This window comes from Sceloporus occidentalis, unplaced genomic scaffold (genome assembly GCF_023333645.1).
Source record: "Sceloporus occidentalis isolate IW3139 unplaced genomic scaffold, rSceOcc1.0.p SCAF_7, whole genome shotgun sequence".
Classification (NCBI taxonomy): Eukaryota; Metazoa; Chordata; class Lepidosauria; order Squamata; family Phrynosomatidae; genus Sceloporus; species Sceloporus occidentalis.
Window position 1 is genome coordinate 47,672,777 of NW_028316987.1, and position 144,179 is coordinate 47,816,955.

At 38.9% G+C, this 144,179-nt stretch overlaps 2 protein-coding genes across 2 annotated transcripts; one reads left to right on the plus strand and one right to left on the minus strand.

Moving 5' to 3' along the window:
- Positions 1–1,105: 1,105 nt before the first annotated feature.
- Positions 1,106–30,606, plus strand: LOC149309708 (oxysterol-binding protein-related protein 10-like). Its single transcript, XM_089534007.1, has 8 exons — positions 1,106–1,390; positions 11,378–11,524; positions 18,066–18,133; positions 20,176–20,366; positions 21,811–21,997; positions 22,782–22,964; positions 25,635–25,788; positions 27,552–30,606. The coding sequence occupies exons 1-8, from the start codon at positions 1,106–1,108 to the stop codon at positions 27,594–27,596; spliced, it is 1,260 nt and encodes a 419-aa protein (XP_089390133.1). The 3' UTR covers positions 27,597–30,606.
- A 1,364-nt stretch (positions 30,607–31,970) lies between these two features.
- LOC149309709 (dolichyl-diphosphooligosaccharide--protein glycosyltransferase subunit STT3B) lies at positions 31,971–83,747 on the minus strand. Its single transcript, XM_089532891.1, has 16 exons — positions 83,060–83,747; positions 69,711–69,819; positions 63,710–63,997; positions 62,572–62,637; positions 60,212–60,311; positions 48,317–48,415; positions 46,752–46,898; positions 46,319–46,367; positions 45,179–45,333; positions 43,524–43,735; positions 42,851–43,038; positions 42,573–42,744; positions 40,510–40,683; positions 39,165–39,278; positions 36,038–36,250; positions 31,971–33,523 (listed from the first exon to the last, which is right to left on the minus strand). Exons 1-16 carry the CDS (start codon positions 83,368–83,370, stop codon positions 33,443–33,445), a joined length of 2,478 nt encoding a protein of 825 aa, XP_089389017.1. The 5' UTR covers positions 83,371–83,747; the 3' UTR covers positions 31,971–33,442.
- Positions 83,748–144,179: the final 60,432 nt, after the last annotated feature.

Here is a 144,179-nt window from a genome sequence, read left to right on the forward strand (position 1 = left end):
TCTGTCTGTCTGGTGTGGAGCGCTTATTACAAGTCCCTTGCTCAAAGCAGCAAAGGGCCCCCTCCTTCTTCGGCGGCTGGTTTTTGCTCTCGCCGCTGAGCCCAGCCGGCTCGCGCGTGGCCACGCCCCCTCCCCTCCCGTCGAAGGCGTATGATTGGCAGCGCCACGGACCAATCGGCGTCGAGATGCGGCCCCCTGTTTGGGACGCCTCTGCTGAGGGGAGGTTATAAACGAGGCTTTTGAGCCTCGCCTCCTCAGAGGCGTTTGGGGGAGTGAGTGGGTGGGGCGAAGGAGGCAGAAAGGGGAACTCCACACGGGAAATAATGGGGTTGGGCAGCACTCCAGAGGAGCCCCAACAAACGACCCTTCCCAGAATTCCATAGCCTTGAGCCAGGACAAAGTGCTGCCCAACCCCATTATTCAGCCTCAAAAAGTGAACAGCCAAGACACATCTGAATCTTTTGTGCCCAGATGTCATCAAGTAAAGCAAGCTGAGATGCTTATATTCAGGTACAAAATTTCAATTGGAAAGACAGACCGCAACTTGTTTACACACAACAGATTCATTTATTTCAGTAATAATAGCAATAATGAGTTTTAAAATAGAAATATTACTACATTCACACACAGAGGCATATACAAGCTGCCATAACAATTTCCCAGAATTCCGCTGCATGGACTTATGAAAATGAAAGCGGATTATTTTGACCGTGAAGACCTGTGTTTCCTCCGCCAACGCTTCAGAACTCCGAGCTCTGTTCCTATTGGACGGTCAGATACAGCGTACTCATTGGCTCCGGCGCAAGCCTTCACATCACGGCCCGGCATTTCCCATTGGACGAAGACAAGGGAAATTGCGGCAAACCAACAGAAGGCGACGCCAGCGTCATGACGTCACAAGGCCAGGGGCAATGAGGTTGCCATGGAAAGCTGAGTCTTACCGCAGTTTCCATCCTGCACCTCAGTTTACTACCTATAGCTGAGGAAAGGAACTCGGCTTACCAGCTATATATACCTGAGAAAAGGACTTCAGCTTAAAACCAATAAAAGGCCACGCCGGTATCATGACGTCACAAGGACACAAGAGAGCTGACATTTTTTCAAGATGCCGCCCCCTCATTATGAGGTCGTATTTACTCCCATGTTACTAGTCCACTGGTCTGCCTTACAACAGGCTGCTAGCGGCGGGCCCTTATCACGGGTACGACTGCGCCTCTTCACACCCAGCCAGCTGACGAAGCCAGTCAAGAACAACTCATTCGAAGCCAGTCGAGATCAACTCAAAATGGAGACTTTAGATCAAGCAATCTGGTGGTTAGGAGCAGTACATGCCCTAGGATTGCTCATTGGTGGTTACATCTTCGTGCATGCTATGCACCTTCTCTTTGAGGTAAATACTTCTGCCATGCAGGAACTCTCCATCAAAGCATCACCATTGACAGATGGCCATCCAGCCTCTGCTTAAAGACCTCCAAGGAAGGATCCTTCCCTGGTCCAGGGAGGCTTTGGAAAGCAGCGTGCTCCAAGCCTTCCCTGGGGGTTGGGGGCACTGTCTTCCAGGCCCCAGGAAGGCCTTGGAAGATGCCTTCTCCAACCTTCCCTAGGGCTTGGGAGGGGAGGCCCAGGGAGGCATTGGACAGGGTTTTAAAATGTAGGACCTTTTAAAAAAATTTCCTACATTTTAAAGCTATGTCCTACATTTTTCACGGTTTGGAGGACCTCAGAGGTGGCAACCTCACGCATCAGTGGCCTCATTCCCTTCTACTTAAGTAATTAGCTTACTTGCTGTTCACCGCTATAGCGGTCTATAAATAAAACAAATTTAAATTAATTACTTTGTAACTTGTCTCTTTAGATTGTAAGTGTGAGGGCAGGGAAATGTCCAATTAACAATGTGTAAGCCACTCTGATAACATCTAGGTGTACAGAATAGGTTATCCCATTCAAGTATTTTAAAAAGTGCTATGATATGACTTTTTAATCTTATCTTCTCACTTGCTTTTGCAGGATGACCACATTGATGGCAATAATACCTCTGAAGGGAACAGTCGTGGACCCCATCGCCCAGCCAAATAAAGAAAAGCTTTTACAGCTTAAAACTCAGTGGCCCCTGAAAGACCTTGGTGGAAATTAAAAAAAGACGATCAACATTCTGTAGTATCAGTGTGTGTGTGTGTTTTAAAAGACTCCTAGATCATCAGGAAAGTTGCTTCTGAATTTCTCTCATTAGTACATAAAATCTCTTTGGTAAACCTGTTTGTGTACATATTTTATACTGAAGCAAATATCTTTTAAGCCAAAGCTTTTGTCTTTATGGTGAGATGCATATGTGCAAGCTCTTGAATAAAAATCAGATCAGCTAAAATCTCCCTGTAAATATGCAGTGACTACCTATGTTGCTATCCTAACTCCTGCTAACTTGTTGAGTTGTAATCATCAAATAGGATCTCCCATGAGACCAGCTTTTCTTTACATGCATGGAAGCTCCTTTTCTTCGTGGAGAAAAAAAGTTAAAATCCAAGCCCTTGTCATAATACATTTCATTAAAAAAAAACTCCCAAGATTTTGATGTCATAAACTGTAGCTTAACTTCACATAGTTTATCCTGATTTAAAAAAGAGGAAGTTTTAGCAAACTGTAGGCATTTATGCTCCTTTCCCCTTTCCTTTGACATGAGAAAACCAAAACATTTTGTTTTTGTTTTTATTTTTTATTAACCACCAATTCTTGTTTCATTGAGACCTAACAAGCTGTGGTTAATCTTAAGTATGGCTTGTTTGATGCAGATTTCACGTTCAGCAGAATAGCTTAAAGCAGAGGGGCAGGTTACCTGAGCATTTTGGGTTGCTAAATGTGCATGGTTAATAGAAGCTGCAGGTGTGTACATTTTGACTACAGCATTCCACATTACTTTAAAATGGCATCAGTACTTGGTTAGCAAAAGCTCAGGCGTCAGCTGTGATGTTAATAACATGTTACTTAAAAAGTATTTAAAAGATTTTTTAAAAAAAACAAAATGACCAGAACTTGCCCCAGGTTACATTCCCCAAATATATTTTAGAATAGCAATTAACAAAACTTCAAAACTTTAAAATGCCCATTGGATGTGACCAGTAATGTTTGAGTGGGAAAGAAAGAGACAAAATGTGAAACTATTAATTCAAACGGTTAGATATGTCAGTATGGAAATTTCCTGCCCCACCTCTAATCTATAGCTATGCACACATCTGTATCCAGAGTTTGGAAGGGTTACTTTTTGGTCTGCAATTTCCAGATTCTCCATGCTAGTATGGCCACTGGGATATTCTGAAAGGTATTTTCCAAAGGATAAATGTCCATAATGTTAAGGAAAAAGCAACATGGGATATACAGTGAAAGAAATAAAATTTGTATGTGAGAGTCAGGATGACTCAGTAGAAGCAATTAGAAGCCACACAGGTGTAAAAGGTAATGTAATTAACAAGTCCTAAATGCCAAGGACAGAAATGAAAAGTGGATAATTGAACACACCTGAGAATTGTTAAAGTGGACAAGGTGAAATGATGAAATCATTAATTGTGGGATGAACCAAGAGAACCAATGAGAGTGGATGTACACGCCCACTGGGTGGAAACTGACAAGAGTGGGTGGTATTTTCCAATGACTATGAATCCCAATGTATTTTGTGGGTAGTAGTAGTGGATAGTAGTGAGGAGTTGTATTGGATAGTTTTGGAGCTGTATATAGTAGAATAAAGTAGATCTTTTATATAAGACTACTGAGTTTTCTGGTGTCCTGGGTGAAGATACAAGAGCCAGCTGGATCCTGAAGAAGGGTGAAGACTTCTGTGGAAGCAAGAGTGAGAAGGCTTGGAGAGTTTGTCAGGGTCTTCAGCCTGTTCTCTGTAACTCTGCTGCTTTAGAGCAAAGCTTTAACCACTGGCCAAAACTGGTCAGCGCCGGTGCGTAACAAGGTGGTGAGTTCAAGCCAGAGGTGAAGAGCTACAACTCCCATCATCCCTGACATTTAATTGCAGTATAAATTTTTCCTCTGTCTACCAGAGAATTTGCGCCTTCCTGAATTGTAGGGTTTACTAACCAAGCTTGGTTGAACTCTGTGTATAAAGGTTATACTGTAGCTTCCAGGTCAATGTTATCTGGATCACAAATTCACTGAATGGCCTTGGGGCTCTTCTTTGCACATATTATAGTATTTCAGCAGATGGTATTGAGTTGGAAGAGGCTGATGTACCCTGGGGATTATTTTCATGAGATTTTGTGATGTGTTTATGGATATCACACATAAACACTGGCCACTCCAAAAGCTCTGCTGATATCCTCAATGGTTTTGCCATTCCTTTTAAGCATACACAAGTCCAGTGCTAGATATAGGCCTGGCACTTCTGCACAGGTGTAACTTTCCTTTTTCTTGAAGCAGCTACAAAAATATTGCTGTAAAATATCCACGAGATTGCTTTTGGTTGCAATATAATTGGATGTACAAATAGTCTTGTACATCTAACAACATTCAAAAAACTATTTGTGTGTCAGCTAGGTGTGTCTGGTTGAAATGTATTTGAGGAACTGCATTTAATGAAAGAAAAAGGATATTTGAGCCTCTCACCTTACTTTCAAGCAAGTCCTATGTTTTGTTACAATGGCCCCTCTCTTACACCTCTTCTTTGTGTAGGAATATATTAATTTGTTGTGAGATATGTTCCTTATTTTTAGAGAAGTAGTATATATATTTCTTAACAAGCCAAGAAAGAATTACAGTCATTTTGTCTTTGTGGTTTTATAAATATAATATGCCCATATTTGCTCCTATGGCTCATGAAATGGAAGTGATGGTTTGTGACCAGCTGCATTTTGGTAATCGACAACTGATATTTTCTCTGGAGGTGGAACAATTAACTTCTACTCTTTGCTAGTATTTCTCACCTTTACAGAAAGCTGGAATTTAGGAGCTCTGACATTACCCAAGCCTGCAAGAATGTATGGATTGACATTTGTATTGCAGAAACTCTCAAAAGTACATCTGAAAAGTATTGGTTTATGCTGCACTTATTCTGCTACAAAAACAACCAAAAAGAAATTATTTCATTCTGCAGTATTGTTAGTGTTTTGGATAATATTAAAAACAGTCCTGTTAAGAGTGAATTGCTTTACCTTTCAAAGCCTTTTTTCTTCTTTTCTAATTTAAAACAGTTCCATAGAGGCTGTTTTTTTGTTTTGCTTTGTTTGGACATATAAAATATCTCTGACATTGGTTTGTCTCTTCCTACATTGTTCTCAAAATGAAAATTCTGTTAGCTCTTGGATTTCTCTTTATCTTCCACTTTGCCAAATATTAATGGCAAAGATCGAAAGAGATACAGTACTGTACTTTAGGTTCACCTAAGGGCGTGAGTGTTTCCAGTGGGATTTCTTCCCCCATCATTTTTCTTTGAACAAAATCATCCATGCCATATCAGAAATTGCTTTTGAAAGTCTCCTTAGATTTAAAAGGTTTTTGCTATCTTTCATAGGAGGCTGTCTTTTGAGAAACAGAAGGTTAAAACAAAACAAATCAAATCCCTGGGTGGATGGAATAAGGTACGTGTCCTGATCTTTTGGATCCCAGTTGAGGTATAGAGGAAGGAATACAGAGGTGATCACTCAAGCAACTGTTCGTTTTAAGGCAAAGTCACATTCAGAATGTATTTTTGCTTGGCGGAACCACCTGTATATTATATGCACAGTTGTTCACTACTTTTTAGTGGTGGAAAATACATTGAACTCTTGATATCCACTGATTCTTCATTGTGGTCTGTGGGTCTCACACGTATGGGTCTGTGGCTGTGCAGAGCTCACCAGTGTATTTTCTAGAGCTGAGTAACATGACAGGAAATACCCATATCTCACCACCTGCTGGGCATGCTCAAGCCTGCCAAGTTACCTTCTCCTCAGTTTCTTTCCGTCCACAAACAGAACATAGGCCTGGAACAGATGGGCCTTTGCAGCACCCTCGTCACGTGCGAGGATTGCCAGGTGGGAGGAGCGCCCACACGCGCGTCAACCCTTGCATGTCATGGATGTGCTGCAGCTGCAGCACGCCCACCAAGTGGGGTGTGTAAAGACAATGTCGCAACTGTGCCGCTTCCAAACGGGGCGGTGCAGCTGTGACATCATTGTGCTGTCCTGGCACTTTGTGGCATTGCAGCACTGCACAATTTGGTTGCTATGGCGCTCCTGCAGAGCAAAGAGAGGCGCTGGGGAGGCGCCTCTTTCTGGCACTCTGTACCGCGCCTGTCGCTTCAGACTGCGTAGCTGTTCTCTCTTACAAGTTGTATTTCTTTATTATTTCTTATTCTCTGGTCTCCCCCCCCCCCCCATCAATAATGATAATGATGATGTTTTGTGAGGCCCACCACTCACCCTTATGGGCTATTATCATTATTAATGTGTTTATGGCTTCAACCTCTTTGTTCAAACACTGTTCCTCTTGCAGTCGGACAGTGTCTCTTTCCCACACGCTTTCCAAGTGTCTTTTGTTTAGGCGAGTGGTGTCCCTTATATAAAATAGCAAAATCAAGGTTTGCTTTTTGAAATTAATGCACACCCAAAGATTTTCAAGCCGTGAACAGTTGAATCTGTAGATAAGGAATCCATCAATATGGAGGGCCAACTCCAACTCCAACAATTGAAAGTATAGCTGATTATACTTCCTGTTTTTTTCTTCTCTTTTGGCCACACTTGGTTTGCAATTTGTTGTAAGAACATGGAAAAGTGGTCTTTATATTAATTTTGGAAGGTTTTAAATATTATAATGAAATAGTGAATTACTAAATTATTATGTAGTAGCATATTCACAGAATTAATGTTTTAATCTGTGACATAGAGAAAACAATTCTTGAAATTGGTTTAGGACTGTTTTCAGGCTGTGGCCTTAACACCTGTTTATGGGGAAGTTGTCATGTTGAACTGAATGGAGCATTTGAGGAGATATGGATAGGATCGTGCTAACAGTGTTTAATGTTTTAGTCTAATAGTATTTTGACGAACTGTCTTTTTCTTTTTTGGGACAGTAACATGCAGTTATTGACCGTGTACTTTGACAAGTCAATAGGTCATATTATCTCATTGTTACTGAGGAGCAAGGATAGACTGCATTAGGGCTGTCGATTTTTTCCCTATAGAACATAACAGTAAATTGATCAGTCTTTTCCTGGAGTGTCCTCTGGAAAGGGTGACATTCTACTGATGACCATGTTTTTTGTGCACGCTAGTGCAGCATTTGCTGTATTTATCCTGAGCTGTTCATTGGAAGACGTCATCAGTAACTAATCCAGCTTATGCTGATGCATCAAACTTCATTTAATGGCTGTGCAACCAAATTTCTGAAATCTGGTGGTAAATAAGCAATCTTGTTTTTGCTCTTGATGGCTTGATTGTATGGTGTGCTTAGCTTTTTGTTTTTTGTATATTGCTTTTGTATCCTGGGATGACTGTTTGGTTGGAAATACTTTTAACAACAATAACAATATTAAACACACACACACACACTTTCATGTATCAGTTTTGCTTTCAAGGTCATTATACATAGATATATAGTATTATTTTGGGTCCAGATTTTGGCATATGCCACCATACTGGTAAAAGTAGAATCCTCTACCTCCCCCCATCCACAGCAGCACCTTCAGATCCCTGAAATATTTTAATAAGCATTTTCCTGATTGGGTTATGCTGAGGAGCTGTCCAAATCAAGTTGAAGTAAATAGAGTCATTTCAGACACAAAATACAGATCTCTGATCTTACCTGTGACAGAAGTGTCAAATACTCACTACACTACACTGAAGCAGTGGGACAATTTACTTGTGACTCACTTCAGTAAATTCAGCTTGGATCCAATCCTAATCTCTGTTTATTGAGAGGTTTCTTAAAAAAGGAAGAGATGGTTAAAATCCTAACACTACCAATATATGCCAACAAATACGGAAAACAAAATGGTGGCCAACGGACTGGAAATGATCAATATACACCCACAAAAAAGGAGACACAAAACACTGCAGTAGCTATAGGACCATAGTATTAGTTCTCATGGAAGCAAAATGATGCTCAAAATTCTGTAATTTCTCATGGAGAGAGAAATTCCAGAGGTACTAGGGACCATATTGCAAATATAGGATGGCTAATGGAGTGCACCAAGGAATTCTGAGGAGGGAGGGAATAAAATCATCATTATAGCAAAGCATTATCTGCTATAATCAGCAGATTATAGCAAAGCCTTTGACAGCATTGATCGTGAAAATCTATGGATAATTCTTAAAGACATGGGAGTGTGTGATGCCGCAAAGGGTGGTGTGGTCACTGCCTCCAGGCTCTTTTCCCTGAACCTGTTCACTGGCTGTTCTCCTGCCACCATGGCTCTACCCTTAAGCCCAGTTGGAGGAAGCAAAGGGTTGGCTGGAGGCAGAAACCAGAAGGGAGGAAGAGAGGGGGGGAAGGCACACCCCTGGAACACATATCTCTCAGTGGAGGGAGATAGAGGAGAATGGAGGAACAGCAGAGGAGGAGGAGGAGGAGGAAGCCTGTTTCTGGGATGCAGAGACAGAAAGTCAGGGCCTGAAGGGGGCAGGAAGGAGAGTGGGGAGATACAAAGGGGCATGGAGAAAGGAAGGAGGGATGATGGAAGATGGAGTAGTCCAAGAACAGGGCAGAAGGGGTGGTATGGGAGGAGTAGGTCCAGATGGTCAGGATTAGGAAAGAGGTGAGGCTCCAGGTAGTGGGCTTGAGAGGCATGTTTTGAGGATGAGGGAGAAGGGAATTTCCCTGTCCTCAGTACTGAGCTTGAGGGAAGGGGTATCCAAGTAAGACAAGGTGGCCTGTGATCCCTGGGACCCCAGGGAAAAGATAGCAGGTGGAGGGGAAAATTTGAGTGGGAGGATATGAAGAAGCCACCCAGATGTTCTGAGGCTATGCTTGGGGTTGAGAACCCTGTTACACTCCACCTGTGTCCAGAAGGGCAAGGCTGCGGGTAGTTGGGGTTCCTTCATGATTTATTGGTGGCTAAGCTTGTTAAATAAGATGGGAATGAAGTGTAAGTTTCCTCAGTTGGGTTGGTGTCAACCCCTTTTTCTTAATAAAACCGTATAAAATCACTGAAAACCAACCGGTGACTTCAAGACACAGACACACAATGTATGAAATGGTTCTCCTAGTATACATCTTGCCTGTTTTGTTAAAAGGCAGCCTTGACCACCCCCACTGTTAGCATGTCAGATTCGATGAAGATAAAGCTGTGCATATATGTTTCTGTAAACATGTTGTAGTTACTACTCATTTGGTTCTGAAGGCCTCTAGTAAAATAACTATTTCTGATAACCCAGGCATTTGAGGCCTGGGGTCCAGGGAGATAAGACATCTGGAATTGTAAAAGCCCTCCATAGTTGGGAGAAGGTTTTTGAACATGTGATAGCGAGGCCTTTTCTTCTTCTTCAGTGCTGAACAAGCTGCTTTTTCCAATGCTAACTCATGTACACCATGTTGGAGGGTGGGGGTAGAAGCAGACAAGCAGCAGCAGCAACATCTCTCCAGTTGCAAACGATTTGTAGTTAAGCTCACTGATCCAGTCCCATGTGACTAGAAATGTAGGCAGCAGATTCATGCTGATCTGACATCATGCTTTTCAAATTCACTGGAAATTAAAAAGGAGGTGGGGGGAGAGCAGGGAGGAAAGGTTCTCTTGACTCTTCCTGGTACTACTAATGCCTAGCTCCAGCTCATTTGCTGCTTGCTATTAAAGGAGCTTGCAGCAGCAGCAGCAAACAGTAGTGCTGTTACGTAGTTCAGGATACTCAATGAGGTCGAGCTGGATGATAAGCAAGCCTGCCATAGAAGCATCGCCTGTAAGTTCCGGATCCCCTCCTGATAAGTTCATGTTTGTTTCTTCATTTTCTCCCCTCTCCCCCCCTTTTTAAATTAAACTCTTTACAGAGTATCATTGGAGTTCTTATGTGTCAGTGAAATGGAAGCAGAGGTCCAAGAGTATGTTGTTCTCTGTATTGTATGATGGGGAAGTGGTGGTGTTTACCCTTTCAGCCACTACATCAAACTGGCATGATGTAAATAATGGAGAGTTATATAGGCAGTCTGGTGGCTTAGTAATTATTTTTCCCATGGTGTATGATAAAGCTAGAGAAAACAATATTTGATGTTTGGTATATATAAAGGATGCTTAAGGTAGTGCTGTATTTTAGAAGGTATCTTGATTATAGGGTTATAGATGAACACATTACTCTGTATAAATTCAGTATGCTTTTATAATAACGCCAAACTGTGGAGACTATAGATACAATAGCCCTCCAGGTTTTGGATCTATTAGGAAACCCTTTGGAAAAATATAAATCCAAATTCCTTGTTGAAATAGAATAATCATGAAATATTTCCGTCCCCCCGTTCTGCTTCCCTTCAACACACAAAGTTACTTTATAGCCACTTTATAACTTCAACTACTTTGATTCATTTCACAAAATCATTTATTACTTTGAAACTATTGCTGTCTTTTTATCACATGAAATAAAAGTGAAAGAAATTTGCCATGATGATTAGTTTATACCTGTGCAGTAATATGGCCTCATAAAATGCAAGGGGTCAGACTGTACTACTTTCAGGAGCAAGTCCAACCTGTGCACTTCTCAAAAAGCTGACAGACTCCCCCAGCCCAAATACCATGTCTTGATTCCTTTATATGATGATTCTGGTAATCAGGCTTGAATTCCAAACTTTCCAAACAAAGTTCAAATATTTTTACATGAAAGGATTGAGATTTCATTGTACCTTGATGTTGTGTTATCTTTGCCCCCTTTAAAAATAAGTATAGGTTTTCATATCTGAAATACTAGCTTGCATGCCTGAAAGCTGAACAGATGTGCAATGTTGTCATTATCTTTAAGATAAATAATAACCTTGTTCTGGGACTAGGTAAATTCTTAAGATAGTTTTCATTTTTACAGCAAATACTACTATAGTATCTTAAGTATCTGTTTTCCCCAACAATTCCCACCAAGATTATTTTATTTTCTCATTATATCAAGAGAAAAACAACATCAAATATCTAAAGTATATATATTTTTGAGTGATGGGAATGTCATTTTAGAGGTATGAGAGTGATTAAAGGAAGTGCTCAGATTTATTCTGATCTTTCTTTATTTTGCCTGTTCAAGTTCTCAACGCTGCTGAAATCATTACTGTTTGTACCCTACTAATGATTAGTGTGATGCGTTAGCAATGAGTGTTTAGAAATAACCGTCCCAGTGTTTTTAGAGAACTCTCGAATTAAGCGTACATGAACCTGTGCCATATTGTTCCTTGTTTATCCAGGTGGTCATACTGATTATGTATTCATGTTTTTTTTAAGCATTCATCTCGTGAATTGGTCTTGGTTGAAGATGAGGTGACAGACACTGAAGATAATGAAGAGGATGATTTAGGAGTCAGGGATGATCAGCGTAGTATAATTCTTCACCTTATTTCACAACTCAAACTTGGAATGGACCTAACAAAGGTATGTGACACCACTTCCTCTCTCTGAAATAAATCCAACAGCTTTGTTTAAAAAATCACTTGCTATTGAATTAGCTTCCTCATTTGTCTTTAGTACCAGTCTCATCCCAGGCTCTGTTGTGATGGTCCTCATTGCTAATTTCCATATGTAAAAAGACAATCTAATGTCCTAAACAGGAAATACGTTGTTTTCTGTAGCAGTCTTTCAGGTGTAAGCTTACTCATACATCCACCATTGGCACTGTTTCCTAGAAGTGACACCCCTGGAACCAAGAACTGACTTTCTGATGTATTCAGGAAATTATTGTCGGAATCCAACAAATGGTTCCTCTACAAAGCCATAGGTAATGGCTGCCGCCTCCTCCTCCTTTTCTTTCAGTATTGCCAGAAGTGCTGATATACTACTCTGGCTTCTTGCCAGTGAGAACACTCTTAATTTGAAGAACAAGGGAAATTCATTGAGAAATTTACATTAAAGTGTAAATATAAATTCTCCTCTCATAAAAATAGGGATTTTCATAGCAAAAGTCTGTGGGGAAACTAGGGACAAGCAAGATTTATTAGCTTTTTAAAATCCTTTGATGGTTCCCTGGTTAACATTTCCCCAGATCCTGAACATGTTTATTAAGCAGCTGCAATCACAGACACTGATGTATGTCTCTAGGTCTCTAAGGATTTGAGGATGGTTGCTTTCTCCTATAATACACACACCACAAATCTGGCTGTAACATGTAAAGCACAACTGAACAGAACATTCAAACATGCAAATAGAGACAGACATCATCATCATTATTTTTTTACATGCTGAAGTGGATAAAATGCAGCCAGTGAGATGCATGTGACCCTTTGGGTATATATGTGGTGCCTCAGAAACCCTGAGACCTCCCCCCATTTTTTAATGTTGGGGCTGAAAACTGTCTGCTAATACTGTGGCTTTCTTTCCCCCACCCCCAGAGGCCCTGTCCCTGAAAAAAGAAAGAAAATGTGCCCCAGTCGGCAAAAGTGAAGGCTGGAAGCACCATTACATTGTTTCTGGTGTGCCAGAATGTACCAGGGTAGCCTGCATGGATAGTATGTGGTGGTGGAGAACAGCCCCCTGCCTCTTCAACAGTTGCCCACACAGTTACTTTTTTGTGTTGCTACCATAATTTTTCAAATATAGATTTTCACAGATTGCTGAAGACATGTAAGAGGTTTTGGTGGTAACCAGTTATAGAAAACATTGATTGCAATGTGTGTGGCTTTATATTAATCTCATTTTGGTGGCTTTGTAATATTTTTGCAAATTGATTTGTATATGTTGTGAAAAATGTATTAAAATGAATGGACCCTTAAATGTAGCATGACTATACACTGTTTTTTCCTTGAACCTTTGCATGCCACCTGACTATTTCTTCTATAGGCAGATTTCATCTAGTCATTGGCTCTGTTTTGTTACGGCATATTTCTGTGAGCCACATCTCTCTTAATCAGAGATCATGGACTGTCTGTAAGAAGAAGAGAGACTTTTGGCTGACATCCAACATATATATTGCAAGTAACAACTAAATAAAAATGAGATTCAGTTTGTGCCTTGAAATAGAGTGCACAATTAAATGCTGCCATTGAGGAAATTACTTGAGCAAGCTGGATATTATCGACAGTAGATGAGTTCTCCCTTTTTGTACAATTGTATCAATAGTTGTTGGAATCTGGGACCCTGCTGCTGAGTTTATGCTTTTAATATTCAAGTGAGTGGCTTTTTATAAATTACTATTGCTGCAGTCACTATCTGTTGTGAAAGAAGTGTGTGCAGATTTGTACCAGTAAGATCGTTTCGCATATTTTTATACAGATTAGCTTGTTCTGATTTTGCAATCGGGGAGACAGCTAGGTCAGGGGTAGGCAACCTGCGGCCCGCGGGTCGGATGCGGCCCAGTGAGGCCTTGGGACCGGCCCCAGCCCAGTCCTGCTGCCGATTGTCGCCAGGGCCTTTGGCGTCTCGTGCGAGGGGCATGGTGGGGCAATTGTCTATAGAAGCCTCAGAAACATGCATTTATCTTAACATTTTTTTAAAAATCAGCAATTTTTTTTGCGTGTCCTCCATTTTTTATTTAAAAAGTGCCCTCCATTTGAAAATTTTGTCCTACATTTGTCCTGGTTTATTTATTTATTTAATTTTTTTTAAAAAATATTTAATTATTTATTTTTTGGCTTCGGCCCCCCAGTTGTCTGAGGGACAGCAACCCGGCCCCCAGCTCAAAAGGGTTGCCTACCCCTGAGCTAGGTGGTTAAGGACGAAAATTTCTCCAGGGATCCCCTTTTCTGCTTGCCAGGGTCTAGAAGGATTTGCAGATTCCTCAGACACTCATGTGCACTACGGTTTGGATAAGAAAGGAAATAGCAGAGCTCTTCCATCTTTCTCATGTAGATGATACAAGACCCCAGCACAGGCTGTTGTACATACTTTGATTTTTTTAAAAAGTAGGACTTTATATATTAAATGAGAAGGATTTGTGTGTGTGTGTTTTAAAAGACTCCTAGATCATGAGGAAAGTTGCTTCTGAATCCCTTGGCACCCTCTCGCTCTCATTAGTACATAGAACTTCCCAGTCTGATAATCATATGGATGCTACCAGCTAATTGGGATTGTGTGAACAGTGTGTCTTCACAGCACAACTTACCCAGTTACTGAGGGTAGATGAAACCATAGGTGAATATGCTCAATCTCTTCTGACACACACTGTGAAAAACCTCCAGCAGAAAGAGGGGCTCTTTGAAACTGCCAAAGTATTTGTGAAGACAGCCTACCCTTTCAGTTGTAGATACTTGGATTAAAAAAAAGAGAGAGGACCTTATATATTAAATGAGGAAATCTGATAGATCAGAGGCTGTCACTAAATTAGTTCCATATATAAAATCCCAAGCACCAGGACCAGTCCCAACCAAAACAAACTACAGTTATGACTAATGCCTTGCATACATCATCGTGGATCATTGTGACAACGTAGCTGCAACTTTCCTGTCCATATTTGTTTTAAATAAAGCCAAACCTAACCAGGTCGTTAATACAGTGAACCCTTGATATTTGCTGGGGTTTGGTCCCAGGACCCCCATGGATACAAAAATCTGTGGAGTCCCATTATCTACAATGGTGTGGTAAAATAGTGTTCCTTATATAAAATGGCAAAATCAAGGTTTGTTTTTTTGGAACTTTTTGGAGAGGTGTGGGGTGGGGGATATTTCCAAGCTGTAGATGGTTGAATCTGTGGGTGCAGAATCCATAGATACAGAGCACCGACTGTAAGTATGTTTATTAGGAGATAGAATTTTAAACATTCTTTTTATTTCTATATAATGTTATTTTGGGATCAAGCGTATATTTGAGAAACAAGGCTTCAGAAGAGTGAAAATGTATTTCCAATGGCATACTCAAGGCTCAGGAGGCAGATGTTAAGCCTCCATATTTTCAAGCATGGGTTGGCAACATTGATAGCCGGAGGTTTCAGTGGATGGTGACCTTAAAAGAACTATCTAAAGTGCTGACCCATATCCTCAGAGTAGATTCAGCATCTTGGATAGATCCGTTAATGTTTTGACTAAAACCCAGAATGTTTTCACAGCTCACTAGTCATTGTTGGTTGGCAAATAAGCATGTAAAAACAAGAAGTTATCCTGGGATAACAAGTTCCCCAAAAGAAAGCTTAAGCTAAATATATATCCCCTTATAAACTTAGTGTCCCCTTTCAATAGAGTAAAAAACAAATCTCTATGATTAGGGAAATGTTTTAATCCATCTTGTGAGACAAACCATTCTACATCTTGAATGAAAGCTGGGTGGGAAAGTTGTTTGAAGGCAAAGCTTTCATTTCTCAGGCTCATTATTGTTGGTTTAAATAAAGAATTCTTTAAGTTGTAACATAGATTTTTTTCCTATTTCTGAAATTCCTTCATGTCCTGTGTGAAGAGATCCACCAAATGCCAAGTAGGATTAGTAGTGGGAGAAACTGACTTTGATGAAAGTGTGCAAGCAAGTCAAGGCTCTGTTCTTCCTCATAACTAGCTAGCAAATATCAGAAGCCTTGTCTGGAACAACCTTCCTTTTGAGTCATCCCTGCATCTCCATGCTGAAAGGGAAAGGGCACGAGGCAGGAATGACCAATCTCAATTATTGGCTGTTTCCTAGCTAAATTATTTTCATGAATGACTCTTCATATGATAGTTTAGAAATAAAAAAAATCTTCTCTTTGGAATCCATTCTTTCAAGTTTGCTTTTAAAATGGGCTTTTCAAAAGGCACAATACTCCAAATGTAACTAATATACGGATGATTGTACTGTGTGAAAAATGTTGTTCATGACAGTGGGTATAATGAATAGAGAGCAGTGAGGTTAGTATTTAGTGTGTGAGACACACAGTAGGAGTACTGCAAAATAGGTCTCCTACTGGGCTGTTATTTTAAGCCTGTGTCATTTCCCTGAACACAGGAAGGTCAGAAAACCATTGATTTTGATTGGTGTAGTAAATTCATACACCAGTGTTTAGAGTCCGTTCCTGAATAATGCATGAAAAGAAAATGATTTCTAGTCCTGACCTTGTAGAATGAGAGAAACAGAAAGGACTGTTTAAAGGCATTGCTGAAATATGTATTTTACCCAGAAATTAACTGTAGCAGTCGTGCTGGAATAAAAAACCTATTAAAATGTTATTTGCATCTTAGACAACATTGTGGAGAGTTTTTCAGAGTGTTTATGGTATTGGAATGAGGCTGCCAGTTTTAAACTCTCATGTACATCTTTAACTAAAGTAACTTAGAAATCCTTTCTTTTATTACAGCAGGGGATGCGGATTTAGCGTTCAGATTTTATGTTTACAAGATCTAAAGCTAAATATCATGTTCTTTATACATATGTACTTGGATCAGTTTGGATTTATTTTATATCTTTCACTAACCATTCCAGAAGTATTTAGAGATACAGTGCAAGAAGTCAAGGACCGGTCTTGCCCCTGCATTCAGTTGGCACAATCTGTTGAACTCACTGTTGGAAATCCCAAATGCTGAAGCTTATCTTGTTCTTACAGAGAGCTGACTTTTTGATATAGCTTCTTCCTCAAAGAGAATTGTGGGACCTTTGGTGATGCTGAAAATGTCCTTTTCTTTTTTCATATAGTTGATTGTTCAGTGGTTTGTGTTCTGAACATTGATTGTCATGAAGGATGGAGAAGCTACTAATTGCAATGGATACATACCTCCTCCAGTGCCAGAAATGGTGTGCCTTTTTATGTCAGGCGGTGGGGAGTATGATTACTAGGAGGCCATTGTATTCATGCTCTCTTTCTGGGTTTCCTGTAGATGCATGCATGACCACTGTAGGAAAACCAGAGTGGACTAGTGAGGACATTGGTCTGATCCTGAAAGGCTTATATATCCTTATACTCTCCTTTCAGATGGTGAGGTTGCACATCAGATCAAGCCTATTAAAAATCACAGCTTGATTAAGAGGGACTGGTTTGTAACAGAGTTCTCATTGGACATCTGTTTACCCTGCATGGAGTTGAGCTGCAACAAAGGACAACATAAGGAATGTCCCCGTAAAACATGTTAATGTCTATGTTCCTTTCCCATCTCCGTATTTAATTCAAGGTTCTATTGCAAGCTAGATGGCTTGAGTAGTTTTTTTCAGCCACTAGCCAGGGGAGAAGAACTTTTTTGCTGCAAGAGGAGCTCAAGCTTCTCTTGTTGTCAGGTGTGCCCTCCTTCTGTGTACCAACCACCATCTTGTACTTTAACTGAAATCTATCCTGAAATCGTAGAGCAGGTTTTATGTATTATAGTCCACCTCCCAAGCTCTGTAATAGATTCATAGGGCAGACTCTTACATGTTTACTCAGACATAAACGCCTATATTGAGTGGGTCTTATTTTCTAGTAAGTATGTTTAGGGTTTGTAATAATTTGTTTTAAATTTAGAATGAATTGGGTGGGGCAGGTTAGCATTATTCCAGTTCTTGTCAGTTCAGCTTGTGTTTATTACTAAGTCCATTCTGTCCTATTTCCACATTAATATGTGATTTTTAAAAAATGGTATAAAAGTTTTAGTTAAATACATAACAATTACTTCATCTCAAAGCAAATATTTCTAAATGTATGTTTAAACCAAGAATTGCACTTCAAAATTGGGAGATATGTGGAATTCAAAGGATAGTTGTGTTCTGATCTAGCATCAAAATTTGCAGAGACTGAATTTCTAAATCATTCTTGCCACTTTTTTTTTAATAAAATGAGCATTGCTTTCCTTTTGAAAAAGCAATTACATTTGAAAGATGAAAGTAGTAGCATTTGTGATGTTCTGACTTATTCTTATTTTATCCATAAAAGCATAAAGTACTGTGAAGTGTACCTTGCTGCTGTTATCAGAGATGTAACGTTTGGCTATTACAGAAGAGGGATAATCTTTATCATTTGTTGCTTGCATCTAATCTCCTTTTTATGAAATCCAACTGCTCATATCAGCTCTCTCAGGGCCTTTTTCTTATTACACTTGAAATTGAAACTTGCATACAGAATTGGTCAGAGAGCAATCCTGAAGAAAGTGTAATGGCTTTTTTCTCTCTTAAAGACTTGCTCATTATGTAAGCGCATATGCTGTGCCAAATGTAGCATCTCACCCTCTGTGCTGTCCTGTTGTGTAAATGCAGATTTCTTACTGATCTCTTGGTAATGGCATTATGTCATGGGAGGGGGGTTAGCCCTCCTGATGGTGTTGGACTACAGCTCCCATCAGCCCCAACCAGTGGGAGCTTGTTTTCAAAAGTGAGTTTTGCTGCTCATGCAATTAATTAATTAATATCCTGCCCACTGTCTATGGACATCTCAGGGAGGCATACAGTAAAATCAGTCTTAACCTTTTAAGAATAATTTAAAGACCAAAAGCACACTGAGTGGTTTAGAACAAGACAGATTAAAAGCAAATAGTTTAAAACTAGTCACATCATGTGGAAATTTGTATGCGTGCAATCATGCTCTGAAAGCTTTAGAAAACATCCATGTTTTTACTTGACACCAGAATGAAAGCAGTAGTTGTCTCAGTCAGGCCTCTGTGGCACAAATATCCATTTATTCAGCCTCTCCCCTCACCCACAAAACCTTCTACAGGGTTCAAAAAGGGAAGCCAAAGCTAATAATTTGGGGAGCTGGAAAGCTTAGTGAATGTGTTCCTGAGCTTCACTGGCTGACAAAACACCCAGAATGGGCAAAATGCTGGTTTGGATAAGAAGACTAAAAAAGGAGGCTAACTGAAGCAGCCCTGGAGCTGCTTAGAGACCAGAAAAGACAACACTGGTGTGTTTTTATGGGGTGGAGGAGAAGGAGAGTAGCAGTAGAGATGACACCGGGGCAATGAGGAACAGTGTGGGGCTGAAGGGAACAGCTAGGAGACTGAGAGCAACTGCCAAGCAGCTTGGAGGCCATATAAGAATTGCTGGCGGGGACAAAGTTTTTGAATTTTTGATTGAGATAATTTGGGCTATTATACTTTTGGAATGCTCTAGATTTAGGCTATGATATATCTGAAACATTCACTAAAACTTTTCTAAGTGCCTTGAATGTAAATGGATAAGGCCCACGACATTGGAGAAGGCAACCTGTGCATGAGGGTAGGGTGGGGTGGGCTAAATACTGTGCCTTCTTATTTCTTTTTCATGTTGCCATTCTTTTTCTTTCATTTCTCTCAAATATTTCAGTTCTCTTAACTCTCCTTCATATTCTTTTTCTTTTAATTCTTTTTTATGTTTCAGGTCTTTTAATTTAAACCTAATCAAATCATACTCCTTGTCTCATATCTCTATATCATCACAAGCTTTTTCAAAACTGGCTAGATATATATCCAAGTTACATCCAGTAACATATTTAGGGAATTTCTTTGGATCATAAAGAGGGAAACCCTTAATATTATTCTTTAAAATATAAGTAACTCTAGATTCTAAACTATCCATTAAGTCCCATGTCTTCATCTTTATGTCATGCATTTCTCTATCATGAACCATCTCAGTTTTCATTTTTTTTCATTTTTAGATCATGTATTTCTCTGTTATAAATATTTTCGTTTTCACTTTCAATTTTGGCCTTTTCCCTTTCTTTTTCACTTTCAATTTCCTTTTCTCTCAAAACTCTTTCACACTCAATTTTGGCCATCTCAAGTTTGATCTTCCACATTTCTAAACTTTCTTGAGGTTTAGAAACAGCCGTGTCACCACTAGCCACCATTTCTTCTCTAACTTCCTCTTCCTCCATTTCTATCCCTGCTGGAGGTTTGACTTTCTTAGGAGGCATTGTTAATAGTATTTCCTTACAAATACCTCAGACTTTTACCTCGGGAAATACTCTATTTTTACTGTGCCTCAATTGAGTCTACAGAATTCACTTGGATTTAAAGTCAAACTAGTGATTCCCTACTTTCACCACAGATGTTTACCTCAGGAATCACAAAGTGTGCTCTTTCTCTTCCTACTAGTATCTTACTAATACCAATCTGTTTACCTCAGAGACTAGTCTTCTCTAGGGTTGTCAGTCTTTAAGTGATCTCCTACCAATTACCCTTTTCAATTTTACCTCAGAGATCACTCCTCTGACTCCATCGCCTAGAATTTAAACTGTAGGTTTTTGTTCCTTTCAGTTTAAACCTATTATCGGGTATCTGGTATTTCCACTCAGACCCCTTAACTTCAGCACACTTCTGGCCACCTGATTTGTCAAATCCAGGTGCTCTAACAACTGTAACTTTCTTTTTCTTCCAGTCCCCTACAATTTACCTCAGCAAATTACCTCAGGGACTGGTATTACTCATCCAACCTAGTCAGTTTATAGGTAATCTCTTACACAGTACCCTCGACTATTACCTCAGAGATTCCCCTCACTGACTTACACCTCCTTATTTTAACTGCTGAACTTTTTACTTTTTTAAGTTCAACTCAAATCTTGGGTTTCTGGTAACTTGAACTCAGAACCCAATATACCAATTTCCTCCAGCTCACTTCTCCTCAAACTCTCAGCCACTGGATTTTTCGGATCCCGGCGCTGCTCACCAATTATGTAACGGACCCCCACTTAAAGATGGCAGGCGCTTGGGCTTTACTTATCCCACAGCTGCCACCAATTATGTAACGGTTATCCTTCTTTCCTTATTGCTGCCACCAATTTTGTAACGGTTACCCTCTTTTTAAGGGCTGGCGGTAGGGTCTTTTCTTTATATAGTAGTGTGGAGCTGATATGTATGACTGACAAGCTTTTATGTAAACCAAAATATAAACTTTATTAAAAGGAACAGTTGGACATTTTATTCTTGAACTAAATGATATTATGTAACTTCTAGTTCAGGCACAGGTTACTTAGTTATATTTATTCTTCTTTTCCCCAGTTTCCCTTTCACTGTATTGGGACTTTCGCATCCCTTTTAGACAATTCCTTTTCCTATTTCCGCCCCCAAGGCTAACAATATCTCTTATGATCGAATATAACCACAACCCCCTGTTAGAGTTTGGCTATTCTGAGCCTCTCTTCCCTAGACTCATCAACCTAATCCAGTCCCTCTCTGGACCTAGCAGTTCCCCTAACTAACACTATCCCGCAGGATATTCTACTCCAGGCGCTCTCTTTTCTAGAGCCCTGGCAGTATAATGGTAGGGAGCCTTTTCCCATTCAGACTCTACCCCTAACCATCTTTCTCTAACCCCTGAAAACCCTTCTTCTCTGGGTTCCAGGTCCTAACTCCTCAACATTCCAACACCCCAACTGAACCTTTTACTGCCTGAGTCCCAACTGACTCCCCAACTGTCAGTTCAGGATTTTCAAACATTCCAGCCCACAGGCGATTGGCTGGTCTTCAGCTGCCTTCTGATTGGACAGCTGGGAGTGCTTCTCCGTTACACTGACTACTAAATATTAGGTGAAGAAAGCATTGTTATGTATTAATAGTTACTACAGTGGTATGAACTTGGCCTGTTAGGCATTGTTTATGTAGCCTAGGTGGTATATGATTTTTTAAATTTCATCAAATACCAGCAGGAGAGGGGCTTTGACGTTATGCAGTTTTTCTATCCACCAGCCCTTTTCTCTTTGAAGAGAATATAATAGAACTAGTTTCTTGAAACTTGTGAGTTTTCTTTTAACTACAGTTTGGAGGCTGTTTGGAATAATTTTCACAGTGGTTTTCCTTTACCATCCTATAAAATGTGACCTTCCTGCTAGAAAAGTTGATTGGTGAATTCTCGGTGCTAAAAAGGCTTTTCTGTTTGCATCCCACCATCTTTAGGCGTTCTTTATCTCATGGAACATGAGGAGGAGTACGTGTTCACACTGCCATGTGCCTATGCGCGCTCTATACTTACTATTCCATGGGTGGAGCTTGGAGGGAAAGTTAACATTCACTGTGCCAAGACTGGCTACTCAGCTGCTGTCATGTTCCACACCAAACCTTTCTATGGAGGAAAACTGCACAGGTATCATGTTATCATTTCTTTATAATAGTTCTATTAAACTACAAAGTACAGCAACATTAACTAGCAAAATGCTTGCTGTTTGCATTGGTTTGTTGTTTGTGTTTCAATATTATATAATCTATGTTTTGAAAGCATTTGTGCTGTAGACTCTAGTAGCACAGTGTGGAGAGTACATGCTAGTTGAAGTTCCAGAGCTGAGGTGCTGAAGCAGCAATACATTCAAGGCAATGAATTGAATTGGATAGGGTCCTAAATCCATTGCACCGATTTTCATTGGGCATGCTGTCTCATGTGCTGCATGAAGTGAGTAACATTAAGCACAAAAAACTGGGAAGTCATTGCGTTGAAATGAAATGGCATTGTGAAAGCATGGCAGATAGTTGTACATTGGTAAATAAAATCTTTTGAATAAAAATTACACCATCCATTTAAAAACAAATGAACAAAACCACACTTATCTTGGCTAATCTGTGTCTTGCAATATTGACAATTGTGTGTACGGAGGCTTGCTTCTCGTATTTCGTTTTTAATTAAATGTTAGCTTCTGCAAATATAGGAGAAAATTAAACAGCTTTGGCCAGGCTACACTGAACGCACTCCACTCCAGAAATGTATCTCCAAGACTTAACAATCATAATAGCAAATACTTTTGTACAGGAAAATGGTGCTTGAACTTAACTTTCCTTTCTGAATCTCACTATGGTAAAAATATTTACTGTGCCTGGATGTTAGCCCTTGTTGCAATAATCTGTGTATTAATCTCTATTTTTATCACTTGGATTAGGGTTACAGCAGAGGTGAAACATAACCCAACCAATACCATAGTATGTAAGGCACAAGGGGAGTGGAATGGCACACTGGAATTTACGTACAGCAATGGGGAAACCAAAATAATCGACACCACCAAACTACCCATAATTCGCAAGAAGATCAGACCAATAGCAAAACAAGGCCCATTTGAGTCAAGGTGAGATTCTTTTTATGAAACTATCACCATCAGCTGAATGTAAGAGAAGTAATAACTATTGAAAAGATGCTGGATCACATATTCTGGTTTTGAGACTTTAGGTTGAGGTGCATGCACCACGGGACCCCCATTTGCAAACTCCATTGTTAAAGCTCTTATCTACAAACAGCTCCAAAGTAAAATTAGAGCAAATAATAATAATAATAACAAATAAAAATCTCAAACCCTTCTGTAAGAAGGTAGGAAACATAATTGAATGCCATGCAATAAGGAAAAAAAGACCTCTAGTCTATCTCAATATGCATGTATTTGGAATTTCTATGCCACTCTTCAATATGGATATTTTAGTATAATGCATCTTGGTTGGCAACAGCCAAAGAATGATTTGTGAGTTTGTGGATGTTGGAGTTAAGCATAAATCCAACATAACTTTGAAGGAGTAAGTGACAGCTGAATTTCTGTTTTGGTCCCAACACACTTTGGATTACCAATTTAATTTGGATTACAATTTATTATGCAGTCAATTTTCTCCTTGCACATTGGGTGGAACTGGCCTAGAAAATACATTATTTTCATTAGTGGATTAATGTAGTTGGATATAAATTGAAAGAATTAATATAGTCCAGTGTTACAGCTTTAGTATTTTTTTTACTAAATCTACTACTGATCGAAGGAAGGGCGGTATATAAATAAATTTATTATTATTATTATTATTATTATTATTATTAAAGGTTAATTTTATAAAACGGGGAACCCTTATCTACAGTACAACAGTCATGAAAAACCTGAAAGTTTACAAATCCAAACTGGGTTCAAAACATTTTTCAGTGCATATTTTAAAGACGGAAACTGTTATCTAAAGCTCACTCTTGAGACCAACCTTTTCAACATGGCTTTCTATAAGAAATATTAAAGCATTGAGTAAAATGCTGAACATTAAGGACATGGAGGATTCCTTGGCAGTTCACTATGTGATCAGAGGGGAGAGATTTTTGGAATATGTATCAAAATGGGCTTTGCATAAGATTTTGGAAGTGACTATCCAAACTTTGTAAAGATATTTTTTCAAAATTCACCTTCCGTTGTAATCAGTACTGTATGTGAATGGCAAAATACTCTGTAATTTCAACTATATGAAGAAAGCCAGTAGGATTGGCCCTAGACTAGGTTACTCATGCCTCTGAGCTTGGAAAAGCTATTATTTTGGACAGCACTCTGGCCTTGCCGCTTGGGAGATTGAATCTTGGGGTGTGTAATTCAGAAATTAATTTTTCCAGACTTTTCTCCAGTTCTGTTTCAGTCAGTGGGCCAAGTCACTCATGAATAAAATAGGTCCCACCGGTTCCAGCTAGAACAGGGGTAGGCAACCTGTGGCCTGTGGGCCAGATGCGGCCCGGCAAGGCCTTGGGACCGGCCCCAGCCCAGTCCTGCCACCGATTGCCGCCGGAGCCTTTGGCCTCTCGAGTGAGGGCGTGGGGCCTTTGGCCTATCAGGAGGAGGCGGGCAAGGGGGGCAAGCGGCGGGCAAGGGGGGCAATTGTCTATAGAAGCCTCTGAAACATGCATTTATATTAACATTTTTAAAAAAATCAGCAATTTATTTTGCGTGGTCTCCTTTTTTTTTTAAAGTGCTTTCCATTTGAAAATTTTGTCCTACATTTGTCCCGGTTTATTTATTTAATTTTTTTTAAAATATATATATATATATATATATATTTATTTATTTATTGGCTTCGGCCCCCCAGTTGTCTGAGGGACAGCAACCCGGCCCACGGCTCAAAAAGGCTGCCTACCCCTGAGCTAGAATAAATGCATTTTTGATGGCTTAGTTTACCTATGCATATGATGTCATTCTAAGAATGAAATCTGTTCTGGTTTAAATTTTGGTATGACCCCTGGATAAGTTGAGAGTAAAACTTAGAGGCATATAAGAAAGGACATAAAGGATAAAGCAAAGCACCCCCCAGCATGCGCACACCCCCTGCTTGCAAAACCAGTGCCTTCTTTGAAGTTCTTGGGCAAAGCAAAGGGACACTTACACACTCTCTTCCTGACTGAGCAGCAGCTGTAGAAGTGGGAGGAATGGGGCTGGAGCTTCTATCAAAACCTTTCTTACCATATTGACCCATATATAAGTTGACCCAGGATCCTGGGCCAGTTTTTGGCATATCTTTTTTTACCTATAGACAAATATATATAGTAAATGAATGGCAAAGGAATAAGTAGACAACGAGACAAATTTTGTTAAACTGAACAAAGTTTATTTGGTTTTGGAACAAGAAACAATAGCTTGGTGCAACTGTTTTCTCCATATTGTGAGTTTTATATATCAGTACTTGTTGTTGTATATTTATTTTTGTACTAATTTACGTTTACCTTATTATAGTGTAGTAACATTAAATTATACTTAGCTTAAAATTTTATTGTTAGTAGGAAGTTGCACTGTTTTTTAAAATTAAAATCTGGAATACTTTATGAGCACAGGGCAGTGACTCAGAAGGCCATCCCTCTAATCTTTCAATGATTTTGTTTGCTTAAGGTTCTTCCAGTTCTTTTTAAAATGCATAGCTTTGGCTAAAACAACCTATTTCCTAGTGCAACCCACTTCTTTTCTCTCTATGAACTCTGAACTCTTTCTCCACATTATCGTATGGTCTGATTTGCTACACAGGCATCTCTGGCAACAAGTCACCAATGCTCTGAAGGACGGCAACATTAATTTAGCTACAGACCACAAGTGTTTCCTTGAGGAGAGACAGCGAGCAGAGGAGAGACAGCGAGCCTCTAACAATACACCCTGGAAACCAAAATATTTTATCAAAGAGGTAAGGGGAATCATAGTAAAGAGCAGGTGTGGATTTTCATGTATCACTGTAAACCACTTAAATTGCCTTTAGAATAATTCCAACTTTTTGTATTTTTTTCGTTAAATGTGGATTTATGGTTAAAATGGTACAGTACTATTGCAATTTTTACTATTTTGAGTGAAATGCAGTTTTTAAAAACACCAGAACTATTGCCTATTTTTACAAGCTTCTTTCAGGCGAGTTTGAATAAGGATAAATGCTTATTAAGGGGGAAGGAACAAGATGGGCTACTGATGAACTGTCACCACAATAATGGGTGTTTTAATGTCTTTTTATAGAAGGAGTGATGGGTTTTGCCATTGTCACTTTGGTCTCAAACAGATGGCTCAAAAGGGCTGTCAGGATGATCCAGGGGTGGGGCATGCACATAACACATGCTTCAGGATCGCTTGAGGCTGTGCCAAGGTCGCCAAACACAGCCCAAAACAGGCTGCAAAAGAAGTGGTTTCTTACCACTCCTTTTTACAGCCTGTTGGAGACCGTGGCAGCGGTTACCCTTGGGACCATGGTGTCCTGGGACAATCAGGGTGGGAGCAGCCTCTGCCCAGTCTGTTTGAACCTTTTGCTACTAGAAAGTTGTAGTAATAAACTTGGAGCAGAATGTGCATGTTTCTTTTTATCCCTGATGTCTTTGTGATTCTCAGAAGTTGCAAGACAAAGCTAAAAAACACATTTCTCATGCTTTAAAAAAAAAAAGCCCCAAATAATACATTGGACCTGTGCCACAGGCGGGTGCCCCATATGCAGCTTCCTGCTTATGCGGAAGCCGCGCAGTGGGAGAATGGCGCACGTGCCTGTGCTCACGTGCCACGAGAATGAGCCCCATTAAATTGAATGGGACTTGAGCATGCATGTTTTTGGCTTACACGGGGTGGTGGTGGTCCGGAACGGATCCCCCGCGTAAGCCAAGGGACCACTGTATCTCTACAGAGGTCATGGTTCTCTATTCTAAAGGAAGCCCTCACACTTTATAACAGAATGCATTTCAAAACTAGAAGTTCAAATAAATAGAAATCTTTCCATTATTTCCTGTCTGTAAACAGAATAAATGTGAAGAAAATGGGTTGGGACCAGACTTACTTATTTCTGAAGAAAATCTAGTGAAATCTATAGACTTAAAAATGAGTAACTTAGGCCTGTTACAGACTGCCAAAATAAAGCTGCTTTGGGTCTCTTTGGAGGTATGCTGTTTGAATGATGCATGCATCCTAAGAATCTGGAAGCTGCACCAAAGCTGAACTCCAGTGCTTAGGAATGGAGTGTGGCTTTGGCGCGACCTCCGGACTCTTAGGACCCATGCATCATTTAAATAGCATACCTCCAAAGAGACCCGAAGTAGCTTTATTTTGGCAGTCTGTAACAGGCCTTAGCTTCTATTGAGTTGGTTCTTTCCCAGTGTTTCTCTTAAAGGTATTGAAACAGAATTTATGCTGTTGGTGAGATTTTACAAAACAGACTATTGCATTAAGTAGTAATAGCAAACAGGTATGGGGACCATGTGTTTCAGAAGCAGAGCCTTTTTAAAGGTGTTTGCTGTGGTGTATCTCTGCTTCAAAATAGTGAGTTGCTATTTACTGTAGATTGAGCAATGTGAGAATGTCAAAGGAAATATTTGTTGTGTGCTTGGAACCACTACTATTTTTTTATTTGCTAGCTTAGAATAAGGCTGGTTAAACTTTTGATGAGACTTAAATGTTATTTCTCTGATTCTTTCTGTACAGGGTGATGGGTGGCTATATATTGATCCCCTCTGGAAGAACTGTTGATAAAACTCACCTGGACTCACAAGAAGCCCATTTTCTAAAGGCATTAAAAAGATGCACTATTTAAATTTCAGGTGTGATGAAGTGTGGCTGTAAAGTAAAGCTGCTTATTCCAAATAATGCAGCTCAGAACAGCTGAAAGATCCCGTTTATAGAAGATATCTTATGTGCATATATTAGATATGTACACCCTACTGTGTATTGGTATAATATATATATGTATGTATACAGAAACAGACAGTAATTAAGGATCTGATCTTTTGCACTCAAGTCAGTGTGCACCCACATTGCTTGCAAGATCAGGCTTCACACTGGTAATGGTCACTTTTTTATTATTATTGTTGGAAGTTTTCTATTTTTCACATTGCCAAAAACGTTTTGCACTTGAAATCACTTGACACTGACAGCCATTTACAGTAAAACATGTGACTAAAATGACTTGCTTTATCTGACAGAAGAAAGATTGTTTTCTCTGGCTTGATATTTGTGAATAATGCAATGAAACACTCATTGCCTTGTAGGAAGACAGGGGCGTCTAAGCAATCTTGTTTATCTTTCTAACTGTGTGCTTTGTAATCCCATTTTGCCCCCTGGGAATTTGGCTGTCCTGGTGAATCACTTGCCAATGGATACACCAGAGACTTCTGTAATGCCCTGCTTTCCAAGCCATGAGTTGTTCTTTTACACTCTTAATTCTGTCCTCTTATATACCATTCATTTGACTTCACTAGTCACTTTGACAGTGGCTTGTAAATAAAGAGACTATGTCTATGTTCTTAATTACTGGTCCTGCAGCAGAAAATACATTTAATTGCCAAGAGCTAACCTCTTGGCATAAGTAAGGGCTTTACAAAATTATGGGAGAATTCTACATTGTTTTTGTGGTGTAAAAGAAATGCCCTAATATATTAACTCTTTAACAGTAGGGCAGAGAACAATTTTACCTTCTGTGTATTAACTTTTTGTAGTCAATGTATCGATCCTAATTTCATTTTCCAAATGCTACTAGCTGGGAGGTAAATCCAACCCATAACATTTTAGTTACTGGACTGGGAAATTTTGTGCACAGAAGCCACTTGTATGCACATCTTTCCTGTCTAAATAGGTATGTGATGAAGCCTAGAGGCTTCAGGGCTACTATGTAGTGTGAATGCTGAATGAATTAAGATTTGACACAAGGGTGCTGTGTGCTTAACCGATGTTGAACTATTCCTAGAGAAGACTTATGATGTGTGAGGAACTCTGTCAGGAAAAGGACTACAAAAACTGTTTCAGAGTTGGAAAAACAGCATACAAATCTATCATGGAAATGACACTTTATGAAATGAAGGTGACTAAATCCATAGTTATAATTTCTGCTCACATTGCTTAATGGCATAAATTTTCATCATTGTAGAATGTTCTCTTGGTTCTTTAAAATGATCCCTACAGTGCCCCTTAAACATTGTTATAAACACTCCATTGTTTTTGTGCCTTGTCTTCTGGAACTCACTTCACATTTTGTACATACTGTTAGCATTTTAGTATTTTTTTCTGCCGAAATCTAAGATGATAGTCCAAACTATACACATGTATTTATTTAAAGGAATGTATTACAAAGTTAAGAGCATCACTATTCACCAGAATAACCAGTAACCAAGCCCAGCTTTTGACCTATATATTCTCTTCTTGCAAATGAAAGCCACTGTATTTATAAAAGCAAATTTTCTTAAATATGTTCAAACTCTGTTTTAAATAAAATAAAACCATACACTCTGAGTGTATAAAATCTTGTTTTTAAAAGGAAAGCGCTTATAAATAAGCCTCTTGTGGTCAACATCTTATGAATTGACTAATTGTACCAAAATCTAATTAGCACTGCTTGCATAAAACTTTTATTTTAAAGAAGTTACTCCAGTAAGAAATCAGTGAACATGTGAGAAAATATATTTTGCTCATTCACCAAAGAACTAGTTGCATTCTTACACAATTTTTTCTAGGTCTCCGTTTATTTCCCTTTGCTGTTTTGATGATGGTTATCAAGGCTACAGGATGTAGCTACAAAACACACAATAACTGTGAAGTATTCAACCTTTTTTACATGGCTATTTCACACTGCATGATTTTAAAAAATATAGCAGTTGTGTTCTGGCGAACATCTTGCTTTCTAAATGTTTTTGGTAATGAAACAAGTGCTGCCATTAATGAAATCTTGTAGGGTTTATTTTCCAAGGCACAGGCACATTTTGGGATAGTACTAATCAACAAGCGATCCAAAAGAGTAAGCCAGGAGACCCTTTCCATCCCATTTAAACACAACCTCTCTCATATTTCACTTATGACTTCTGGGACATGAAAAACTAACATGCCTTATTTGTAGGTCATTGTTTGTCTTGCACTTGCAATCATTTCCTTTCAGTGTAGATACTGTACACTTTGAATTGTAATGTACATTTTTATATAATTCCAATTAACCTTTGTGCACAGCTGCAGGATCTATGCAATTGTTTCTTAAATAGAACTGTTCTTAAACAATTTATACTTATTTGTTAAGTTCCAGTTTTCTGGCAGTCACTTCTGATTAGCCTTCCTTTCCTAATTTGTGAATTAAAATCACAATATGAAAACACTCAGTAGATCTTACTTGCATTTATTGGTTGCTAAATGGTCTGGCTAGCTTTTTACTGTTCCATTGCCCATAACTACATAATACTGTTTCCAAAATTCACCATTTAACATCCAGTGTATCGTTCATTCTATTTCAGTAAGTCATGCAATAAGATTTGGGGGACTTTTATATAATGAACAGGTAATTTGTGCAATATTGTTTTCTCGAGTCAAGCATTGGTCTATATCTCCAATATTGGGTTGCAGCTGCACCTCAGCAATACTACATCCTGCAGGTGTATAAAAAAGAGGTGAACCCAAAGTGCAATTTTAGCTCAAATGTACAGCCCAGGACAGAAAACACTCAAGAACTATGAAAAACCCATTGGCCATACAGCATTGTATTTTCACTTTTTGTTACTGTATGACTATTATTGACCCTTACTGTCCAATTCAGACTTAATGAACATCTGTGGGGAAACATTGTGGAGATGAGGACAAAGTGAACAGAGCCCTGATCTCTGTCTGATCAAATCTGACATATGTTGCCTGCTAATCCCCACAGGAGTGAGATTTCAGGGGTCCAGACCCATAGAGGTTTATGGAACTAGAGCTTTCCAACAGTTCTAGGAATTATATCCACAGGAACGATCAGTTCCTTCTCTCCTGTTGCTGTGAATGCTCTTTATTGTCCCCAGCCATGATGTACTGCGTTGGCTTTGAGGCAGTATATAGAAAGTTCCTTGGATACCTTTGTAATGCCCTGTATTTCAAAAGGGTTTCATTTATATTCATATTAAGAAAGGAGGCAACTGAAATCAGCCTGAATACAGAAATATTCCCAAAGAAGGTTACATTAACACAATTGGTAAATGTCTGTTAAATCACATTTGGAGGGATTCTGCAGAATTCTCCAAGAGTGCCACTTGCTTCCATATCACAAAGAGTACATTTAGCAGCATGCATTCTGGACTCTGACTCAAGCAGAAAATTAAGTAGAGCATCTCGCCCCCTATAATCAAGTTTAGTTGGACTTAGATTTAGTCATGCTGAATTTCAAGTAGATCTCTTGAAAGGAACAGCATTTGTTAGTCATAATCTGGTCCCAATGACTTCTGCTCTAATTCTAGATTAAAGCCACTGAATTCAGATTTGGGAGAAATCCTCCTAAAGTATCCAGGCTGATTCAGATTTTAAAGGTTTCTACTGGAGAGCAAAGGCCCAGTTATATTAAGAGACCCTCACGATCACCATAGATAGGTGGAACTGTATAAATCAGAGGTTTTTTTATAAATATATACCAATTTTTATCAGACTTATAACAGACTTTCAGTATGCTTAAAGGATTATCAGTTGCAGATGATAAAATCATAGAATCATATCTCTATTTAAATATTACTGTGCACTGTGACAATCTTCTTCTCACACATCCCTCCCTTTATCAGACTTTTTGGATAAAGGAAAAGAACATGAAGAGAAAATTGTAAACAGGCCACAAAACCCAATGTAGATAAAGTAACAACACTGCAAGAACTGTGTGATTTCAATGAGCTCCCAAACTGGCCCCCAGTTACTGCTAAAAGAGAACATCTGATTTCCAAATTAAAAACGGGTATCGCTCCTGGTTGTGATAACATCCCTCCTGAACTATTAAAAGCAAATACAGATTGGTGGGCTCCTGTTCTCACAAGTTTATTTACATGGATTTCAATGAGCATAGTTCAGGTCCTTAGCAAAGTATCTTTAGAAGGTAACCAAGTAGTTAATAAGAAAGGAATAGCAGCCAATCACTTAACACAAAACTTGATTTAACTTTATTTTCCCTATAGTCAACAACGGGTTTGCATTGAGCTTTTAAGCAACAAAGTAATATAATCTCAATGACAAAGGGTCAGAAATCCAGATTCTTATTTTGTGAAAATGTTGCCACTGCATTGATTTAATAATCTCTTTACTCAAAAATGAATTTACAAATAAAAATTATACATCTGAGAAGAAAAGTCAGCAGTAACATTCTCACTGAGCAATAGATACTTAGGTTCTTTTTTGTTTGGAAGGTACATACTATTCTGCTTAACACCAAGACCTCTGGTAGAAGCTGTTTCCTATATCAAAATTATAACCTGTGGCTGTCAAGTTTCCCCACATTTTGTATTTTATTTTAATAAAATAACTAAGTAATGTTCAAGTTTGTAAAGTTTCCTATACCTGGAAAGTGAACATGTTCAATCTCCATTTGTAATTTAGTGCACTTGATAAACTGTCTTTAATAAAATATAAAAGACAAAGCACATATCCAAGTCATAGTTTCATCAACAGAAGCACTAAAGAAAGATATGGAGAAATGCTATTCATTTCCATGAACCCAACTTGATGAAAAAGGCAAATAGGCTTATAAGCCCTGCTGCCTTTGTAGTAGCCACAGAAAGTTTGGATACTTGTCAATTTTTTCCTTAAAAGGCCAAATTATTGTATATGGTACATACATAGCTAAACAAGCAAGTTCAGAAAACACCAGGTGCTATGGTGCTCAGTAGCATTCATTACTGTCGTGTCAGACGTAAGATACAAATGTAGCCCTTGTATCTACCTACTCTGTGCATGATCTGCCCTGTGTAGTTGTATTTCAGGAACACACCTGTGTAAGGACAGCAAGACCACCTCTTCCCAAAACAAATTACATCATCCAATTTTATAATCTGTCCTGTGATTAGTGAAATTGCAGCTTGGTTTACAGTCCTTGAAACATACAGCAATGGGAGAGTACATATCATGTAGTCTTCTAAAATAAATACCTGAAAAGGAGTTGTTCTAGTAGCTGAATATAAAAATACCCATACGTCTGAAAGTGTCAGACTAAGAATAATCAATTCATATATTTTACCATTCCAGTTAAGATATTGCTGTTCAGCTGAACTTAAAAAACTGACAAGTATGCATGTGCCAAGGACCAAATTAAAGGGCTCTTTGGTGCAGTCAGTCCAAATTCAATAGAGTGGAAGGATAATATGTACCAGTTTAAAAAAAAAAATCTGCTGCTAGACCTGGAAAGCAGCTCTGTCTTGCTCCACAATACAAATCTAAAACAGCTGTTCTCAATAAGCCAAAATTTAAGTCAGACATTGCCTGAAAGTTTTGTACAATAATCTGGACCAATGATGGTTCTGTACCCTCATGTTGCTGTGAAACATGACTTGAGCTAAAGGCAAAGACTGGTTATCTCAAGGACAACTGCTTCAATATTAGTAATCAGTACAGTATATTTAAACTGTCTTCCTGTTGGGTCTCTTGCCTTTCTTTAAAATTAGTTTATTCTTAATGTAGCCACGCTTCCTTTTGGCAGTCTAAAAAGAAAAACAGAATAGTGTATTAGTTATTTGTAATATTATAGTGACTACACCATGTTTTTGCATTGTTCTAGAATCCTTAAACATTACTAGGTCAGAACTGGGAAAATGGCAAGCACCTGCTTGTCCAGGCACCTAAGAGTCTCCAAGTGTTTTTCCAGCCCTGAGTCATAGGATGTGCCCAGAAATAATCAGAACATATTTCAAAACTAAATGTATTGTATAGATGTATAAATGTATTCATATTTCATCCAAGCTAACAATGAGTGCGTTTAGGGTTGTAGGCTAAATCTGTAGAAATGTTTTATACAAAATTTATACTGAATTTCCAATAAATTACAAATATTTTCCCATGAAAGAAATCAAAATAATATTCTTGCCCGTAGTTTTTTACAATTTGCCAGTATCACAAAACACAATACACTGCAAAGCAGTCCACTCTCTGATACGTAAATTTCAACTAATGTACTAATCCAGAACTCAATCCAATGCGTGCTTCAAATTAAGTCTTTATAAATATATTTTACAGAATCTGCTTAGTACTTATTATGTACATTACTTAATATTATATATACTTCCCAAATAAATGATAGAACATCTCTTTTTTGTTCTGTAGTATATCCTTCAACATTTTTATGCTGCTATGTTAGCTCAAGATCATGTTATAATGCTGTGTATACATGCTTAATAGAATACCAGCACTTCTATACTTTATGAACCAAAGACTCCAATGCAGTAAGACTGGGTGAAATTCACACCAAAGAACAACATAGAAAAGCCTTTTGCCCCCTATCTTTCTACCTAGAGAGATGCCGCCCCGATTGTTCTCATAGGGGCGGGATACAAATAAATTTTATTATTATTATTATTATTATTATTAGTATTATAACAATCTCCTTATTCGCAGTGTACTATACTACTATTGTGATATTAAAACAAAACTAAGAAAAAAAACTTTCAGCATTATGTGTGGGTTATGCAAGCAAGTGAAGTAGCAGATCCTTATTCTAAGGTAAGTTCACAATGAACTCTACTGAAGTCAAGGGAAATAACCAATTGAGATTTTCTCTGAAAGCCATATTATAGTTGCCCCTCCTAACATGCAGATCTGAGATCTGTGACTTTGAATACTCACAGAAGGGCGACCTCCATTTCCAATGGGGCATGCCCCTGTGGCAGAAAATGGAGGGCCAACTGTATTAGCTTTTGGTTGAATTAAGCTGTAGCTGTTATGCTCTATATACCTACTGTATTTGACCTTGTATCTTCAAAACTAGGAATGTGATTTCTTAGTTTTAGATTTAGACCGTCAGAAGTTAAAGCAAGATCTCTTCACATAAAGATGCATTACTGCAAACTGTTTACAGGCAATGAATCTTACAGGTTGTGCAGACTCACTGAAATCAACAGTACTTCAGTCATGACTAACCTAAAACAACTGATCAACTCCTGGTATGACTAGTTCTGGATCAAACTATGTTCAACGAATTCTATCACTCCCATGGATATCGATATGAACATGATCAGTTTTTAAACAGAGGCCATCTATCAGGAGTACTTTGATTGTGTATTCTTGCAAAGCAGGGGGCTGGACTGATGGCCCTATTATATTATAGGGTCTGTGATATTATAGGAGCTTCCAGCTCTGTGATTCCATGATAACTATGTTGGCAATTGTTTTTAGACTGCAAGATTATGTACAGTGTCTTATTTTCCCAGGCAAAGCAGCACTAGGAACGTTTCCAAGAGATACTTTTGTATTCCTGCATATGTTTATGAGAGCCAGGAGCATTGAACAGGGAGAATTCTGAGACAAAAGGGGAAGCAAATACCAAAAAAAAAAAAAAGTGTGCATCTAAATGATATGAAAGCCAAATGACTACCATGAATGTAGAAGCCACAATATGGGGATATGTCAGTTCAACCTTACCACACAATCCAAGTTATTGATCAATATTAGTTAAAAACAATTTATAATGTTAAATATTACTTTAAAACAATATTCCTGTTCTAAAAGGATTTCATTTCCATGCCTGAACAGAACTTATTGTTCAAATAAAATTCTATAAATAGAGCGTATAAAAGTGAATGTTGTGTTTAACTGCGTAAGAAGCCAGACACTCAAGCTGTCAACAAAAAAAATCCAGGTTTAATTATTTTACAAAAAGATCATTCTGAAATTTCTATGCATCACTTTCCCACTTTTCAGAGAGATACTTCCACATTTTACTGAGTGAGCTGGTTACTGAAACACTACTGATTATCTTAGATAGTATATATTGTATTACACTTAGCTGGGATTTTTAGGAGACACTCTCCCAGTTAGCACAATAATACAATGTAGATGCCCTCACATGCTCAGTTAATCAGTGTTAATTGTTGTTACCATAATGCAGGTCTGACATTAGACACAAACTGCCTCTATATGTGGACAGTAGAAAGAACTAATCATAACTAGTATATTTCTGTAACAATATGAACCTCCTTGGACATACTTCACTGGGAACCCACCTTTTTTGACAAATACTTCTGTTTTGGTAAAATGTTGGTTAGTCTTGGCTTATGATTCAGTGTCTCTCTGTTGTCTAGCTGTTTTACTTTATATATCCTAACAAGCCAATGCTCTGATGTGAAAGCTTCTTCCAAATGTTTAAACTTAATGTCCTTGTTGCCAATCTCTGCATTGCGTGTGCGATCAAATCCTGGGGGTGTCCGAAAATCCAACTACAAAAAAATTAATGCCACACATTAATTTAGTTTGAAGATTACAATCCTCTGACTAGGTGTTATCTATAAATACTTTGTATTGTATCCTATAAGCACAAATTTCTCTCTGGTTTGTAACAAGCTGAAGGAACTGCAACATAAATAAATACATTACAATATAAAATCACGATACATTATTTTGGTCCCAAAATGTTAAATTACAATATTGGCACTACATCATTTTCACAGCACATACCACCTGTAACCATTTCCTTATACCTATTGGCTATAATTAAGATGCTGCTATAGCTCAACATACAAATGACTGATCAAAGACTTCAGTAGCCCCTTTATTAGTAGATATGTGATTTCTCCCCAGAAACAAAACTAAAAGCTGGAAAAGGAAGTTCTAAACCTATGCTAGAACCTTTGTATTGCTCAACTGAGTATATCTTCATCTTGTCTGGATTACACTTCACTTTGTTTTACTGACATCCAATTCAAAACTGCCCAAGTGTGTGTGTTGTGTGACATCAAGTCATTTCTGACTTATGGAAACCCTAAGTCAACCCTATCATGGGGTTTTCTTGGCAGAATTTGTTCAGAAGGGGTTTGCCCTTGCCTTCCTCTGAAATTGAGAGACTGTGACTTGCCCACAGCTATCCAGTGTATTTGCATGGATGAGCAGAGATCTCTCAGTGTCCTAGTCAAAATCTTAAAACACTACAGATGTAAATTTCTAGAAAGTCTTAAGCCATGGCAAGGAGGAGATACATTTTTCTGATTTTTCCCCCCGGGGAAATAAATTTTTAGAAAAATTGAATACAATGAAATACTAGAATCCCTCTCATTTTACTCACATTGTTACTTCAAGATCATAAAATTTGTTATGCATAACAAGCAACAATTCTGATGTTTAGTATATGAAATACCGTTTATTCAGTAATAGTTACAAATGGAATCTATTTTTTCATTTTTTTAAAATGAGCTACAAGGTCTTGAACTGTTAAGAACCTCTTTGGTTCTGCTAGTTTGTAAGAATTATGCAAGAGTAAGGCAGAAGAAATCATCAACACTAGTAAAACAAAAATATTTTGTGTTCTCTAGTCCTCTATAATGTTAAGCAGACACAAAGTGCTCAATCTCATAAAAAGGAACTGAAAAAGGAAATCAGGACCAAGAACTGCAATGGACTAATGCCATGTATTCCAACCTATCTGATGTAGGAGACAACCCCCCATGGGCTAGGGACCAGTGTCATACAGTTGTCCTTCCATATTTGCTGACGTTGGGGTGAAAGACCCCTGTGGATGTGAAAAAAAAGTAAATTAAAAAAACCCACTATTCTTTTTACCTGAAAGAAAACCTCTCTAGGAATCTCCAAGTCTTCCAGTGCAACTCCTGCCAGAAGTTTATCACAGAATCATGCTGGAGGACCTACAAATGCCTAGAAAATTCTCTAGGAACTTCTAGGTTCTCCAGCAAATGCTATGGTCAACTTGTGCTGGGGAACCTAGAGATTCCTAGTGAGAACATATTAATTAAAACAGCAAATAATCAAATCTGCAAATATGGAGGGCCAACTGTATTTCTGCCCAATGTTTTTTTTTTCTTTCCTGGAAACTTGCCACAGCCTGGAAGCCAATAGCTCTTACATTGGCACTTGCCTAGAGACCATCACTTTGAGTAGCAAATGTAAACAGTCTTACATAAAAATCTGATGGCTACATTGCTTTTACAAATTGGGGGTGGGGGTGGGAATAAAAATATAGGAATATCTTTGCCTCAAATTTTACTCATCATTCTAAAGGAAAACATTCCAAAATTTATTTATTTTTCTCAATTTTTCTGGAACAATAAGGCTTCACAAATCCCCCCACATTTTTTCTTGAGCCTTCACATCTCTATCCAAATACCACTTTAAACTATCCACTTCCTCTCTGTGATCAGATAAGGCAGAGACAGAAATGGGTGTCATTGACATACAAAAGACAACCCCCCAAAAGGTTTTGGATGGTCTTAACAAACAACTTTACTAATATGTAAAACTAACATTTGTTATGTTTTTGTGTGTGCCTTCAAGTCTGACTTATGCTGACTCTAACATGAACCTATCATGGGGTTTTCTTAGCAAGTTTTGTCAGAGGGGGTTTGCCACTGCCATCATCTGAGGCTGACAGCATGTGATGTGTCTAGGATCACCCAGTGGGTTTCCATGGCCACACCTGAATTCAAACCCTGGTCTCCAAAGTTGTAGTCCAGCACTCAAACCACTACACCATGCTGGCTCTCAAATAATTTTCTTTTTCTACGAAAACCCATGATGATCCACAAAATATGCAACGAAAACCTTGATTCAAATTTTAATTTATAATATACATTCTCATATTAAAAGTGTAGTGTGATACTTACAATTCCTTCAAAATATTAATAACTGCCACTATAGAAAGAAGTTTTCGATCCTAATTGTAACCCTTTGTCCGTCCTTTATTTATTTTGAAAAGGACTTTGAATTATAAGCCCATACGAGCCAGTTTCTGTTAGTTAATTATAATATAAGCTGAGTGCAGATGTTAACGCCTGCATAATCTTTAAATATGGCATACAATGTTTCTGTGGGCCTAGACACTTTTTCATTATCAAAGAGAGGAGAGGTGATATAAACTCAAAGTATATCATACCATGTTTTCTGTCTCCTTACCATTTTAACTTGTTAAACTTTTAACTTGCATGAAAGTGCTCAAATACAATTAAATGGTAACAAAGAATTAGCAATATCTTAAATGACAGTTTTGTCATTTGAAAGAATAAAAATCAATACTGAAATACACTGGCAAGAACATGTTAAAAAAGGCTGAGGAAGAGGAAAGGTTAGTTGTTCAGACTCTTATCTAAACACTTTACTTTGTAAGAAATCAAAAATTTAACCAACCTGCATTTCCCCAAACCTGTAATATGACATTTTATACATGAGACAATTTAGCAATGTTGGAGAGCCTGCTTTATCTACCCGGAACTCTCCCTGTGGAGTAAAGTAGTCACTTTCCTACAACAACAAGAAGAAAAGGAAATACAATTAGTGTTCTGCAAGTCATTACAATTAAATCAAAGAAAAATAGGCTGTATCACAAAATCATAAACATGTAATGTTAAAAAAGTTCTGGAACCTGCTTCTGGATGAAAGAAACAGATTGACTTTCATCTGAGAGTAGTTCAGTTAGATCTTTTGCTTTTCTATACATACTGTAATCCTAATTCAATGAGACAGACACAATAGGTGAATTGCTGCTTTAAGTATTCACATCTGACTTTGACTGACTCAACTGTACCAGTACTGCATTTCTGAATATCATTCTTGGGTTTCACTTTCTAAATTTCCTGTTCTATCACAAGCATTCATGTTGGTTACAATCTGTTTCCAACTCATCTTCACATTGGTTCTGAAGTATGTTATGCTGAGACACCATAATTGACAAGTAACAGATTGTTGCATACAGAATACTTGAATTAGAACTGTCCTTACAATAAACCACAACTTGGAATGTTAAAAGTTTTAAAATTAATTCAGAAAATGGAAACTTAATTTGTTACTTTTGTTGTGTACTTTCAAGTCATTTCTGACTTATGATGACCCTATCAAAGGGTTTTCTGAGGGCCGAGAGTGTGTGACTTGCCCAAAATCACCTAGTGTGTTTCCATGGCCAAGCAAAGTCGTAGACCAATGCTCAAACCACTACACCACACTGGCTCTTCTCAATTAGTGTTTACTATAAACACTAATTAAGTTTAACTGGTTAAGTTAACATTAGCATTAATATTTTCCCAACTGAATGATCTCTGGTGCGAGAGGAAATTGCAACCGGGGTCCCTGCTTCTGCCTGTCGCACCAGAGACTGCTTACTTATAAGTAAGGATGGGAAGCGCAGTTAGCTGCTTCTTGAACGACAGGGGAACAGTGCTCCGCTGATCACAGTGGCAGCAAGATGAATGGGGGTCAGGCTAGGATTTGCAGCACAACACCTTAACTACAGTAATTATGCATACATAAATCTCATACAGGATTCTAGCTCCATATGATGTGGAACTATGGAAAATCAAATCCCTGGATGAATCTTCAGGGCTAGTGCATTTTCCTTTCTCATGCTTTCAATTTAACCATATCAAGAACACATTATTAGGATTTGCATGACAAAATATTGTCAGGTGGAATAACAAGCCTAGTAAAAATATTAGAGATGGACTTCTGAAGATTTATTCTATAAAGCACTTTTACTTACCCTGATATCTTTAGGATGTTCTCCTTCAGCTATCCTCACCATCCATAAAAACTTATTGATATCATCACCAGAGTAACCAATTACACCTCCAAAAATTATTAACACATAATCCACATCCAGACTTCTCATGATCTCATATGCTGCTGTCTCATTTGAAGACATAGCTTTTCCTACCTGAAATAAAAAGTGCTCTTAAATTTGTATGAGCTTTGTTATCAGCATAAAAAGCAGATGGGGGGGGGGGGGGACCCACATTATTTGATCCTAAACAAACAAGCTATTAAATAACGCAGTCCTTCCACCTCAAATCCCTCCCCCAATAGTTATAATGTTAACCTACAGTAAAACATTTAAAATGACATTTCATCTACAAAGGTTTTAAGTTACAAGCAACTAAATCCAAAAGTGTAGTTCTAACAACATAATGTATGTAATCTATTTATTTAAGTACTTGACATGGTGACTGGTTTCAGCATCTTTCAATTCATATATTCTAACCCGGGGAAAGAAAATAATCTGGGACCTCCAGTGTGAAATGGATTTAATCCATGCACATACACAGGAACCACAACTTAAAGACCGTGAATCAAGCTCAAATTACATTCTGAGCAAGTTCAAATATCATAATGAACTATGGTTCACTGTAAAGCAAACAAGCTTCCATGAGCCTCAGGCTCAAGAAAGGTACAGTGGTTTTGGGGAGTCTGCCTTGTTCCACTTATACTTCAGTGTGGCAGAGCTGGGGAGCAAGATTGTTTTCTTTTCAAAATATGTGATTCTTTTGTTCCAGCAGCTTCCTTGGCTATCAGTCTGTTTCTGAGCCCAAATGCTGAGTGTGATCTGTAATGCTCTATATGACTTGGGACAAGGCTATTTTAAAAAAAAAACAACAACCCACATTCTCTTATAAAAGCATGCCTAAGTTTTAGTTTTCAGAGGACACCTTCCTCTTAGTTCTACTACAACTCAAGGCACATTTGGTGAAGGTGTGAGAGAAGGCTTTCTTGATGGCTAATCCCATGCTCTAGAAATCCAGGCTGAGGAAGGCTAGGTTGACTTCTTTCCTCTTGCTCTTAAAATCATAGAGTTGGAAGATACCACAAGGACCGTCCAGTCCAACCCCCTGCTATGCAGGAACACACAATCAAAGCACCCCCAAAAGATGGTCATCCAGCCTATGTTTAAAAACCTCCAAAGTAGAAGACTGCCACCACACTCCAAGGGAGAGTGTGTTCCACAGTCAAACAGCTCTTACTGTCAGGATGTTCCTCCTAATGCTGAGGTGGAATCTCTTTTCCTGTAGTGTGCACTCACTGTTTGGGTGCTATTCTCTGAACAATAGAAAACAAACTTGCTCCATCCTCTTATGACACCCCATCAAATATTTAAACAGAGCTATCATATCACCTCTTAACTGTCTCTTCTGCAGGCTAAACATACCCAGCTCTTTAAGTCTCTCCACATAGGGCATGGTTTCCAGACTTTTCACTATTTTGGCAGCCCTCTTCTGGATACAGTCCAGCTTCTCAACATCCTTTTAGAATTGTGGTGCCCAGAACAAGACACAGCATTCCAGGTAAGGCCTGATCAAACCAGAATAGAGTGCCACTATTCCTTCCCTTGCTCTGTACCAGTGATCCCCAAATTGTGCCCTTTAAGAGATTTTGGACTCCAGCTCCCAGAAGCCTCAGCCATGTTGGCTGAGATTCTGGGAGCTGGAGTTCAAAACCTCTTAAAGGGCACAGTTTGGGGACCACTGATCTAGACACTATACTTCTAGTGATACAGTCTAGATTCGCTTGGCCTTTTTAGCTTCTGCTTCTTCAACCATTCAGGTAGATCTTTGGCAAATAAGCTGCCTTGTTCTCTAAGGGGCTTTACATCTTGGCTGCTTACTGTCTTTTAAACTAATTTGTTATGTGATGCTTCCCTCAATGTAATCTGTACTAACTTGCATTTTGCTATTGTTAGTCACCTTGAGCACAATTTTTTGCAGAGCATGATACACATAAAAAAAATTACAGAAGTAAAATCAAACTTTCTGACAGTATTATCACACATACCAAGGCTATGTGGCTGTTATTCCAAGTATTATTGTCAACGAGCGTGGTTCGATTTGCCATTCCTGCTATTTGATAGCCATAATCCCACCAAGACATTACTCTAGCATGCTCGTCTGTGTTTTGTCTGAGCCAATAGTATGCTTCCCTGAAGTCATCCAAAATGTTTCGAGTGCTACAACACAAATAAGAATCAATGGAAAATGAAAGTATTACAGTTTGGAAGAGATGAATTATGTTACAAATTAACATTAACAGGCACACCAAACTGTGAGTCTTACCCATCATGATTGTAAGAGGCTAGTACGACACTCGGGCTGGAGTAGGCATTGCTAGTTACCCATGTACAGTGGACAGCAAACATCATCAACAGCATTAGCATCAACATTGTAACAATACTCTTGATATTGGGCCCAAGGCCTTCTTCAGTTTTTTCTTGTTCAGATATGTGTTTCCTCACTTTACCTGCCTGAACAAAGAAAGAAATGAAATTTTTTGGCCTTTTCAGCTTAATACAAATTTCAGATGTTACAATTCCTATTGTTGTCAATAAAAGCATAAGCAACTTTGTTTCTAGAAGCCAAACTTACAAATATCCCCCAAACTTTACACTGCCAGACATTTATAAGCTTATTTGCTACAGAGGTGCAAAGTTGTCCTCTAGTGGTTGTTTTTTTATAAGCACAGTAACAGTTGATAAATTCAAGTGAAAGATGTTTTCTAAAGAACAGTTAATGAAAGTGGTGGTCAGAATCTGTCCTAAGTTAGTATTTGCTAGGTTATCTGCAAAGCTTGAAAAAACACTTTTCTGATTTGATACTGGTCAAAGACCGAATACATTTTATTACATTACTTTTCTGATTCTGACATCTCTTAATTTGATTCTGACATGCATTATTTGATTTGATTTTTCAAAAATCAAAGACAGACACTATGAAGATCTTCAAGTTTCACCTTATCATAAAGATTTCCTGGATTTCTTTTATCATCCTCATCACTGCTATCTTCTACTGGTGGATTCTCTCTCTTCATATCATCACCCAAATAGTGCTCAAAAACATTGGAGAAAGCAATTGCTGACAGCATACAGACTACTGGAGTCAAAGTTAACATCAGACGGACCATCACTCCAGCAAAGTATACAGCACTGATTGCATACAAAGCCACTGTAGAGAAGCAAAGTCAGACAACTTTACTATCAGGCATTTGAGATTAAAAAAAAATTATAGTTTTACTAATGATGCAGAATTAAATCAAACAATTACATAAACAGCAAATTATCAAGTTTGCTTCCCAAGGCATTTATCAAAAAGAATTGCCACACTTACTGAATTAAATCACATCACTTCCTGGAAACATAATCTAGGTCTTCTACAAGCTGGATCCAAACACTTGCAAATGAGCTTGTAGGAAGAGACTATGCCACTCACACATCACCACAGAAGATCCTCCAGACCTCTGTTTGGTCAGGGGATCCTGATGGATAAGCAGTGAGGTTGGGATGTTTATCCAAAAGACTGGGTACAGCAACCTACCATGAACACAGCCTCTTATTTTGCCCCTCCCTCCTCTCCCTGTGAGGCTTCTGCCCTGGGCTTGGCTTTGGGGAGGAGGCTGGAGCCCCATCGGCTGCAGGGAGCTGGCACTGGGGCTTGAGTCTTAGAGGCTCCGCCCCCAACCACAAGCCCCTGTGCCAGCACTGGTTCCCTGTGGCTGACGGGGCTCCAGCCTCCACCCGCAAAGCTAAGTCCAGGGAAGCCTCACAGAGGGAGGAAGGAGATAAGGAAGGAGGGAGGAATTGTCCCATTGTCCCCAATGGTGGCAAGGCTGCATGCATGTGTCACCATTGGGGACAGTGTAGTCTTGCTGTCCGCAAATGCTTGAATCCGAGCATGGCAAGTCCACAGATAAGGAGGGCCCAGTTTTTTCTGGAATATTTTCAAGCTGTGGTTCAGATCAAAGTAAACCAGAAGAACCAAGTCAAAGGGTTCACATAGTCCAAGAAATGAAATCAAGAGAAGAAACAAAATCAAGAAAAGTTTGGCAGCCAAAAAGGAACTGAGGGCTCAGGTGGAAAGAATGTTGGACAGCTGTGTGAGGGTGAGTGGGACTTCCACTGAAAATTTTTAAGTAATAGCTCTTGAAGTTCCAAATTATGCATTGGGGAGGCACAGTTAAGCCATTACTGTGGGTCACAGAGAACATGAAGAAGAACCAGATTGTAGGGCCATATTCTGTCAACCTGCACCTGTATTTTCCATCTTTCTAGGTAGCCTTCGCCAACGTGGTGTTTTCCAGATGATTTGGCTTCTTCTTCCCTACCATCAGTCATGCTAGCTGGGCCTGATAGGTACTGGAGTCCAAAATGCATAGATGGAACCAGGTTGGGAAAGCCTAAGTAAGCAGTGTATCCGCAGGATGAGCTTTCTATGTAATATGTCCCATGGGAAGTTCATATGCCTCCACAAATTGGCATCATGTTAAGCCAATATTATTCTCACTATCCAAGGAAATATGTTTGATGAAACACTGTAATTAACTTACTATAACAAGGATAGCAGCATTTCAATTCAAGCTAACATAATGTTGAAAAGTTAGTTATTTCTTACCAAAGACTCTTTCATCATTGATGTTTTTGATACAGAACCATAGCCCTGCTGGGAAAGTACACACGAGAATATGTAGATCAAAAAAGAAGGAAACCCATGTTGTAGGCTGATGTTCAGACACTGAGGCAATGATCGGGATGTGAATTTTCGCATACCTTGTTTAAAAAAAATCAGTTCAAATTATTTTGAAGTGATGAAACTACTACAGGTACTACAACTGATACCTACTAAACAATTTTCAATTGAATAATTAAAAAAACACAACACCTTTAAAACATTATAAATATGTAAAATAATAAGAACTATTAATGTTTTTATGAGAATTTTTGAGACTGTTGACTTGTACCTTCAGGATGCTCTTCCTAAAATTTAACTGACATAGCCATTCTTAAAATTTGAACTCAATGGTTCATGTTCTATTCTTGGACCATCAAACAAGAACATTGCATCCTCATATGTATATTAACCCTTCAAATATCTGAAGACATCTATACAGCCTCCATTAAATAATCTCTTTTTCAGGTTAAACGTACCCAACACCTTTCTTCATAAGACCTAGTCTTGCAGGCTTAGCACTAGTTTCAATTTAACACTAAAACACAGTATAGAACAGGGAGGGTAACCCATGCCCCCCTGAAGTTATTGAATGTCAATTCCCATTGTTCCTGGCTTGATAGCTGGGAGCAGATGGGAACTGGAGTCCACCAACATTTACAACATCACATATATCCCTCTTGTAGTATTACAACTAGCCTCCCAAATTCATTCAGATGTGAACAGAGGTTTAAAGTTTCCACATGTTATCTGGAATAACTAGGGTTCACCTTTAAATTCAAATTAAGGAAACTGTGACTAAGTTGAACTACAGTCAATCCTTAAACCAGAATATTAGACCAATGTCTCAAATAACTGACTTAAACAAATCAGAAATGTAGCTCATTCCAAATCACAAATGGAACCTTTACATTTGTTCCCTAGCATACAAAAGGATGGAGAGAATGTGTAATCCTAATGTTATTGCCTGGTCATCCCCATAACACCAAGCTATGGATTAGTGTTATGTATGCAGTAAATCAAACTTTTTACCCATTCAGCACAGCCTCAAGAGTATTTGATATTGTCTCTTATAATCCTACTTACCCAGTGTCCCATAGTGAATAAAACCTGCCACTCCATGGTGCAATGTAACCTGAAAATATAAAAGACAACCTTGCATAGTCTATCAGGAACCACCTCTATGAATTTCTATAAAGGTATGGATGGATATTGTCTTTTTAAATATATAAAAAGGCAAAGATTCTACACATGAAAATTTACAGTAAGTGAACACTAAACTTGAAGTAATTTTAAAAAGCCCTCTTTAAAATGGTTTATAACAGAAGAATGAAAGGCACTTCCCATATCAGTGTGATACTTGTACAAACAAGGAGCCTGATGTAAGGCAGCACTCATACCTATTTATACTGAGCCACTATACTGCTTAAAAGACATACTACATTTAGTGAATTCCTCAATACCTCTTTGAGGAATAGTTCCATATGACTACAAAAATAATTCATTTAATATTATTTACCTGTATATGTTAAGTAGATGACACTCAAGAATACAACTCCAGCAGCTAATGATATACCCAAGAAGAACAATGTCTGAAATTCTTGCTTTGTTAGTCTATCTCTCATATATTGCAGGAAGGCATATGCCTGGAGCAGTGCAAAGACACCTAGTTAAAACAAAGAGGAAAACTTTAAATTTTCAAACAATATTTCAAGACTTGTTCTAAACCTGGTTGCTTTCAATGCTTGCTCTTAATTAACTTGCTTACATCCTCAAACCGAGGAGCTGTTGATTATAGGAAGAGAAAGGAAATACAGCGGACCCTTTCCATCCCTGTTTTGCCTTCCCCCCTTCCCACAGATGGGGAGAAAGGCAGAAGCCCAAACCTCATATTATTCAATGGGGTGGGGGAGCTCCGGGTGTACACCACTACTGAATAACATGGGACATGGTGACCTGCAGATTGTCCAATCCATGGATCGTTATCTTGCCAATGCAATGGGCCTACTATATATATAATAGCCTCTAAACCAGTGATTCCCAAACCTTGGTCTTACAGGTATTTTGGACTTCAATTCCCAGAAGCCCCAGCTAGCATGGTCAAAGGTTAGGAATTCTGGGAGCTGAGGTCCAAAGTATTTGGAGGACTAATGTTTAGAAACCACTGCTCTAAACCAAAGGACTCCAACTCTTGAACACATCTGGGATTTTGAGAAGATGCCATGAGATTACAAAATGGCTGTGGGCAGACTGCCTTATTTAAAATGACTGCTTGGTAGCTGTGGCAAATCAGAAAACACTCACTTCCCAGAAAGTTAAACTGGTAAAGCTACAAGAAAAAATCCCCAAGAACTGGAATACAAAGCAGAAGTGAGAACTGAACCCAAAGAATGAAACTATTTCTTTTAATTCATATTTTTGATTCCAACAGAACACCCATTTCATAGAAATGCAAGCCAATTATTTTCCCCAATCACCTTTAAACTTAGCGTCAAATGGATTTTCTCCAATATGGAGGATGACTTCAAATCACACCTAAAAACACACACCACACACTGCAAACATATAAGAATCCATAGTCCTTTGAATCAAGTCCCAAAAATATACATGCCCCACTGTCATTACTGAATTATTTCTTAAAAATATATGCTCCACATCCCTTCTACTGAACTTTTCCTAATTAGTTCACAACCATGTGCTGCACTCATCCATTATACACACATGGAAAATGTAAGGGACGTTGACAAGCACCATAGAAGAATCTGCAGGTGGTACAGTACTTAACAGGAATCATACTGGAGTTCCCTATTTTAACTACCTATCATTTCATGCATCACGGACATCATACTCAGCTTTCTAAACAAAATCAAACTCATGTGTCTTGTGGAACCATTTATATGGTAGCCAAGATAATTCAGATAAGCTGCATTTGGTATTAGAATGTCCAATGTTACAAACAGTCAAAAGCTCAGAATTAACATGTTGTATTACCAGCCCAGAGTTCTAGTGATTGTTGGACTGTGATACAGAATTAACAACATCCATAACGTATATGTTTTCAATAAAGTAAACTGTTTTTCTTACCTGCAGCTGCCATGTGCTCACTTGTTCTAATTGGCTGAAATCCTACAAAAGGGATCTGCATGGATAATATTAAACCCACTATATAGAAAGTGCTATATGCTGTGAATAAAAACAAAACAAAGGGAAATGACTATTATGCAGAGATATTGAAATCAGGTTCAGAAGAAAAAGGAATTTATCTATTTAAGAGGAAGATATGTATTACCATGTTAAAAGTAATACAATTTCATGAGACAAGAGGCGTTTGAAAGCCAATTTTTTGCTATTTATTTTTTTCAAAACAGTTTCAAAAACCCTACCTGGTTCTAACAAAAATGATGTAAACAGAGCTCACTAAGCTTGTGTAACAATTATTATATATAACAGCTTGTCAACTATTTTTTTCCATCTCAGATCCTTCAAGAATGGTGTGTATGACACTGACATGTTAGAGCTGGCTAAAAATACATACTTATAGTGAAGTATATTTCTTGTGTTATCTCCCTGAAGAAGCATGAAATATTCAAAATGAAACTGTTAGTATAACTGATACCTCTAACATCTTTACATATAAATGTGGGAGACATTCAGTATGGTTTCACATCCACAAGCAGTTTTATTTACTGCAGTTCATAATTAAATTTAATGAATTTCTTTCCTGAATATAAGACACACATTTGTTAACATCCCAGATGCTAGACTCCTAATATGCTAGAAACAGGTGATGGATGGAATAACCAACTACATCACTTTTTACATAATTTGTCCCCTTTGCGTCCCAGTTTTGGGTCCCTATACTAATCTAAATGAGGATTTACATCAAAATGTCAACCCTGACTTTATTTTACAATTCACAATGCCACCAAGTTATAGCAACACTGCCATCCTCTGGTATTTAACAGCAACTAGTGTCTTTTGGTATTGTTTTTAGACTGCATTTTTAAATCCGAAGGAAATACAGACCCTCTCTTCCTTTCTTTGCAATTCAGTAACTTGTCTTTCACAACAATGGCTTTATGAATAGTCCCCCCCCAACTCTTTTGAAACAAGGCTCCTCCCTTTTAACGAAATTATGAAACAACAGAGTTTCCTGTTAGAAAGAAGTCAAGAGAGGATTGAACAAAATATTCACCAGCAAACACAAGATTCCAGACCTTATATTCAACATCAGTATGCCAAACATTGCTGCTGGTGGTTCTTTTGTGTTTGCCCTGTTACTTCTTTTCACTCTCTTTCAAATTGCTTTTTTTAAATACCTGGACAAGAAAATGCTGCTTAGAACTAGTTTAGAGAAAAAGTGGTGGGGAGGTTAAGCAGCTTTTTCTTGTTTTCCATATGCCCTCTGCAAATGAGGTTTTAAATTTACCAATTTCCTATTGCAGTGAATACTTCATTACATGAAAAAAGAACACCAGCCTGGTCCTAAGGTGCATAACTGAACAGCATTTCTAGTTGACTTGAGTGTAACATGGACACTGGATCTCTTTTTCTTAGACTTTAGAGTGGGATCAGTTAACAGTAGCTGACAGTTTCAGAGAAAAGGCCTTGGGGTATTTCAGCAGTAGAAAAGCATTGCTGGTTCTAATGCTTCAGTTAAAAACTAATTGGCAACAGAATTTCTTGCCTTAACCCTTGGAAAGCAGTGGTTTCCCTTGGAAAGCAGTGGCATGCTGGGTGCAAATGATGGAAATTGTAGTCCATCATAATCTTCTGGGGATTCAGGTTTGAGAATTACTGCTTAGTACTGTAGTTCCATGTGCATTTCTATTTCATAATCCTGAGATAATGCAGCAAACACATAGCATGCTATGTGTTAGCTGCATTATCTCAGGATGCTGAAACAGAAATGCATATAGAACTACTAAGCAGTAATTTCTCTCAGTTTTTACCACTCAGTTCAGGACACTATTTCTAGAATATAGTTTCAGAAAAGTTAAAGTGTGGGGAAATGCTGATTAAAAAAAAAGTTATGAGAGTAATAGGAAAACCAGTCTGCATCATATGTATCAGATGGAGTCGGCCAACTCTACAAATGCTTATTCTATAGACCTTTTCCCCCCACTTAAGTCTCAAAGGTGCTAAAAAATTCCTTTGTATGCTGGTACAGACTAACATGGCTATATCTTTGAATACTAATACAAGCGAGGGAGAGATACTAGGAATAGTGCACCAAAATGTAGATTTTACATATGATCTAACAGAATCCAGTTACTTTTCATTATTCAAAATAAAATTTGCTTTGTTGTAAACACAACATGAAGTAGAAAGGTTAATGCAGCTTCATGGCAGCCAGAACTTGGAGGATAAAGAGAACGGAGAAGATTTGTTGTTGTTGTTGAATTCGAAGAGGACCTCTTGAAGAACCACATTTACACATAAGCAACCCATTTTAATGTTATAGTCTCTACAGACAATCAGAAAAGACTTACTCAAAGTGGGTCAGAAACCACTGAGATTCAAAAGAAAGAACAGCTCACCAAGCACACTCTGTAGTGCCATGGACGTTAAGGCTATAATGACAGATGAAACTTACAATGATCAGGTGAATGCCCTGAAAGTATCATGCATGTGAATGTTCTTAAGGCACCTGAAGTTATTACTATTCTGGTAGAGTATTTTTTAAACACACCTGGCAATGTTTTTTCCTCCCACAAATTCATAAGCCAGGCATAAAATCATGGCCACTCACTTTAACACCTGTGAGAGCATATGTGACTCCTTTTTGTTCATTGCAGAGAAAAAAACAAGCAACAGGTTGTCAGGGTTCTAAAGGCTTTAGTTCTATGTTGTAGAAGGCTGATGTCCTGTCCATCTCCAAAAAAAAAAAGTCAAATGATTTGTCCCCATGAGGAACAAAATGAACTGGTCCAAAAACATGTCTTTTCTTAGAAACACTTTAATTTGAGGATGTTTTAAAAAAGATCTTCAATTGGGAGAGGAAAAATGAGTCAAAATGGCAGTCAAACACACTTCAAGAGAGGACAGGTTGAGACTTTTTAACCTATCTAGGCCAGAAAACCAAGAATGTCACTCATGTGTATATTGGAAGAGAAAGCACTGTGGTCCTCTAAGAAAAAAAGGACCCACCCACTTTGCTGAATGTGATTTTGCAGCAGAGGGTCTGTGTGTTACTACTGTTAACTTCCAAGACATTTGAAGATAAATCCTCCATGCTGTGAATCAAACTGACTAAGTATCCAGACGCTGAACCAACCCCTCTGGTGAGTTAGGGATTCAGGCTGAAAAGGAAGTCTTCAACAAGTCACTAATGGAATATGTAAAATGACATCCAAGCAAGGTTGTATTCATCACCATAGAGTACTCTGGATGTATTTGGATTCTTCATCTCAAATTTTCGCCACATAGTTAACACGTAGAAAAATGCAGAATCTAGGGCTCATCCACATGTAAAGGCCACCATCTATAAAATAATGCTCTATTCTCTTTTCCCTGGAGCAAAGCCAGCATCTGTCATGGACTACGATCTGGACCTAGAGGAGGAGTCTGAAGAAGAGACCTAGGCAAGCCTCCCAGACAAAGAGCAACTTGCACAAGCAGAGCAGCTTCATGCAGCTCTCCCTGCTGGAGAGAAGCCTTAGCCAGCAGTGGGACAAAGATAGGACTCACTTGCCACTGATGGGGAAAAGGACAGAGCTGGGAAGACAGCACAGTCTCCAAGTCCAAGGATAAAGTATAGGGAGAGGAAAGCAGGCCCACGACGTTCAGTCAGATTGTTTGCCAAGCAGCAACAGAGAAGCTTTAGTTAGAACCAGCTGGTGTCAGCCCATCTAAGACCTGAGTCTGTTTAGGGTTAGTGCTGGAAGCAACCCGTCTGCTTCTTGGCCAGAATTCCTGTTTCCAGTCTCTTGCAATTTGGACCTTTGACTTCTTGGTTTATTTGACCTTTAGACTGTGTCAACCTCACAGATGATACCTGAATAGGCACATTTAGGCTTGACAAACAGGCTTTTCTAGACTAACTCCCACAGGCAAGGACACTCTCTGGGTGCCGGTGATTTAGTGCCCTTGTCAGCACTATCAGTTAATTGTTTCCTTCTAGCCGGCTTATGGAAACGTTAGTTGAATCAGGACAATTTCCCAGAGATATGAAGAGATCGCTATCTTCAGCACCCTACCAACCATTTGGTAGTAACCACCTCTAGAGCCAGTTGCCACTTATGGAAAGCAGGCATCCAGTGATTTAACGAGTTTGCTACTTTGATGCTTGTGAAAGATAACTGAATTGCTAGAAGAATCCCCTTGAAATTTACCATTACTAAAGTAACACTGTCAGTTCTAGATGTAACATCAAGTACACTTCCCCTTGTTTATTCACATATGCATTACTGTTACATTATTTGTGGAAAGTTAAGATTATGTAACCAACTGAGGCCTTTTTAAAAGTTTGGAACTTTTTGATCCCTACTGATCCAAAGTATATGAAAGTGAGACTTTTCTGGAAACTAAATACAACTGACAACCTGTTGTAAATGGCCTTGGAGGAATTCAGCATGGAAATCCTGTTCCAAGATAGCACTTCTAACCAAGAAGTTTTGTGTCTCCTCAAGCTTAGCCATTCATCTGTGCTGAGAATCCACATGTTATCTCAAGTGAGAGAGGAACCAATACTGTAAAGGGTAGATAGTGAACCTTGCAAAGGGGGCTACCCCTGTAATTGCTGCCATAAAGATATTACTGTAAGTAACAAACTGTAGAAAATATTTCATCCCTAAATTCAAATTTTGATTTACTGACATATTGTATAAAAACCTTAAGGGTGCATGAAAAGTGACTTAGTGGTGGTGAATAGTGAAACTGTCTGGCACATGCTATGGTCTAAATCTCCCTTCATATCTATTTCCTTTGCAACCTGAAAACATTCATTTAAAATTATTCACAGATGGTACAGTGCGCCTGCGTTATATGCGGGCGTGCTTTATGCGGTCTTGAGCGTACACGCTCAAGCTGTGGGGAGCGCGTGGGGCGGTGCACCCCATTCAAATGAATGGGCGCATGTGCTTGTGGCGCCCTGCTGCGCACAAGCCCCATTGTTTCTAATGGGGCTTGAGCATAGGCGGAATTTGCCTTACGCAGGGGGGTCCGGAACGGATCCCCTGCGTAAGGCAAGGGCCGACTGTACTTTATTCGTTAATCAGAAATACATTAATAAAAACTTAAGCTGTCAATGTTGGAGGAAGTGCAAGGCTCCTAGTATCTGTGTGAATTTGTGAGGGTCATGACCAGTTTCTCAGACCATTTAGACAGCTATTTTCACAAAACCAGTACAGTCACTAATCAAACTGTCTCTTATGGCCCATAGATCAGTCTATAATCATTATTCTGTGAAGCCAGGAGGTCCTTACAACAGAAAGACCTTATTCTTTTATGTGCACTGCAGCTCATGTGTGGTGGTGAAGCAGGAAAAAAGTCCTTAAGGTTTCTCCTTTAAAAGGTGGGAAATCCATCCATGAGACCTGACATTCATGGAAAAGCTGCCTTCTAAATACAGACTAGAGAAATATAGACACAATGCACAATGTTTATAGTGCATGGCTACCTTTTACTGATTATATCAACAGTAAAACAGACGCTATGAAACCACTTTGGTCCCAAGGAAATCTGTGGAATTATGTTCTCTTTGTCATTTAAAATTAGTTATCCCTGCTGTGTTTTCTTTTTTTTTAACCGTACAATTGCCTTTGATGCTAGCATGTGTTTGAAATGTTGCTTTCTTTTTGTGTTCACTGTAATTTGTAACATGAAAGTTAAAGGGAGAAAGAGAGGAAATGGTCAAGTAGAAATGTTTAAAGATAGGATCAAAATATACTTTTCCTTACCAGAGACTTTCATTAAGGTTTTTTTTTGGGGGGGTGGTGGTAAAGTTCTGATAATGACTGTACTTTTCAACAATATCCTCACTGCCTAAGCATATGGCAGGAATGGGGAAAAATAAATCACCAGGAACAGATGATAATCCATTCGAATACAATCCACACTGATGAAATCAGTCTAGAGCTAACCAACATATGAAACAAATATGGAAAACAAAACAGTAACCAACAGACTGGAAATGTTCAATATATATCCCAATTCACAAAAAAGGAGACACAAAAGACTGCAGCAACTACAGGACCATAGCATTGATTTCCCATGCAAGCAAAAGTATGCTCAACATTCTGCAACCAGGCTCCAACCATATGTGGAGAAAGAAATTCCAGAGGTATAAGCAGGGATCAAAAAAGGAAGAGATACTAGGGATGCGGTGGCCAATCCTAACGATTGGGAGGTTGGCAGTTCATGGCCCGAGTTGTTCTGTCAACCTAGCAGTTTGAAAGCATGCAAATATTAAGTAGATAAATAGATACAGTACCACTTCGGTGGAAAGGTAACAGCATTCGGCACAATCATGCTGGCCACATAGCAGTCCTCAGACAACGCTGGCTCTTTGGCTCATTAACAGAGATGAGCACGGCTCCCTACAGTCAGTTATGACTAGACATTCATGTCAAGGGACTACCTTTACCTTTATCTTTACTAGGGACCACACTGCAGACATATGATGGCTAATCAAAGAATTCCAAAAGAAGATCATCATGTGCTTTATAGACTATAGGAAAACCTTCCACTGCATAGATAATGAAAAGCTATGTAACACCCTTCAGTGAAGATAGGAGGAAAGAATATCAATAATCTGAGATTGGCAGACAACAACATACTACTAGCAGAAAATATCAGGGATCTGGAACAACTACTTGCAAACACATGAACACACAACCATTAATGACAATGGAGGCTTGCCTGAAGTCCTGTTGTCCATAATGGGACATCGCCACTGGGAACAATGGGGGCTGTCCCTAATGGCGGTATGGCCATGTGCATGGGACAACGGGATTTGAACATCCATTGATTTTGGTATTTGCGGGGGGGGGGGTATAAGTGTGTGTCCAGAAAGGATCCCCCATAGATACTGAGATCTCACTGTATGTTCAGATGATTACAGTGAGATGAGAATAGCATCTCATGATGCGAGGTGTCATGAGGTTTCATTTAGCTGTTTGGCCCTACCTAGGAAATCAAGAATGATAAATTGTTCAATAATTATGTCTTTTGATATATATTTGAATAATTAACACTCTGAAATTTTAATTAAGTTTGGGTTTCTTTTCCTTGGGTGGACATACACATGATCAACCCCAGTTACAATAAGCTCTTGAACTTCTCCATATGCATCTCTTATTCTAGTCCTTGGTGACATTTTAAAGTAGTTTCACAGTGAGAATGAATAATTCATCTAGAAAGAAACAGTTTGGTCTACTTTTTAAAATCACAACACATTTCTTCCTTACCCAGCCGTCTCATTTCTCCTCTGACATGGCTTTTATTTTCTCCTCAGCCACTCTATACTCCTACATCCTGATCCAGTTGTCTTGTATTATTCCTCCTTCAATTTGTCAATGATAAAAACCACTGAATTAACTCTGGGCTGCTTTTTGAGGTACTCCTTTCCAACTGGCCAGGAACATTAAGATTTTTTCACACTGTTGCAAATATAAGGGTCTATTGATAGCTCTCATCTTGTATATTAATGAAATTCTGGATATATTTGCATGAACAAGCTTGAAGTATTATTATTAGAAGGTATCAATTTCAACAAAAAACATTATCCTAAAAAGGTATCAATTCTACTTTCACTAATCATTGTGGATGCTCAATTCTCATTAAATGCAATAGCATAAGAACATGGTGTCCCTGACAGAAAACAGCAAAATTAAGGCTTGCTTTTGGAATATATATATATATATATATATATATATATATATATAATACTTAAAGCCATGGATGGTTAGAATCATAGAATAATAAACCACAAAGGCCATCCAGTCCAACCCCCTGCCATGCAGGAAATCTCAATCAAAACATACCCAACAGATGGCCATCCAGCCTGTTTAAAGACCTCCAAGAAGGGAGATTCCACCACACTCTGAGGGAGTGTGTTCCACTGTCGAACAGCCCTTACTGTCAGGAAGTTCTTCCTAATGTTTAGGTGGAATCTCTTTTCCTGGAGCTTGCATCCACTGACCCGGGTCCTAGTCTCTGGAGCAACAGAAAACAAGCTTGCTCCCTCATCAATATGACATCCCTTCAAATATTTAAACAGGGCTATCATATCACCTCTTAACCTTCTCTTCTCCAGGCTAAACATCCCCAGCTCCCTAAGTCGTTCCTCATAGGGCATGGTTTCCAGACCCTTCACCATTTTAGTCACCCTCCTTTGGACACACTCCAGTTTCTCAACATCCTTTTAAAATTGTGGTGCCCAGAACTGGACACAAAATTCCAGGTGGGGCCTGACCAGAGCAGAATAGAGTGGAACTATTACTTCCCTTGATCTAGACACTATACTTCTATTGATGCAGCCTAAAATCGCATTGGCCTAGTTAGCTGCCGCATCACACAATTGACTCATGTTCAACTTGTGGTCTACTTGGACTCTCAGACCCCTTTCACATGTAGTCTCATTCAGCCAGATACCCACAATCCTATATCTGTGCATTTCATTTTTCTGCCCTAAGTGCAGTACCTTATATTTCTTCGTGTTGAAATTCATTTTGTTAGCTTTGGCCCAGCTTTCTATTCAGATCATTTTGAATTTTGATCCTGTCCTCTGGGGTATTAGCTACTCCTCCTAGTTTGGTGTCATCTGCAAATTGGATAAGTATGCCTCCAATTCTGTCATCCAAGTCATTGATAAAGATGTTGAATAACACTGGGCCCAGGACAGAGCCCTGTGGAACCCCATTGGTCACTTCTCTCCAGGATGAAAAGGAGCCATTGTTGAGCACCCTTTGGGTTCTGCCAGTCAGCCAATTACAAATCCATGTAACAGTTACTTTGACAAGCCCACATTTCACTAGATTGTTTGCAAGAATGTCATGGGGAACCCTGTCAAAGGCCTTACTGAAATCAAGATATACTATATCAACAGCATTCCTATCATCTACCAAGCTGGTAATTTTATCAAAAAAAGAGGTTAGATTTGTCTGGCATGACTTGTTTCTCTGAAACCCATGTTGACTTTTTGTGATTATGGAATTGCCTTCTAGATGTTCACAGACTCTGTTTAATGATCTGCTCTAGAATCTTTCCTGGTATTGATGGCACAAAATCCATGGATATCCAAATGTATAGTAGATATCTTGGTTTACAACTAGACAGTGATCTAAAATAGATCACAACATGCAACTTATTCAGTTTCCAATGTTTTTAATGCATTTGCATTGGATCTAATACAACACTCTTAACTTTGCATCAAATATGCATGAGCAGTCAGCAGAAGTACAGTCAGCATTGCAGATATGGATGCCAAGTGGGTCAAAATAAATGGTCTGCTTACATCCATTTGCCAAAGCAATAAAATAAGTCATTTTCTCTTTCAAAAATGCATTCTGAAAAAGTTATGTGAATTATAAATTATGCCGAGCGAGGCTGTCAGCTAAATTAAACCACCTAATAATTTTAATGGAAGTAGTCCTTTGAAACCAATAGATGTTTGCTTACATTTGCTTCATTCATTATCCTGACTAACCCATTAAATCTAAAGGGGAGGACCCAATACATAATTCTAGTTCTACAGTCTTCCACCACCAACAACCGAATGCCTATTATTCCATTAAACATCTCCATCCATTCTTCCTTGCTCCTGCCAAAATATGAACTTTTCTTGAAAATCTATGTGGTGTTCTCCCATCCCACTTCAAATTCTTCTTCAAAACCATCTTCTTCATGAGTCCCTTTGATTTATTGTTTTAATTTATATGTCCAACAGTAACCAAGCTTTGTATATGAATATAATTGGACTTGTCATATTCGTGCCTTCTTATTTTGCATACATGGACAAATCACTGTTCATGTTTATACTCAGTAACCCCAAGGGGGTCCATGAGAACTCCAGCTTTGGTATTCTCCTTTTTAAACCTCAGAAATCTTATCAGCTGAAGACTTTTTTTTAAAAGACTGGAAACTGTATATGCAGTTTTTGTGCAATAAGAAATCTAACAATGTAACAATCTGTGGCTATGGTTATTAACAATTTTAGTAGGATTATTTAGTTGGATCTCTAATGCTAGAAAAATACATACAGTGGACCCTTGTAATACGCTGGGATTTGGTTCCAAAATCCCCCATGTATAACAAAATCCGTGGATGCTCAAGTCCCGTTAAATATAATGACATAGCAAAATGGGAAAATCAAGGTTTGATATTTGAAATTTATACTTTTTTGAGCATTTTCAAACCGTGTATGCTTGAATCCATGTATAAACAATTCTTGTATAAGAAGGACCGATTGTATTTTTCTTTTCATAGCAGTCAGGATGCGAGAGTCAGAAAAGTACTGTGTTTTGGTTGTATGCCTTTTTTTCCTACTTTTTTTTCTTTTTGTTCCTTCTGTTTTTTGTATTTGATATCTCTGATAGTAAATTAAGACTTTTTGTGCTAAAAATTGATAAAATTTAATCTGTTTTTACCAACAGTGAAAACTCTCTCCCACAGCCCCTTTAAAAACTCCAGCAACAATGACTTAGCCTTTTTCTATTCTCCCACCCCTTTTTCCTGCCTCGGAACCTTAGCAGTAGCGCTTCAGAAAGCCAAGTGCTCTTTTCTAATCCTTTACAAAACTTTACAATGAGTTACAGTGGGCCTCTGGTATTTGCTGGGGCTTGGTTCCAGGATCCCCCCCACTATGGGTATCAACATCTAAAATCTGTGGATGCTCAGGTCGGCATAATGAATTGTGTCGTTTATAGAAAATGGCAAAATCAAGGAATCCATATTTTTCTTTAATATTTTCATGCTGTGGATTGTTGAATCCAGGATAAAGAGTATGTGGATATGGAGAGCTGACTGTATTCAAGACATAAGATGAAATTCAACTGCTGGACCAAAACATGGTAGACTCACTGAAACCAAATTCTGTCAAGGTTTGAAGCATCTAGCATATTGCCCTGAAGAGATACAGCAGCTAGAGACACTCAGACATTCTCTTTTACAATTATAGAGAATAAGTGGCTTGGCAGCAAGGGCCTTTCTTTTTTGTGTAAGTTATAATGTTAGGTGTCATATATACTCCTAAGTCCATTGACCTTTTCAAAGGATTGACTATTCTAACATACCAAATACAAGGAATGTAGTGTACAAGGCCTTTACATACACATATACAATGAACACAATGTACTTCAATATATTACCTTTTGCAACTATAGAGTTATTTTGATTTCCTTCCTGGTAAGGAAGCAATTCAGCAAGACACTGAAAAAACAAACTCAAGAGATGCTTTTCAGTGATATTATCTATTCCTGATCTTGTCTGCTTCCCTGCAAACCTAGTGTGCTGAAGCTGAAGGATGACCTACATCTATCACTTAAGTTTCTTTTGAACTATATCTTCTATTCTTGTTATTTGAAACACAAATAAAGTCTTTGTAAGAAACTAATTACACAATTATAAATAAAAACAATTATAGGTTGAAACATTCTTTGCTTTATAAGCATTGTCTATTTCCAAACTACCTCTAATAAAAGCTAAACACTGCATTTTTGACAAATGATTAAAAAAACCGCTTCCTATTTAATTGCCTCCACCTACTCTAAAGTGGAGATGGACGGGCTGATCATGCCCCTTTCAACTGCTTTTCCATACTGGGAACATTGAGAAAATTCAATAAATTCCTGCATGAGCCCATCTTATCACCAATTAAATTTAAACTGTCATTTAGGATTCCACTTTGCACATTTTATTAGATTGTTTTATTTGGACCAATACACTAAAATTGATTTAAACAGAGAAACCGAGTAATTTCAGAATGAAAAATGAAACAAAACACTTTCCTCTAATTTCAGTAAGTCTAAACACACTCACCTATGTAGACCCTCCTGCTGTATCTCTGCATCAATAGTAGCACAAATACATGCAGTGGAATAAGGTTGATGATGAAAACATAACCACCCCATGCAGAAACCTGTGAGAAATAAATACAGCACAGCAGAATGTTATTTTGTAAATAGTTAAAACACTTAGGCTGACCAGCATGAATTACTAGATGTAATGTGTAAAAGCTAAAATGAAAAATCCACAGAACAGAAAAATTCTTGTCAGGAAGCAGAGTAGGTAGTGTGTAAAATAGTTTTCAATGAATGTTTAAATATTATGCCAGTGGGCATAAACTACCGTATTACTTTAAACAAATCTTTGTATAGCACCTAGAAAAAATTATATGCTGCATGGATTTAAATCAAATCATTTGACTGAATAAAGAACCTGTCTTCCATGTTTGGAAAAACTCTGCACACAGAAGGTGACTTTAAGCACTATAGCCAGGCCTCTGACAATGTTGCATTTCAGGGGCTGGAGAAGTTGCCATGGAAAGAAGAGGACAGGGAAATCTGCTTCCAGTCCTGCTGGATGAACCTAAAATTTGGATCAAACTCATTATGGTTAAATGGATGCAATGCATTAGGTAATTCTTAACATTTTATATATTTTCAGCTTTCCGTACAAACAGAAATGTGTTTTCATGTATTTCTGACAATCTTAGGCTGAAAGAACTCAGCAGTTATCTCTACAGCAAATAAACCAAGATGAACAGACTTGCGTTCATTACACTAAGCATATCAGTGACTTTGTCACATATGGCAAGTGAGATAAACCTATCTTCCAGATAAAGCAACTTGAAGTTTAAAGGCAAACTTCAACAAAGAAACATTTTCAACTTGTTCACTGAGTAATAACCTCTAACAGTGCCTGTAAAAAGACTGAAAACTATTTCTGTAGGATAAAAATATAGTTAATGACCCTTTCTGAGGGTGCTGGGAAGGAGGACTGTAACTTCCAAACACTGAGCCCTTTACTTCAGTGACTCAGTGAAATGTGATCATCAAATCAAAAGAAGTCTAGGAATACCAAAAGACCTGTACACCCAGTGTCAATCAGTAGTTGTCTTAAGCATGTCTGAAATTGATCAGAAAATCTCAAACTGTTGTAGGAAAGGAGTGCTCTTAGCAGAAAAGTAATACCCAACTTAAGGGCATTTTACAAATCTATCATTTCTCTCAGACTGCAAGAGTTTGCTTTCAAAATCCTCAGCTCATTTTAGATTCCTAGAAGAAGGGAAATTTGTATACATTTGTTTATGTAAGCTGTATGTTTTCTGTTCGTATTCTATGTTACATGCTCAACATAATTATTGAGGAAGACTACGCAAACTCAAAACAACCATCACCGAAGGTGAATATAAATGCATACCAAACTGAAGACATTTTTCACCAGGACTACATGTAGATAATTTAGGGTACTCAGCCTAATATCAAAAGCTCTCTATAAGAGTTAAGTTCAAATACCTGGCAGGAGTAATCTGCTCCTCCCAAGAGGTCTTGCTTTTTAGGGGGAAAGGAGAAGAGAGTGGTTGGGGCTTCCTGACCCTGACCACCGCCAGGAAATGCAACGCTCAGAAAAAAAATAGTTCCACAACTCTGTAACAAATCTTTAATGCCTCCCACATGGAAAATAGTTTTAAGCCATAAATATTCACAATAGAAGGAATGGAAAATTATGGATTTAAACCAGTGGTTCTCAACCTTCTTAATGCCGCAACCCTTTAATACAGTTCCTCATGCTGTGGTGACCCCCAATCATAAAATTATTTTCGTTGCTACTTCATAACTGTAAGTTTACTACTGTTTTCTGATGGTCTTAGGTGACCCCTGTGAAAGGGTTGTTCAACCTCCAAAGAGGTCACGACCTACAGGTTGAGAACCGCTGTTTTAAACAAATGCACACATACGGTCAGCCCTCAGTATCCGTGGACTTGCCATCAGGGGATGCAAGCATCTGTGGATGGCAAGCCCGTGCTGTTCCCAATGGTGGCATGTGTATGTGGCTGTGCCACCATTAAGTTCCATTGTCTCCAATGGCAGCGTGGCCGCATGCACGTGTCGCCATTCGGGACAGAAGAACTTGAGCATCCACGGATGTTATATCCCTGTGGGGTCCAAAATGGATCCCCTGTGCATACCGAGGGTCGACTGTACTTGTTTCAATTTTCCTCCAATATAAAACATGCAATTAATAAAAATATCTGCCATATTAGCATACCAGTAAATTGTTTGTGTATGGCAACAGAAATAAGTAATGATTCAATAAAGAATGAGATTTTGCACATCTCATTCAGTTGGATAATATATTTCCAAACCAACGGTATATACATTTGAGATATCTCTTACCATGTAGAAATATGACAGGCAGCAGCATATGGTCCAGAAGACTGATCCAGTTTTCACAGACTTCACCTAAAGATTAGTTTGAGTTTTATCAACAGTAGAAAACAACAAATGTGTTAAAATAGCCATGCTACTATCAGAGCAGAGACCTAACTCTAAAATAACTACTGCTTTTCATTGTGGCATTCACCTCTTAACTACACAGACTTAAAACAGAGCAAACAGCCATACTGACCATAAGAAAAATTCGGGTTCTATACTAGTGTAATGTTCTTATTAGATCCACTCCAAAAGCACAAAAATGTATAAACTTCCAAGACCTACAGAAGTCTACACAGCGAAGTTGTTAATAAAGCCAGATTTAGAGAGAATAGAGAAGCCTGTGGTCCAATTCCTAGCATGAAATGGGGGAGAAGGGAAGTTGTACATATTCAAATTAGGCTCTCTTAGCTTTCTACTGTATAGGTGCACTTAGAGCTGTGGCAAACAAGAAAGCAGCAAATTTAATGTCCCATTTTTTAAAAGTCCCATTATTGAGAATATAAGATCTCTGTAATTTCAGTTGGTCCTTCATGCTTTTCCCATATGTAGGAAATGCTAGATATAGCAGACCATATGAAGACTATCCTTAAGAAGAAGAGCCCTCCCTTCATGGCATCTGACTCCATCCGGTTTGGGAGGGAGTGAAAAGACAGGCTCAGTGCCATTGATCCTGGCCTAGATTAAGAAACAGAGCCCTGATACCCTTCTCCACCACCATTCCCATCTCCTTTTGTGTCATGTCTTTTTAGATTGTAAACCTGAGGGCAAGGAACTGTCTAATTAAAAATAATAATTGTAAGCCGCTCTGATAGCCTTTAGGGCTGAAGAGCGGGGCATAAATACCATCATAAATAAATAAATAAATAAAAATGTCATTTCCCCATGTTAACAATGCAAACTTCTATTTAAAAAGGTAAAGTAATTTGCCATAGGCCCAAATAACAAAAACAACATCAATCATTTGAACTAATTCTACAGATGCTGGATCTAGAGAGAAGACATCTAAAGGTACCTAAAGACAAATCAAATCAAATTTCAATGAAAATCTTAATATTTCTAAAATATAAAGGCAGTACTTGAAATGTATTAAACGACTTACCCACAAGTAGTACGTGAATTGCAGTGCAAAAATAGCTATCCCTTCATTGTCAAAAGATCCTGCAACTGATCGTGATATGTAACCTGGTACTATAGCAATAAAACAGGCAGCTAGAAGCCCTGCTCCTTGGTTCCACAGTTCTCTGGTGAGCAGGAAAGTAGAAATTGATGTAAGGCCGCTAAAAACTGGTGCAAGAAACACACATACATCTCTTATGTGGACAGTAATGTTGAGCATATTTAAAATCCAATGTATAAGGCCTGCTGTCACCATCAGCCCTGGGTATACCTAGGAGAGATGGAAAATATTTCACTATTTAGCAGATTTTCATCTGAATCAATATTATAAAAAGACTCTTAAGTATTTTGAAGCAGTAACCTATGCAGAAGAGATTGTTATTTTTACAAACCATCTAAAAATCAAGCTATCAGCAGAGCCAGACATTCTATTCAGCACCTGTAACATTAAACCCTTCATATCATAAAGCAAGATGTGTGTGTTAAGGATGGCTCAAGAATACAACTATCACTTCATTCAATCCAGAGTAGTTTGTGTGTTTAAATAAGCAAGCAAATTTTCTTGTGTGAAGACTGCGCACAACTTTTCCCAGTAGTACATTCACTGATCTACTTATGCTTAAAAATTCAAGTGGGCAGAAAGCTGATGTACAAAGATGTTGGATAAATCATATAAGCCACTAGTTGGGATGGTGAATTCAAGTTGGCTAACTAGAAACAGTACGAAGGACAGAAGGAACAAGATTAAAGAGACTGGAAGCACAAAGAGCAAACTCTGCACTGGGAGGGAAAAGGAGCTGTTTGTGGGAAGGGAAAATTAATGTAACATTTAAATTTGAGTAATTTGAGTGTCGCTTCCTATTACTAATGCTCTGTATGTTTTCATTCACATCTTTTTCCTGTTAAGCTAACAAAAACAGTAACATCTCTAGAACTAATCATGAAATATTTTTAAAACCCGAGAGGCTATCAAAATGTGTATTGTTTATCTTTGCTAAACTTCATTTGCTGAAATGAACCAGCAGCATCAAATTTATGATTATACATACACAAAGTACTGTTAATGGTAAGATGTTACAGTGTAGCTTAATACATGAAAATACAGCCCTAAAGTATAGGCTTATAGCAGATTCTACCATATGCTCCAAAACTATCATGTGAAATGGTTACATCCTGCAATAGAGCCACTTGTTGCTGAAATTGATGGAGCTGTAATTGATGATATAATAGTTCAAATTAAAACAGAAAAAAATTCTTTTTTCTACATAGAAAAAAATCATTGAATTTATTTAAGTGCTTTATTGATAAAATATATAAAGTATATTTTATTGACTTGTAAATCCACTAAAAACAGTTCCTATATTGAAAATAGTTAAATAGCTTTCAAGAGGACATCTAGAGTAATTTGAGTGCTCACACCAGTTTTAGCCATTAAAATAACATAATTATATTCCATTACAAATGTCATCAGAAACAGAGGTTGTTTTTTTTTTGCAAGAACATCCCATTTATGTGTACAAAAGCTTTAATCTACACAGAATTTTAACACTTAATTTTGTCAACTCAACACATTCTGAAAAGCACTATGCTTTGCTTTTAGAAGTGGCTTTCCAGTAAATTCATCTGTTTTATACTGAACAGTGTTGCTTCTCCTCAGCTTTTTCTCACAAGTGCAATGAGATAGGAATAAAGCAACAGGTTTATTGCTACCTTAATTTTTCTTTCCCTATTCCTCTATATCTAATCTCAAACAAATTCCTCAACAGAGATCCCATTTTTCTTTGAATGGGGGATGTTTTTGTCACTACAGATATTCATACGTTTATTAAAGGATTTCTAACACACCCAAGTGAGATCTCAGATTGGGATGTTATGTGACCTAAAGTCATTTTTGGCTTATGGCAACCCTATCATGGGGATTTGTTGGCAAGATTTGTCCAGAGGGGTTTTTGCCTTTGCCATCCTCTAAGGATTAGAGCAGGGGTAGGCAACCTGCAGCCCGGCTGCGGCCCGGCGAGGCCTTGGGACCGCCCCCAGCCCAGTCCTGCCGCCGATTGCCGCCAGGGCCTTTGGCGTCTCGCGGGAGGAGCATGGTGGGGCAATTGTCTATAGAAGCCTCAGAAACATGCATTTATCTTAACATTTTTTTAAAAATCAGTAAATGTTTTCACGTGGCCTCCATTTTTTATTAGAAAAGTGCCCTCCATTTGAAAATTTTGTCCTACATTTGTCCTGGTTTATTTATTTATTTAATTTTTAAAAAATTATTTAATTATTTTTTTTTTTTGCTTCGGCCCCCCCAGTTGTCTGAGGGACAGCAACCCGGCCCCCGGCTCAAAAGGGTTGCCTACCCCTGGATTAGAGAGTGTGACGTGCCCAAGGTCACCCAGTGGTTTTCCATGGCTGAGTGGTAATTTGAACCCTGGTCTCCTGATACATATCCCAACACTCAAACCACTGCTTCACATTGCCTCTGTTCGGAATGGGATAAAGATAAATCCCTTAAAGCAATGTAAATTAATTGAAACACTTTAGAAAAAAAATTAAATACTTTAAAATAACAGCCAGACTAAAACTACAAACTGACAGACTGAAAACCAACCCAGGATCATATCAAACTATAAACCCTAGCAAACTCATGTGAAAACAGCTTCACTATCTATGGCAACAGGGAACTAGGTTTTTAAAATAAATGCACAATTACTTTATTCAGATATTTCATTATTTGAAAGTGGAAAATATAGAGGTATTAACTTTGTACATTCTGGTTATGCCTTACAACTGCCCCAAATCTGTAGCATTAAAGATTTCTAAAGGAGCAGAGAGGGACATTAATAAGCAAACATTCATCAATGCATCTGCTTTTTGTTAGTTTTGCTCAGTCACCAAGATTCCCACAAGATTCTGGCCATTAATGGCTAAGGTAAATTTGGTTTCCTTCAACAATAGGTATAGCTGTAACCTATTTTGTAACAATGATGTTTATGGAATTCACCTTCCTAATATTCTGTTTCTGTTGGCTTTCTGAAATCATGCTGAAGAATGCTACTTCCAATCAGGTAGCAAGTATTAAGGTTTGAGCTGTAAGAAGGACTCTGTATTTTTGCTTAATAGAGAAACATGTCAAGTTGAGAGTCAACAGGTCTGGGTGCCTCACTTTGCCCCAGTGAATGGTGAGAAGATCTAGCCTGGGTAACAGCCTGAGAAATTTTCTTCCAGAGAGGTGAAGGAGGAGTGAACCAAGGTTGTTTGGGTCAACATAGGGTGATCAGGATGCATAGAGCTCTTGCACATTTGATCTTTGCTATCATCTTGGTGACAAGAGGAAACAGAGGAAATGTATACACAATGGGACACCCCAGTAAAAAAGAAATGTGTCGTCCAGTGAGCCCCTCCCATGTCAAGCTCTGGCACAAAAGGTCCAGCATTAGCTGTTAAGGGATAGAGATCTATAGCTGGCCTGCCCGAGCATCTGAAGATCTTGCAGTGAGTGCCAGGATGTAGCTTCCACTTGTGACAGGATTTGGAAGCCTGCCAAGGTGTTCTTCTCCCCTTGAGGAGAATGGCAATATCTCCTGAAATGCACCAGTTCCACAGGAGCACAGTATGGGCTCTCATTCCACTGGGTTTATTCAAATAAAAGACCACTGTAGTGTTGTTGGAGACCACTGGGACTATCCTGCTCAGTAGAGAAGGCTCAAGGGTTCAGAAGGCCTTTACGACTGCCAGTATCTTGAAAGCACTGTTATGCAGAGTACTCTCTTTTAGTGAACACAACCCCTTCATTGAGAGGCCAGCTGAGTGGGCTTCTAATCCTTTGAGTGACACATCTGTAGTGACTACCACCATGGCTTTTCAGCCTACACACTGTGTGAATCGACCCACCATCATAGACAGTGATGAACAGTTTTTGGAATTGTATCTGATGACGGTAGGGTTGAAACTTGAGGACTGTGGGGACTTTATCCAGGGTCTTGTGAATTATGTGACTGAAGTTGTGGAGTCCATAAGGCTTAGCAAAATTTGAACAGCCCTGGCATGCACTGTCCAACTGCAAAGACACCAAAGAGTAGTCCTCTGGAGCACTAGATTTTTATCATACAGCAAAAAGGCAGCAAGTACATAGGAGTGTAGAAAAGCCCATATGAATCAAACTTGTTGGGATGGTTTGAGATGGGACTTTTTAATGTCGAGATGAGACTCAACCAGTCCAAGCGACAAAGTGTGAGCCAGGTGTTGGCGACCAGGCTGGCGACCAGGTACACACGAGAATGGGCAGCTGACATATGGGAAAAGAACTACTCCTTGCTATCAGAACCAGGAAACCACCACTGCCATGTGTGTTCTAGATGTAATGAAATAGCAGGAGAAGAATCCCCACTGAAAGCAAGAATGAGGGACAGAGTCTAATGTTTCCTTGGGTAAGAACACTCTCATCTTCATTGGGGGTGGGAAAAGTGAGAACACTGAGAAACACCCTTGACATAGTTTTTTCCAGAGCTCTTTGGCATATCCCCTTTTCAAAGACCCAAATGTCCAAAGTCATAGATATCCAGCCTTAATGGAATCTGGACACTCTATCGTGAAAAGAGGGAGTGCCAGCGATGTGGACATTGAGAGCCCAGGAGTTAAAGACACTATTTGAAGGTGCACTCATGATGCAGCTTGAACTACCGAGATTTGGACCTCAAAGCAGAACAGTCCTTTCTGCGGATGACATTGGAAGGGGAAATGCATGAGCTTGTCTGTTCCCACTCGTGCTATAAGCTCTCTTGGAGGAAATGTGTTTTGACCACTGAAAGTGTGGACTCAAAAGATAGCTGGGACTATGAGTTGAATGCAAACTTTCATGCAGCCGAGTTCATCTTGTGGGTATGCTCTAATCTATTATTCATCAAAGCATTATTGCAGGCCTTTCTTGTCAAAAGGAAGGTCCTCTATGGTAGCCCTCACTTGATGGAAGAGGCCAGAGAAACAGAGGCAGGCATAGTGGCACAGAGCAACTATGTCGGTTAATGCTTTGCCACTGCAGTTGGCAGCATGACAGGCTGTGTTAATTTTTTTGGGTGCAAGCCTGTGCACTTAAGCTTGAAGTATTACTGCTACCCGCCAACATTTATCTGGAATGTCATCCAAAAACGGTGACAATGCCCAAAACACACTGCAGAAATAATCCAGCTTGAGACCACTTTAAATGCCTTGACTCAATGTTAGGGAATTCTGGGAACAGCAGTTCTGTGATACATTTAGCCCTCTCTGTCAGAGAGCTCTGGTGCCACAGTAAAGTAAATCTCTAGCTTTGTTTCAAAGCATCTCCTGTCTAGAAAGTGCTTTAGATAGGGAGAACATACTTGATCTACCTGTTTGCCATACTGTATAGAGTCTGCTAAGTCACCTCACTGATACAAAAAATTACATAGAACACAAGGCCTGGCATATGTACTGTATATATTATATACAGGGAATTACTCAAACAGCTATACAGTTGGGAATGAAACTATTCTGAAATACTTTGTGAGAGTTTATTGCCTTCATTGCTTAGTCTTTTTTCTGAATGCAAAGGACATCAACTGTAGGAAGTATGACACTATCATCCAATAAGTCATGCTATTGTTGGAAAGTTGGTTTGTACAGTAATAAGCAATCTTCTTAAATATTCTAAATAATTTTACAGTTCATATTATGCCAGATATTTTCCTCTGTGAATCCTTTCCCATTAGATTAACAAAAATGGTTAAAATTCTATAAGAAACTAAGGTATATATCTTCACACTTCCCCCCCCCCAATTTAATTTTAAGCCATTTCAGTTTTTTTCAGACATAACTGTTATGTCAGAAATTTAAATCAATTTTGCCTGATTGAAACAAACACAAAAGTCTATGACTGCAGTCAAACTGAAGCATTAATATGGAATGGAAGCATGCTACTTTAATAGTGTTCATTTAGATTTTTTAATACTTGAATGTATGTTTATGGTACTTACAGTTCCACCAACTATTCTTCCAAGTGGGTACCATGCTCTTTCATCAAACCAATTTAAGAATTCATAAAATCCGTGTGATGCAAGATGGTGTGTTGATCTATAATTAAACCTGGAAAAAAATACATCAGTTTTAATAGGTCTCCTTTAAATAATTAAATTTACTCAACTTCAAGTAAACACATTTCATGTGTCAAACAACTTTTCAACCACAGAGAGGAGGTCCACCTTGGAGATTAGAAACCTGAAACTTCTAATACTATAGTAATTTAAAAATACAGTCATCCTTCCACAGTTGCAGATTAGACACTCATGGAAATGATTATTGGCAGATAACTGTATTTGCTGTCCTACTCCATTTTTAACAAGGACCATGGTAACACTGGTTGCTGGGAGGAAATCAAACTGGCGGGATGTCTGAGCTTGCTCAATCATGTAGGTGGGCAGGCAGGAGAGAAAAGAATGGGATGGGGAGCATGAGGAGAGAACGGGTGTATGCTTACTTGCTTACTCACATGGAGAAAGGAATGAGATGGGGGAACACGAGGAGGAAAGGTGTGCACATTCACTAGTGCAGGTAGGCAGAGGAGAAGGAGGTGGGGAATGCAAGGTGGAAGGGGGCATGCATTCACTCACTTTCTTGTGTTGGCAGACAGAGGGGGAAGGAGCCCCTATAGATATCCATGGTTCTTCCACTTTTGCGGGGGAGGGCCTTGGACCCTAATGCCCGTGAAAGTTAAGAGCCTGTTGTACTTGTTCTTATGGCTGATTTGCAAGTCAATATAAAATTTCAAATTCAAAAAGGGTCCTTCAAGCTATGAGCCCCCAAAGCAAAGGAAGGGGATGAGGTAATCTGTTGACACTATCAAACTATTTAGATAAGAGAAACAACCCTTCCCCTTTTAAAGAGTTAATAATTCAGGCTTGCTAGTCTCTGAACAATTTATCTGGTCAGTGATATACACTTGGCCCTCCATGTTTGTGGCTTTGACTTTTGTGGCTTTGGTTATTTCCGGTTTTGATTAATACATTCTCTCTAGGAATCTCTATGTCCTCCAGTGCAATTCTGCCAGAAGTTGATCATAGAATTGTGTTGGAGAAACTAAAAGTTCCTAGAGAAAGCACTTCTCTAGGCATTTGTAGGTCCTCCCAAAATGATTCTGTGATCAACCGCTGGCAAATGTTGGCCATAGAGTTGCACTGGATGAACTGGAGAGTCCTAGAGGGGTGTTCTCTTAGGTAAAAAAGAATGTTTTATTATTTGCAGTTTCCTCACATTCACGGGAATCCTTTACCCCAGTGAATATGGAGCGACCACTGCATAACACTCTTCAGATAAACTCAGATTTGTAGCAATTCTTACTTTTTACTTCTAAGTTTTTTCTAGTCATCCGAGACAGCAATATTTTCATCTATCAAGCAACTCTTTCAGATCTAACAATAGATGTGGGCTGTTGTGTGATATTCTGTAGTAACCCAAACTAATTAAGACGGTGGTATCAAACACACTGCAGAAATAATCCAGTTTGAGACTGCTTTAAATGCCCTGGCTCAATGCTATGGAATTCTGGGAACTGTAGTTTGGCAAGACATTTAGCTTTCTTTGTCAGTGCCACAATAAACTACAATTCCAAGGATTCCCTAGCACTGAGCTAAGGAAGTTAAAGCAGTCTCAAACTAGATTATTGCTGCAGTACCTAAGAAACACAGAAGCTACTATATTTTAATTTTATGTGTATATGAGAAACTTATTTTTCAAATTATCAGAATAGTTTATTAAGTGAAGTGTGATTGTTGTTCTTGCATTACAACTTCCAAGTGTAGAAAACTTTTATAAACAATCAGTATGAATATGTTAAAATATAATATTTAGTATTATTCATACTTCATGTCATATTTGTCACTTATTTATGAAGCCAATCACTTCCATGTAAAGGTAGTAAGAAACTTTGGGCTGCTGGTCTTTTATAAATAAATGGAATGGAAGTTTACTATCAAAAGGCCATTTAAAATAGTTTCATATTGCATAGGATTCTTAAGACTATAGTTCCAGGTTACAGAAGCTGTTGTGTCCAAAGAAAATTCTTCATGCCTTCAAAAGGGACTACACAATATCTAGCAGAAATTGCACAATTGAGTATTCTTATGTATCACTTGCACAATTGACTACATCACTCACAGAATTTTGCAACTCAGAGGATGTCAACTGGAAAAAAGTAAAAACATTTATGGGAAAAATACAGCCCTCAAAAAGTGATGACAGAGGTGATAATTTCAATATAATTAAGAAGCAACATTAAAAATAATCCTTATTTTCTGGTCTACATTTGCTTCAGATGTTTATACACTATTTTACTGAAAAAATAATGCAGAGGAACTAATGAGGCAGCAGTTAAACAAAGCAACTCTTTCATCAAGAAATAGACAATTTCTGAAAGCCAAATTAAATAAAAGTCAAGATTTCAACTTGTCAGCATCTAAAACTTTTTTCTCTATCTTTTTAAAAGTAATGATATCTTGCTGTGCATTGATACACCAATGCCACAATGAACGACGTAATAGCGTTGTCAAGATTCTGTGGAATTTAGTTTTCCAATATATCTAAGTTTCATCACAACAAATATAGTGTAACTGAAGCTCAGCTGCTATAGTTTAATGTTCTTGAAGAAATGCAATACTGTAAAGATGGTTAAAAAGTACTGAAAAGAACTGCAGATAAATAACTGTCCTTCCCTCAAAGTAGTTCTGTGAGCCTTGTGTATCGGTATGAGCTTGGTTCTGGCCTCGCCAAGGATGCCAAAAAACACAGATGAATGCACCCAATGTTATTTAATGGTGGCGATGTGAACACATATGTTCTGAAGGGTGTATGTTCACACTAATGCCATTGATCAATGGGTGGACCAAATTAGCAGATCTGAAGCCTGTTGATATGGAGGACCCATTGCAATTCAACTCTCATGTCTGGCCAAGAGGACAACTTTTTCTAGGACTGTGATTCAAGAATATTCCCACCAAATAGGATGCTGTCATCTTGTTTTTACCATTTACAAAATTTGAAGGGTGCTATCTGGCAGTTTCTTTTGTGTCCATCTAAATGTACCATAACTCAACTAGGAAGCCCATGAACACAAGGTGTGAATAATTGTTCAAATTCTTAAGAAGCAACAACCTAACTGCAATGAGAATTCTCAAGAAAAATGGCACTGTGTTGTCTAGTTATACAAACTGAGCCAAAATATCAAACCAGCATAGTGAAACATACAAAATGGAAAAATAATATGGATGTGTCTTATGTCACAACACTACACAGATATAATGCAACCACCTTCCCCCAAAAATCAACGATTCATTTAAAGTGATATAATTGATATCACAATAATTTATTTTCATGGTATGCAGAAATTTACACCGTAAAAGCTGTTTTTGTTAGTCTTTCATTCAATTGTTCTAGAAAGCATCTGCCTGTAAGCACATCTACAGCACTATAATAATAATAATATGAATAATATGAATAAATGAATGAGATGCCAGAGAAAGTGTGTTCTCCTCTAGATCAACAGTTTAGACTTTAAAAGAAACTTGCAGAGGAATCAGATCAAGACAGGAATATCCATTCAAAAGACTGACACACATACTGTTCTATCATGTAAAAACATCCCCTACTGCTAACAAGCTTCACATGAAGAATCAAAGTATCAATCGAAGAATCATACCAGTGTATGAAGCAGAATGACAAGGGCCACTTTTTCACCCACAATCATATCACCTGCATTGTTTGTTTTCTCTGAACGTGACATTTTTGATCCCTGTTTTATCACATTCACACTTTGTCATCCACCTTAGAATTTATTTATTTATTTGACTGTCTATCCTGCCTTTTCCCCAAAAATAACTGGCCAACTGCTTTCAATTTCAACTACTGATAGGTTACTGTTACATCTGAATCTTAAACTGTAGCTAATCTTAACTATGGGCCCAAACAGACAGGCCAAAATAAAGCTGCTTCGGGTCACTTTGGAGGTATGCTGTTTAAATGATGTATGTGTCCTAAGAGGCCAGAGGCCATGCCAAAGCCACGCTCCAGTCCTAAGGACTGGACCACAGCTTTGGCACATGTTCTGGCCTCTTAGGAAACATACATCATTTAAACAGCATACCTCCAAAGTGACCCGAAGCAGCTTTATTTTGGCCTGTCTGTTCAGGCCCATTGAATCATCAAAAGAAACTAACTTCATAAACCACTGTTTGCAACTAGCATATTTCAAACAAGCCACTATTTACCAATCTTTGCTGTACTTGGAAGCCCTGAGAAACATTAGAAACATTACTTTTCCTAATTCTAAACACAGGTCTCAACTGTGCCTGTAAAGAAAAGGACACACTTCAGATACCTCCCTAATCTCAAATTGATTCTACAGTGATTAATGAAAGTTAATCACACATATCACTGTAGACTCCAGAGCCTTACAAGGAATGGCCGCTGAGCTAGGTGCATACCCTCGGCCAAGTAAAACGACACAAGACTGCCACCCTCTTGCTTCCCTTATAACTGATCTGGAAGCAGAGAGGACAATTTCTTTTAAAGCTTATTTCTTCACTGCTGTATCTGCGTACAATTTCAGGGACTGGGAGCCATCAGCAGGTGCAAAAAAGCAATTACATGTAAACACCATTATGGCTGCTACTAAGTGTGTTTGTTTGATTTGGTTATCTCCCTGGCAACCTGTCATTAGAAAAGAAAGCAATCCCAAATTGAAAAAACAACAATATGACCTTTGATAAAGTAATCTATGTGGATAATTTTTTTTAAACAAAGCCAAGGCAAATTAATACTTGAAGATAGTTCTGCTACTGTCGCTGAACCAGATTCAATGTCAGTGTTTAGCCAGAACAGTAAACCAGAATTCCAAGGAATCTTGTTTACTGTAAATGAGCTGCTTGCCTCCTCTAGCAGGGAGAGCTAAAACAGCCAAGGACAAATCCTGGTTTGTTTGGAACAAGCCAGGAGCTCCAGTGTGGACAATACAAGATAGAGACAATGTCACTTTATGAGAGAAATGTTCTTCTGAGATGATGGCCATATAATGTTGTTATTGTTAATTGCCTTTAAGCCTGTGGTGACCATATGTGTGAGAAGTCTCCAAGTCACCTTATCCTCAACCCTGTAGCTTCTCTGATTGAGTCTATCCATCTGGAATGGAGTCTTCCTCTTTTCCTATTGCCCTCCACTTTATCAAGCATTATAATATTTTCAAGTGAGTCCTTTCTTCTTATATTACCATGTAATATCCATTTTTAAATATAACCCATAAGTGCCCAAATTGTAAATATCAATGGTTAGGTTGCTGTTCGTAACAAGTTTATTAATGTGTAGCTTTAGAGTGTAAACAAATAAGGATATAGAAAAAAATGAGAAGCCCAAACTTGTTTTGCTTTTGTGTGCCTTCACGTCATTTCTGACTTATGGTGATCCTCTACCATGGGTTTTCTTGGCAAGATTTGTTCAGAGGAGGTTTGTCACTACTCCTGTGCTACCAGCTACACTGTTGGAGCCCTGGTAGCGCAGTGGTTAAATGCCTATACTGCAGCCATTCACTCAAGACCACAAGGTTGCGAGTTCAAGACCAGCAAAAGGGCCCAAGCTTGACTCAGGCTTGCATCCTTCTGAGGAGGTGGCTAAAATGAGTACCCAGACTGTTGGGGGCAAATTAGCTTACTTGCTAATTAGCTTACTAGCTGTTCACCGCTATGATCTTTGGAATAGCAGTATATAAATAAAACATATTATTATTATTATTATTATTATTATTTCCAGGGGACAATTCAACACATTGATAATCATCTTTATAGCCCTAAGCCGCTTAGAACCACACCTCAAGGACCACCAACCCCTCCTCCAATGAATATACAGTACCACTCTCTGAAGTTACTTTCATGAGGCCATTCTGAGTAGCAGCTCCTGTTATGCTTCTTGGTATGTCACAATTCCTGCTTTGGAAAGCCAGGTTGTCTTCCATTCTCAAATGAAACTCGAATCCCCCCCCCCCCCCAGCAGGACTTTAATTTAGTTGCCATATAAGTGCAGCTTTTTATTTAGTGCTTATCCTTTCACGTTCATAATTATTAGTGTCACCACCACTTATTTTGTAACCAATACTGCTTTACTGGATATTTAAAAGGTGTTTTCCATGGGTCTTGTGGCTTTTTAACTTGAATTTAAATGATATAGTGGTTTTCAGCTGGACCACAATTTGTCCCAGCAAGAATAAGCGAGAAAGCTATTTCATTATTGCTTTATGTAGATTATATAATGTTAGGACCTAATATCCAAATAAATATCATTTTATTCTTATTGCAAGCAAAATTTGCTTAAGGCGAGTTATAAGAAAACCATAATCATGGTTTTTAGCAAGTCTGAATTCTAGGAAGCTAATGGAACAGGTGCCACATTTTAAATATCTGGAGTGGCATTTCATCAGTCAAGATCTTGCACAGCACAGATTATTTTGAGCAGAAAGTGGAAAAGTTGTGTCTGGCATCCTCAGACTCTAGAGAACTAGATGAGGCTACTTAGTTCTCCCATACATCTTCCCCAGATATTACATGCTGCTACAATTTAGTAGATTGGGAAGTTTCAAAAAAACAAACAAAACAAAAACCCAAACTATTGGCTCTAAAATAAATGTGTTTATTGCTGGCTCCTTCCCCTCCGACACTACCTACTACCTGTGGCAAACAAGTGACAGATCAGTTATGCCATTCTGGGTTTTTCCCTATTAGACACTGAATTATTAATTCTTGCTCAAGTTTGTAACATGCTGCTGTTGCTACTATTTTAATAAAATACAATGTTTCAATATGCTGCACATAGCTTTATATGGATGTGATACTTTTAAATACTAACTCACCTGAGGTTCCCCAACCTAGCTGTGAATGCTATCCTGGTTAAAAAGGAACTGGGGAGAAGGCATGAATCATGCCAGACATGCAGAGCATGGAGAGCAGAGGCACTGCTAAAGTGCTGTTGAGCTCTAGAAGGTTTCAAATAGCTGCTGTGCAGGTGTAAGAACAACCCACTTGTGTGACTCAGAGACCATGAAGAAGAAACTAGAGTTGCCATAACAATCACCACACTGAAAAGTTTTGGCAGTTAAAATGTATATTTGCATTGTGAACACTTTTACAAAGGTATTGCTTACCAAACGCCTTCTGAAAGGACTCATCAAAAGTTAACTGAAAGTGAATAAATGCTAGGACAGAGGCAACATGGTTCTCAAAAGGAGCATTTCTTTTTGTCTTGCTAATAATGGAACTTAACATTTTATTTCCCTAGTCGGCCTATATGAATGTCCCTCCATATCACCTGAACGGAGAATGGCTGCATCTTGATAAAACGCAGGGTTGTGACTAATACTGTCATATTCGAGAAGAGCTTATTCCTGACATTTCGCCAGTATCTGTGGCTGGCATCTTCAGAGAATGCTGACCTGGAAGAGAGTCTCTGAAGATGCCAGCCACAGATGCTGGCGAAACGTCAGGAATAAACTCTTCTTGAATATGGCCACATAGCCCAAAAAGCCCACAAAAAACTATGGATGCCAGCCATAAAAGCCTTCAACTTCATACTGTCATATATTTTTTCCTCCTATATTATTTTAACACCTTTGCCTGATGAAGAAGGCAGTGGAGCTTTGAAAGTTTGCAACATGTATATTGTACTTTTCTGATGATCCAATAAAGTTATCACCATTTTGTGGATTTTGGATGTGAAGTCGAATGATGATTTGGGATGTTATTGTGCTATGCTACATAGCCGCCATGGCTACCCCTAGCTATCTTGACTTGGACTCATGTTCAATGAACCACTTTTACTACAACAGGAGGGAAAAGAGACCATTACAATATAGAAAGTGTTCACTGGGAAATTACTTGTTTCTTGAGAAAAAGTATAATTATAATACAGTAGTCTATTGATGTAAAAGGAAAATTCTCAAGTTCCCTGCTAGTATCATTAGGAGAAAAGGCCCAGAGATTAAAAAGATTGGGCAATGCTACAGATGAATATAAAAAGCCTTATATTATCGAAACCTACAATATACAAACAAGAAAGCACTCTCTGATGATACGTAAACAATAAAAGTGAAAGGGATACTTAAAATCACTTGTAAGAGGCTATGTAACTGAAAAACCAGTAACATTAAACCAATGTTACAAATACAGAACTGGGTGGTGGGAACCAGTGTTGATATTCACGAGAAAATCAGTGATGTAAGTTATAGTTCCCATTCTAGCTGAGTCAGAAGAATAATTTAAAACAAATTATACTGGAAACCTAAGAAGGACTTATTTAGAATTAAAATCTGTATCTGGCAAATTATTTTTTTTATCCAGCAAATTAAATAAATGATAAAAAGATTTTAGGATGAACAATTGCATTTTGTACACGGCGCATGGGCCAGCTCACAATGCTGGCTGTATAAAAATTCGCCTGTAGTTGTTCACTCAACCCAAACAAAGCCATAGAATTCAAAGAAAAATGCAACATACCCAATGATACATCAAAAGAACATCGAGACTAACATGGTTATACTTGATGAACTATACCTTTTCCAAAAGCAAAGCAGAACAGAAAATGAAAACCCATACTCTTTAATATGCTTTTAGAGATGTTCAGCGTGAAAGCACTGGAATAGCAAAGCTTTCTCTTTTTGCAGTTCTGATTTTGATAACAATCTTGACCTTCAGGGGTCTTTTCATCTCACCTATGTAAAGCAGACTGCAAAGTCACATGCTAAGCACATATACTGCATTGTGACTATTACAACTGGAGAAGGACCTGAGCTTACAATATTTCTTAACTTGGAGACGCAAATGCATCTACTGAAATAAACCTTGGCATTCTCAGCAAATATAAAATTTCACGAACACTGAACAATCCATTTACAAGCAGATGTTTAAAAAAGATTAAAACCTCATTGGGCTGAATAGCTGTAAGCACCATTCACATACCCACACGAAAACTACTTTTGAAACACTCCTTAATTTCTGCAATAGAACTAGAGGCACAATTCTTTGAATCTCATCAATTAGTTCTGGGTAAGTGACAACTGATTCTTGATTTTCTGTGATCAACATAATTCTGTATTAGCTGCCTGTGACTACAACTGCATATGGAAAGATATGGACTCTGCACTATATTTCTTAAGACCATATTTTGCACACTGTATTTTTTTCAGAATGAGTCTTCTTTTTGTTGCTTATGTGCCTAAATTTTCTAGTCCTGCTTAGAGTTTTCACAGTTAAAACTACCTGAGCCAAAAGGTGTGCTGCTGATCTATGTGAACAAAAATGAATACCTGACATGTTGTTGCTTCAACCTATTTTGTCTCATTTCTCTCACTGCATAATCCCAATCAACAGCATAAGGAACAGGATAACATCTTTACTGGCACATTACAGATCTGGTCATGTAATGGTGTCACTTGAAGGCAACTAGGAGAGGAGTCCAATGGACCAGCTCCTCCTGAGTTCCTGTGCTGCATTGGAGGATTCACTGGCTGTCAGTAGTGTACAGCCTGACATTGCCCTGATCTGTCTTCAGTCATGCATGATTATATACAACTAGCTACAACTGACTGATGATGTTGATCCAAATATGAATCACATTCTGCCATAACTATTTAACTATGCACAACTGGACTGGGTAAGAGACATTTCTACAGCACCCACACCCCCATAAAACTTCCACATTTTCTTGAAAAGGAGAACAAAACAACAGCAACAACAACAACAACAACGGATATGTCTTGTATAGGATGAAAATTGTCTATAGAAAACAGAACAATTCCTCTTTTGGTTCAACACTACTTCTCTACAGATGCCAAATCCAAGTTCATAAATAAGCAAGTTGTCATCTGAAGAAATATTTTTCATGTCACTTTCACACCAAAGCAATCTGTTTTTCTATAACTGTAAGCCCTGTTCAGGAAGTTGCCTATATGTGGAGACTACAAGTGTATAGAACAAGTTTAGGCAAAATCTGGCCCTCTAGATGATACTCTACAATACTATTTCTAGCATTCACCACTGGCTTTCTTGGCTATCGCTGACAGAGGTTGCAGACCAACATTTGGAGGCCCACGCTCTGGCTATCCCTGGTGCAGAGGACTGGAAACATGCATGCTGGCATTGCCCCAAAGTCCTTATATATATAGGGCTCTATCCCTGTCCTTGCTATATTGAGCAGCAATAAGGTCTGAATGGATGTTCTACTTGCAAAGAGAATGGCCCTTAAAACACTGTTGTGACAGGACTGAGGTGGCATATTCTGGCATGCAGGGAGACACTAAGGATAGAACTAATATGCAAAACCCCTTCAATGCATACTCTTGTAGTGCTTTCATATTCAGATAAATGTCTGAATAGGACTATAATAACCAAGAAGCCTGGCACGAAGGATAGGTATAGCCGCACTTGGATTACAGCTTGTTTACTTTGTTCCATCTTTCTTAATGGAAACCTCTGCAACTCAAACCCACTCCTTCCTGGATAGCCCCATCACGTCATGTTTCATCAAGCATAATCACAAATATCTTATTCAGAATTAAGTACCACCTTGTTCAATGGGTCAACAACCTTATTTACTGCTCGGGTGCCTTAGAAACTGACTTTTAGATACACCAATAACTCTTAATAGCCTTCATCTGCAGTATCGATGAAAGACAGATCTACACCCCAGCATCCAGTAGGCTTAAGGCTAAAATAATTTGCCTTTTAAAAACAAATTATTTAGCATATTATAATGTACAAAGTTGTAAAAGCTGTACTTATTACTTCTGTATCTACAGAGTGCATGAGGTTCCACACCCAAACAATTTAAATCATGACAAGATGGACCTAGATTCAAGATATTTAAAACTCAAGGTGGACACATCCAAATGCCTTATTTAAAATGGCTGTAGAATATGTTAGAGATCACAAGTCTTTAAAATGCCCTTGAATAGCTTCCCCCGGCCGAACAAAATAAATGTCACAGTGTTAATGCATTTTTCAATAAGTTTATAACTAAGGTTCAAATTTTAACTATCTAGCACAAATGCTTTCGATGAAAGCAGCTGCAATATAAGAAAAGACTACAAGAACAATATAATGCTGAAGTGACTGGAAACTAACTGGCACACTCCCCCAAAATCAGGGTGCTGTGCTATCCAAGTGCAAAACTCAATGTGATGCTAGGAGAGCAAAGACGGGGTGTCCTGTTCCTCCCTTTCTCCCCCACCACAAAATAAGAGCGAGACAGTGGGAAGGTAATTTAACCCCAGTGCCACACTATTTTCTCTGATACAAACTGTCCTTTCCCAGAAGAAACTAACTCTGTGTCATTCCCTCCAATGTTAGTTGAATCCCATTTTCTCTAGGAAGGCCCACAGAGAGAGACATCTGTTGCTCACCTCAGAATGGGGGAGACTGAGGGAAATAAGGCAGGAGGGAAAGATAAACTCCTTCTTCCCATTGCCCTTTCCAGTCCCTGGAAAACAGCAAATCTGGCAAATCTTTTGACCTGGCTCTACCTTGTTCCATTAGACCAGTGGTTCTCAACCTTCCTAATCCCTCCACCCTTTAATACAGTTCCTCATGTTGTGCCCCAAACATAAAATTGCAGTGTCTTGGTTCCTAAAACCATCAGAAATATGTGTTTTCTGGTGGTCTTAGGCGACCCCTGTGAAACGGTCATTCGACCCCCAAAGGGGTCCCGACCCACAGGTTGAGAAGCGCTGCTTTAGACTGCTTTCATTCAACATCCTAGTAACTATACACGGGGCTTTCTACATGCATACGCAATATTGCTAAGAAACTCTGCTTCTCCAAGGAAGAAATGTGAAGGACGCCATCTGATTTGAGATTGAAAGAAGTTCTTCCACAGATACGTGTGCACTTCAAACCATTGTAATATTTAGTGTACAGAAATCACTTTCTCTAACATATGCCCACAGAAATGAATGTATAACCTTTATGTTCCACTCAGAAGGAATCCCAGATGATGCTTCATGTCTCCCCCCTCGCATTTTAACTTCACAGAAACTGTGTGAGATGGTTTAAATTGAGATGCGCAACAATGCAAGAAAGGCTGCCCCAAACCATCCAACGAACTTCCTTCTCTAAGGCAAACCTTTTATTTCACCACACCACATTAGCAACAGTAAGTACATACTGATGTCAAATGTGACGTGGTTCTCCAGATACAGCAGTCTTCCCAAATTCACCAACCCAACATGCTCCGTCCTCACGAACAACAGGCTGAAACAACCACTGGGACGGGAGACCCCATCTACCACAGGGGCAAGACCTACAAATCTCTATGAAGCTGAGCGGAGGGGGAAAAACAGTACTATAACAGTCTCTGGTTGTATGATTTATGCACACTACTGGGACTGGAAGCTTCAAGAGAGAAATAACCTAACAAGGATGCACTTGTTGGGCCATTCAAGAATGGCTGCTAATCTAAGGGCCCAAACAGACAGGCCAAAATAAAGCCGCTTTGGGTTACTTTGGAGGCATGGTGTTTAAATGCTGCATGCGTCCTAAGAGGCCGGAAGCTGAACCCAAACTGGAGCATGGCATCTGGCCTCTTAAGATGAATAGGTCATTTAAACAGCATACCTCCCAAGTGACCTGAAGCAGCTTCATTTTGGCCTGTTTGGGCCCAGAGAGCCTCAGTTAAAGCCCAACGGTGCAGCAGGGGGCAACCCAGCAGATTAAAACGCACAAGCCTGCAGGTAACCCTGATTGTGTCTGACACACAACATGCAGCCACGGGTTTTCTCTAGCATGACACAGCCGCACCATAGGATGCTTATGCTACGAAATGGGGGTAACTAAATCATAACCAGCAACCTCCCTCTGCTGCCTTTCGAACTTCCTAACCGCCTCCGGTGCCCCAAGTCGCATTTCTGCAGACACTCCCCGGAGGTTTGTGTGTGTGTGTGTGTGTGTGTGTGGTGTGCATGTGTGTGTGTGTGCATAGCACCTTTCGCAACGATGCCGCCTGGGGACAGCTCACAAATTAAAAAACAACCCGAAGGAGAGCAAACAGCTTAGCCGGCCTCCTAGTGGGGTTCCTCTGCTCTGCAAGGACTGCAGGGGTGACTTCGCTGGATGGAGTCAGAGGGCCCACACTGCGGCTGTGATCCGGTTTGGCACCGCTTTAACGTGTGTCTTGTCTCGAAGGCTGGGCCCACAACAAACTCCAACTCCCTTCGTGACAAGACACATGTTAAATCGGTGCCAAACCGTGTTATCCCGCCAGTGTGGATGGCAGCCACAGGCGACGGAACCTCTCCTCCTCTCACCAAGGGTCGAACTCGTGTATGATGCTCTCGAAGCGGATGACGGCGAAGAGCCTGGAGCTGAAGCCGGCCAGCCAGGCCAGGAAGAGGATGGTGAAGGAGAGCAAGGACTGCCAGCCCGCCGGCTGAGAAAGCCCCCCCGAGAGGCCTCCTCCTCCTCCTCCTGCGCTCGCAGAGGGACCCGCCGTCGCCGCCGCCGCCGCCGTGGAAGAAGAGGAGCCTCGGCTGATGGCCAGCGCTTGAGAGGAGTTCGAGGAGGAGGAGGAGGAGGCAGCCCCGGGCTTGTGCTTCTGGTGTTCTGAGTGTTCCGCCATGTTGCTCCTCTGGCTCAACGCGCGGCAGAAGAGGAGGAGGAGGAGGAGGAGCAGAGTCCGCCCCGTTTCCCTCAGAGGAAGTAGCCAGGCCTTTTCCCCTCCTCACTGGCCTTCCGCTCCCCGCAGAAGCAGCAGCAGCAGTAGCAGCGCCGCCACCGCTTCTTCCTTCTCAGTAGCCACCCAGGAACTGCCTCCTGCTGCCGCCTCCGCCGCCGCCAACATTCCCAGCGCTTCTGAGGCAACGGGCGCGCGAGACCCGAACTGCGCACGCGCGGTGGAAAAAAAAAAGAAGGGAAGGGGGAAGAAAAGGAAAAGGAGAAGGGAATGGCTGTGGCACAGGATAATAAGCGAGGGAGACACAGATCTAAAAGAGGGCGGAGCTAAAGGAGGGAGGGAATGCGCGTGCGCGAAAGGGATTGGGGCTGACTTGTTGGGACTGTTCTAGTACTTGAATTCGGGATAAGCGATCGAGAGATCTAAAAGGGGGTGGAGCTAAGGAGGGTTTGCGGACGGTTACATTCAGCTCCGCCGCTCCTGACTAACCGCCGATATTCTATAGGTGGGCGGAGCTTGCGACAGCAAAAAAACTCGCCGCTAACCTGTCACGGATCGACAGGTACTTCAAAAGGGCAGCCCCGCAGCCAATCAGGAGCGAGGCTTCTAGCGCGCTGACAAAGAGAGGAGGTGTCTCCCCAGGCCTCCGACCAATGGCGAAAGGGTGTGCTAAGTGGAAGGAGGTGATTGGTGGAGGCGCGCACCAGTGACAGAGTAGGGAGGGCTTTTTTGTTTTTTGGTCACGTGTCTTGAATGAGGAGCGTTGGGGGGGCTGCGGCGCTTCCGCGGAAGGAATGCTATAGGCGAGGCTTTGGAAAACTGCGGCGAGGAGCCGCGTTGCATCTTGGGGGTTGTAGTTTTTAAGCTCTGCCTGGCCTCTGTCAAAGTCTGTCAAAGTCAAAGTCGTCATGGCAGAATGAATTGCCCGAATGAACACAGGCAGCTTGGGTGAAATCTTGAAAGCATTGTTTGGGCTGCACCCGCACTGCAGTAATAACCCGATTTGACTCCGCTTTAACTGCCATGGCTCAAGGCTATGGAATTCTGGGAATTGTAGTTTGTTGTGGCAAAGGTGCCACAACAAACTACAGTTCCCAGAATTCCATAGCCTTGAGCCATGGCAGTTAAAGCGGAGTCAAACAGGATTATTATTGCAGTCTGGATGCACTCTGAGGCACATAGTTACCTGACTTTATATCCTGGAAGCAGTGCTACATAACAGGGAATTGAAAGTGTCCAAATATACAACCTTTTGGGGTTTTTAATAATAATAACAACAACAACAACAATAATAATACATTTTATTTCTATTGTGCCTCAAGGCTGGAGGCAGAGCACAGCCTGTTAAAATACAAAACGCAATTAAAAACACATAAACCCACAATTAAAAGGCAATACTATAAATCCATTAAAAAACACTCATAAGAGTTTGTACACAGATTAAAAAGTAATGGTTTAAAACTGACCCAACTGACCAAAAAGTCTGGTTTATGTACCGTTCAATCCATAAGAGACAGCTGACAATAGCTCTCTGGTTTAACACAGTATTATTATTATTACTATTACTATTATTATTATGTTTATTTGTATAGCACCATAGGCTTCACGTAGCACTTTACAAAGGAGAGAAAATGATCCGAAACAGAAACAAAAGCCTGCCTTATGGCGCACAATCTAGAACCACGAACAAGATTATAAAACTAATAAAAACATCACTATAGCAAGTTTAAAAAAATACTATAAAAGTGTACATAAATACAAACAATATGTCAATGAAATAAAATGGATGCACATCTCTCTGGACTGCCTTGTTGTTGTTTTTAATAATTTTTAAATTAATTTCCATAAGTCTGAATTAAAAATAACATAAAACATCACTTACATTGCTACGTACATACATATCCATAATCATCAGTATCTAACAAAATACACATATCTTATCCAACAAAACACACATCTCCTCCGTAACTACACTTAGCCCACAGTTGCATTGGGACCTTGTCTATATTTCACTATTTTTTCCTTCTTCGACAGTCTTGATGTTAACTGTTACAACATAATGTATCTACTCAAATTACAACAAATCTATTACCTTCCTGTTAAATCTTCTTACAATCTTATTTTCCATAACTTAGGGGGGAGGGGGGTGTTGTATATTTTTACATAACCTATTTTCCTTTCACATTCAATAGAGCGTGAAGGAAGAATTATCCTAGAAAACTAGGTTATTTGTGCATCTAATTCTTTCATCACTTAATGCCTTGGTTGTGTATTCGTGCATGGCAGGGGTTAGACTGGATGGCCTTTGGGGTCCCCTTCCAGCTCCATGATTTTAGGACATTAACAAGCTGTAAAATAAAATATTGAATGTTAATGTCCTATTTTGTGTAGGGAACGGTGTTTCATTCTGTTTCATTCTATTTTTTATTTCATTTCATTTAAATGTGAGTCCAGAGCAGCACACATACTTTTCTCAAGCCTACATTCTCCTCAGAATAATCCTATTCTCCTCAGAATAATCCTATTCTCCTCAGAATAATCCTATTCTGAAGTAGGTCGGGTTGTGAGAAACTTGACTAGTCCTTAGATCAGTGGAGAAATATCCTTTTGTATCACAGGTCCCAGTCCAACAACTGCTACACCAAATTGATTCTATGATCAATAGTATCAAAAGTTGCTGAACAGTCCAAGGGGTATTCAGACTGTCTTGGAAGAATTTGGGTTCAATCTGTGTTCTTCACACGATTTTCAAATGCATCCTATTAGGTTAAGGTGGTGGTGGCAAAACCTCCATCAAAACTGGGATAATTGATCTCAGGGTTTGTTTGTTTGTTGAGTTTCCCCGAAATATTCACATTGTTGGGTGTATGAATAACCAGTGCGGATAGACCCGGGATAAACCGGGATAAAACTGCATTTCTTGAACAGGTTTCGAATGCATCCGCGTCGTCTACTCCATCGTTATTTGCAATGCTGACATGTGTGAGTGACAGAACTGACAGAGATTATTGTTATGATTATGATTATGCTTTATTTATATAGAGATGTGCATAGATGTGGTTCTGATAACAAAATAGGGTGAACAAGAAATTGGGAATGTGTGAGTGAGATTATTCGCATAGTCCTGTTGCAAAACAAAACTAGATAACCTGCCAAGAGGAGGAAGAGGTTGCACTACTCTGTCCCTTTCCCAACATAGATCTATCAGGATAAATAGGGCCAGACCTTATACAAATCCAAATACAAGGGTTGATAACATGCAGGATGCAAATTCCCTCCTCTGTCACTATTGGCTGGCACTTACTAGGACTATTGCAGTTCAACTATGATGGCTGAAGGACCTTATGATTCCCATCCCTGCACTAAAGTGTTCTGCATGTTCCATTCCTGACTGTGTTTAATTGTATGAATCATACTTGAAGGAGTTGTTCTGGTTGTTGGTTTGTTCTGAGACTCGCTTCAAAGTGCTAGTGTCAGTATTTGAGCTGTAGATGGTCTTCCTTTAGAAGGAAGATTTTCTTCGTTACATTCTCTCTTATGTATTAAGATGCCTGTGGGCAAAATAAAAAGTACAGTGAAAGTACATATTACTTCACTGTGATGGCTGGCCATTGAAATTCTCTCTCAAGGAAAGCCTGCCTGGCTAATGGCCTCTCAGTCTTTAGAAAAGACTTGACAACAAACATCCTCTTTGTGAAAGTCTTCTGAGTCTACTGTTGCTATTTTTATTCTTCTCGTTTTTTGTCTCTGTTAGCTATCTGCATTACTATCTTCTTGTTAAGTTTTCAATGTGATTTCATGTGTTTATTGTATTCCAAGCTGCTTATTTTAAGCTGTTATTGCTTCCAGCTGTAACTAGCTTTGAGAGCCTAATATTAAAACTAATCAAGGAGCATAAAAATAAAATAAGTCCCACCGGAGTAAGTTACTCACTTCTCCTCCAAATAAACATATGTAGGATCATGTTAAAGCCTGTAGGTTTTTAAAAAACCTGTTTTCTAAATTAATTGGAATCATTTGACTTGAGTTTTAGCAGTGGATATGATACTTTACATTGAATGAGGATACCACAAGGAGGATATCATCTAGAGAAGACACAAGGGAGACAACAGAGGAAGGGAAGAAGATATAATCGGGGTAAAGAGAGACGTTATACACTGTTACTTCATTTAAACTTACTTACACCTATCACACTAGATAAATCCTGCTCAAAAATGGGATTTTAGAAGTTAAAAAAACACACCCTGCAAATGCGGGAGGTTTTTCACACGCATTTTTGCAAAACAGAAATAGCGCAGAAATAAAGCAAACGTAAAGGCGACAAACACAACACCTTTTTATTTTCGGAACTTCTCAAAAGTAAAAAAGTGTCATTTTTGTCGCCTTTATATTCACTTTATTTTTGTGTTATTTCTGTTTTGCAGAAACGTCGTGTGAAAAACCTCCTGCATTTGCATTTTTTTCTACTTTAAATCTACTTTAAATCCTGTTTCTGAGCGGAATTCCTCTAGTGTGATAAGGTCCTTAGTTAAATGGCATTGAGAAAGAGAAAAGGGTAGGGTTTTGAAAAAGAAGCAGGTCTCGACAAAAGGGATAGCAGGAGAGAAAGGAAGGAGTAATTTGCAGAAGTAGAAGTCTATCGGAAGGCTAAGGGTTGTGGAGCTGGAGGCTAGAGGTAGAAACGTGTTGGAAAAGTTGCTTTCCAGACTACAGCTCCTCGAATTCCAGTGGCCATGGTGGTTGCCATTGCTCTAACCCAAAAAATAACTTTCCAGGTTCTCAGAGGATGAGGGAAATGGAGGTAAGAGCACAGAGGGCTTGGGGCTGAAAGTAAGAAGCTTGTGAAGTAGGGTTGCCAAGTCTGGAACACCTAAGGCCCAGAGATTGCATAGTTAATGCCTGAGACCTGAAGAGCCAAGCCTTGGGACCTGGCAACTCTTTGTATGCAATCTAGGAACAGATAGGAAGACAGCGTATGGGATTTCAAGGGGACATCATGTGGGCAAGGAGATGAGAAAGAGAGATAAATTATTGGCAGCAGCACATTGAAGTCAAGTGAGGGAACTAAGACCGGGCCACAGAAAATTGGAGAGGAGATAAGTGCAGCAATCAAGGTGAAAGATTACCAAGGTGTGGACTGGAGAACATTTATTTAAGGAACACTGAGGGAGGGATGTATTTTTGTAATGAAGTAAATGGAGAACTGGTGTGGTTTGGAAATGTACTGAATGCAGAGATGGGGGCAAAAGAGAGGGAAAAGAGTCAAAGAAAAAGGAGTCGTCTTAAGCAATGGTCTGCAAACTTTGCATCTTTTAAGGTGAAATTTGTCATTAATCTGGCTGCTATTATAAACAAGAAAACTACACTCCCATAGCAAGGAGATATGGTATTTTGGGGGTACTAGGATGCACTGCTTAACAGTGCCGTCAAGATCCTGAAAGCCTACCAAACGCTATTTGGCAGCAGTGTGATTCCACTTCTAATGGCAACCAGAGCATACACGGATGACACTCATGGGCACCCTTTGTATGTATGTTCAGGGGGGACATGTAAGTAGGCTACACATGACAGCCTATATGGGCAGTCTCTTGGGCCACATGTGGCTCGTAGGCTATGAATTGTCCACCCTGACTTTAAGGTATCGAAGCAGTATACATAAGGCATAAATCCAGCAAAAGACCTAATGTAATTCAATAATCTCATAAAATATCCAATAAAAACAAGGCCATAAACATAAAAACAGCAGACAAACAGAACATAAATGCTAAACATAAAACAACTCTAAAATTGTTGTTCAGATAACTTTTAGCCTGATGTCAAAATGATAGAAGCATCAGGTCTTGTTGATATTGGGCAGGCCAGAGATGAGGCACTAACAGAGATGATCCTCTGCCTACTTCTAGCTAGACTGTGGCAACAGTACCTTTTGGAGTACAATTCCCAGGATCCTTGGTTAGCTTGGTCAGATGAAGAATTCTGGGTTTTGTAGTCCAGAAGGGAACTTTTCCAGGCTCTAGTTTTAATCAGTGCCTCCTGAGAAAGGAATCCACAGAAGCAACTTCACTGAAAAAGATTGTAAGATGTGAGCAGATAGTACAGAATGAGAAGCTCCTGCAAACAAACTTTTGGGTCTCAAGCTATCAAGTGTCAACTCATACAGCTGGCTAGTATAAATGTATGGTTTGTTTGCCCATGGTGCACCCCTGAGCAGATAGTCTATAGCAGAGATTCTAAATATTTGGTCCTCCTTTGGTTTTGTATTCCAGCTTCCAGAATCTGTCATCATTGGCCATGCTGTTCAAGGCTTCCAGGAGTTAGCGTACAAAGCAGTTGCAGGATCACAGGTTGCTGCAGGGAAAGTAGCTTTTTACCCCTGTCTCTCTGTTGAGCAATGCTTTTTCCTGGGAGCCAAGTTAGGCTTATTCCTTTCCCTTTTATGAGGCAATCTGCAGAGCTTGGAAGTAACTAGATTTTTCTTTCTCCTCCTTCCCTCTCTATTGTAATTCACTCATTTTTCCAATAACAAAGTATTAACAAAGTTACATTGTGATCATAGTTTAATGAGGGATAGCTTCACTCCTTTTGCAATGGAACTATAACAATTTAGTTACTTTTGGACAAGATAAAGTGCTTTGTACCACAGATCAGAGATTTGTAGTATTCCAATTTTTAAGAAGTAACTACAGCTTTTTTTCTTTCTTGAGAGGAAGTTTGCCATTGCCTTCCTCTGAGTCTGAGAACATGTGACTTGCCCAAAGTCACCAAGTGGGTTTCATAACTGAGTGAGGAATCGAACACCTTCAGAGTCATAGTCCAACACTCAAATTACATTGCCACACTGGCTCTTAACATTTACCTACTCTACACATTAAAATTTTACAAATCTGGAGACTAGGGTTTGATTCCCAACCTGGCCATGACACCCCTGGGTGACCTTGGGCAAGCCACATGCTCTCAGCCCCAGGGGATGGCAATGGCAAACCACCGCTGAACAAGAAGAAAAAGGCCAACAGTATGGTGAGTTGCTCGTTTAGGCCCATTGAATCAATTGCTGAATGGTAAACCAACACTTATGTAAATACTATTAATTTAGTGGGTCTTCTGCAGTTGGGACTATCAGTTGGATTTAGGCCATAATATTCCTTGGTAGAAAGAAGAATGTGCAAATGTTCATTTTTTTTATTTTTATTTTTTGCAGTGCTGTAGTTTGTGCACTAATGCTGTTTTTGAACTATTTTCTTTTCTGTAGGTTTACTGAAACATCCTAGCTATACCCTATCTGTCAAATTCATAATATGGGGCACTGATGCATCCTATCAATGACCCAACTGTGTCAGTTTTCCAGGTTGGAACAATAGTACATATAGAGGAATGTGTAGTTCTTTTTCTCTCCACTTCTGTGTTATACTATTTCCCAGCTGAATTAAACTTCAGGAAGAGTTTTTCCAAGCATCAGTTGTCAAGATTTGTATTTTTTTCCCTTTAAAAAACAGCATTACTATACAAGAAACCTAATGATTCCTTTGAAGCTTTAGGGCTTGTCAAAAAGCAGAGTAACCTGCTTGTCTGTGTCTAGGATCACAGACAACATTGTTGCCAGTTCTAAATTGCTTAGCAGTCAGTCTTTTGAATCCTTCAGCAATTGGACAAAAATGTTAATTGGTACTTAAAGCTACATCGCTATTAAAAACCCATGATTCTCACCCAGCCTTATCCATAAACCAATTAACAGGCAAGATTTGGCTTTAACTGGTTGAAGACAGGTATCTAACCATTTTTTAAGGGTCTTTATGCTGTTCAGATCGTGTTGTGACATTAAGCATATTAGATTTCAGAATGTGATCGATCATGACCCATATCTGGAACCTAGCATTTTTCTTGGACCCAAGTTGTTAAAACTGAAAAAAAAAAGAAAAATACTGATGGATGCATTGACTGCATCCTTTGGTTAGTGGAATATAAATCTTCCTCTGGCATATTTGATTTGATAGATGGCTGCTGTTCATCTGAGAATGGACCTTAATAGAAAGCTCTAGGCCTATGAAATCTTAGTACTGTATATTTCTATTGACCTCTTTCCAGCTGTTTTTAAATACTGAGTTATATATTTAGGGAAGGTTTTCTTTTTTGTTCTTGGTTTACATCATGATGTATTTGTGGACCAGGAGTCTTTTTTTGTTTTACTGTTAAAATTTTAAAAATAAATCTCTGCAATGATATGGATTTCAGAAGGTGTATGCAGCCTACGTAATTGTCTGGTAATTAATTTACCAATAAACCAATAGCACAGTGCAGCCAAAGCACTGTTCCACAGATTTAAGTAGGAGAGATTTAAAGATATGTTTAACTCTTCTGCAAAGTGCTGGCTTAGGCAATTTTTGTTGCCTGAGGTGAAGGACAAGACACTGCCTGTCCCTACTTTCACATACAGAAGCTGGCCAGACTAGTACTTGGATCTTATTTTAACTGGCAATTGTTCAGAGCAGTGTGGTGGCACCTGCTATGTGGAATGCTTTTCCACTGGCTATTCAATGTGTCCCAACTATTACCAGTTTTAGATGCATGTTAAAAAACAGTGGCATCAATAAGAGTGTGTGGTGGTGTGGACTACACCTGGTGCCAGCCCAGAAGGGGGTGACACCTGGTTGGACCCTCCCCCTGTGCTCCCCCTAAGCTCCCTCCATGCTTCTTCCCACATGCCCCCCCCCACACTCTGTCCTTGTGTTCCCCTCATGCGCCATCCCATCCTTTTCCTCATCAGGAAAAGAATGGAGTGGTATGGAGGGAGGGAGTGTGCACCATAACAGGTTACACCAGGTGCGGGGACACCACTGGTTAGAAACATACATTTATGCAAGTCTTCCCTGTTTAATCCAAGCTAACATCTATTTCAAAAGGGTATGCTAATTTGTGCATTGTACTTATTGTATATTTGGCTAGTGTACGCTTCTTTAATTTTTTAAAAATTTAGTATTGCATAAATACATACAAAAACAGAAAAGTCCACACTGAGGACAGGACAGTGTCCTGCACAATATCCAAGGACTGCAGACTAGTTTAAGAGGGCAGAATTGGCAATGTGGTACACACTGTCCTCCAACACCTTTCTTCCCTGACTTTGCGTGTCTGCTGCCTGAGGCAGCCATTTAATTTTGTCTACTGACTCCAAATACACCCAGAGGCTGGAATTAAAAGAGTATGTGCCCTTTTTTCAAATAAAAATCCAGGTGTCTTTTCAAATAGCTAAACCTACTTTGCTTCTTTTCTTAATATGAAGGGTTTCTTAGCCTGGACTGAGCTGTATTTTCTGTCCCCAAAGCAATGTCCCTGGGTCTGCTAGGCCTTTCCTTTGCATACCTGCAGAGTTCTGTTATCACCATCTGATTGCCACATTGGAAATTTCTTGCATACAATAACCAATGCAGCCCGGGAATCCCTCTGGGCTGTTCTAGCCCTGGCCTCATATACACATTGTCTTCTTTCTTTCACCTCTTGGTATCAGCTCCCAACTAAATCAGTACCTGTATGATTATGAGATGTTTTTGTCCTGTTAATATCAGCTAGCTACTGAATTAGGGCCAGCATGATCTGGTTTATATCTCTACTGAATTAAATAAGACTTATTAGTTCTGCCCCAGCTTGGTATCAAAATTTGCATTTTAACTGGGGTTGCCTGGTTCTTGTAGAAGGTTTTTTATCTTTATACATTTTTAATAGATATATACCATTGGAATGATGATGGTGTTTGTGTATCATCAGCTTTTCACTCATTTGTATCTTAACATAATAAACATCCTTGTCTGGTTTCAAGGAGGAGGGGAGAGTTGTTTTAATAGTTTGTTATGCCCCTTTCACTATTAAACCTAACATGGAGGAAAGGAACAAATGCCTGACATCAAATAATATATCTAATAGTATATAATATATAATAATGATACATTATTTATATAATATAATAATATATCTAGTTTGCTTAAAATACAGTTTTGTGGCACATGTCATAAAGGGAAGAAAGCCTGTGAGCCTGCTTTCAGTATAAAAGATAGGGTTGACTGTAGGGTGGCAATTTACGCATGAATAAAAAAAAGAAGAAGGAAAAATGCATAATAAAAAAAAGATGATGAAACAGATTTTCATAAAATTTGCAGCTGTAAACACTCCCTTTCATCACAGTGGCAAAGACCATTAGTTGACTGTCTGCTGCCTACTCGCTCTGCAGTCCAGGTGCTACCTGGTAATGAGTAACTTCAAGGTTCTTCTCTTTATTGTTTCAGTTCTTTATCTATAAATCAGCTTGGGCTGTGCAGACCTTCAAACAGGAAACTGTCCTTTACAAAATAAGGCACATAGTCACCCTAGTGGAAAGATGGGATGTTCCCTTTAAAGAAAATTTACAGCACCTAATGCAGTAGTGAATCCATATTACATATCATCTGCTGGACAGCCCTTCACATAGAGGACATTTTCAAACAGAGGACTGTTTTGTCCCATAAAGTATAACCTGTGGCCACTGTACACTCTTCTTCTATGCTGCAGTTCAGTCTTATTGTCACTTAGCTAGAGACAGACACATAAAGGTGTCAGTGAAGGTGCCAGAGCTGGGAAGTGGGGGTTAGAATGAATACCACTATCTCACACTTGGGACTTGTCCTGAGGACACACAGTGGCCAAAAATGGTTAGCATAGCAACACAACAGTCTTACAATGTATTTCCATTGCCCAGAAATGATTGTACCTTCTCTTGTAATACTTGAACCTGGGGTCATCTACTGGAAGTGAGTGATAGAAGATTTATTACTATCCACCTAGCTACCTAGCTACCTACCTTCTGCCTTTCTCCCTACATGGGACACAAATCAGCTTACAATAAGACTAAACCTAGATAAAGCTAAAAACCAAATGGCAGAAAACAAAATTAAATGTACGATACAAAGAATCATAGAATCATACAAGACATAGTTAGATGGTGATATTTTCTGGCTCCTGAAAGGGATTGGGTGAATCATATTTTAAAGAATATGCATTCTTGGGTTATAGGGCCATCAATGGTTACTGGGTTAAGGTGGGTTCAGTATTAGTTGTAGGATGGCTGTATATATCATTTTCAGGAAATATGTGTGATAGGGTGCACTTGTAATGTCCTGCTCCTCGTCTTTCCATGGGCAACTGGGTGGCTTCTATGGACAGATTAGCCTTTGGCTAATCCAACATGTTTTAAAAATCTACACCACTTCCTCTTATCTTTTGAACATAATTAATTAAATAAAATTAATGCTGTTGATTTTGACTCAGAAACAACCAAATGGGAATGAGGAGCCTTTCACATGTTGCTAGAAATTAACTGTCATTTGCCCAGCAAGCGTAGTTAAGAATTGTGGTCTAACCACATCTGGGAGCTCATAGGTTCTCCTCTCTCTCTCTCTCTATACATACATACATACATACATACAGGATAGCAAGAGCTTTAAGGAAAGGTGTTCTCTTTGGGGATCCTACACTCATGAAGCAGGCATTTCTTTCTCTTGGAGTCTTATCAAGGTGGCTGTGAAGAAGATGCTCCTTTACAGCTGATGACACAAAATCAGAAAAAGGAAAAAAAGTATGAACAAATCATGATTCTTTTCTATTGACATATCCATAAGTGAGACTTTGAGTGGGGCTATTTCTAAAATATATATCTCATTTGTCAAAATAGAATCACTGCCCATTCTGATTTGACTTTATTAATAAATTTAAGCAGCTTGGCTTGGAAAAGTTTACTACCCTAATAAGACGTTATTTAATGCATTAAGTAATTCAGGCAGAAAAAATCCTTGGGTATCATGTATAGTTAATGTCAGCAAAGAATTCTTCACGCTTGAGAAATTACCTTGTCAAGCTTTCTTCAGCTCTTTCATTATGAGCTTTGTAGCCTAAATGTTTCTAGCCCAGAGGGACAAGAGGTTATTGTACCCAATATTATTTTCAATACATTACAGTTACTCATAATTTGGAATCATACTCTCTATCTTGAGATTTTTTAAGATGCCCTCTGACACTTAACTAACAAACCCTGCTGTGCTAATGAATGTGTCAAAGTTGTAAGAAAAATCTCTTGTGTAAAAAATGGTTCAACAGAATACAAACTTGAAGGTTATATGCATGCAAAGGAAGTATAATTTTAATTTGTAATAAATCTATCAAAGGGGTAACCAAAATGTCTGAAAAATAATATTCAGCAGTGACTTAAGCTGAAGTTAATACTGGATTTGCATTTTCTAATGTAGGCATTGCACAGACATCAACTAAAGCTGTATAGGTTCCACTATGCCCAAGAACTGAATTATATCACAAACAGTAATAACCTCCAACTAACAATTTTATACTGAAAGGGGACTAGCTAGGTTGTGTGGCTGTGCAAAAATATTCCACAATGCTTATCTATCATTTTTCATTCCATTTAGAAAAGAAAATGTCATTTCCAAACCAAATCTGCCTTTATCTTAGACAAAGTGGTGAAGACAGTGTTTTGATTTACTAGTAAATACAACTCACATTCTGCACGATGAGATTCTTCCCTGACTGCTGCTGCAAACCTTATTCCTTTTCCCCCAGGACTGTTAAAGTAGGTCGGGAGGGACCCTCACAAATATAGTTTATGGTATCAAACTTGCATTATTGGTTGGCATTTCAAACTCTAGTCCTGCTCCAACCCTCAGCCCAGGAATTGTTAGAAGTATAATAGGAAGAAACTTTTTTAAAAAATTAGATTTCAAAAGTATGATGAAAAGAAAAGAGGGAAAGGAGATACATAGGAAATGCACATGGTCTAGTCATAGCCTTAATATAAGGCGACTATACAGTAGCCTCTCTGTATTCATGGTTTCAACCATCCAGGGCTTGAAAATATTTTAAAAATATATAAATTTCCAAAAACAAACCATTTTACCATTTTATATAAAAGATGTCAATTTACTACACCATTGTATTTAATGAGAATTCAGCATCCACACATTTTGGTGTTCACGGTGTGTGTGTGTGTGTGTGTGTGTGTGTCCTGGAATCAAACCCCAGTGGATACCAAGGGCCCACTTTATTTCCAAAAAGTATAGGTTCTTGAAATTGAGTTCTGTGACATATATAGTAACACATTGCTAAAATAGTAAGATCTGACCCTTGAAAAATGGGTGATGTATGTTTATTCTCCAGCCCTGGAATATAGTTCATTTTGTAACAGTCAAAGCACTCAGGATCCAACAACGTTGGTCCTCGGTTAAATTCCACATCATAGGAATGTAATTTAAGAACATGTACTTCTACAAATACTTGATATTAAGAAACCTGCCCCACATAGACTTGTAATCCTTTTGAAATAGAGGAGGCATGGCTTGACAGTTTTATCTCAAGCAGGCTTCTTGCTCGTGTGACACAGGGCTCTGAATATTACAGTCAACCCTCTGTTTTCATGTTGAATCCGTTCCGGACCCCCTGCGAAAATGGAGTTTCACATATATTCAAGTCTCATTGGTTTGAATATAGGTGCACAGCTGTGGGAGTCCACATGCACACACCTCGGGCATGTGCCCCATTATTTTCCCCTCCGTTAATCCCTTGCGCATAAGCGAGGGATGCAGATTCCAAAGCCTCAAGAACGGAGGAAGGATTGTACTTACAATAAAGTATTGTTACATACTTACCTGGTTACAGAGACAATACCCCAGAGGTATTGACCTCCTACAGAAGGAAGAATACTGCATTACAGTATTTGATCTAAGTACAAATAGACTAGTAGAGCATAGATGAAGAGAAGCAGCAGTCCAGCAGACCATGAGGCAATTTCAGCACCAAGAAGTCTTCCAAGAGAGCCAATTGCTCTGGCAATGTTGGAAAATTGACTGAAATGTAAAGTCAGTTGTGCCCATCAGGTTCTACCCCTTCCTTGAGAAGTGGAAAGGGACACAACTTTCACTTAGAGCTTGGTATGTCTCCTGGTTTGTTGCTGGCACTCATGGATTGACATGTGGTGGGGGCCTATCTTATTTGAAGATGGTCAGTTCTTTGTGGGTTTAGTCTCAGAGTACAGTTGGCCCTCCACATTTGCTGCTTTGACTTTTGCAGATTTGATTATTCATGAATTTGATTAATATATTGTCCCTAGGAATCTTTAGGTCTTCCAGCACGACTCTGCCAGAAGTTGACCATAGAGTCACACTGGAGTACCTAGAGATTTCTAGAGAAAACACTTCTGTAGGCATTTATATGTCCTCTGGTGCAATTTTGTTATCAACTTCTACTAGATGTTGGTGAAAGAATTAAGATGGAGAACCTAGATATTACTAGAGAGGTGTTCACTTAGGTTAAAAACAAGGACAGTTTTTTAAATTTGCACTTTCCAGTTCTTTCAACCTGGGATTTTCCAGGTTTTCTGGGAGGAATGGCACCCTTAAGCATGCGGCCCAACACTCCCCTTGACCATCTTGATTCATGGGGGGAAATGATAACAAGAGCCTAAAAAAATTAAATTTTGGACCACAATTCCCAGAATCCCCAGTTGTCGTTCTTATAAGTGGATAATATTTAAATCTAAACTATCAACCTTTATCCAAGTAGTAAGAATAGGAAAATGTGAATGTGAACTGAGGCATGTTTATTGTTCAAATTGCCTGGAGGGTTGCTTCAACACATGAGAAATTCTCTCCACAAAGATAATATCTCTGTAGGAAAATACTGTCACTTGGAAAATGAATTGCAAGTATTGATTTTGTTGGCAGTACCCAAGTCAGTATAAGCTGTTGCACATTTCACAATCAATAATACACATGCTTCTTTCATATATAATATTTCAGTATTGTGGAAATGTACAAGGCAAACATCATATGGAGATATTTTATGATCTTAAATCGTAACAATTCTCTGAAAGAGATCCTACATGTAGATGCCTTTGGGATTTTATTTTTATTTATTTTTAATTGTTTTGTCCAGGATATCTGTCTGTCAGTGGCATGAGGGTTTTATAACTTTGCCAAGAAAAAGCTTGTACAATACAAGCCCTCAAGCTATGTAAGAAATAAGACTCAGAATGTATTTAGAGTGTCATAGTGAGCAAATTGAAGTCACTGCAGCCTGACCTTTCTCTTCACTCAATTTTGTTTGGAGCAAAATTCTGCTTCTGTGCATCTAATATGATAGCACAGTGGAACACATTCCACAGCAATACTCAGTACTTTAAAAAACATGTCAAATAGTGAAATCCACAGGTTACCTGTTAAGGTGCCACACTTGCATTCTGATAGATTTTTTCCCTCTGCTTAGTAAAAGTGTTTCATGTTGGAAAGTATATAACACCATGGTACATGAAAAGAAAGGCCAATCGATTCAATCTCTGAGAGTTTTTCAGTCAACCTAGATGTGTGTTGGGATTTTACTAATCTCCTTTTTAATGCAAGATTTACAGAGTGATTCTGTCCTAAGATTATAACTTCCAGATGAAGTAGACTTACTCGTAAACTTACTCATGCCAGTGGAACATGGTACACTGGTGGCAAAACAAATAAAAGTACTAAAACATAGTAATACTCTGTGGTAGAAGGGTCCAACCTCAATAAATATATTTTCCAGGGCTAGCATGATCCTTAAGGCAGAGTAGCAAATGGTACCCACCCATTAAATAGTACCTAAAACTAGCCAAATTATTTTGGCAGGTGGCAGAATATCTTACATGCAGCTCCTCATCTCCCTCGCAGTGGAAGTATAATAATAAAAAACCTTAAACAACTAACAATTTTCTGCTTTTTCATGACATTCAAAATTATTCTGCATAAGGTGGTTATCCCCCCTCCTCTTTAATGACTCTGACATTTTTGGCACAAGGACAAAAAATGGATGGGGAGGAAGCATGACAAGAGTGGAGCTTCAGAGGAATCTAATACCTGGATCCCACTGCAAGACTTGTCAAGGCTAGAACCATTGAATGAATGACATTTATGTGAGTGTTGACTTACCAGTCAGCAATTGATTCAGTGGTTTGACTCTGACCAGGATGAACAATTGGATTTAGGACAAAGATGAGAATTGTGTGCTCCATTGGGACTGCAGTTTCCAGTACTCCTCAGCCTTGACTGTGTTGGCTATGGTTGCAGTTCAATAACATCTACAGTGTCTCACAGTTCCCACCCTTGGCTTGGGCCACAGTTTGCACTCCTGACAATGGTGTGATATTGTTCCAGAAAAAGAATTAGACTTAATCATAACCTCATTAAAGTCAATAGTCAGTTCCTTATGACTACCCACCTTCTCCCACACTACAGAAGAGGACAAGGTTCTGACAAATTCTGCAGCCAAATACTGCACCAAGGGCATCCACACAGAAAACTTATAGTTCGTTTGTCCATGATAGCACAGTGGAACACAGTGGACTGCAGGAGGAACTTGGTTAGTAGGTAGACTGGTGAAAGGGTGCCTTGGATATATGCACAAAACCAAAATAGGCAAAGTATGCAAATGACTGGGAAAGAGATATTGTTAAAGCACTTCTCTACTTCAAGTCTGCAGATAAAACTACTCATTAGGTCAGGGGTAGGCAACCTGCGGCCCGTGGGCCGGATGCGGCCCGGCGAGGCCTTGGGACCGGCCCCAGCCCTGTCCTGCCGCCGATTGCTGCCGGGGCCTTTGGCCTCTCACACGCAGGGGCAATTGTCTATAGAAGCCTCAGAAATATGCATTTATATTAACATTTTTTAAAAAACCAGCAAATTTTTTCGCATGTCCTCCACTTTTTTTTAAAAAAGTGTCCACCATTTGAAAATTTTGTCCTACATTTGTCCCGGTTTATTTACTTATTTAATTTTTTTAATTATTTAATTATTTATTTTTTGGCTTCGGCCCCCCAGTTGTCTGAGGGACAGCAACCCGGCCCCCGGCTCAAAAAGGTTGCCTACCCCTGCATTAGGTATTCTAACTCTTCTGCTGCTGCAGCCAGGGCTACAATGACAAGGCACTCTACAAAGATATTCCAAGGAGTGGGAGTCCATAGTGCACAATTATGGCAGTTTGAGACCACATCCCTATGGAATCCTGGGATTTGGTGAGGTAAGTTCTCAGCCCAAACAAGAATTAAGAAACCTACATGCTATTCCACATATTCACTCCAAAGTTTGAGAAACTTGGTACATTGTTTCTTAAGTTTATTTTACCCATCCCCTCCAAATTCTGATATCTGGTCACTGGCTGCTGTTGCCATCACCTCTTAAATCATGAAAATTTCCTTCCTTTCAAACTCCCTTTAAGATTTAGAAACAGGAACTAGACAGATGGAACAAAGTCTGGTTAGTCAGGTGGATGGTCTATGCACTCAAACCCAAAAGTCTTCAAAGCATCCTTTGTCTTCTCAACCCTGTGAGCAGGTGCACTGTCCTACAAAAAGAGAATACCTTTCCACAGCTTCCTTCACCCTTTTCTCTTCAATGACTCCTTTAATCAGCACAGCCAGTCAGAGTAGTGTTCTGCATTGACTTTTTGGGCCTTCTGAAGATAATCAGTCATCAAAATACTTTGCTTATCCCAAAAAATTGTGGCGGTTGCTTTTCCTGATGACCTTTGAGTCTTTAATTTTTTGGGGTGCTGCCACTGCAAAGACCGTGGATTGGTCTGCAGATCATAATAATGTAGCTTCTTTCTTTCAGTTAGTCTCAAAGGTGCTACAAGATTGCTTTGCATACTGATTTTCCAGACTAACACAGCTATGTCCTTGGATTCTACAAAAAACAATATTTGCCACCTTTGGGCCAGTGGTGACTGGTGAATCTCATGTCATTTAGGTAATGAATCTACTCTGGGTTTTTCTCTGAACTGTAGAGGAGGTATCCAGGGCCTATGATATTATGCCCTTGTCTTTCAGCCCCTGCTCTTGTTTAGCAACTGCCAATGGTCCACCTCTGCCACAGAGGTACACCTGTGGGTGCAATGGCCTCAGCTGAAGTTAGAAGAGTGGCGATGCTTTCAAGAAAAGGAGATGCTGCAGTTCACTTTAGGAATGTTTGAAAAACATTCTTTTTGGTTCATTCATGTTTTCCATTGCCAGGTTTATCCACTGAAAATACTTTTGCTTCAAATACTTCATGGAAAGATCAAACACCTCCTTCTAATCTCAAAGGACTTTGCATCTGAAACATGCAATATTCAAGGTTAATTGTGTCTTTTTAGACTTTTCAATTTGTTCGCATTAGTTGTAAATGCAAGATTCAGTATGTTAACAAATGCCTTTTCCTTTTAAAAATACTTTGACAGTCTCAGTGTTAATGGCGCCAAACAACCTCTTAATGGGATTAACAATGGCATTTGCAACTTTACCATCAATCTTTATTTGCTGAGTTCATTCCATTTGTCTTTTCTTGTAGACTTTAGTCATTAACCATTAACCCCCTCCAGGTATACTGCATCCCTTTCTCCAAATGACAGGTATCTTTGAGCATATTCCTTTCAAAACTATTTGTTACATTAAAAAAATATCTATCTAAGTTTATTGACAAAGATTCAGTGATGCTCAGTGGTATATTTCTGTATCCAGTGTCTTACAACTACAATTCCCAGAATTCCATAGCATTGAGTCATAACAGTTAAAGTGGTGTCAAACTGGATTAATTCTGCAGTGCCTTAGATTATTTCCTTGTCCATGTTTCTGCTTTGGCTAACTATACTGAAATAGGTTGTGATTTTTTAAAAATAAGTTTTTTATTCCTTGTCCTTCTTTATTTTAAACACAGGCGATTGATTTCTGAAACATACAAGAAATTTGGTTGACTTGAAGATGCAGGAAAATACAATCTTCCAGCATCTTGAAGATACAGTCCTTTCATGGGATCATACCACACTTGAAAGCATGTGTCAGGATTCCTTGTTTGAAAGCACCACTGCATCAGAGTCTGTCCCCATGTACAAAACATACTTGTCATGGAATAAGTGAAGATGATTATGTGTTTTCAGTTTGAGTGTTGGACTAGGACTCTGGAGACCAGGGTTTGATTCCCAGCTCAGCCATGTAAACCCATTGGGTGATTTTGGGCAAGTCACACTTTCTCAACTGCAGAAGATGGCAATGCCAAACCTCAGGTTTATCTTAGGGTCGCCATATGTCAGAAATGACTTGAAGGCACACAACAACAAACATGCTCTCTGAGATGGTATGCATATAAATCAAATTTCCCCCGTTGACAGGTTATACTAGCTGATGCTAAAATGACACCTTTCTATGTCCTTCTCTCCATTCACATCTCCCCAGGAAAGATTACTACAACTTGAGAACTCTTCATTCACTTTAGGAACCAATCCATACAAATTACACAGCCTGCATTGGTCTCACATTAATGCTTCCAGCAGCGTAAACCAGCTAAAGCCCAAGGGAGAATGAAACACACCTCCCACGTAGATTGCAAGTACCTACTTAAGTGCCACTGTTCTTGATCCTATAAGCAGAGCAGGGAATCTTTTGTCTTCTAGATATTTTAGTTTTCAACTCTCAGCCCCCATGGATAATGGTAAGGAGCTGTGTGAGTAGTTGTACAAAACATGTCTGGAGTGGTAATAGATTATCTACTCCTGCCACAAATTAAGAGTCAAGCTGGCATACATTTCTGGACACACATATCCCAACCTCAGTAAAAGTTGCAATTACAAAGTGAGGAGAGTACATCATTGCAATGGCAAAGGCAATGATGCCTTTCCTCCTGTAGGGTCTGTAGCTTAAAGGTTAACTAGTGCAGCCCTAAATTCTCACATTGAGGCTTACATAGTGCTATTTGTTCTAATGCAACAGGGGGAAATTGTTATTAAACCACAGATGAGCAGTGAGCACTTCCAGTGCTTGCTAGTGGTCATCACAGTTAGCATCCTCTTGGCTTTACTTTGTGAATGAAGATTCAGGAAGGACTCATCCGTGCTTTCTACAAGCACGTTGATGACGTTGGATGTATCCTTAGAGCCTGTGCAATGGATTTTTCTGGTGGAGTGCAGCGTGCACAGAACTGGCCTCACCCTTTAAACCAGAGGTTCGACTGCTGAGGCCTTGACAAGCATGGACGGCGGAAGCAAGGTCCTCGGGTCGTAGGTTTGATTAGAGTTTCCTTCTCTTAGATGGTTGACCTTACAGGGTTAGATGAGCACCATCTGCCCGGATTTGGGATTAGAGTTTTCCTTCTCCTAGGATGGTTGCCATACAGTTAGCATACCATGACAGCTAAATAACAAGTGCTTAAGAATGAGATGCTGCTGTGTGTGTCTTTTACATAATGCCTATTTTATTTTATCTGAGTTGAGGCAGAAAGTACGTTACAGAAGATCGGCCAGATCCTCAAGGGTATTATAAGCACTTGTTGCCAGCATAATACAATTACATTCCAGTGTACTTGAGGGAGCCCTAAAATTTCTGAAAGACAAGGTCAAACTCTGAGAGTTTCCAGTTAGGCAGAGCAGAATCCCAATAATTTATCATTACTGAGTTCACTCTTTCTCGCCACCCATCCCTGAGCATCCAACTTTCTTTATCAGTTACCAATAAGGATAGTCTTAGGAACCATATTTCGTATTAAGATTAAAATGAACGATTTCAACATTTTAGTTCCTCATCTATCTCATTCTGTAATTATACTTTAATGTGGAGCAATAAGTAGGATGACACCTGATCTTTCCTAGACAAGGGAGACAACTCTGTGGCCTTAAAGTCTCAAGGTCAAGAGTGGTATACTCAGTGGTACTGAAACAGCAGTGGCATCTATCCACTCATCCCTCCATCCATGTCTCCATCCCTTTATTTGCATCCTGTGTTTCTCCCAAGCTGGGATTCAAGGTGACTTAAAAAAAAGTCAGAGAATACAATAAGACATACATTTTATAAATATAAAAAAATAAGATTAAAACAGTATTAAATAAGAACAGAATCAAGTTTGCCTCTTTTTCAGGATACACACTTGGTGCTTAGTTGCGCCTCTAACTCTCACTCCTGTTTACGTCTTTGGGATTCTTATCCTCCCCACACTTTGTCCCACCTTGCAGCATTTTAGTAAATTAGCCATACTTATGCTCCATTTCACAGAGGCACTGTTATGCAAATCACATTTATGCATTGCTTAATTGGGAAATGGAATGGGAGAGGAGGCTTCACAATATTACAAACAATGAATATTTAAATTAGCCTGAAATGCATCTTGTGGCGCTTATGTGCCTATTAAAAATGTCAGATTTGAATCACTTGTTTGCTTCAAGTTGAGTAATGTGTGTGCTCAGGTATGGCCTCTTTCTCAATGAAAACCTCTAGAGTTGCAAATGGCATTCTATCAACATGGCTTCACTTTGGTTGAGTACACCCCCTGCAAAATAGCTTCCAACCAAAACCAAACAATATGTCTCCTTGCATATTTAAGAACACCATAGGCCTCACCAATTTTCCCTGTTTGAATGCATACAGTGTTTTCGTACAAGACATTAATAGCACTCGAAGCTAGTCTCATAGCATTTGCATGCATGTGTGAGTGTGAATGATGTTAGTGGGACAGAAGTACAAGGGAGACATTTTAAAAGTGCATATGTTTTAGCTATTGTACCTTTCTGATTAGCATTATAAATGAGATGGTGACAAAAACCATTTTTAATATTATGGTTGAAAACACTCATAATACCTCCCTGGAATGTTGGCAGATTGACTGTGATCTAACTCAAGTAAAACAGGAAAGAGTATAAAATAATTATGCTACAACTGAGCCCAAAAGGGAGTGTGAGTGATTATTGTGGAGCCCAAACAATTTTGTTTCAAGTTGTTAGGTATTTAAGGTGAAAAACACTGTATTACAAAGGCAAGTGAGCTGCTCTCCCTCTTGCTGCACTGATGATGAATGAATATAGATGTAACCAGGTACACATAAATATTAGTAATCCCCTTTTTATGAGGGAATTACATTGCATTATTATTGCAGTTTCCTAACTAATAACTTCACTCATTTAGTGCCATAACTAATGTTTTAGTTGCCTTCATAGTCACAGGATATGGCCACACTGAATAGTGGAAGAAGACTATATTAAGATTGTGCCATGTACTACTGTCTCTGGTCATGATGACATAGGCCCAATATAGACTGGCACAAAGTGCCATGCTGGAGAGATTTTAGGGCTTGGTAAGGCTGGGCATCCATATGCGCCCAGCCTTACTAGCAATACCCAATACCCATGTGCCATCTTGCCACGGCCTCGCCCACATGGGGCACACGATGATAATGCGCAGGCACCTGTGTGCCAAAATGGGGCTCACTGGAAGCAGATGTGTCAAGGTGCACGAGCGCCATTATGGTGCTCCTAAAAGGAAGCTGCTCTAAGGAGCTTCTTTTTAGGGAGCGCGTCGGTGCTGTGCGGTGCAGTTGGTGCACCACTGCCCATCCGTATCACCCCATAGATAAGAGGAGACTGTACAGGCCAGAGCCTTGTACAATTCAAATTTAAAAAGTAATAATTGACTTACACTTCTCTGTTCACTTATAAACTGTTACTCTTTTCATCTTGCATGCAAGAAGAAATAATTTCACATTTTCCCCTCCATAATGATGTTATATGAGTTTTTGCACGTTTAAAAAAAGTTTTGCTTTTGTTGTTTTGATTTGCAACCACCACCCACTTCTTGCACAGGACAGTGTATCTCCTGTGCAAAAAAATAAAAATAAAAAATGTTGTTTTATCCAAAACTAAGGTTTTGCACACAAACCAACATTTTGTATAAACAGGGGTTTTCTTCACAGAAAGGTCTCAAAATATGAAACAAAAACCGAAAACCATAACCCCACCAAACCTTTCAATGATGTCTCAGTGTGTCAAAGTGCTTTTTCTTGTCAAACCTGAGAAAAGTGAATTTTCTTTAAATCCCTAATGGCACCTTGCTTTAATTGTGAGAATGCACATCCAGATGCTGCAAAACGAGGTGGACAGAATTTTCTTGTTATCTTTCCTTTAGTGAAAATGGGATTCTTCTGTTGCAGTTGGATAAACCTGATTCAATCTTACTGAAGCCCTTGAGAATGAGATACAGTATTCTGAGGAGGAAAATCAGGCAACAACAAGAAAGGAATTTTGTTAAGAGTATGATTGCAGATTATAATGAATAAATGTCCTTAACCACCAATATAATGGCTCTTAAACGTTCTTTCCAAATGTATTTTTTTTGTACTTGCATCTAGGTAATTTTGCAAAATGGTGCAATGTAAAGTGACTTGTATTGAACTGGAAAAACCCTAAATCAGATTCCTGTCTAGTCGTAACTGTTAAGCTTATTGCACAGCACTTGGCAGAATGAGAATGGAATGGAATGGAACGGAACGGGGGAAAACGTGTGTTACCACACAGGAGAACGCCACTAATGCTGCTGGGTGTCCCCAAGCCATTTCCCAGCCATTCCATGGCAGCTGATTTTGAAGACTGGTTCAAAATCATCCTTCAGAATGGCTGGTGAATGGTTTGGGGACTCCCGGTGGCATTGGTGGCATTCTCCCATGCGGTAACACATGCTTTCCCCCCATTCTGTTCCCATTCCCATTCCTTCAAGTGCTGTGCGATAAGCTTAATTCTCTAGGTATACAATGGTGGTGTTACCAATATTATGCAAAATGTAACATGTAACATCTGTTTGGATTAACACACTCTTGAAGAGTGTTCAGAAACTTCAGCTGGTCCAAAGAGATGCAGCCATAGTTAACTGGGGTTGGCAACAGGGAGCATACAAATTCCTTGTTGGCTGTCTATCAGTTTCTGTCACAATTCAAAGTGCAAAGTCCTTTAAATATATGGCTCAAGTCCAGGTTATTTGAAGGACAATATTCTCCTATATTAACTTGCTTGAGTTTTGAGATCTTCTGTTCTCTGTCCCACTACATTCATAGATATATTTGGTAGGAATATGGGAGATGGCCTTCTCAGTGTCAGCCCCAGCTCTGGAACCCCTTCCCAGAGAGGCTAGACTGGAACCCTCTTTCCTATCTTTCCACATGCAGGTAAAACCCCTTGTATTATTCCAGTAGGCTGTTGCTACTTGATTTTTTTTTTTAGGAGCAACAAATCTAATGCACTAGATTTTTATTTACTGTGATTGTTTAGTGCTCTATGGTTTTAGCTGGTTTTAGTTATATAATAGTTTAACTGCTTAACTTTATATTCTGTAATTTTTTTTGAAAAAATTGTGTTTGTTTTAACTATTGTAAGCTGCCTTGAGCCCCTCACTGGTAAAAAGGCAGGAGGAAGAAGAGGAGAGCCAGCATGGCATAGTGATTTGAGTGCTGTTGAACAATTACTGTGAAGACCAGGGTTTGATTCCCACGCAGCCATGAAAACTACCTTGGGCAAGTGACACACTCTTAGACTCAGGGGAAGGCAATGGCAAACCGCCTCTTAACAAATCCAAGAAAACCCTATGATAGGTTTGCCTCAGTTTTGCCATAGGTTGGAAATGACTTGAAAGCACACACACACACACACACACACACACACACACACACACGAGGATGATGCAAAGGATCATTTTGAATTCAGGCTGGTGCTACTTTTATTTCATACATGGATTGTTTAGATGGTTCTTCTAGCCAGATCTGCTACTCAGATCTCACAACAGTGACTGCTTGGAGCCTTTTGACTCATACACAAGAGTGTGTATGTCTGTGTGAGCATATTTTATGCTATATTATAATATAATATAATGTAATATAATATAATTAAACATTTGTAGACTTCACTTCTGCAAGCTCAACATAAAAGATGTCTCCCAATCCCCATTCCTGGGCAAATTGCACCCCCCCCCCAAAAAAAAAACCCTTTTATTGTTTTGAATAAATTCCAAATCTCTAGGCGAAAACAGCTTTTGCAGACAATAGGTAAACATATACATATGAAAGTGGCATTTAGATCAGGAGCATTAATTTGTTTTACATTTAGGGGAATTAGCAGGTCAAATTATTCAGCCGTTTCATTACTTACTATAGAAAAGCTAAGAGATTTTAAAAGATACTATTCTAATGAGTGTTTGTTTTATTATTAAAAATAATTCATCTCTATTATATACCGTATGAATCACAGAAATTAGAGAGGGAAGAACCATATTAAGTCTTTTATCTTATTTCTATGGCAAAATAGTTCCCAATAGTATATTTTCCACACTTTTATCCAGTCTAATTTACAGGTATCTTATATAATGATGCTTCCACTATATCCCATGGGAAATTATTGAAAATATTGAACAGTGTCATAGCAATTACATTTTTAAAATGTTCTATGCTGCTTTACATATTTTTATTATTATAAGGAGCTGATCAGTTCAAAATATGAAATGTTGTTAAAATATTTCAAATGCTACACTTTTGTAAGTCCCTTTCCTACCTTTTGTGCATTTATAATAATTTGCCTTACTTTTTAAGAAAAAAAAATCTTCTCCCATTTTAAAAATTTTGCACAAATAATATCTTTTAAAAAACAAGAAACAAAAAGAAGTGAAAAGGAACAAATTAAAAAGAATAAACGTGTATCTCTCTTGATTGATAGGAATTCTCTCATTCTGATAGGAATGGGCAGTGATCTGTTTTTGGATATGTCAGATGGAAAAGGCTATGCTTTCTACCTATTCCTCTGCCTTTTTATTCAGTATTATATCTTACCATGACCCCTTAGAACTAACTCCCATATAAGCATGAAAAGGATTGTAACCCTGGGCTTACAGTTTCTAAAGAAAATTAGAAGTATCTTTTATTATTCATAATGTCAAAATTCTATACAAATATTAATTGATATCATTTCCTTTTAGGCAGATTTTTACAAATGGGATAAGTGACACTGAGGGAAACTGACATGTCCAAGGCCATTCAATTACTTCATAGCTGAGTAACATTGGAAGGGATCCAAGGTTTCCCATTGCCAGTATTCGTTGTTGGCTAGGCCATCCTGACATTTGTTTTTCTTGCAGCTTCAGTGTTACTTCAAGCCTCAGACAGCTGCTGTTTATATAGAACGCAGGCTGGCCTATATATTTAGATTAGGTGAATCACTTGCTCCATGCGCCATACATTAAGATGTACAGGACGATTCAAAAAGAATGATGCAAAACCAAATAAGAAGCACCATTGTTATTGAATCACCTGGTATATCTATTACCTCTGTTAGGAAATATAATGCACCAGGCTGTCTGTACTCAAAATTAAGTCCCAGTGAATTACCCTTAGAAGGATGTGTACAAGATTGGAGCTTGAGACATTCTAAAAGGTAATTGAAAAGCATACATTGTCTTATGACAATCATGGTTTTCCCAACTATATCCTGTTCAACTAATTTCATTCTGTTTATCTCCTGAAGCTAAAAGTATTGCACATTATTTCCCCCTTTTCTTGCCCCATTTTTATTCCATGAACAACCCCGTGAAGTTAGGTAGGTTGAGAAGTTGCAATTGGTTCAAGGTAACCACATGAGAATTATATTAAGAGGAATCTGGAATTTGACAGAGGTAAGAACACAGAGTCCATACAGTGGATCTGAAAAAAAGGTGGAATTTTGAGCAGGTCTGATAAAAGATATTTTGATTTGAGAATAATGTATTATATAATGTTATAATTATTGTTAATCGTGTTCTGTATGCACATATACAGTGGGGCCTTGCTATCTGCTGGGGTTTGGTTTCAGGAACCCCTGTGGATACCACAATCCATGGATGCTCAAGTACAAATACAATGGCTTAGGGAAATGATGTCTCTTATACAAAATGGCAAAATTGAGGTTTCCTATTTTGAATTCATATTTTTTTAAAAATATTTTCATGCTGTCAGTGCTTGAATCTGTGGCTATGGAGGGCTAACTATACAAAGTATTGTATTTATTGGTTTGTATTTTCTCTCTCTTTTTAAAATGTTTTCCTAAATGCACTATGTAAATTTCAGTATTTCTCTGCTTCAAAATAGTAATTTTGCATGTTCTTTCTCATTAATATCTTTTCCTTTTTCGTAGTCTGGCTGTAGCACTTTGACCACACTCTGATGTTGCTTGGCCACACGTGTCCCCATTTTCATCTGTGAAATGTTGGAAGGTATCAAACTAATGTCCTTATAATCTTGTCCTTATCAAGATTATATTCAGATATGTATAGGATACAGATGGCCAGAGGTTCTCTTGGTTTTCTTTTTCTTTCTAAAATTGTAACAAAATAAAAAATATATTTATTTATAAAATATTTTAAAAATATGTTTTTTCCTAGAAATGTTGTGCATAGTATAGCAGACGACAACCATTGTGGTCTTTCGTTTACACACATCTAAAGTGAGTAATTATAAGCTGCAAACGCAACATGGATTTTCTCAACCCTGGCTGACACTCCTCCAAGAAATTTCTGTGTCAAGACTTGAAAAGCCCTTGAGGAAATGTCTCCATAAGAAGACTATGTTGAATTAACTGGAAAAACTGAGCTTGACAATCACCAGGATGTGTAAGGGGTTTGGATTAGCGCACCACTGTGAGGTTATGAGCCAAGATTTGTGGGAAAAGGAGATTCAAAAGACATGCACAGACCTAGAATTGATTCTAGCAAAGAGGGAAAAAAGATTCCCAAATATTTACGGATTAAGCAGTATGTGTGGGAAAGGGTTGGGCAAAATAAGTAAAAGCTTAGCCAGATGATCAGTTTATATGTGCCGCAACTGCATTCCACCTGTAGCATAATCATTTGCTTGGTGAAGGATTGCAAGGCTGCAGGGGGAGAAGTACTTCTGGTTGCTTCTTTTATTTAAAGAAGGAATAGCATTGCTATAAAAGAAATGAAGTTTTAAAAAAATAATTTGCTGGAAGGAGAGAAGTGATCTTCTTGCAGTTTGTAATCTTTATATTTAATCTTTTGCGACAGTTTCTCTGCAGATTACCTTTAATGAGGCACCTTTGTGAAGGAAGGGACTGTAACAAAAGGCAAGCTTGTTCAGTCTACATAGATCTGCTTGAGCATGCAGGTTGGAAGAAATGTTGTGTGCCTTTTGAGGATTACACTCAGTACATATGGTTGATGATGTAGGTAGAGAAGCTATATTGAAATGACCCTTTGGATGAAAACAGAGGCAAGCTTGGTGAGGAAATAGGAGACAGCTGCTCCCAAGATTTGGAATTCCCTCCTAGGGGAAGTTTGGTTGTTCTTTTAAATGTCCTGCTCTTTTAAAGGTCTTGTTGGAGTATGGGCTGCTGTTATCTTTTCTATTACACTTATATATGTTTTAGGCTGTTTTGATTTTGTGCTTTTAATAGAATAATTTGTGTAATTTTTTAAAAAAATCTTCATAATAAGATTTTAGCTTTATTTTGTTTTCACTGTTGTATGCCATAAAATAAGTAACTAACTAAATAACAAATATATTGGACTAGCATTTCCTCAATAAATGTATGTGTGTGTGCATGTTTGTGCACATGCACACATGTATGTGTGTATTTTACCCACAAAGTGATGGGAAATTGCATATTCCCACATAAGATACAACTCCAAATGAAAATGGCTGGACTTTAAATAACAAATGTATAGCAGACGCTGTTTGGTACACATGAATATAATTGTCAGTTCTTGTGACAGACAGTACAGTTTTGTGTCTGCTCACACAGGACTACACCTTGCTATCTGAACTCTTTAATAGTTCATAGTGATAGCATTTTGATACTAATTTTATACCTGCATTGAATCCCGCTGTGGGAGAAAGGCGAGATATAGATCTTGGAAATAAATAAATAAAAATAAATATTTTAACTGCTGTGGCACCATCCTACCGATTCCTGGGCTTGATAATTTCATACGGTGTTCAGAACTCTCTTTCAGAGAACTGTAATCCCTCACACTACAAATCCTGGGATCCTGGAGGATGCAGTCATGGCTGTTAGTGGCATGAAAGTGCTCTGATGGTGTAATGTAAAAGAGGACTTGCTGCATCTCCTACTGGAAATCTGTGAGACCTGAGTTACTAATAATTAATTTATTCAATTGACTTCAGGGGGAATTATTTCAAAAATATGTTTTTGCCTAGAAATGTTGTGCATAGTATAGCAGATGACAACCATTGTGGTCTTTCCTTTACACACATCTAAAGTGAGTAATTATAAGCTGCAAACGCAACATGGATTGTCTCAACCCTGTCTGACACTCCTCCAAGAAATTTCTGTGTCAAGACTTGAAAAGCCCTTGTTTTCCAAAAGAATCAATCTATGTCAACAAGAACTCATTTTAGGGAACCTGATGTACAGATGAGTGGGAGAAGACAAAAGGGCTGTCTGCTGTGGCTCAGTGCCATGGCAGTTAAAGTGGTGTCATGACTAACTTTGGGTGGATTGGGCCTGAGAACTGGAAATGCCATAAAGCAAGGCTGGATTATGAGGTCAGCCTCATGCAACCCCTTCCAGCTATTTGTGCATCCCTCTTCCCTAGGTTCTCATCAGTCCCAAGTTATCATTGCCCCAAACCCATTGACTCTGCAAGGAAATATTACCCACCAGAATAACAGTGGTTGCATAATCCGGAATAACACTGTTGAAACAATCCAGTTTGATACCACTTTAACTGCCGTGGCACTGAGCCACTGCAGACAGCCCTGCTGTCTTCTCCCATTTATCTATACATCAGCTTCCCTACAATGAGTTCTTGTTGAAACAGACTAATTATTTTGATATACAAGAGACATACTAACTAACATCCCATGTTTCCTGGCAGAATCACTTATATTTGGGTGGGTCTGGGGTAGCAGGAATGTATGGCCTCCAGAAGGTTCTGTGTGGGGCAGTTAGCTGCCAGTCTTGAAAAGACGCCCATCTTTGCCTTAAGGTATAACAGAAATGCTAGTTCACTAGTTTGGCAATGGTGTGTGGTTTTTTCTCTTAGAGGAGATCCATAAATGAGAATTCCCATAGCAAAGGAATTGGACAAATCAGACTTAATGGAAGCCTTCTGGCTGTTGGGAAATCACTCCAAATCTTCACTCCATTTAACATGAAAGCAATCAAGACATACGTGCTTCAATTTTTCACAAGATCCTCACCAGCCTTACACTGGAGAGAGATTTATTTTCAGAAATATCAGCTTTTAACATACTTAGCATCTCTCCAAGGATTGTGCAAGCATCCAGAAACCATCATCTGTGAACTAGCAAAAATGAAGCTTCATTTCAAGGGAGAGGATGCCAGGAAATAAAGATATTATTTAAAACTCTTCTTTTCTTGAGCAGTGTGAAATTCAGGACAGCCTTGATAGGTTACATTTCTTGTGATGGAATAATCATTCCATGAAGGTAAAGTGGGGAGCAATACAGAGCTTTAGAAAACATCGCAGGGGATGGTTATTCCAGCTGGAAGAGTAGATTGTTTTTTAAACTTGATCTGCTTCTCAGTTCAATTATATGAATGTTTACCTGGGAAAGAGAGCTCAGTGGGATGGAAAGACCAATCCTCTACTTAGTTTATTGCAAAAATGGACATATGCTGTTGCTGTGTAAGAGCCAGCAACTGGTGCAACAAATGCTTACTCCTGGGGCCAATCAACATCTGTCGTTTTTACTGGCCATAGCTCAGAACTTAGAAGTAGTGAATTATTAATAACAAGTTACTTGCAATTAATTCATTTTCCTTAACAATAAATATATAAGTAGACTACATTACAGTTGCAATTTGATAAGTGATAATGTCATTCCTTTTTTGGCAATATCTGTGACTTTTTAGTTCTTTTTATAGTTAGGGAATTTGACCTTACAAAGAGGAATATATAATTTTTCTAGTGTTTGTTGGTGCTGTACCTCATGCTCTATTGTGGATGTTGAGACAACAATAAAGTAGACAGAAGGAGAGGGTTTTATTGTCATAGGCCAGTGTCTTGTAGAATTCATTTTTTTTTGTAGGCCTGGAAAGTATAGCTAACAATAAAAGCGTTTTTCCTCTAATGGTTTCATATCATCCTGAAGAAAACCGACAAGTTAGTTGCCACCAAATTCTGCCCTATTCTTAACCTAGTGACACCACTGATGCACATCAATCTACAGGTAACATGAAACTGGATAGTTAGATTCTACTTCAGAAGATAGCATCAAGAATCAAGATGACCTTAACAGACTATCAAACTGGGCCAAATGAATGAATGAATGAATGAATGAATGAATGAATAAATAAATAAATAAAATGAATACCAGCAGGAATGAATGTAAAATTCTGGATTTAGAAAGGAAAAATAAGATGCACAAATACAGGATGAGAAGTAGCAGCAAAAAATAAAAAATAAAAAATGAATCCAGTTCTTGGCTGCATCATTGGAAGTACAGTGTTCCAGTTATAATGTTATCGCTTTTATTCTTTTTGGTCAGGTCTCATTTAGAATACTGGGTTCCACATTTGACAGGAATCTTGACAAGCCGTAACACTTCCAGAAGAGTGCATCCAAAGCAGTAACGTTTCTGTAAACAAAGCGAATGGTTACAGGCTTCAGTTTGGAAAAGGGGTGACTAAGAGTTGAAATGATAACCACCTTTAAACATCTGAAGGGATGCCATGTAGTCTGTGAGCCGCCTTGGGTCCCTCCAGGGAGAAATGTGGCACATAAATAAATAAATAAATAAATAAATAAATAAATAAAGGAGTAAGCTTGTTTTCTGTTGCTTCAAAGACTACTAGAACATGAACCAAATGGATTCAAATTACAAGAAAGGAGATTCCACCTAAACATTGGAAGAAAATCTTTACTATAAGACTGTTCAGCAATGGGGAGGGCTTCCTAGGAGGGTGAAAGACTCTCCTCTGGAGGTTTTTAAGCACAGATTGGATGTGCCTCTTTCAGAGTGCGTTAGTTGTGTGATATGATAGTAGTCTTCAGATATCTGAAGGGCTGTCTCGCAGAAAATGAGGACAGCTTCTTTTTTGCTGCTCCAGAGAAGTGAGTGGGTTCAAATGATAGGAAAAGGTATTTTAACAATGCTTAAGGCAGAAGTGACTGATAGAAAGAGCTCGTTGAAAGTGGAATGGTCTACTTTGGAAAGTGGGGAGTCAGTGTCAATGTTGGCTTTTCAGAAGATGTTAGATAGCCTCCTGCAGGTACTGTTTTAGGTCTGGATTCGTGCTTTGTCAGAGGGCTTTGGATGAGATGATCACTGAAGTATCTTCCAGGTGTATGGTTATTTGGTCATCTTGCCAGCCTTCCCAAGGTAATTAAAGGAGGTCTCTGAAGCATTCTGAATAAATTAAACACAAACATATATACTCAGAAAACCAATAGTTTAAATTCAGTTTCATTATTTTTACCATCCTTATCAGATCTGTCATTTGCAAGAATTATAAAATCCCACAAAAGCCAGTTTAGTTAAAGAAACACATGAATGGACCCTGATGGTACCCAAGTCAATGACCCAAATAAGCCTATGCAGAAATTATTTTACACAGACCCATGATATTGACATAGGTTTAAATGCAACTGTAGCAGGTGGACTATGGAAAGAACCATTAAGCAGAAGCTGAAGCAGTCTTGTCAAAAGAAAACACATTTCACCCTGGTATGGGAATCACATAAAAGGAATTATTGTGTATATTTGTCAAAATGTTGAATCAACTTTGCTTGAGGCAACAGTAGAACTTCCACTAACTCCTAAATTCCCTCAACCAACATATCTTCAGTACAGGTACATTTCCGTCAACAAAGCTGATGTGTTCCTGGGCATTAATTCTTTAACAGAAACTTTGGTACCAGAGGCAGAAATAACATGGAAAGAATGGGAATCAGTTCCTTCACCACAAAAAAAGAAGAGTAATTCAAAACTTTTTAAAATAATGCACATGTGAAGGGTCAGTTAAACTTTGGATAAATGAGCAAAAATATATTGATCCTTCTAGAGGCCACATGAAAGCTTTGGCATCCAGGGATGATGTTTTTTCCACCAGTTTCCTTATGATTTTCATCTTGATGACCAAGTTTATAGATTTATGTTTATTTTTAGCATGATGGGTGTAGCTGGTGATGCAAACTTATTTACTCTCTCCTCTTCTCTCTGTTTTGCTGCTTATGCATACTGAGTAAGGGATTCTGGAGGAAAATGCTGTATACCTTGCCTCGTGTAGGAAGGCACACACAACTAAGGAGTTTTTTGCACTGTCCTTTCCTCCTGAGCTAGGCGTGGGATGAAAATTTTAAACACGGATTTTATCGCATGCCTCCGTGCCCAGGCAGGAGGCATTCTGTACCCTATCATGACATCTTGTACTTGATCTGTATTTCTCCCACACATTTTGAAAGAACAGAATTTTCCCATTCTTTGCAAGGTATGGGAGATGTTCAGGGTGCCTCCTGCCTGGGCACAGAGGCATACAATAAAATCAACGTTCAAAAGTTTTCATCCCATGCCTAGCTCAGGAGGAAAGGATGGGAAAGGGCAGTGTGATAAACTCCTAAAATAGAACCACCTAGAGTAGAATCTCATTCTTTCCCAGCTGAAGCTTTATTGCTTTGTTTGATGCAAGATATTCTGCAACCTGACACTGAAAGTATGTGTCCTTCACCATCTTGCTAATGCCAAAGTAGCCAAAAACTTCTAGCTAGACAGAGAATGATTAGGGGAAGGAGGCTGGGAAAACACACACAAAAAACCTTTGTAAAAAGAAAGGTTAGGGGGGTTGTTAACTGGCATAGGATTGTGTCCTTATTCTCAAACAAGTAGGCATCAGATTGAATAATTAGGGTCAGTTTTGAATAAGGATATAAAACAAGAAACTCTTTCTTTCTTTCTTTCTTTCTTTCTTTCTTTCTTTCTTTCCTTCTTCCTTCCTTCCTTCCTTCCTTCCTTTCTTTTTTTGGCAAAGAAAAGCTTGTTTGTGGATGTGGAAAATTTCTGTCATGTATGGCTGAACAATTATGATTAATAATTTTCTCTCTTCTGAGGTTATTAACTTTGGAAGTAAAGTGTTTTTCATCTTTGATTTTCTATTGAAACTGTTCCTTTTAAAATTACTGTTGAGCAACTTAGGTAACATTTTTAAAATCAAAACCTGGGAGGAAAAAAAGAATTCCACACATTTAAGGGTTCTTTTAAGCTGTTCTTTCCTTACTGTGTTAATTATCTAGATCCAATCAAGTTTTCTATTTATAAAATGTCATGCCTAATTTAAATTTAGCAAAGGACATTTTTTTTCCTACGCTAAAATTCAGTGTAGCCAGAATGAAAGAAAAAATCAACTGTATGGAAAGCTCTGCAGGGATAGAATAATCTTTATAGCTGTGGCTGTTAAGAGCACGAAACACATAGAAAGCAGTTGTACCATGAACATTCTTAAAGAATATAACTGCAATAATCACAGAGGTCAGAACCTAATTTTTCACTGTCATCCCAGTTGCAGACCATCTCTGTAAAGTGTTCTACTTAAAATGTAGCAAGTTTCATATTTTCTTGGGAATGGGGCATTTTCAGAAGGCAGGGGTGAAAAATTGTTGGTTCTCCAAATATTTTGGCTTCCAACTCCTATCAGCCAATATTCAGTATGGCCAGTGATTGATAAGAGATTATGGGGATTTTATTCCCAAACATGGTGGGCCAAATGTCCTCATCCCTGCCTCAAGATACTGAAAATGTTCAGGAAGTGTTCAGCACACCTGAATTAATACCCATTAAAACACATTTAAGATGAGTGTAAGGAAATGTTATCACTGGCAATATATATATGCCATTGTTAACAGTATTTACACATGCTCCAACATGCTTATATCTACCTTTGCTAAAATCCCCACAAAATGCTGGGGTCCACATGTATCTTGGTATAGTTGCTTTTCATAATTAATGATGGATGTCACAGGAGATTTAGTACCTGCTTCCCACCTCCCCACTTCTGACTTTCATTGGCATGTTTTTTTAAAGCCACAAAACAAACTACACATTTGAACCCAGAAAGCAAAATGATCAAGAAAAAGAACACTAGACACAAGGAATATTAACAGCAACAAATGCCATAATTTTACATGGTAGCTTATATCTAAATTTGTGTGTGCCTATTGGCAACTGGGAACAATCAGATTCCCAACTTGGAGAAAGAGAGGAAGTCCAGCTGAAGTTGTTCCAGGAGTGAGGAACATTTGATCCTCCAGACATTGTTGGGCTTTGTTGTGGCGGTGGTGGTTGTGTGCCTTCAAGTTGTTTCCAACTTATGATGACACTAAGGCAAACCTATCCTGGAGTTTTCTTGGCAAGTTTCTTCAGAGGGGGTTTAACACTGCCATCCTCTGAGACTGGGAGAGGGTGACATGCCCAAGGTCATTCACTGGTTTCATAACTGGACTAAGTCTGGACTACAGTTCCCATTACTCCAAGCCACTTTTCTAATGGTGAGAGCTGGTGTGTGTTGTATTGCAACATCTACAAGGTTGTAGTTTCAGCCCCCATACACTGCTCATTATTATCATTTTTTAAAAGGGAAGTCTAAGCACTCTGTGGAGTTTATTACATGAAAGAGATTGGAAGTTTATCTAATGAATATCCCAGAAAAATCATGTAATTACCCGAAACAAGTTCACATGATGTCACACATTAAAGTGGTCACATAGATGCATTAATGCATGTTTTTTTACTTTCAAGATTTCATCAACAATGCATTTCCAATATTACTTTATTTGCGCAATTGTGTGTGATAATCATTCATGCAATTACTCACCATTTTCGCTTTATTTGCAGGATGCTTTAAATGTGCTTTAATCTCTCTTTAATGCCAAAATTATCCCTAGTGTGATAAACTCCTGTGAGATGCTGTATTGGGGAAGAAGTGACACATGTATAGCCACCAGCTGGATTGTAGTATCTGAGAACTTGTTTTTTCTATTAAGGCCTGGAGGGAAATCAAACCCATATTGCAAACCTCGCCAATAAAGTAGAATCTGTAGCAGATAACAAATCAAAGAGGAAGCATCACCATTTGCAGTCTAAAATTTCTTATTCAAGTTTCAGTCAGTGGAAAGTGCAAAACAAGTAGTCCTCATCAGGAGTAAATTAGTAGCTATTTACTGAAGAGTTCATTTTCACATGAAAAAAGTGAGAAATGGATTTCTAATTAAAGCAGGATGAAGTGTGGACTTTGCAAATAATCTGTAATACTGCTAGGTATACACAATAAGAAAAACTGCCACTCTGAGCCTACTGCAAGCCTTAAACTGGCTGGCTACAGACAGGGCTCTTAACTGGGTCGCTGCAATTTTTTATTTTGTTAGAATTTATAATTGCATGTTAATCTATTTTATGTTTTAATTAAAATATGCCATGTTTTATGTGTATTTTAAATTTTTATTACAAAATACAAAATCCACAAAACAGTAATATCTCTACTGGGTCAACTAAAGAAGCAGAAAATATATCATGCAAGTTTTCAAAATTTCACTGCCTTCTTCATTAGGCAAAAGTTGTATTTTAATGTTGGAGTCACAGGCCTACATTTTGCCTCAGATGTTACTTCTGTTGTTCAGATACTCTAGATGAGCCATATCAATGCAGGCAGAGGCTACTCACCTTCTTGGCCATGTAAGGACGGGTGACATAGATATTAAACATCATAAAGGAGAAGAAAAGTCACAGACCCACATTTTGGGGCAGTACAGAGGGGCGGCTAGAAACCGCCCCTGTAAGCCCTGCATCTGTGCTGCAGCACAGATGCACTCTCCAAAAGGAGCTGCTTTATGTGGCTCCTTTTTTGAGGTGTCATAAGGGCTGCAACGCAGCTCTATAACACCTCTTCCGCTCAGAGGCATGTGGATGCTTGGGCATCTGTGCATCACGAGGCTGCACCCTGTGTGGATGGGGCTGCAGCTTTGTGATGTAAGCGTGGCGATATTAAGGCTCAGCGCATATGGACACTGAGCACCATCAAGCCCTAATATCGCCGCTAATGGCTCATCTGTACTGGGCCTTTGTCTCTGATGTTATTTCTGTGTTCAGTTAAGATCTTCTACAGGGATATCAGTGTAGGCAGAGGCCACTACCCTTCTTGGCAATGTGGGGACTGGGGACACAGGGCAGTAAAAGAGAAGCAGTAAAATTTCAAATCCATGAGCACCAGTAAAGTAACTTTCATTCAGATCTGGACTATCTCTGTCCTGTATAAGCCCTCTGTCCTCTAATAGGCAGAGATCACTAAATTGCTCAAGAAGTTTCTATACTGTTGCATGTGGATAAATGTTTAGAAATACTCAAACGGCACCAGATGTCATCTGATCTTGAAAGCTAAGTAGGACCAGCTCTGGTTAGCAATTCCCCTAAGTAGAGACTTCCCAACCCCCTGTTGGGGCTAACTTCGATATCTTCAAATTTGAATGAAGATACCAAATTTATCCACAACAGAAGAATCTTTAACAAGATGATGCTAATGGCCTAGGACCTACGTTTTTGAGGTTTATATCTCCAACAATGATAAAACTCTTTCAGTTGGACTATAACTGGCATGTTCATCACCTAACTTTTGCAGACATAGTACAAGGACTTCAATGGAAGTTACTTTGCTGCTGTTAATGGATCTGAAATTTTATTGCTTCTCTTTTACTGCCCTGTGTCCCCAGTCCCCACATTGCCAGGAAGGGTAGTTGCCTCTGCCTGCACTGATATCCCTGCAGAACATCTTAACTGAACACAGAAATAACATCTGAGACAAAATGTGGGTCTGCGACTTTTCTTCTCCTTTATAATATTTACATTTTTTTGCCTGATGAAGGAGGCAGTGAAGCTTCAAATGCTTTCATGAAATATTTTTGCTTTTTAGTTTGCCCCATAAAAGTATCACTGTTCTGTGGATTGTGGATTTTGTTGTTTTTGCTGCATGGCCAACACAGCTACCCCTGAATATGTTTTAAAATTATTGTCAACTCTCCTGAGCACCATTTTCTTTGCAGGGGGAAGAAAGGTGAGGTATAGATCTAAGAAAATTGATAAATAACTTGATACAAGTGATCAATTATTGATGCACAAATGAAATGCAGGTATTGACCAATATAAGAAATCCTTTGTAGAAACAAATCCAGCCAACTTTCTTAGTTCAAAGTCTAAAGAGTTAAGATGTATTTCCTAGCTGATATATAAACTGGTTTAGTCCATCACCTGACAGCATATCAAAAATCTGAATGTGCTGTTCTTTGAAGTGCTGAAATTCCTATCATTTCAGAACAATTTAGAGAGCGGGAGATGCTTCCTTAATTCAAAAACTAGGTAGATGTCACAATTTTACAAATATTTTAAAAAGCCAAGGTTAAACCCAGTCCCTCTTGATCTGAGCCCTGCTGTGCTTTCTTTATCTTTACCTCTCTGGTGCCTTCAGACCTTTTCGGTAATGGACTGTGTAGCCTCACTAGTATAAAAATAGAGCTTTTTGTTATTTTGGGGAATCAGTTTGATCTCTGTTATCAAGGAGACAAGGTGACGTTTCTTTCTGGTGAGTGTATTAATAATCTAATGGGCAAGACTTCAGGGATGATTAATCAAAATGCTGCAGTTTTAATTCCCTAATGGGGAAAAAAAAAGATAACGGACCAGGCTAATCCCTTCCATAACTTCATTGTGATTTTACTGTTCTTTTACTCCCTTAATAATTATACTGGTGTAAGTGTTGTTAAAGAAACCTTGATTACTGCCGCTAATGAGACCTCATTATTATTCTCTGATGCAAAGCTCCTCTTCCTTTGACTTTATTAAAGTGTGTGTGTGTGGGAGGGGGTTAAAGACAAAGCAAAATAATTAAGCTTCATCCTCAGTTTTGTTACATAAAAGCCAAATATTTTATGAAGTTGCATGCAGTATTTTCACCTTTATATATAAAGTTATTAGCAACATCTACACACACACATACACACACATAGCAATGCTGTTAAGAAAGATTGAATATAAACAATGCTTGCTTCATAGATTGTATCAGGTTAAGATTTAGTCTAATACCTCCTCCTCAGCCCTCCGTCTTCACACCTTTTGTAGTGAAGGAATAGGTGGGGGCTTTGGAGAAAGCAAACAAACTGCTATGAAAGTCACAGCCATGTGTTTCTGTCTATGTAGCAAATATTTGCTAAAAGCGGTCTGATTATTCATTCCCCCACTAATATCAACATTACTTATGACATTTCTTACCTGACATCTGAGGCCATGTTACAGAATCAGAGGTAACAAACTAAAGACAACAAATGACCTGGAATTTACTTGTTTTGTTTTGGCTTGTGGAAAACAAGGGCTTGAAATTCAAGCATAGTAAGACTTCAAACATGCAAATTCTATGTTTTTTTTTTCTTTTTGCCAAGTGCACAGAATTTAAAAATTCAGAATTCTGATGAGAGTACAGGAACTGAACACAAGTCATGGTCTTTTGACATACAAAACCCCCACTCCTAATTTATGTCCCCTCTTTAACAGTGTAATTTAGAATGTGAAAACATCATTTTTGTCACTTTCATTAAGAAAACAAGAGGATGAAATCCTTGCTGATCTGCTGTGAATCACCAAGATGCCTACCATACAATGCTGACCCATGTTTTGCCCCCTTCTGCTGTAAATCAACAAATATCCGTACAAACAGTTAGAAGAGAATGTAGCAATCAGCTTCCAAAGCCAGACCTCTGGCCACTTCTGCACATAAAAAACATAGGAATATCTAATCTAAAAAGAGGACCAAAGACACAATTTTGGGTAAAATTTGCATATAATGGTTTATATACATAGATATTAATTTTAGAAATGTTAGAAATAATTTTCTAAATAACTTTCAATAATGTAATTTTCACTCCCAGAATCTCACAGCCATCATGATTAGAAGCCATGATCGAAGGGAAATACTGGGAGCTGTTGCCTTCAAAAATAACTTTTCCAAGCTTAGATCCAGGCCAAGGCCCAGTGCCTACCTGGCTGCTGAAACCACTCTCTACTTGGCTGCTTTTTGCCTCCAAAGATGCTGTTTACAGTTAATAGTGCTGCACAGAAAACTGGAGTAGACCCCTGATCCAGATTAGGATCACATTGGCTTTGTTCTCCTGTGAAAGCATAAACAGATGAGTAACATTTTTAGTCCTAAAAGAGAGACGTTGACGTTAGTTGCACCACTATATTTTAGGCACGGACTAATCCCTAGTGTGCAATCAATTAATTATTCTGGGCATATATGAATCAGGTCTATTATCTTTACAGCATAAATTTAATAAGGTCCACCATCTAGATGTATATTATTCGAAATACAAAAACAATGAAGAACAAACACACATGGTGTGAATACACTGATAATCTTGTGAAAGTATTGTTACTCCTTCAACAGCCTTCAAATACATATATCTTGGTTGTTATATTGAAGTAATAGATTTTTTTGTTAAGAATAAACTTAAAAGTTCTAAAGGTGTGGCTAATACTATGAATAAAATAGTCAGAATGATTTCTGAAATCTAAGGTGGACTCAATCAAGGAAACCACAGTCCTGAGTCTGCAAGATCTAAGCATGGCTTTTGGTGATAGAGTGACTTGGAGGTCTCTCATTCATAGGGTCAGCATAAGTCCAAATCAATTTGATAGCAGTTAACAACAACAGAGATAATGTATCAAAACTAATAGAAATTGTAAATCTGTTTCTCTTGTGTGATTAAAAAAGATTAAAAAAGGTTTTATGTACACTATATTAAAAGTAATAAGATAATCTCATTAGTACTGTAGTAAAAGTATCAATAATATCATTTATGCTCCTGTTAATTGGAAAGGGATTCAAAGTGCATATGAGACCAGGAAAGAAATTATATGCATATCTGTCTGGTCCTGTGTCAAAACCAGTATGGTGATAACCCTTAAATCCTCCAGGAGAAGTATAGAAAATGAGCTCTGTGTTTTGGTACTCGGTAGCTATTTGCCTATGGGTAGCTCATCTCAAATGTCTGCTGCAATGTAAGCATAATAAAAGATACTGCAGACCTGTGCTTTCTAGAAGGCAAGAGATTCCAGCTCCACAGCAGCCATTCTGTCTACATCACAAAGAAGGCAAGAAAATGCTTCTAGCAAGAGAAAATTTACTTCTCTCAGGTTGCACATGAAATCCCCATGCAATTGCCAGTTGTCACAAGATGTGCCACTGCAAAATTTTAATCCCATATACTGACAGAAAACCAGAAGCTGAAGGGGAAAAATATATTTGACTACAAACCCCAGAAACCCCCAGCTAGGGATTTGGGAAGCTGTGATGTTAAAACAGTAATTTTTCTAAATTGAGTAAAAAAGCAATTTGCTGGAAATCAGTCCTTATGTAGCCATCAGCAGGCAGGAGGAATCATCAAGCTTATTTACAGAATTATTGTTTTAAAAATTTTTTAGACAATTCTGTGGGTTGGGAGTCTTGCAAAATGGCCCAGTGAGTACAGAATATAGAGAGTGGGCATGGAATGCTAAAGGTTGAAGGAGGGAGTTATGAAAAAATTGGGGTGGTGGAAATGAAGAGCCTAGCTGACTACAGAGCTAGGTGGTTATAACCACAGGCAAGAGTACTCTACACTATAACATTTCATTTCAGGTTCCACTTGTGGCATTTCTAACATTAACCAGGACAGATGTTTTCAGGTGAGTTATTGTGCTTTCCTTGTCATAGGATGATTCTAAGGATTTTGGCCCCAAACGCACAAGTCAAAAGATCAGCTTCTGTCACTCAGAGGCAGCATGGGAAGAGTAGCTCTTGGTGAGATGGCTGCATGTAATTGGAGGTGCTAGCAATTAGGGTTTGAATCCCTGCTTGGGCATGTAAACCTACTGGGTGACTTTGGCAAGTTACATTTTCTCAGCTTTGTAGGAAGGCAGGGGCAAACCCCTTCTGAACAAATCTTGCCAAGAAAGCCTTAAGGTCGCTATAAAGTGGAAACAACTTGAAGGTATCCAACAACAACAGCTTTCATTTGTTTTTCACACGCAAACAGTTGAGGCTGTGTCTTTTCTTAAAGGAAGCTAAAGAATACCAGAATCAAATTAGGTAAATTTGTCATTTTTTTTTAAATTTTATTATTAAAATATCAAACAATATATATAATACAAAGCTGCAACAAAACCAAGGTACACATAAGATATTACTTATACAAAAAGGAAAAGAAAAAAAATGAAAAAAAATAACTGCATACATAAAGACAGAAAAAAATATAAAAAATAAAATAAAAAACCATTTAAAAACAACCTTCCCATCCTTTAAACTGAATATTTAAATTGCATCATTTATTATTACTTTCCTTTAATTCCTCTTAAGTTTCATACTATTTTCTGTCTTTTACATACTTTACTAAGGCTTTCTATATCTATTTTCTCATATAACTGCGTAAATATTGTTATTGTTATTAATAATATCTTCACTTAAGTGTCCTATTAACTTAACTTTTACTATATACAATAATATTCCTTTATACCAACAATTGCCAATATCGTCTTAACAACTTTAATTCCTTAGCAATTTATAATTCTCTTATTTATCCTGTATCATTCTTATATCTTAATCAGATTCCATTTGTCCCATTTCCGTTAGATATTTCATAATCTGTTCCCATTGTTTTTCAACTTCATTAAATGACTCATTCTTAAGCAAATATGTCAATTTATCTGAGATCATCATATCATATAACTTGTCATACCATTCTTTTAGTGTTGGGGTTTCTTTACTTTTCCATTTCTTTGCATAGACCATTCTTGCTGCCGATATCATATAAAATATCAATTTACCATATCTTCTCTCAACAATTCCATCATTTTATTTAAATGATGCATGTGATTTTCTTACCTATGTATCTTTCATTTAGTGCACTATATTTTGTAACTGGTCAATGGTCTCCCATTCCAAGTACCAACCATGGAAAACCCTGCTTAGCCTCCAAGATCAGACATGATCTGGTATCTTTAGGGTATTTAGCCCTTAACAGGACTTACTCTTAAATAAATGTGTAATGGGATTGTCACTGGAAAATAAACATGGACTTAATTTGTATGTCTTATTGCTAAGGTCTGTCTCTCTGTGGACATCACATTATGCGAGGTAAAATGGGTTACTGTACATACCCAACTATAAGTTGTCCTCATGTATACGTCGAGGGTAGGTTTGGGGATTTTGATATGACCTGTGGATAAGTCAAGGGTAAAAATTAGGTGCATGTAACAAAGGATCTAAAGGATGAAGCAAAGGAAAACAATGCCAAAGAATGTATAAAATTCCAGCAGGCATAACTGTTTCTGCTCACACTAAACATTGGATGGATGAGAGAGGAGAGGAGGGTCAGTGCTTCCAGGACAGATTATACATTTGCATTTCACCAGGGGATAGTTCCTTTTTAAATAAGACTTAAAGTACAGTACTTACATTGACCCATGGATAAGTTGATTCAGTTTTTTGGGGTCAATTTTTTGACTAAAATTTCTAGACTTATATATGAGTATATACAGTAATTGTAGGGAGCAGGGCCAATTCACAGAGGAAGACCTCCACAGTGAAACTTAAAAAACCAGGCAGATTCACACACCTCAGAGACAACTCACCTTGAACCAGAATCTCTCAAGGAAATCGGGCCTATATAAACCCATGGCCCCACATTTCTCCTTTCTTGATCTCCAGCAGAAGTAACACACACAGCAGAAAATGACAGTGGCAATGAAGCACCATGCTTCAAGTCAAGCCACCATCCCTTCAAAGTTCTCCATGACTCTTGATGGGAAATGGAATCTGGGAAGGAGAGTGATATAGGAACAATGTCAATCAAAGTTCATTCTATTTCCGCCATCAGTATTCTTGGATCTAGTGTTGTTATGATCTCAGCCAATCATGGCTTGTGGTGTCCATGTGACTGGGGTTGTGTCTAGATTTTAAAAGCACTATCTAAGGTCTTAAGCCAGTGTGGCATAGTGATTTAAGTGTTGGACTATGACTCTGGAGATCAGTGTTCAATTTCCAGCATGGCCATGAAACCCAGTGGGTAATCTTGAGCAAGTCACACTCTCTCAGCCTCAGGGGAAGACAATGGCAAATCTCCTCTGAACAAATCTTGCCAAGAAAACCCCATGATAGAGTCATCATAAGTTGGAAATGACTTGAAGGTACACAACAACAAATAGGTGCTGAACCCAGATAGGTCCTACACTTACAGTTCAAATGAAAACCCAGAATAGATTCACTGCTGCACTGACACAGAAGTCACTATTCACTCAGTTGCCAAGCCCATTCAATAGATCTGGAGGTTTTCAATGAGTTGAGTCTGCTCTGAGGTGCACTGTCTGGAAAACTGAAGAACTAAAAAAGAGCTTACTGAAAGAAGATGAAGAAATAGAAGTAGAAGAAGAAGCCAGCATTCACCCTCTTCAGAACTGCTGTGTTCATTAGCTTGATTGAAAGCAGCATTTCACTAAATTTAGAAATGCAGCAATGCTCAACACACTGAACTTAATGAATGCTGTGGGCAGTGAAGCCAAAACTATTTTGAAGTAATTTTCTTTAGCGGTGGATCCAGCCCTCCTGTAAGTCTTGATAATAAAGAACTTTCTCTCTTTCATACCCACTCACTCATGCTATTTTTTCACATATGAATGGTTGCTTTTGCTAGCTTAGACCAAGGTTTCTATTTGCATTGCTCTGGGAAAGAACAATCAATCTTGAGAAAAAGATTATAAATATACCCATGACATGGTTAAAGTCCATGAGAATTGTACTTGGATGGATGTCAATATATAAATATATTTAAATCCAGCTCTAAGAATGACATAGGTGTTCATGGAATTAGATAGACAAAAGGAAGTAGAATTCAAGTGTAAGTAGCAGAAGAAAAAATTCTCCAGAAAAAAAGTCTTCTTATTAATAGGTTTTCCCTGGTCAAGAAATTGTGATGTTTTGTTACCCAATTTTACATTAATACAGGATAGAAAGAAAATAGCACCATTCAACTTTTGAGGTTTTTGAGGTTCAGGTTTTTGCTCACTCTAAATGCCTTTTTAAAAAAATAACCTGTATTTAGACATAACTGGTTAATAATCTTTAATTGCTTAGAAGGTGTGAGTGTAATATTTGTGGCCCGGTACAGATGGACCATTTGTGACGTGCCCATGACATGCTAGGGTTGCTCGGGGGCGGGGTGTGCACGCACTCCACAACCATAGCACATCATAGGTGTGCTGCAGCTGCATGGCACCATCCAGATGGTGTGCACAGCGATGACATGCCAGCAGTGCAGTGTCCAAACAGTGCTGCGCTGCTGGCACATCATCATGCTGTCGCTGGCGATTTCCTTTCTTGCTGTGCAGCAGCGCTGCACAATTTGATTGCTACGGCACTGCTGCACAGCAAGGAGAGGTGCCTCCCTGGCACCTCTTTTTGGCACTCTGTACCGCGCCAATGATTACTTTACAGCCAGGGCATATTTTCAGGAATATACTTTAGAAAAAGTCCCCCCCCCCCCCCCCCAATTAACCTACGGAATATTTTAAAAAAAATTTTGGGAGGGAGTACAGGTTGCGGACTGTATCCATGGATTCTTTATCTATGTATTCAACCATCCAGAGTCTGAAAATATGCAAAAGAATATCAGTTCCAAAAAGCAGCCTTGATTTTGGCATTTTACATAAGGGGCACTATTCTACTACACCATGGGATTTAATAAAACTTGAGTATCCATGGATTTTGGGATCCACAGGGGATCCTGGAACCAAAGTCCAGAGGATACCAAGGGCCCACTGTATCAGCAAACTGCAACTGGGTAAAATGTATAAATTAAATACAGTAAGTAGATTTGCAATTTTAAAAGCACCCCTACTTATTGCTGAAGGCCTAAATACCCTAAGGCACCACATCACATCTGATCTCGGTAGCTAAGCAGGGTCAGCCCTGGTCAGTACTTGGATGGGAGACTGCAAAGGAATACCAGATGCTGTAGGCTATATTTCAGAGGAAGGAACTGGCAAAAGCACCTTTGAATATCCATTGCATAAGAAAACCTTATGAAATCTATGGAGTTGCCATAGGTCAACAGGTGACTTGAAAATGCACAAACACACTTATTGCTGGTGTGCGGTTTTCTTAATATTTATTAACCTTTATTAGTTACATTTTATGCTGCTCTTTCTCAAATGAACTTAAGACAACACGCATTTCATCTTCCTCCCCACTTTTCCTTCAAAACAAACCTATGAGGGCTGTTGCTTCAAACCTATAAGTTTATCACACAGGACTTGGGGAACGGAAACAGAAGGGAACAGAATGGAATGGAAAGGGGGAAAAACATATGTTATCGCATGGGAGAATGTTGCCGATGCCACCAGGAGTCCCCAATCTGTTCCCCAACTGTTCCACAGCAGCTGATTTTGAAGGACTGTTCAGAATTGTTCTTCAAAATTGGCTGCTGTGGAACAGTTGGGAAACAGATTGGGGACTTCCAGTGGCATCGGCATACGTTTCCCTCCCTTTCTATTCCACTCCATTCCTGTTGTCCAAGTCCTGTGTGATAAACTTACTAGTGATGAAACGGAATGTCCTGAAGAGGCGGCTTTAAGCAGCCCCTTCCAAAAGCGGATTGGGGCTGCAGCAATCACACACTGCAGCCCCAACCTGCCTTTTTGCTGGCTGAAAAAGAAGTGGCAAACAACCACTCCTTTTGGCTTTTCCTCCTTGCCGTTGATGGAAGCCAGCTTTAAGGTGCTCCGGGCAGCCAGGTGGCTTGAAGCCGGCTTCTGGGCACCTTGGGGGGGGGGGGGTCTGCGTCATCTGTATGCCATGCCCCTAAGACGCCCCAAAACTCGCTTTTTATGCTGGTCTGGTTCGCATGATAGTTATGCCATTGAATTTTAGTAATGCAGTCAACCTTCCATATCCATAGATTCTGCATCCATGGATTCAACCATCCACAGGTTAAAATATATTTTTTTAAAAAATCAAAAATCAAACCTCGATTTTTGCCATTTTATTAAAAAGGACTCTATTTTACTACCCCATTGTATATAGTGGGACTTTAGCACCTACTGATTTTGGTCCTGGAACCAAATTCTGGTGGATACCAAGGGCCTACTATATATTGAAAGAATGGCTGATGGGTCCAATGTCAACCAAATGAGTTTCATAGGTCAGTAGGTTCTTGAACCTGGATTTCCCAAGTCCCAGTCCAACACTCTCATCACTGGACCATACTGGCCTATATTTTTCTTCATAGTTTGTGTTGTTTGATGCTCTCAGTGCTTTCTTTTTTTTTGGAGGGGGCTCATCATTAAGAAAGGGGAAAAGAGGGAGGGATGTACACATTCCAGAATCTTCTGACTCTAATATTTCAGAGAAGGATCTCTGCTAGATGCTCAAGGGAACTGTAGTAAGCCTTTTTCATTCCTGGACCTTTGAAGACCAAGCACTGGAAGGTCTAGGGAACAGATTCACCTGACAGTGCAGATGATGGTCCGTGCAGTCAGAAATAATTTGGCTGGAAGCTTCCACCATGTCCCAACTTGTCAGGAAAAGTGGGATCTGAAATATGGCTCCTTTGCTATCCTGCTGTTGGTTTTCTTCCTTCCCTTTTGCCAGGTATGTTTGGCAGCAGAGAAGGGTGGGGGGCAGCTGGTGCTGAAGCCAGCCAAGCTGAACTGGAGATAAGCTCACCTAATAATTGATGTGCATTTCCAAATGGAGGAGGTTCATTTCTGAGCCACTGTTCTCCTAATGCCAACACTCAGTACCATTCCTGAAACAAAAGCCTAGCAGACTAGTAAGACAGAGGCAGACAGGCAGGTGGTGTAGAGAACAAAAAAAAGAGCATCTACTGTCAAGGCCAGCATCTGGCTGTTGCCCAGGCAACATGTCCCATGCTTGACCAGCAAGTGGAAGAACAGAAGAAACATGCTGGAGGAAAACAAAAATCTAGGTAGTCCAAGAGCAAGCCTTTTGTGGCTCTCCAGATATTAATGGACTACCACTCTTACTGATCCCCAGTCAGCACAGCACAGCCAATATGGAGAGATCATGGGTGCTGTACTCCAACAGTATCTGACAGACTACAAATTACCCACAGGAAATGCCCCGCATCCATTGGTGGCCTGTGGGATATTGCCTTGAAGGCAACAGCACCACAGCCTCAACCTTAGGTAAAGGGAAATGGCTGCCCCAAATGGCAAATGCCTAGGGACTTGGAACAGGAATGAACTGCTGGAGGCCAGAGTCATGTGTGCCATGCCCTGCATGTGTGGCATAACTTAGGGTGGGTAACATGCACCACACTGGTCACTCACAGCCCCAAAGCCATTTGTGTTGCCTTGCTTAGTTCTGCCACTGCATAAACCAGGAAAACCAAGCATATATATATATATTTTTAAAAGACAGAAAATGTTTTAAAGAGGTTTTTGTGTTTTCCTGTGAGCTGTCAATAGACCAGCTGTCAATGAATTTGTCCTTGCCCTTCTTATAAATTAAATGTTCTTAGGTTGTTGAGTGGGAAGCACCTTGCTTAAGCAAAGCATTGATGTCAGGACTGCATTCTGTCTATTAATCACTCTCCATGCCTTATTTTAGTAATGAAAGGAGCTGGAGTTGCAAACAGAAAGCTATCATCTTTAATGGGTATCAGATTTTAAGCATAGTGGTCTTTCCTGCATTCAGTTCTGCTGTTCTGCTTGTCGATTAATACATGTTACCTGTTTTGCTTGTAGATTAATACAATATCTCCTTTTGAGCAGCAGCACTTTTCCTTATTATGCTCCACACTGCAGTATGTCTATTACTCACCATGGGAATGCTGTAATGTTGTGGCAATACCATTATGCTGTTGTCTTTTCCCAGGTGCTTCATGTCTGAAGCATTACAAGGCATGTAGATGATGAGGCTTAATATAGAATGACTGGAGGATTTAAACAGAAAGGCTTATAAAAATTTCCTTCCTGTTCTTCTGCAACTTCTCATCTCTAAGGAGCACAGTACCAGGGAGCAAAGAAAAATACAAGTTAAGGAAGAGGCAGTGTTTTCCTGTTAATAAAGTGAGAACCACAAAGATCTAAGCTAGCAAATGTAGCCATCACTTTCTAACATGAAATGCACAAGGGAGAGACACTGGGCACATTCTTCTCTGTATATGTATTGCTATTATTAACATCATTAGTGAACTATCAACGTGAAATAACTGGAATATAACTGAGAACTGTGAAGACCCATTGTGACAGAGACATTGTGGCACTGCCAAAATTTCTTAAAACCTTTCACTCCTTTCATGATATCCCACCAATTCCTCACTGAGAGATTTGATCTGGAACTCTCTTAAGTGTCTCCTACACTATAACTGTCTTTAGATGCCAGCACTCTGGGTTTCAAATTTCCACCCAGCTTGGCACCAACTATTCTTTGACAGCCACACACCCACGATCTAATGTGCCCAAACCTAAAAGACCTTTCTCAATGTTGCTAGCATTTTTAATGTGTTTCTGAAATCACTTCAGACAGCTGCTTGTTGAAATAAAGTGAGAAATTAATTTGCAAGTCAGGCTGAATACAGTATCTTTTTAGTGATTGGTGTTCACAATAGATATGATGTATAAATACTTTATTAGTTACACAGTTTAATAGTTTCTTTAGCTTGTTTTTGTAATTGTTTCTCTACAGCTTTATATGTGTTTCCTTACAGACTAAGTTCTCTCTAAGTTCTTGTATTTTATGATCCTTCTGGTTACCTGTGACTCCACTAGTCACCAAACACTATGGTGCTTTACAGAGCGCCCAAAAAGGGCGTTCTGCCGGCGCCGCTGGTTGCTGCGTCTGGGAACTGCAGCGGACAAACCGCACAATTCCCAGATGCAGCAAAAAGAACCCACAAAAAGCGGGTTCTTTTTGCGGCACAGAAATGACGCCACAAGTCACCAATGGCGCACTTGCGGCGTAATTTCTGCCACGTGACATGTGGATGCTAAGTGTCCGCGACGGCAAAATGGCGACGCCCATGTAGAATGAGTGCCGCCATTTTGTACACGCTCGGTGCATACTAGGGTTAGGGGTGTCTGGAAAGGAGTCTGAAACTCCTTTCTAACCCTAGTACATGCCGAGCAGGTACTTTCCGCCCGTGCAGAACGGGCCTATGTTTCCTGCAGGATACTATAACAATTTTATTAAGGACACTCTTCATCCCTTTCTTGGGTACCTAAAATCCTTTCTAATTGCCCTCACAGCAGCCTAACCTAGCTTGAATGGCTCTTCATCTGTCAGGGCACAATAAACATCAACAACTTTCAAACCTGCTCCTCCCTCTTATATACTCACTCCTGGGAGCAGCCCCCATCTTTTCCTGGCTTCACTCCCATTGGTTATTACTTGTTGTCTTCACATCCAGGTTCAAATGTCTACTTGGCCATGAATCTCACTGGGTGATGTTGGGCCAGTCACTACATCTTAGGATGGCTGTAAGGATGAAATTGGCAAGGAGTACTTGTTATGTTCCTTTAAGGAAAGGTGGCATATAAATGTAAGTATGCAAAGGGATCTTTTAGCACCTTTGAGACATGTGAGAAAGAAGTTATAGCATAAGCTTTCATGGACTTGGTCAATTTCTTATGCTACAACTTCTTTCACACAATTAGACTCAAAGGTCATACAAGATCCCATCACATACTGATATTCCAGATTAACACAGCTATATAAATGTAAATCATTGTCATCATCACTTTCATTCTAAAATGATGATAATAATAAGGGAGTTGGAAACCTGTTGGGACCTTTGCAATTTGGGTAACAGAATACAAGATGCCACTTCTCTCTTCCTAAATTTCACAGGCAGAAGCCAACTAGACTGATAGCAGAATCTTCCATTAGCAGGAAGAGCATTGTTCACTGACAGCATCCTCTATAGACAAAAAGGTTTATGCGATACAAGAGGCATGGGGCACACAAAGCACTGGCCCCCAAATACCTCACCCTCAGCACTTGTTGCCTGAGACAGATGCCTCAGTCTACCTAATGGGAGGTCCAGACCTGAAAATAGGTATTTACTTTCCAAGATCAGCCGTTCCAGCCAATTGAAAACTTATTTTTAACTGAAGCTTAAAGAGTTGCAATTATATTCTTATATGCTATGTGCTGCTGGGTTTATGGAGGTATCTCCAACCTTGTGCTTTGTGCAGAACGTGTGGGTTTTTAAAAGGGCTTTAGATTAGAATTTCAATGTTGAAAATTGCTTATCTTGCTGGTCTGTGCTATGTGTAAAAAGCATATCCTGTAGATGATTGTTATTTAGGTGGAATGAAAGGTGAGCGCTTTCTCAGAGGCTTACAGCATTTTTATTCACTGTTTTTAAATGGCACTTGAACACTTAAATCTCCCAGATTTCTCTTTCACTATTTAGACAGCTTATTTGGTTGCCTGCCACTGGGTTTCTCCAGCTGACATTTATCTACTTTCCTGGAATGCACACACACACACACACACACACACACTCTGGAAACCATGCTAAAGTAAGACTGTTAAATGCTCGGAAAGCAACACTGTAGGCAGGCTGGGGAGTATCTGAGGGGTTGGAGTTAGGATACCAATTCCTACTCAGGAAGACTTTAGGCAATACTGTCTGTTTTTAATTAGCATTGCAGGACTAGAATGAACTACCTAGACCTTTTAAAGTCTGTATTTGCATCAGCAATCAGTCTATAATATATTTAATTTTACATCTAAATGCTTTCATCAATGCACACACACACACACACACATGTTTACTTATTGTGGCAAGATTAAAAAATCACTGGTCAAAATAAATAATAATAATAATAAAAGTTTTATTTATATACTACCTTTCCTCTAGATCAAAGTGGTTTACAGTTAGATAAAATTAAGTGACACATGTCACAGTACAGACCAATAAAATATTGCAATCACAATTACATTCATCCAATACATCACATAAAAACCCAGGGCGGATACATACAGATAAAAACCACAAATTGTGGGTGAGAGGCTTCATCAATTAAACTGAGTCAGAGGGGAAGGCTACTTGAAAGAGGGGAGTTTTTAATGCCCTCTTAAAGATTTCTATCGTGGGGCAGAGTTGGATCTTCTCTGGAAGTGCAATGAAATGGCACAAACCATATCTGCCTGAAACAGAATGTTATTTTGGCTACACCATGTAGATTTTTATTTTTTATTAAAAACAAAACAAAACATTCTCCTTCCTTCAACAGCTATCACCTTGCCAATGATAAAGATTATTTTAAAAGAAGCTTTTTAGGTCAAACTACACAGAAAAGCTGCAGTGTGAAAAATAAAGCCCCTATAGGTATGTAGATATATTATATAGCTGTCTTTTTGGGATGACAGCCAATATCAAAAGAAATGGAAGAATCCTGAGCTACTTGAGGTTTTTTTTGTTTGTAGCTGGATAGCAGGAGACATTGCTTTCACAGAACTGAAAACACTGCTCAATTTGCTATTAGCTCTGGACATTGTGGGCAAAGTTGGCAAGTTATGCCCCTTTAACCATCTGCATTTTCTGTAACACTAACCATTTTAAAACTAATTAACACCATTAAAATGGCATTGGGATCAACCCAATGAATTTAAATTGCACTGTGGTCAGGATAGACAGGAAGAAATATTTCATGCAACAAATGTTTAGTTAAAGATTTGTTAAAATATTTCAAAAAATATTTAAAAATCCACTCAGACATTGAATGATAACAATCATGCATATTGATAATAAACCTAAAAATGGATCATCTAAATCTACAATCCTGTACAAATATATTTGGGCATACATCCCATTGAAATCAATGGGGCATGCATAGAATTGCCTGGTAAACTTACTTTGTTCATATGTTTTATCTAGATTGAAAAATGAGCACACCAAAAAAACAACAACCGACAAACAAATAAATAAACAACCAAAACAAAACATAAAAATAATAAATCAAGTACTAATATGGGTCATAATCAAAGAACAAACCTTCATAGGTATATTAACATGTAAGTATGTTAGTTGCATGAGTAGATAAAAATTTGACCCAATCTTTAAAAAAATTCAGGCATATTTTTAAGATTCCCAGACTGAGATCGAATTAGAATGGCTAAATTATCCATAATGCTAACACACCAAATCTTTCTATGTTATTCCCTTGTTAGTATTAGAGAGCTATTCTAGTTCTTTGCCAAAAACATTTCAGCTGTGCCCAAAAATTGCTGCTGTTTATACTCACGGGTAAGTCTAGAACTTTTAGGTCCCATACAGACAGGCCAAAATAAAGCTGCTTCGGGTCACTTTGGAGGTATGCTGTTCAAATGATGCATGTGTACAAAGAGTCCGGAAGCTGCGGCAAAGCTGTACTCCGGTCCTTAGGACTGGGTCATGCCATTGGCATGGCTTCTGGACTCTTGATATGCATGCATCATTTAAACAGCATACCTCCAAAGTGACCCGAAGCAGCTTTATTTTGGCCTGTATGGGGCTTTAGTTAAAAAAAAAAAAAGACTCCAGAAACCTGGGTTGACTTATCCATGGTTCATTGTAAGTGTTGTATTTTAACTCTCATCAAAAAAGGAACCATCCCCTTCTTTGTGTAGAGTGGAGAAAGGCAAGAGATTAGCTTATCCTGGGAGAACCTAATTTGTCAAAATTTTGTAAGTTCTTTGGCATTGTTTGCTTTTCTTTTGTCCTTTCTTTTTGTCCTTTGTTATATGACCATAGGTTTCACCCTCAACTTATCTATAGGTCATATCAAAATCTATAATTTTGGCTCCAAAATTTGACTTTGACTTATATATGAGGTTAACGTATAGTTGAGTATGTCCCGTAATCACTTGGCACACAACACTTAAGATAGTAAAAGAAGAATTATTGTGAAATCTGATCCATTTTATCTCTTGTTATGGTAGCAGTAGCCCTTGAGAATTTCCTCAGAATTGCTCTATTTTGTGACAGTTCCACCATATGTGTGCTTTATATCTTTTAAATCTGTGAAACCCTGTGGCAATACTATTATACATGTGCTGTATTCTTCCTGAGATGTAATACGACCAAAAGGAACACTTATTAGTGATTCTTGATAGCCACGGGCATAGAAATGGAGGGCTAAATTCAGCATTAAATTTACCTAGAAATGAATTGACTCTCATAACTCTAATTTTTAAAAATCATTTTAACCTATATACACTAGGGTTCACAGGCATTTTCATTACAACAATATCCAATTTGGAAAGAAGCACACAACACAAAGACCAGTGTATGGAATTTACTGCCAAAGAATTTGAATGATGATGATGGCCATTTGCTACAAAATATAAGACATTACTGGTGTCTGGAGTTGCCAGATTGAAAACTGAGAGGGCTCCTGTATTAGTGGAGGGAATGAGAGATAAGTGGCCCTTCCATTACCTAAGGCGCGTTACAGACGGCCCAGAAGGGGCAGTCTTGTGCCGCTGCTGGTTGCTGCGTCCGGGAACCGCAGCATCCAAACCGTGTGGTTCCCGGACGCAGCAAAGAAGGAGCACGAAAATCGCGCTCCTTCCTCGGCCCTGGAAGAGACACCGCAAGGCGCTAGTTGCATACTCGCAGTGTCACTTCCACCATGCGGCATGCAGATGCAGAGTGTCCGCTACATCAAAATGGCGGTGGCCGTGTGGAACGGCCACTGCCATTTTGACGTAGTCATTACGTGCGAGGGGCAAGGCGCGTCAGGAAGCGCCGCCCCTCGCTCGTAATGATGGCGCGATGACGGCGCCTCATGGGCCCGTCTGTAACGTGCCTAAGTCATTTATTACCATCACTACCCATCTGGTTGTGAGATAAGCAACACCTGCTGAAATTCCCTCATCTACACAACCATTACTGGTACAGGATCCTGTTTTGTTTGTGTTCTGGCAACCTCGCTGGTAGCATTAGAAAAAAACATGGCTTGGTAAGATATCTGAGATGGGGGGTGTGTTATATCGCTGAAAGTGAAATAATAAATATGTCTCAGGAAAGTGGCCATCCTAAACATATGTTCTCAAAAATGTTCCACTGATTATTTTCTTTCCCTCTGCTTTTGACAGAAATAGCTCTTAAGTCTGGAAGTAAAGCGCTGAAGCCTTTTAATTTGTTCTTCAGTTATAATTCTATTGAAGGCCTAGCAATCTGGGTGGTGATGGTCATAAATGAATTATCTGGTGGAGAGGACATTTATCTTTCATGCTCTCCCTGGTGCCAGGTCTATTGATGGCTGTTTGACATAATAACTGAATGAAATCTCCATGGTCTTGATGGGGAGGTTGTGCCCCTTGAGATGTTGTTGAACACTATTTTCTATCAACTCTAGCCATTCTGGGCAATGAGGAGGCATAGTGGGAGTAGTAATCAACATCAGAAAGACAAATGTTTCCCTAATCATGGTCTTGGTGTTCTAGGACCAGTATCACTGGAAACCCGGTTCTTTTGGGTATCTGTAGAAATAATGCAGTTAGACATCAACTTTAAGTGTGGCTGCTCCATTCTATGTAATCCTGGGCTTTGCAGTTTTACAAGGAGCAATGATGATGGTGTCTCACAAAACTACAAATCTCAGGATTCTGCGGGATGTTGTCATGGCAGTTAAACTGGTGTCAAACTGCATTATCTCCGCATTGCAGACAAAATGTTGCACTAGAAGACTCTCAAGGGTCATGCTGTAAGTTATATTGGGGATATTTTAAAAAAAACAATATTTATCACAATGAAGCCATGTTGACACAGATGCCTGGGAAAAGATTTCCTAGCAGCTGTTCACCAATAAAGTGAAGTTTAGGCAATATATAAGAAATGGAAGAATTGTCCTCTACTTAATTTTTTCCTCATGTGACTAAGTAATTCACTACAGAAAGCATATGTAGTGAGACAAATGTGTCTGTTCAGGAAGCCAGTGTTGCATCAGTCAAACAGTGCAGGATTTTTTTAAAATTTTAATCAGCTATATTGAATTAAATGATGACACCAGAATTGCTGAAATTTCCTCTTGAAATATCAGTCCTGATATAGTATGTGAACATCCATCTGCTTTCAGAGTAGAACAGATGTTGTCCCTTCAACTGTGAGTGAAGAAAAAGAAGCATATTGTGCCTACTTACTCAGGGATGGGTTGGGAGAATCTGAAATGCAGCTGTACTTTTGATATTAGTATCATTTATTTTTAAAACCAGCAATTTAGATGAATGCAAGGACCTTCCATTTTAAACAAATATCGAAAAGCTTTGTTAGAGTAAGTAGATGCTTTACTTCATTGTGATTTGTTCTCACACAGATAGATATTAGCTCTTTCTACCTGTTCAATGGAGCAAAATAAAAATGTGAGAAGAGGATTAGCATTATTTATTGGGAAAGATTTTCAAGCCGCCTTTCAGGCCAAAGATTGCAGAGTGTGGTTCACTAAGTAAAAAAAGAAAGTGAAATGAAATTAATTAAAGCAACATGAAATATTTAAAACAGATGTAAGAATAAAAATGTGTTTTATAAGACGAGTCTTTATTTAAGTAAAAGCAGCCTGGAACAGCCAGTCTTTAAGCACAGGAAGGGAGGGATTCTATAGAAAAGTAGATTCTGGGATTTATAGTCAGAACAGTTGAAACTGCAAATATGTTCTTCATCCAAAAAAAAAAAAGGTAATGTTTTCAAGTACTGAAAAAGGCCTTATCACTCATACCTGTTAAACAAAGCTTGAAAGTGTTTGGAAAATAGCCCATTATCATTACCTATTCCAATGTTGAAAAAATAGCTTGTTACACTACTTATTATGTTGTTTGTTACTCTCTATACCCTTTTAAACAATAATAAAAAACACAGCAAAATGCATAAAAGCTTGGAAAATTGCTGTCAAAATGCTTCCCAGAAATACCAGAAACAAGTCTGTTCAAGTATGAAACAAATATATTGCTGAGATAAATGGATCTTATTCACAGTCTCATGGCCCTCTGGGCTGTTTGTTGTTGTTGTGTGCCTTCAAGTAGTTTCCAACTTCCCGTTGGACTATGTGATAGAGTTGACCTAAACCATGCGCAGCCATGGTACCTCCAACCCCACATACAGTATACAGGGTATGTCATACAGGTACATGGGTTGTTTCTCATGAAATGATGGGACAGAACTGTTCCTGAATATTGGTCATGAACCTTGGGTTTCAGAAAGGCTCCTTTTTGTGCCTTAAAAAAACAAAACAAAACCCGAAGATGGGGAACCCACAATAGTTCATGCTTTCCTTAAGAGGACAGACTGAGGATATAGTTTTCACAGCCCAGTGGTCACCGGAGCTCCGATGAGTCCTGGATTAGGCCATAGTTTAGGAGCTGCATGTGCAGTTGAATCTTGCGCACCTGCTAAGGACTGTCTCACCAGTAACTGCACTAGTTTAAGAATGGAAGCATATTGGTGTGGCATCATTTCTTAATTTATACTTGCCTTATTTTATTGAACCCCTTCCTGTATTGTTATGTATTATTTATATGTATTATGCTATTATTTCTTATAATGTACACTATGGGCAGGTTTACTTTTATGTATTTCATTGTATGTACAGTGCTGTGTAAATCTACAGCGCTATATAAGTAAAGCATAATAATAATAATAATAATAATAATAATAATAATCACTCTTGCCCCCACAATAGCACTTTGGTAATCCAGGGCGGCGTGATCTGTTCTCCATAATGCCAAATGCCGCCTTTGGAAGGAAGGAGGGGAATGAGTTACTGCGGCTGTGAATGCATGTGTGAATGCCGCTGAGAACAGTACAAAGCAGCCAGCTTTGAGAAGGTGTTGGCAGCCACAATTGGTCTTCCTCCCCGCTCTTGAAGCATAGGGGTGCTGTGTGCACATTCTCACAGTACACACACTTCGCTCCGAGTGGAAGGGGGGACAAGTGATTGCAGCTACCAACCACTTGCTGAAGCTGGCTGCTGTGTGAATGTGCAAAAAGCAGCTGGCTTCGGGAAGTTGTTAGCCATGATCACTGTGAGGGGAAGGGGAGGGGAGAAGAATCATGCCCACTCACACCATATAAATGCCTGAGAAGTGGAACTGCAGCGGAAGGGACCTGTCGCAGAAAGGCAATAATGGAATAGCAGTGAGATTCATTGCCTATTGACTGGTTTTGCCCTTCAATGAAAAAGTGCACTACAGTAACAAGTGGAATGCAAGGCAGCAGCAGGATAGACACTACCATATATCATGTGATAGGTACTGGTCAAAGATGCTTTTAGGTCTGATAATATGGGTACTTTGTGATGTGGCGACGACGATTCTAGGGCTCAGGAGCACGCACCAGCCACACGCTCCCAAGCCCTACTATGTGCAGGCGGCGCCATTTTTGATCAGCACCACCCACATGAGGTATGTATTGATGACGTGTGGGCATCTGACCACCCACACATTGCTTGCAGGAAGCGGTGTCGTAAGGAGTGCGACGCAGCTCTTACAATATTGCAGAAAAGGAGCCACTCCAGGCAGCTCCTTTTTTAATGTGCAGCTGTGTCACACGGTGTGATTGCCACAGCAATGCTGTGCAGCACAATGGGCCAGCATTTCCTTGCCAGTCTTTACTACACCCTTATTCTGTTAAAATCCAGCTTTTTTTTAGCCTCATGTGATAAAGTCCTTAGGAGTGTGAACTTGCTTTGGTCATTAGCAGAAGAAGATACAGTTGCCAGACATGCACAGCTCTTCATTGGAACTCTGTTAATATCTGAAACCAATATGATTTATGAAAAAATATATTGAGGTTTATTGGTACAAATCTCTAGCTCACTCCAAACTAGGTATTACATGTACTTTTGTGTTTCTTTCCTTGATGGGTTTTTAAAATAAACCTTTGCTAGCTAGCAATTTCCTGCAGAGAAAGGATAGGTGGGGAACATTGCTCAGTGTTTTCAGTTGCTGTCATTCATTTGCTCAAAACGCTCCCCACTGCTTCCCCGCCTGCCCAGCACAGGATTATATGAATATAGGGACTCCTGCTTGTAAGGATCCAATTTTATTTATTTATAATTTATTTAATGAATATGTAAGCCACCCTTCAGTGTAAAATTATTAAGGACCAGAAGGATAGCAGGAGAGAAAACGATCAAACAGCCTCCTCCTTCTAATCTCTGGTGCAGTTTTGGAGGCTGCTTTTCAGTTTTAAATATCCGAATTATTGGAGGAAACATGGAATTTCATATCATATCAGTGGGGGAAAAGAAGTGCAATATTTCACTTTCCCTGGTAGTGAATCCAGGTAGACCATTTGCCTGCCAACAATCTCTTTATATCTTTCATTGCCTCCAGCTGCATCTCTTAAATACAGATGGGAAATTTTACTTATTTAAACTACAACTCCCAGAGTCATGCTGACTGTGGCTGAAGTATTCCAAAAGATGCAGTCTAAAAAGTAATTTTGTCCATCTGTTGAGCATTAACCTCCATTAGTTGTTATTGAGACATGCCTCACTTTCTGTTACCTTTGAGGCAGGTGGTGCTTAAACACGAGAAGCTAGCAATGTATTTTTTATGCTACCATTCTTTTTTTCTTAACAAACAAACCAACCAACAAACATGCAAAATCCTCCTTACATCTGTTTAAGCAATATGAAATTTGGGGTTCAGGAACCTAGTTAAAATAGTGCTCAACATTGTAACTGCACTGCATAGTGTTAGTAGTTTGATACCTCTTTAATGGCTGTGGGTCTGTCCTGTAGAATCCTATAATTTGTCATTTTGTGAGGGACTTAGAATTGTCTGCTAGAGACAGGGCACTGAAAAATTCATACTCTCCCAAATTACAAACCACATGATTCCATGTGATGGAGCCATGACAGTTAAACTGGGATTAAACTGCTATAAATATGAGTGCGGATTCATCCATTTGTTAACGTGACAAGTTTTGTTTCTGTGCTTTTGATCTCTGTTTTTATAAGGCTGCTGGTTTTATATGGTCTTGTGCATTGATGTTTTTTTCAACTCTTACTTTAATTTGTATGTTATGCTGATATATTTTTATGTTACGCTTTTAAGAAGGCAGTCAAGACGGAGCTCTTCCAGTGGGCCTATCTATCCGACCTGGTTTAGGATCCATCCTTTAATCCTTAATAATGATTCTGTGCAATTCTACTGTTATAAAACTGTTGTATTATGATAAATTAGTTTTATTTGATATTATTATTGCCGAGATGATGTACTGTATTGGATTTTATTGATTGTATTTGTATGTTTTTATTGGGCTGTAACCCCGCCTCGATCTGTAGGGAGAGGCGGGGAAATATTAATAATAATAATAATAATAATAATTATAGATAAACAAATGAATGAACAAACACTTGTATAACCACACACCATTTTTTCATACACACACAGTACCAACCTGGAGCTGCTTTTGTCACAGGATCTAGTTTAGTTCTCAGTGAGACAGCAGCTCAGCTGTGGAAAGCATCTTGTCATGTTGGGCTATGTAACTTGCTGAGAAATGTTTCTCAATGAAGATACGCCTGAAGAGGCCACAATTCAAACTGACAGTGGCATATGTATAGGAACTGCAGAGGAAGCCTGAAGGTGTCCTTAATGCACTTTGTTAATTGTGGCAGTGAAAAATGCTAATTAGATTCAACCATCCAGCTCCTGATGTTTCTCAGGTAGGTTTCAGTGTTTACCCTGAATGTTTATCATCTTGTACTTCAAGGTGATATGAACTACATTTTCTGGCTATTCACCATGGCTTAGGTTATCAGGTTGCGAATTTGTGAAGTGGAACTCCTGAACATACAGCCAGCCCTCCATATCCATGGCTTCTTTTAATCATGAATTCAAGTACCATGGCTTGAAAATATTTTTAAAAATATAAATCC

What these genes read in the sequence shown, in the direction of transcription:
- LOC149309708 (XM_089534007.1), top strand. Translation starts at nt 1,106, where the DNA reads ATGCCGCCCCCTCATTATGAGGTCGTATTTACTCCCATGTTACTAGTC. An exon ending in TTGGAATGGACCTAACAAAG is followed by an intron (nt 11,525 to 18,065) that starts GTATGTGACACC and finishes ACTTGCATACAG; the next exon opens with AATTGGTCAGAGAGCAATCC. An exon ending in TATGGAGGAAAACTGCACAG is followed by an intron (nt 21,998 to 22,781) that starts GTATCATGTTAT and finishes CACTTGGATTAG; the next exon opens with GGTTACAGCAGAGGTGAAAC.
- LOC149309709 (XM_089532891.1), bottom strand. Translation starts at nt 83,370, where the DNA reads ATGGCGGAACACTCAGAACACCAGAAGCACAAGCCCGGGGCTGCCTCC. An exon ending in TATTCACTATGGGACACTGG is followed by an intron (nt 45,334 to 46,318) that starts GTAAGTAGGATT and finishes TTTTTAAACAAG; the next exon opens with GTATGCGAAAATTCACATCC. An exon ending in AACATCCTAAAGATATCAGG is followed by an intron (nt 39,279 to 40,509) that starts GTAAGTAAAAGT and finishes TTGTTGTTGTAG; the next exon opens with GAAAGTGACTACTTTACTCC.